Source organism: Pholcus phalangioides, unplaced genomic scaffold, assembly GCF_987345545.1.
Source record: "Pholcus phalangioides strain wild (caught in Gottingen) unplaced genomic scaffold, Ppha-v1.0 ptg000024l_1, whole genome shotgun sequence".
Lineage (NCBI taxonomy): Eukaryota > Metazoa > Arthropoda > Arachnida > Araneae > Pholcidae > Pholcus > Pholcus phalangioides.
The window spans coordinates 5,155,133-5,285,717 of record NW_028301616.1 but is presented as its reverse complement, the minus strand read 5'-3'; the positions used below and the strand labels follow the sequence as shown (position 1 = coordinate 5,285,717).

The following is a 130,585-nucleotide window of genomic DNA, read 5'->3' as shown; positions in this document are numbered from 1 at the left end:
ACACAACACAGTCGAAGAAAAAAGGGGAAATGTCATAAGGGAAAAGTAGCTGATGAAATCACTTATGTACAATTCACCAAAATGCTACATAATGCACTAATGAGAAAATAATACTAAAAAATAAATCTAACATACAAAAGAAGTCATAGAAAAACAAGTGTGTTAGCCGAAATTATACAAATTGGTGCAGTGCAAGATCAGTCATGTACATCAAACCACAATGCCACTCTATGGAATAGAGTTGATCGATTATTTCGATAGCAAATTAAAAGTACAAAAATATTATGATAGATAGACAAAGATTATATAGCTCAGTAGTTCAGACCCTAACGCACCGACCATGGCACGTGCAGCACGTTTTGAGGCCTAAGAAATTCTAGTCTTTCACGTGGGTTTTAATCGACCAGCTCTCTCAGATGCTCGTATTCTGAGTTCCTCATCCTTTCAAAGTGATCCTCTGAGATTTGTTGGATGTAGCTGAGGATGGTTGGAATCTTCAGGTCTTTTCTAATGTCAGCCCCTCTGATGTACTTTGGTGCACGCACAAGAGTTCGCAGTATTTTATTATGTTGACTTTGCAGACGCTGCATGTTGGTTTTTGAAACATGAGCCCATACTGGGGCGGCGTAGGTCATGATAGGTCTAATGATTGATTTAAACAATATGATTTTATTTTTAAGAGTTAGTCTTGCACTTGGAAATGTAATGCCTGACATCATTCCCATGGTTTGGGTAGCCTTAGTTCTTACGTGATTTATTTGCGGAACGAAGGATAATGATTGGTTTAGAATACATCCCTAATATTTCACTTCCTTCACAGGTCTTATGGCTTCTCTGCCCAGGTAGATTGGTGCTCTAGTGAATTTGGTTCTTCTTGTTATCCAGATGAACTGACACTTGACATGATTAAGCTCGACAGCATTATCCTCACAACAGTCTTCAACCTCCTCTAGAATCTCCTGAAGATTTTCTCTGCATTTATCAGATTTTCTGTTGTTGGTGATAATAATTGCATCATCCGCAAAGAGACCCAGTATGCCCATTTGGGGGGGCAGGGAAGTCATTGATGTAGAAGAAGAGCTGAGGCCCAAGAACTGATCCTTGGGGAACCGAGGCTCTTATTGGAAGAAAAGAAGAACAAGCATTTCCATTTTTTACCAGAAAATGCCTGTTGAAGAACAACAGGTAGTGGTCAGGAAAACCGTATTCAACAAGCTTGGCCAACAGAGTTACGTGATCCGTTTTGTCAAACGCCTTGCTAATGTCCAAGCACATTGCGCAGGTGAAATCCTTGTGGTTGAAGGCTTGTATTGCGAATTCTACGACTCGATGCAGCTGTGTGACACAGGAGTGGTTTCTTCTGAATCCATGCTGCTCAGGACGAAGAAAATTAGAAGATTCGAGATAGTTATTGAAGCGTATAAGAAGAATACGTTCAAACAGCTTAGATATATTGCTCAGAAGGCTGATCGGTCGGAAATATTTGGCTATGAGAGGGATAGAGCCAAATTTGTGGATAGGTTTGAATACTGAAAGTTTCCATATTTTCGGGAAGTGACAAGTTTTTAACAAGCTATTAAAAATGTTGGTGAGAGTCATAAGGGCAGATTTTTGAGAGCAAGATTGGAGATTTCATCCAGTCCAGTGGCTTTCTTGATCGAGAGTTTGTTAATATGTTCTCTAACCTTCTCCATAGTTGTTAGCTCTGAATCTTGAAATCCACTAAGACTCTGATGACGTGGTCTGTTGAGAAATTCCTCAATTTTATCCAAGTGTTCCCGCTGAGTGCCAATCGGTTGATTCGTGTTAGGTTTGAATTGACCCTCATAAGTTTCGGCAAGCACTTCCGCTATCTCAGCATCAGTGAAAACCAATTCACCTCGTTCGTTTTGAATTTTGGTAATTTTCTTGCTTTTCTTTTTGCAGATCTTCCAAACTTTCCAAAGGGAACCTTCACTCACAGTGGCCTCTTCAATGAAGTTCGAAAAGCGCTCGTTGACGAATCCTTTGATTTCTTTCCTGATTTCCTTTTCCAGTCGATTGAGTGCAACTTTATCCAAAGGGCGACGAAATCTTTGCCAGGATTTTCTTTTTTTATTTTTGAGTCTAATTTTTTCCTTTAGCTCAAGAGAGATTCCAAATTTGTTTCCCGGATATTTGATTTTTCTAGTTGAATTGTGTAATGCGGCTTTAATACTGTCCGAAAAGATGACCGTTGCTGCATCAACTTCCTCCTTGTTTGTATGCCGAAGCTCGAGAACTTCGTCAACATCTAGCAGATCCCTGAATTTATTCCAGTCAGTGGCAAGGCAGAAAGGAACATCTTGAGGCCTTGTTAGATCAATCGTGAATATGATTGGATTATGTGTTGAGTTGAGGCCAGTGAATGATTCTAAGTCAACATTATTCCGAAAGTTTTTAGAAAGACCATAGTCAAGTACATCCGGTGTACCCCGCCCTCTAGGGTGGTGGGTTGGTGTGGAACTGGAGTGTATTTGTAGGCATTTGTTTCTACACCATCTTTCCAGAATTCTACCACAGGAATTTGATCTGATACTGCAGAAGGCAGGACTTTTGCAATTCCAGTCCCCAGCCAGTAGAATTGGATTGTTGGTGTTGATCAGAAAGTTAAGTAGATTCAGGTCAAGTCTGTTCCTATGTGGCTTGTATATTGCACATAGAGATATTGGATGCCTGTTAATAAAGATGGTAACTGCCAGATTTTCCATGGAGTCGGAGTCTGGTGTATCAAGTTCTTTAAATGGTATATCATTTTTGATGAAGACTGCTATTCCACCTCCTCTTTCATTTAGTCTATCTTTTCTGAGGCAGGTGTAGTTAAATATGTTAGTGGTGTGTGAAGGCTTCAACCATGTTTCGCATACGAGGGCTACATCAATTTCCATGTCGTAGAGTGCCTGCCCAAACTCTCTAAGGTCATTTCTCAGACTTGTGGCATTCCATGCCAAAATACGCAGTGGTTTGCTGCTGGCAAGTCTTGGCGTGTTAATTGTTGGAGTGCGAGATTATAGTTATTAAAAATTGCAGTATGAATTCAATTTTGTCCCTGGATAGACCCAGTTCCCTCAAGAACGGTTCTAAGAGGTTCAAGAATTGTTCAATATTTTGAGTAGGGGAATGAGTTGCTTCTGTTGGATGGACTAAAACTTTATTTTGTGAGTTGTCATTATTTGGTAAGTCTCTGTCTATATTCTCTTCTATACTTTCGACTATGATGTAGGTTTGATCACATTTGTTGTCATTATAGTTCCGGAAAAGTGAAGGCCGTAGAAGGGAGAAGTTTGTTAAAGACACACCCTTATCCTGATTCGTCACTTCCAACTCCAGTTCAAGTTTGTCCTGTACAGCATGATGGGCCATGAAATCTTCTTTCTTTATGTCTCATTCCTGTTTCGCTGGCTTTGAATTTAATTAGTTTTTCACGCTCTGCATCTAAAAATTTGTTTTGCAGCTCCGCTGATAATTCTTCCATGGAAAGCTGTGGCTTGCCTTGCCCCAAAATGTGTAATCCTTTCCTCGTTATTTCCACAGGGGGTTCTAGGTCTTGAGTCGGCTGCTTGTCAATGTTGTTAGCCCCTATGTTCCAAGGATTTATTCGAGGTCTTGACGGTAGCCCACTTGTGGACGAAGGACTGAAGATGTGAAGTGGTTGACTTGTTTCAGACTTGTTAGAACTTTTTTCCAAAGAGGGAAAGTTCATTAAGCTGGGTGGTAGCTTGGGAAGAAAAGTTCTTGCCCCGTCACTTCTACTGGAAGGTCTTTGTGGACAGCCTGTGAAAGTTCCAGTGTGTGGACCACCACACATAATACATTTCATTTTAGATTGATTACCTTTTGAGGGGCAATCTCTGGTGCTGTGTCCAAGAGCACAAAAAAGCACAGTTTGGTGAATTAAAACAGTAGTATGATGAATGTCCGAATAATAAACAACTTCTACATTGTAGAGGGAATTTATTACCTCGGTAACGGTCTATTTCAATTGGTACTTCTTGAATATCAACTAAGTTGGCAATTTCTTTGCTGCTGATAGGTACTTCTATCAAGAACAGTGGTAGAATACGTCCAGTGGAATAATTTCTCATATTGGAGATTTTTTTTATCTCAAAACCCTTGTTGATCAAGTCTGATTTAATGTCCTCAAAGCTGGTGTTCGCCGGAAGGCCTCTGATGACGAATTTTAGAGATCTCTCACTGTCTAGTTGGTATGTGTGGTATTCCAGATTCTTTTCATTTAAATACTTAGTAGCCGTTCTATGATTTTTTTCAGAAAAGACATTTAATAATATATTTCTCGATGTTGGTTTGGCTACCGGAGGGAATTCGCACAACTCCCTAATTCTTTTGAAGTCATTAATCCAGTTTTCACCCCATTTGGTGATAATTATTTGGGAAATACCTGATTTCTTTCTTCTGTAGTTCACTTGCGTGAAGGTTGTTGTCACAATCATCCTCTGATTCGTCAGAAAGTTCCCCATCCTCTTTAGCTACATACGGAGGGGCACCAGTATCCATAGGGGGTCTTTGAGGACCAGGTTTGTTAATGAGTGCAGCCTTGGTAGCAAGCTGTGTTCTATCTTTGTCAAGCTGATGGGTCGCAGACACAACCTGCTTTTTGTAAGACTTAACCCGAGAGAGGTGGGTTGAGCTTGTCAGTTTATTCTTATTGTCATCTTTTTTTTAGAATTTATAAGTTCCATCTGTCCTTTCCTCTCTGCTGCTTTTAGCTCAGCTGTTGAAAGTCCACTAGTACCAGGGACCGCAGCGTCATGAGTAGGGATCTTTTTCTTTTTATTCTTACCTTTTTTCTTTTTATTTGCTTTGAATGTCGCATTATCACCAACAAGGTCAGTGTTTACATCTTCAATGTTCGTAAAATCAATAACAGATTCATTATCTAGATTTTTATCACAATAATTATTTTTCGCTTTCTTCCTAGATTTCTTATTTTTTCTAGTTATACTCGTTTTATTTTTTAACACACTATTTTGCATCTCCGATAAGGAGTCAGATTTATACTCAACATCACTTATGATATTATTGACATTAGCATCAGAATTTTTTGGAGTGCCCCCATGTCATCATCGTTCTCTGTCCAAACGGACTGTGCCACAATCACTGCTCAGGGAATCAGAAGCATTAAGGTCTTAGATACATTGAGAACGTCCATGACAGAGTGGTCACCCCTTTTCACAGTAGCTAACCTGTCATTAGAGCACGTATTCTCGTTCAAGAAACAGTTTGAAGTAACAGACTCATTTGGGACTTTGCTATAGCCACTAATTCCCGAGTCAGCTGACAGTTGTGTACTGTCAACACGAGTTTTCCCTTCCAAAAGAAAGTTACATTCAGTCTGGGAGTTACAAACAATGTGAGAAAAAGTTTTATGAATTTTAGCATGATCAGCACTTCCAACGTTAGGAACGCAGTGCTTTATAGCATTAGTAGCATTAGTGTGCGCAGTAGCACGTTTATCATGTGCACAAGCATTACATTTCAACAAATATTTATTAGAAAACAAAGAATCATTAACAACATCAGTTTTATCGTGCAATGTGATACCACCATTAAGAATAATTTCATTGGTTTGAGCATTACACTCTGAGAGAATATCAGTAGAGCAACCATACATATCAGTACCATTAGTAGTAGAGACACAATTTACATCCAAAATTTTTTTAGTCATTCAGAGTGGCACTATTATTAGGAACATCTTCTAAAGTTCGAGCATCACACATTAAATTATAATCGTTTGTGCCACAATATTTGTCAGAATTATCACCATTCGGAACACTATTTTCATCAAAAAATGTTGTGACATTTAAGGTGTTAACATCACTAATTACACTTTCTGATATATGAGCATTACACACTACATGACAATCCTTAGCATCACTATCTTCTGTTAATAGAAACACGTTTATTCAAAGTGATTCGTGGACAGAAAAAAACATTACTACTTCTTAATTCTGTGATTACATGTATTCTACTAAGATTTGCTTGTGTTATGCTTAAACTTTTGAGACAGAGTTAAATGTCTAACTTTTGAAGTGAAACTTCTTTAGAGACGGTGCGAATTTTCAGATCCACGTCAGAAAAAGTGAAACAGAGGAACGGAAAAAGCGTAAGCTTTCTTTTGCCTTAAAAACGGTTGCCTGAACAATTTTGCGGTTTCTGTCGGACAAAAGACAGTTTATTACCTTTCTTTACCGTCCGTGACACCGCTGGAATCGTGCAACGTCCCATTCAGAGAAGGTAGATGCATATATATTCTAGAAACCTTGGGTAGATGGGCACACAGTTTTGAAAAGAACAAAATAAGTCATGGTGGAATGGGAAGAAGTGTGTGTTCTCACGCTTCAATATCTTGCGATCAGTAAAAGGTAGTTGTGCTGGGGAATCTAGTCATGTCATATTAGACGTGGAAAAACCAAGATGTTTCACTTCTATCGCGTGGGATTCTCACACAGGTTTTTTTTTTTTTTTTTCATCAAAACTCATGATTGAATTATTAATTGTGACTTTTTCCAGGGGAATCGAATCGTTTATTTCACAAAGGGCACAAGTCACACTTTTTTCAAAATTTATGTTTTTATAGGAATGAATTCTGTGGAGGTAGGCACATTTAATGTTGAAAAAGCACATCTGTATCTTGAATTGGTGTGGAGGTTTGAAAATCAGGGTTGTTAAAGAAAAGGCACATCTCCTGGATACATGTGCCCTTTCTACAGTAAACTGAATGTACCCGGCATTGGCGCATTCGGTTTGGAAGACCACAGAAAGACGTTTGCGGTATATGTGAGGATCTTGATGTCAGAATTAAGAGTAACTCACCCAATGACAATGCAAAGTGGGTTGCGGCGGCAGGAGAAAATGTCCACTTGAAGCATTCAAAAAAATTTACTCCGCCTCAAAAGAGGTCACAAGGAAGTGTGAAGATGATCCAGACACTTATGGTATTCGCGTAGACTACAAGCAGAACCTTCCATTAACAAACGTTCCTGTACAAGAAATTTTTTATCACCACCAACTCTGAGTCAACTGCTTTTGTGTGTATGATTGAACACAAAAAAAAACCACTATCTTTATCATGAGGGGATGGCAAAAAAAGGAGGCAATGAGGTATCATCTTTTATTTACCACTACATAAACAATCACATTCCTCAAACATCAAAACATATACATGTCTTTTGAGATGTTTGCACTGGCCAGAACAGGAACCACATTGTGTTATGAGCCTTCAGAGCCGTTTCAAGAGCATCATGCCCTGGGCTAAGTGATTTTTCTGAGGCCCTTACCTGGCAAAGTCTCGAAAATGTCAACCAGATCACATTTTTGCGAGGCCCCTTCTTCCCAAGAGGCCCCCCCCCCCCGGCGTGCCCAGGTGGACCATGCGCTAAAACGGCACCAGACAGCCTTACTAACTATATCTCTCATGCAAGAAAAATTCTTGAAACACAATATTTTCCTGTAAGGGGTCACAACTTCTTATCATGTGATAGAGTATATAAACCAGAAGAGAGTATGAAGCACTAATAAAAGAGGGATCACAGGTTAAAATTGAAACAGTGATGTTAAAATACAGTAACATGATTCTAGATTTTGATAAATGGTGGACTGAGTATTTCAAAAAGTGTGTAAATTTAACGAAAACAAGGAAAATGACGAATAAATCAAGAAAAAATTTCAAAATATCTGAGCTGTACTGCTTTGAAATGAACCAAGGAACTGTAAAAGCAAGCAGGATTAGCAATGGGTTAGAGCTGAGTAGTTTCCTCTCAAGAAGCTTGAAGCCTAATGTAGTTCGCATCCCTTTGCCTAGAGAACAAGCTTTTGAAGGCAAAAACCCTATAAGTGAAAAAAAAAATTCAAGACATAAAAAAATTTTCTTAAGTATGTGACTGAAGAAGCTAAAGATTTCTACTACACCATTCTAGAATGGCCAACTACAATTCGAGATTGAGCAGAATAAATTTTGGAGAAGGAGATGCTTATTTTCTAATAATCATATCTCTATGCTTATTTTCAGTCAAAAAAACCAACTACTAATAATGCTAACCACACACAAAAATGAAATTTACATATATGCAGGTAGCAAAATTATGATGACATGTTCTGAAACTGTTCATAAAAATGGTAGATAATTTACAATTTTTTTTACACATTACTGCTTGAAACTATATTTTTATGTGTATCAATGTTATACCCAGAACATATATCGCATCATCTTGTTTAAATTTCACTAAATATGGATTGTCATTTTACATTGAACTGTTATACATCATGTTTCAAATTTCTTATATATTTTTCTATAATTCTACTGCGTACTCGGCGGCTCACAATGGTGGCAAACAAAATGTAATACAATGTCTTTTTGGCTTCCTGGAACGACCTGGTGTCCCTTGGAGCCACATAGAATATATTCGTTATAAATGTATGTCTTTTTTTTTAATTTTTGTATTCCTTTTCGTCTGTTATTGTCCAGTATTTGTGTAATGTGTATGTGTGTGTATTTGTTTGAAAGAAAAAAAAGTTAAACAATGTTTTCACATCTACTGTTCCTTAAAACATTGATTTCAAACACTTTAGGTGTTTAAATGCTCGTTTCTTATGTGTTTAGTGCAGAAAGAGCACATGTCCAAAACAAAAAAAAAATTCATAGGAACTACAATTTTTATAGAACAAATCTAAAATTTATGTGAAATGTGCATTAGAGTATGCTTCTTGAAATTAAGTATTGATATTTAACATGAATTTTTTTCCTTGGTACAAACAGTTTTATGTGTCTGGTTTAAAATTTGAAAAATTGGGCATGTGCCTTTTCTGAAATAAACGATTCAATTATAGACACAAACAAACATAAATACAAAGGCCTCAACTGACGAAATGTCAATAAATGAGGTGCCTGAAAAAAGACGCCCATAAAAAATATGGATGTCGAATATATATCTAAACTATATTCAAAAATGCCGCAACCCGATAAGAACAATAAGAAACCAAATAATAATAACATGGTACTCTATTAGAAAAAACATAGTGATATAAAGTGGCAAACTACATTAGCTTATAAACAAAGACATGGTACCTAATTAGCAAAACATTAAAAGTGTTTATTTGCTATTAATTTCTCTTTCTGTTTGGCAATTTCTTTTTTGCTTAAACCTTTGAGACGTACTGTATGCGGCAGACAAAATTTCATCGCAAGTCTTACGGCCACTAACACATAGGCAGAAGTATACTTTATTTACATTTAATAGATAGATTATTTTAAAAATGATATATAAATTGAAAAATTAATGACGGTTACCATGTGCCAACAGACAATAGAATATTTTTGTAGATATACTGGAAGGACACCTTAGTCCCTTGGAATCACATAGTGAACGTTCCTAATCTATGTATTTATGAGTGTTTTGTGTTTCTGTCTTTGTCTTTTTGTTCCAGTATTTTCTGTTTTTGCATCAGATTGTACTTGTAGCGTTATTGTCAAATTTAAAAAAAAAGTCTGGGGGAGGGGCACGGTAATGATGATGTCAATTCATATATACCATACATTAGATCAGACGACACCACCTTTGACGCTGGGGGCAATGCCCCTCCCCGTATCTTCACCCATGCACTAACAGCGGACCACATTTGTTCAAAAGCAAAACGAAACGTCAGTGATCTTTAAAAAGTGGAATCAAAAATCAGGCAAAATTATTGAAATTTCTGAAAGAAGAGAGTCTAGAAATTTTCGTGTTTTAGAAATTCTATTTCTGTGGAAATTGTTTTTCTAGAATAAAATCACTCCAACCTTGGTTTATTACAATGATTTCATAATCCAAGGAAGCGACTAGTCAATGCTTTGAACAATTAGTTTAGGCCGAAATTGAAAAAAAAAAAATTCAAAATCGTTAGCTCTTTACAATAACGTCATTTTGAATCCCCCTAACCAGAGTATTTATACCTGAGTCGGTACATTCGTAGTTAATGCACACGACTTTACGGACTATATATATCTGAGTGAGTGTGAAGACGCTAGTACAAAACAGAAACTGTAATTTATCAAACATTGGCATTTTTCCAGACAAGCGGTGGTTTCAGAACCCACCCTCACAAACAACAAAAATGGTTCTTCGTGTTTCCTCTTCAAAATGTCAACACTCAGAGGAAACACGTGTAGAAAAACATTTCAAAGAGCTAGAGAAACCAAAATACATCCCTTTCACGAATCAAACACCGCCCAAATATTATACGTATTATATAAGACATCAATTTTCTACTCTCCAGCTAAGTGTAAGGCACATAAACACACATGTGTGATCATTGAAAGTGTTCTAAAGAAAAACACTGCATATAGAGCAGACAACGAATAGTGTTCAGGAGAGACGGAAGAGCCATGGATACAGAAAATAATCCAAAAAAGCAACAGCAAAAGTAAGGGAAATATATGCTTCTTAAGAATATATAGATATGATGAAAAAAAATGGAGAAATATTTCTATATTTTCTTGCATTTCTATGAAAAATAGCTTTTAGAATAGACCAAGAAAACACTTTCTTTCTTAATGTTTTTTCTTACCTCAACAGGAAAATAAAGATGCTTTCCATCTTCTAACATGGAATGTTCATTCATTCAGCTTTTCTTTCCTTTCTGTCCCGAAGGCAATGCAACTTCTCAATAAGTCTCGGTATTTGAGCACATATGCAAATACAGGTACAGTCAAGAACAATATGTCTCATGGGAATGTCTTGTTTCTGTGTAAGTTTTATTTTTTTGCTTTTTATTATTTTGTTGGAATCTCGATAAAGTGGGTTGTCAAGAATAATATTTCAAAATCTTTTTTCAAAGGTACTGAGAGGTATATGTGATATGAAGTAGTCGTACGTTCCATATGTTCCATTTTAGTGTATTGGATTACGTATAGTTTCAGTTTTTACGTAGAAGAAGATATTTCTGGAGAGAGGAGAAATCATAAAAATCTGTCACACTTCATATATTAGTGCATGTACGTATTACAGCGAACTTTCAGTTAACGAACAAGAGAAAATGATTCGGCTTACGAGCTACTCCCAGTTTACGAACACGAAATCGGTCTAAATCCCGGAAGAAGCATGTTTCAGAAGTCTGAGGTTAAATTTTTTTTCGGTGGAATTTGATTGAAGAATTATGTTTCATTAGGGTAAAATTCCTGGCATCAAATACGGCTAAACTCATCCAATCCGTGGAATAGCAGGTCATTTCAAATTTTTAGGAAGCACTTTTTCAAAGAATTGGAAGAAATTCTTTCAAAGATGTTTTGCAATAATATCTGACGTGGAACTAACAGTCAGTAACGTCTGGGAAAAAAAATTGCTTGGCAACAAGTGTCTTACGGAATCATCAATTTGGATTAGAGTAGGCGTATAATTTGTTCCATATTACCGGTTGCTATGTTTTTTATGTTTGCTGCAGAATTTCAGTATTTACTTTTGTTGTGCAGTATATGAACATGATTGAACTTGAAACAAAGTAGTAATATGCAGGCAGATAACACAATCACAAGTAACTTATTCCGACACCCTATGCTTTTTTCATTCTAATTCGAGATTATTTAAGTGCATTTCGTAGAAAACTGCAGATAATTTGCTTTGTTAATTTTAGATCATGGAATAGAACTGTTCAACGATACAGGGTGTCCTGTAAATCCTTATTTGGCCTTACAATCTCATCAATCGTTCGTCGTGGAGGTATGGTTGAAATTTTCCAATTTAAAAAATGTTCATAATGTGTTAAAAAATCACCCTGAAAAGGTAGAAAAGAACGTCTTAAACTAAAGGGAAAGATCATTATTCTGTTCTTTCCCACTATGTTATCTGATTTTTAAAATACACATATCTCAGCAAATATTGTGATTAAAACTATGGAATTTTCTTTGTTGGGTTCAGAACAGACAGGTCAACAACTTTCTGATTGAAAATTAGAGGTTTAGAAGACCGTATAAGAATTTAGATTTTTTTTTTTTTGACTCATTGTATTTGCACTCCCAAAACCCGTAAGACCCAGGTGCAGGGTGATTCCGAATATATTTTATACATTTTTCAAGCTGGAACCACACTTCTACGACGGACGGTTAATGAGATAAAGGCCGTATTAGGGCTTACAAGATACCCTTCTTATAAGCACTCATACATGAATAAATGATATCCCAGTAGCACAACAATATCGTTAGTATATCGTTCCGATACCGGTTCGACGTGGGAACGTCGAATGAATATCAAACGTTGGAAAGAGGTCGGACATTAAATGTCCGATACGTAAACTATCGGACACGTTTCCGATATCAAACGATATAGTAAAAATGTAATCACTCAATAAACGCCAAAATATCTTCTTTTTCCTCTCTAAAATAGTTTTACTCTCATTTTTACAGCGTTTTTGTTTCGAAGGAGAATATCATGTACGATAATTAGTCCCTTTTGAAATAATCCAAATTTCTCTATGTCGAACTACGTCGACAAATGCATGTCATTTCTACGTCTAACGATATCGGTAACGATGTCGAAAAGTATCGAAATAAGTCATTCTCTATGGCGTTTTGTATTAGTGCGCTATTGGGGATAATCAAAAATTGAAAGGACGAGATCAAATGAAACCTCACTTACTTGATATCCGAAGCATTAAGTATAGGCATGTTTATCAACAGTTTTAGGGTTTTCGAGTTATTGAAGGTTATTAATATTGATATAGTTCCGTAAAAACTGGAATGTGTGTTTTTTTTAAATAATATCCCGTTATTTCAAATTCTATGACTCTAAAAATTCATATTTTACAACAAAGGAAACTCGAAAACGGAATTGAAGGGGAAAAAACAGCTATATATAACGAATACTAAGAAAACACAAATTCTCAATCTCTATGAGCTAGTAGTAATATTATGGTGTTATATAGTATTATTTGCTGTAAGGAGACACGATCAACATATTGGGAACATAAGTTACTCGTTTCGGAAGCTTTTATGGGAATGGGGGTTTTTTGTCCCTGTTTCTCTCTTTTAGTCTAATCAGAGCTAATCTTATTACTTCTGTACCAATCCGTCATCTCTTTCGCTTAAGAAAACATTTCCATTCCTTCTCGTTATTATTTTTTATCTGACAAATGCCGTAATGGAGATAAAAAGGACCAAAAAATGTCTTTCGTCCCTCGGGACTCTTTCTTGTTGTCCTTGGAAGAGCAAAAAAAAAAAAGAAAATGAAAATAAAAAGCATAGGCTCAGGGTGTACGTAAGTATTTTCTAATCTCTCAAGGACAGCCTTTTCTATTTTTCCCTATTTACTCCCCTTACTCCCTTTTTCTATTTTTCCCTATTTCCTTAGGAAACTTCTTATTCTAGTTGCTTTTTGAATCAATATTCTTCTTTCTTTCGCTTTAAATAATCCATTCTTTTCACTAGAAACTCATTCTATTTATGTTTCATATCTTCCCATTTTCGCCAAAAAGTTTTTTTTTTCCAGTCAATTCTGAAGAATATTTTGTCTTTTAAGTAAAAACTGAAGACAAAGACAACTCGAATTTTTTACGTTATATTGTATGCATTGGATTATCGAGTTAATAAATTGCGTATTTTTATATAATTATTCATATTAATATATAGTGCAGGGTGTCTATAATTAAAGTCCTATTCTGATATCCTTGATTACCCATCAGAAAGATATGTGAAACTTTTGAAAAGTTTCCTGGTTTTTCCTTGTACCCATTGAAAACAGACATACCTTATGCGACACAGACATACCGATGTGCGAAAGCCTGGATAACCAAACGGAGATCGAGATGTATAGTTCGGAAAGAAAATTCACATTCCTTTGTGGGGAATCAAATCACCAATCTCTTACTGTCCGGGCGAGTGTTCTAACCATTGAACTACAGAGGATAGACATTTACCTCTCTTAGAGCATACGTATGAATGCTGAACGGGACTGCGCATGGACAGCCTCCTCACTCAGTTAATAGCTCTTACGACGTTAGCCCCCAGATGGCGACATATAGAGAGAAACGATTTCACTCTCCGCTGTTCATACGAAGTAATGCGCAGTCCCGTTCAGCATTCATACATATGCTCTAAGGAATGAAAATGTCTGTCCTCTGTAGTTCAATGGTTAGAACACTCGTCCGGACAGTGAGAGATTGGTGGTTTGATTTCCCACACAGGAATGTGAATTTTCTTTCCGAACTACATCTCGATCTCCGCTCGGTTATTCAGGACTTCGTATGAACAGGGGAGAGTGACATCGTTTCTCTCTACAGACATATCTTCTATTTAGCTAATATTTCTAGCCAATATATCCTACGCACCCATATGGTTCTGTGTATCGTTTTTTGTTCAAGAGCACCATATATCTTCCCCAAGAAGAATTACAGTCTTCTGTTCTTTTGTCAAACTCTCGCTCAACAATGTCTGCAGCTGGTTTAAAAGCTACAAGATATTTTTATTTTTTTTGGCCAAGATTATATACTATAAAATTTTTGGAGAAGTTTTTTTTATAAAACTTGAAAAATACAACTAATAAGCACATCGGATACATTCGAGCTAACGTAACCAATAGGCTTATTGGTGGTTTTTCTTTCTAGTTTTGTAGAACATTTCTTATCAAGCTTTTATAGTGTAATCTCGGCCTCTCAGACACACATACTTCATTAGTAGAACCAAATCATCTTTAATGTATACTTGATCGAGTTCTTGTTCGAACGCCACCTATTTATTACGAGAAGGATTACAGTTTTGCCTTATTTTCCATCAGAAAATGTCTTCAGGAATGTACAGGGTGATTATAATTAAAGTTGTTCCAGTACTATGAGAGCAATGTTTCCTCAAAAAACTACTCATTCAAATACATCCAAATATTCAAGATAACTTAATGAGACAATCTGAGAGAGATTTATACAACAGAAAATAGTTAATTTTTCGACCACCAGGTGAATAAGTGGCGCTTTTTTATTTAATTTTCTTGTTGTGTCTTGGTCCATATAGCATATATGCAAAATTTCGATAGAGTACCTCCACCAGAACGAGCGCTTCAAAGGTCTGAGTAGTGTTAGTTTTTGTTTTTTTTTTTGGGATTTTAGAATGTACATTTTTAAGTGCTATTTAAGTAAAAAATACAGCAATAGATGTATCATACTTTTTTTATCTACAAAAACTTGATTCCTTGTCGGTGTCGTTTTTTGAGAGCTGCTGACATTTTACGTATTCAGCGACATGAAATCGCACGAGATTGAAAGAATTGGAAACAAAATTCAAAGTAACAACTGTTCAACTTTGCCAAGAAAGATTTTACAAGATATACAGAAGACTGGATGCTGTGAAGATATTTATTATTTGAGATGTTAATTTTTTAAGGAAGGAAAAAACTCATCTCCGCCTCTACTGGGAGTCGAACCCGGGTCCCTCGATTGCCTGACGAGTGCTCTGACCACTAAGCTACAGAGCCGAACGGAACCGTGCAATGGACGGTGAACCGATCAGCTAATAGCTCATTGTTGACGACGAGCCACCAGATGGCTATATATATTGACATGAATGTCGCTCTCCATTTTTTAATACAAGATATCCAGAAGACTGGATGTTGTGAAGATATTTATTATTTAAGATGTTAATTTTTTAAGGAAGGAAAAAACATTCATGTCATATATATAGCCATCTGGTGGCTCGTCGTCCATGAGCTATTAGCTGATCGGTTCACCGTCCATTGCACGGTTCCGTTCGGCACATATACGCTCTAGCGAAGGGAAATCTCTATCTCCTCTGTAGCTTGGTGGTCAGAACACCCGTCCGGCAATCAAGGGACCCAGGGTCGAATCTCGGTAGAGGCAGAGATGAGTTTTTTCCTTCCTTAAAAAATTAACATCTCAAATAATAAATATCTTCACAACATCCAGTCTTCTGTATATCTTGTATTAACAAGTGGAGAGCGACATTCATGTCATAAGATAGATTTTATCTGTTTCTATATGTTAGCCAAATGTAGGCAAATTTTTTATATCTTATTATTTTGGCTAATTAGAAACCTCTAATTAATTAATTCGCTGTGTTGATGTATTGCTTCTCTTGGGAATATTGTAACACAGCACCAAAATTTACATCCGTTTATTTAAAAAAAATTCAATACGTTTTTATGGGGATGAACCATAGATAATTAACGATGCGTGGTTTCAAGTGGAAATCCCTAATCCATATGTGTTTCATTCGAACATGGAAGAGCTTTTGAATATGTTGTACTGAATGAATGAATAAACGTCAGGACTTTGAAACCGGACCCATCCCGTTACCGAGATCTCTTCCAGCCAGCTTCCAGGCAGAGTGTGGGAGCATAAAAGTGTGAGTGCCTCACAGTCTGAATGCGTAACTAGTGTTGTGCCTAGTTTTCAGTGCTGCCATCTAAATTTTGGAAGTGGAGTGAACGAAGTGCAATGATTGAATATTTGTACCGTCGCAGGCATGTTGCTCTCCGCGGCGACACTTTTTAAGGAGCAGATTCGGGGACACCGAAAAACAACTTCAGCCGATCACCACTGTGGCACCGGTAGTGTGTGAACCCGGGTACTCACGCGATGTGAGTCCTTCACTATGATCACTCGACCACCACAGCGGCTGAGGATGGTGACTAAAATACTTGCTAAAAAAGGAAATTTTAGCAACGTGTTTTTTTCCTTCTTTAAAGATCAAGCTTGCAATTTCTCGTGTAAGGCGTTGATAGGTTGGTTATATACCTATTAAAGTGGGTATACAGGGTGTCCACTAAATGATAATGGGGCCTTCATCTCATCATTCGTCCGTCCCAGAGGTATAATTTCAATTTAAATATTGCTCAGAAGGAGTTCAAAAAACTACCGTGTACCAGTTTTGAGAGTGGGAATACAGTGTGCAACAAAATAAAAATAATTAAATTTCTATACTTTCCCCCTACCCTGTAAATTCCATTTCGAAAGTCGTTGTCTTGTCTCTCCTGAGGCCAAGAAAATTAATTCAAATTTCTAAGTGCAATATTCGCCGAGATATTCAAATTCCAGAATCGGAGAAAGGTTGGGAAAGAACAGCGTAAATGCAGGAAGAGAGCGTTGTGTCCGTTGTTAGTATTTGCTGTTCTTTCGTAATTTTTCTACAATTTTTGATTTCAAACATCTCAGCGAATATATTGTACTTGGAAACGTAAAACTTCTTTCTGTTGGCTTCAGGTGATACAGGGCAACAACTCTCTAATCCGAAGCTAGAAGGCGGTGTTACCATATACGAAATTTAGTTTTTATTCATTTTTTTATTTTATTTTGTTACACGCTGTATTTTCACTCTAAAAACTGGTACGGGGTAATTTTTTGAACACCTTTTAAGCATTGTTTTAAACAATGACGGACGGTTGATGAAATAATGGCCGCATTAGCACTTACAGGACACCCCGTATGTAACCCAAAAAATTCTATTTGCGGGTTTGAAATCGTTTTCTTAAAAATGATTCTATTTTCGTGTGAAAACCGTTAAAAAAAGCTCAAGATAAAATTTAAAATGCTATCACATTAATTATTTTTTCCTGATGCTCAAAGTATTTCGATCTGTTTCAGATCAAATTCTATTCACTTTTTAAAGCACTGCTCAACGCTTATTTCGTTTCCAAAGGGTTTTCAGTGATTTTGGAGTGTGATTTCGAATCTGGCATCCGTTTTGCTCTTCAGATAAAGTGAAGGTTAAATTTCAGTGATAATACATAAGCAGCATACATATCGCATTCGAAATGTGCGAAATGTAAATCACTAATAGACTTAGTATCAATAAATTAACACCACTGATGTCTGATGATGATATAAATGCAATAATATATTGAATAAAATAGGAAAATGAATCCAAAAATGAGAGTAACAATTTGACGCAAAACTTCTTGACTGAAGACAATATTGAAATGTTGGGAGTTGCGTTATCTCAAAAATGACATCCAATTCGGCAAAATAAACACCAGTTTTAAAATCAACAGCCTCAGTATACACTGAAACGGTTAAAATTTCCTTGGGAACAGGGAAAACGTCTGTTGTGTGAGCAGTGCAATCTATTTATAAATTTGTTGAAATTAAATTTTCCCGACTCAGAGGATTGTGGATTCGTCTATTCACTGCAATTTTATTATTTAAAAAAATTATAATGTATTTAAAAACTTTAATGTGTAGTAGAATTTATCTTTTCAGTTTATTTTATTTTATCGCATTTTTTACTCTTTCATGTTTTATTTACATTTAAGCATTTTTTACCTTATATTTTATAACTTATACAATAATTATTTCACTTCAGACTATACCTTTTTTTTTACATTTCAATATTATTAACCCTTGTGTTCCTCTGAGAAATAAACTACAAAATATGTAGACTTGTCAGTGCTAAGTGGCTTTTAAGAAGACGAGATAACTCGTCAATTCCGATTAAAAGTTTAGTTTATTTCTACTAGTATGAATTTTCACATACATTGTGCGTGTGTGTGAGAGCGTGCGTGTGAATTTTTCCATGCTCAGCATGAGTGCACTATTGCCTTCATAAAAACACAGTAGGAAACAAAAATTGAACATCCATACAATGCTTTTTTTTTTCTTTTTTTTTTTGAGTGACCGTGACACATGACTTTTAATTTCTGTACTGTTTAATGATTTATTGATTATTGAGCGCATAATCGAAAGTGTCGCTAAAATTCGGTGTCATTTGGGAGAATAAATCGCTCTTCACAATCTTTCGCGGTAGGGAAGCTCAATTTTTCGATAACGTGAAACTGATTTTTCGTCCGGTTTTGGGTCTGTGAATGTATTCCCAATGCAGATCAATGTAGTTTACTGATATCTGCCGAAGTTCGTAAAACAAAATCCAATATGAATTACGAGCTATTTGTGAAAGATAATTGTAGAAGGTGTAAAACTTACCTTTAATATCTAGGCTGTGGGTCCGAGAAATGTTTCTCTCAAAATGGCAGTGTAATATAAAATAAAGTTGCTAATACAGAGTGAAATCTATCTAAGATGGAATATTATTTCAGTCTCTTAACGTTTCGTACAGGTTTCACTCGGAACAAAAGGTGGAAATACCATCGGAAAAAAAAGGTGTGATACAAACAGGTAATCTGTGTTCGAGTCCATAATCAACGACGAAATACTGATGTGAATGATGGGAGCATTCTGAGGATTAAAAGCTAGATAAATGTTCGAAATGATCAGAAAACAATCAGCAACAATGGTTGGTCGAATTCAACAGTGGCTTTTGCTATTTTTATTTTCATCTTTCATGGCTTCTAAATAATGCGTTTTTCATCGTGTTTATCACATTACAATGGTTTGTCACTTCTTAATGTTAAGAGTACAAAGAAAAAATTCTGACGGCACCGAACATTTCTCTCTGCTAGTTTAATAACACGGTGTATTTGGATATGAATATATGTATTTTACTGGAGACTGTTCTCTCAGTATTTTATTTCGAACACAAATATTAAAATTAGAATAAGATTTTCAGAGAATGTTTGTTGACTGAGACTGTGATTTCCTTTGAAAGGAAAATTACTATCGACGCTAAACTTTGTGACGAAGAGCAAACTAATTCTTAAAGGATCTCGATGGAAAGTACTTCGGGATGACTTTCGGACTGAGAAAATGAGAATGTGGCAAAGATTAAGATACTTTGGAGTGTGTAACGCGCAGCAGCTGAGGTTCTGCATTAGTTTAAGGATCGATTACTCATGAAGTTTATGAGAAAAATAGGGGAATAAATTAGAGTAAACTTGATTTGATGTCATTTTCCTTTTTTTGAATGGTTTCAAATGCAGGATGTCTAATAAATAGATTTCATCCATCTACGGTCGTAAATATTCATCAGAAGTTTGTGAAATTTTAAAAGAGTTTTCATGAAAAAATGGGTAATACATGGTGAAAGCAAAAAATGAATTGATTTGAAAAAATTCACTGTTAGATAATGTTCTCACTCGCTGGCGATCGTGTTAAACTGCCGGAACAACTTTTTGACTTGAAGGCCATAAGATGAATCAAGTTTCTTATGTTTGACTTACCAGATTTGAATCCATGTGATTTTTGGCTCTGAGCTAAATAAAAAGCCTGGTTTATAAAGACGTGACATAACCAGTCTGACCCATATTTTCAGATATCGAAGCGTTTTTCTATGGAATGGCCGAATCTTGGTTTCTTTATATTTCGAAACTTAAATTATATTAAATATTCTCTGAAACGGTCAACACGTGAATTCATCTTGTGTGACAACGTCAGAAAGCTGTAACATCATCAAAAGGCGGAAATACGAGAAAAAAATATATACAATCATGAACTGATAAATTGAGTCATAGGCGCTCAATCAGTGCTAGCGAAATAAAATCGTTCAATCAGGAATATAGGTTAAAATTTGGAATTTGTAAAGGAATGTCTGGATAACGGCTGACTTAGGTATATCAATTTTTCCATCGTCTTCATATACATTATTTATAACTAAGAATGTCAATTATTAACTAAATGCCTTTCTTAACCTTGCTGAAATTTTTTGTGTATCTTGCTTAGATTTCAAGATAACACAAAAAGTTACTAAATTTTCCACCAGGTGGCATTCTAACCCTCCTTATCATTTGACGCGTGCTCGTATTACTATACCATTACGCTACTTTCATGAGTCTATCTGTCATACTTTATGAGATGTGAAAAGATTATGTGGAATTTCCAATGTCCTTGATTTCTCTCTAATATTTGCCCTGTTTGCTCCCGGGCATCCTGAAATGATTCTTACAGGTAGAAAATGGCCGTAAGAGGCTGCGCATACGTCAATGTATACGAGATCTTCGAGTGATCATAAATTTTGAATGGATTCAGATAGATCGATGGCAAAAGTGTGTCTAGGTATACTGAAATGTGTATGCGCTGCACGATAAATAGCAACCGAAATGCCACCTGGTGGAAAATTCTTGAATTTTTTAACTAGTCTAGAGAAATAACAGCTTTAAATTTGTCCATTCAATTTAATGAGATCACACTCCATAAAGCATACTCAGAATGTGCTTGATCTTTATCCCCACCGAATGTCAAAATTTTAAGCATGTGATAGCATCACCTACTACTACTACTAGTTCCATCACTTCAAACTTTCACTGTCTCGGGGGGGGGGGGGAATAAATTAATAAATAATAAATTTATTTTAAATGTTACGGGGTGAATTTCTTTCAGTATAAAATTGAGAGTTGAACATTTTAAACCCATTCGCATTTCTTTACTATAAAGCGCATAAAACCTTTAAATTTCACGTTACCTCAAATTAAAATTTTAAAGAAAAGACTCTTACCACTGAATTAAAGCTGATAATTCCCAATATATAACTTGAACTCCTAAATGCTACGTAGAGTTTTACTACTTTTGGGCGCTTTATAGACCCGTAAAAGAGTGATATATCTCAACCTAAAGTAGATGGGAAGACAATAGAAAACCACATTTCTCATCATATTTCCTTTGATCTCCGAAATGTTAAATAAATCGCCAGTTTCAGAGATTTATCGTTTGTACTGCAATTAGATATCGTTCAAATTTGTTGCAAACAACCTTTATGTTAAAGGGATGATCTATTTACAGATGCAGGTGAGTAGTGCTAGTAGATATGCATATTCTTGTGTCTTTTCCTAATTTTGTGTTACTACGGTGTCTCAAGACCGTTCAAGTGTTCAACATGACGGACTATTTAGGACTCTGTGAATGAATTGTTTCCTGAAAAGTGCTCCGTGAAGTAAAAAGTTTGGGAAATTTGTTTTAAGTTTTCATCATATGCTAGCTGATACAAACTGAACAGAAATCGCATTGATTGCACCGATTGGCACCAGAGTTCCATGTTATTATCCTTCACTCATGGGTTTGGGCAATAAATTAGGATGATGTATCGTTGAAGTACTATTACTCAACCACACGGGCAACTCGTAAACATTCCTCTGGTGAATTTCAAATGAATTGTTTACATGTAGGAATATTGTTTTGTGTGTATTTGCGTGACCCCCGCCATATTTATGTTACCAGAGTCATGCGTGTTTCATATTATATTGGTGCTGCCATCTCCCGCAATTTGAAGTGAAAATTTCAAGCTCCTGAATTCTCGGGTTCTGTTGGTATCGTGGTGAAGGTCTGTTTACTCTCATGTCAATAAGGGACAGGTAATTTAGAGGGTAAGTAAATTAAGCATAGAATGAGGCATAACTAACAAAGAGTATGTCTGCCTTTATCACCTAGGCATGTGTAGAGAAACGCTAGTTCTTTATGATTTTGAAAGAGTATGGAAGGTTCTTACGCACTTAAAGGTTATGCAATCTATTCCATTTAATATGATGGTGTATTAATATGATGGTGTATTAATATGATGGTGTATTAATATGTATGGTGCGTATTCATAGCAATACGCGCATCTTGCACGCGTTTTTGTAACGGTCAAGCATCCCATGAGTATCTGAGGGAGGGTAAATCATGTTGATGTGTTAGTATTATTTCATCCTAAAAGAGTAGGAAAGCCTCTTATCCATTTAAAAGGATAACAAAGCTTTCCGCACTTTCTTGGAGGAAGGGAGGGGGGTTACGCCCCTCATTGCTCTTACATATTTATTTGTAAGGGTACGAAAGCCTCCCACGCATCTAAAGGAGGTAATTGAAGCATGAAATACTAGGAGCCTTGGACCGCAAGTCTTCAAGGGATATTTTTAAAAGAGCCTTTTTTTGTTTGTAGTCGGTATTTTCCATGCTGTCATGGTATTTTACATTTACTTAGCGGAATTTTCTGTCTCAACAATTGACACATTTTAAAAGAAATACGATAAACATGTTGAAGTAAATCGAGAAGCTATGCATCCTTAGATAAGACAACCATGAATATTTTTCATGTTAGCAGTGTATTATATTTTATCATGTATATACAATCTGCAGTTTTTATGATTGCATTTTTAATTGGGTTGCTGTATTTTCGACATCCATATTTGTGGCATCTTTTTCTCAGCAACCTCGTTGAGCATTTTGCCTGTTGTGGCGTTGTTTTTGTATTTGTATTAGCGCTTCGTTAAACGATGCATTTTGAAGTCATGGTCACAAAATATATGATCAACAAAATCCATAGCTATAATCCTGGGCGACCTTCAATAATTAAGACCGAATTAAACAAAGCTCCCAGCACACACACTTAACTCACGTTTTAATGGCATGCAATCTTATTTGGAGAGAAAGTCGTCCAACTAAACCGTTAATGTCATTCCCGATTATTTAATGATGTTATTATTACTCTTCGGTTATCACGGTTTTCCTAACGTAATGAGTAATTATGTCCTCCGGTGAAATATGCGAAAGTCCTTCGACGAATATGTTTATGTTGTACAGATTAACGTGGAAATGGTCCAGAGAAGGGTGCCAGGAATTTTCGTGCCTGGCGGGACAACGAAAATAATTTCCTACGCTAACATAGCCAACTAATATTTACTTGGTTCACTGCCTTTATTCAGAATACCGGATATTCCATTGTTTTTAGGATGGCTTTTTTAGTATTTTAATATAATGTAGAAAAAGTACGGATCAAAACGAAGTGGAAAAGTTTCTCTGTAAATAATCGGGAAAATCTTCACACAAGATATTTCCATGATATATATTTTTGTATAGAGCATCATGTTCACGACAGTGTGTCGTACTGAATGTCACGAGTGATTTCTGAAATCACTTCGATAAAAAAAAAACTATAATGATTGATATCTACGAGTTTCTTCCCTTTTTTCTCATGGACATGAAAATCCGGTTCGAAAATTCCCGACTTGAAATTTTATTCAGACTCCTTCATTGTATATAGAGGGAATTCATATTGTTAAGAAATGAAAAATAACTATAAATGCTGTAATATTGTCTGTATAGTTATTTTATACAGTATACAAGGTGATTCAGAAAAGATGGGGAAACATCTAAGAGATGATGATACACACCAATACAAACAATTGTCATCAAAGAATGCATGGTCTAACATGAAACGCAAACGCGCGTTTCTAAACGGCCGCTCCGCAAACGTTAAAACGGCATTCCTGTTGAAATTTACCGGGAGGAGAAAGAACACACTACGCATGCAAATGTAACTTGGCGAAGAAGAAGAAACCGTATGCAAATCTGCGTCACAGAGTATAAGAGACGCGCACGCCAGCCCTGCGAAGTTATTCCAGCGTGCAAACCGTTGCAACACTTGTAACGTACGAGATAATAGCGCACTTTACTGAAAAATAAGACATGCATTTCATATACGGAGCTGCAAACGGAAGTACCACAGAGGTAGCACGAATGTGCGGTGGGCGTTTACCCCACAGACGGTTGCCCAATTCGAAAACATTTGTGCGTTTGCGTCGGCAGCTGTGCGAAACGGGATCCTTTTGTAGCTTCCCGATGTGATGCAGGTCGTGCCAGGACTGCCCCAGGACGGTTGCATACGGTTTCTTCTTTTTCACCAGGTTATATTTGCATACATATAGTGTTCTTTCCCCCCCCCCATAAATTTCAACAGGAATGCCGTTTTAACGTTTGGGGTCATTCAAGTATTACGTCAGCATCGGGGTGGAGGAGGTTTTGGATTTGCTGACTTTTGATGACAAGGGGGGGGGGAGGGGGTTTGAAAGTTGCTTACGTCATCAACCATCCTTTTTGAAGATATGAAATATTCTAAGCTGCTGACGGGGGGGGGGGGGGAGGTCAGTGTTTTGCTGACGTTTGCTGGCAAGGGAGGGGGGTCAAAAATGGCTAAAATTCTGCTTACGTAATACTTGAATGGCCCCGTTTCGGAACGCGCTACCGCGTTTGCGTTTCATGCAAGGAAGTTGTATAGTTATTAAAATAAGAAAATTATTTTTATAAGGACGCCTTCACTCATAAACCCAATTAGAAAATTGTTGCAATGTCTGTCCTGAGGCGAACAAAAAAATGGCCACGTTTCTATTCGTAGAGATATTAGAATTAAATAATCGGAGGAAAGTTGGGAAAAAACACCATTAATAAATAAGAGAAAGAAGCGTTTTTTGTTGCTGTCCGTCAATCAGACATCCCAAATCGGTGTTCGTAGTCCCATCTGAAATAACTGTACCATGTGAGTCGTTTGAGCCAGAATCAGCGACCACGACGTGTCAGCGCTGAAGATGATGCTCCATACATTTGACCATCCTTCAGTTGCATTTACGTTGGTCTGGAGCAGCTCCCCATCACTTGGATTTTCCATCTACATCCAGTTAATTCATGTCATCTGTGAATTTGCTAATAATCCCATCGATAATCTTGATCGAGGTTATCAATAAAAAGCGTGAAAAATATTGGTCCTAGGACATTCCCCCTGAGGGGCAACTTTTGTTACATTCGTCAATTCGGAAAATTTTCCAGTTCACTATGTTTCTCTCTCTGCGACCCAGTGCCGTCTTAACGCATGGGTCCACCCTTGCATGGCCCGGGGGGCCCTCAAGAGAAGAGCGGCCTCAGAAAAATGAAAAGTAGTTGAATTTTTCGAGAATTTGCCAGCTAGGGCCTCACCGTGCCCGAGTGGCATGGTGGTAAGATGCTCGTCTACCATCGTGAAGGTTGTTGTCAGGGTCCCGGGTTCGAACCCAAGGGAGGATATCGATAAGATGGTACATATGTATGAAAAGGGTGGGGGAAAACATCAGTTATATCATACTGGAAAACACAGAACAATGAAAAATAAACATCTGTGGTAAGCACAATGCAGGTCGCAGTCCGAGAAAAAAAAACTGGGAACAACAGAAATGCAAATATGAAGAACACGAAAATGCTAATACGGTAAACACAAGAAATTCAAAACTTAAGCATTTGTGGTAAGCCCAATGCACGTCACAGTACGAGAGAAGGAAAAAAATGCGAACACATTTTTACAATTTCAGCGTAGTCATTAGATTTGGGGTGTCGATGCTGATCTTATCATCGATCTAGTCACCACGGTGAAGACAGGGATGCCCTCACCACTCTCATCAGATTCAAAGATATCTTAATTTTTGCTGTGCAGTAACGACAGATTTTCCTCTAGAAAGTTGATAAGCGTAATGATTTCAGCGGAGTTTTTAATTCTTATTACTTGACGTTCACAGACGTGGAAATGTTTTAGATTAATCGGAGGCTGATGGTAGGATGCAGTGTTAGGGCACGACCAAATATAGTGAGGAAATGTTCCGATTTCCCCACAAGCACATAATTTATTTTTAGATATTTTGAATCTCCTTAGGTAATACGGGACAGGGCCATGCTCATTACATAGGATTGTCCTTTCTCTAATCCATGGTTGGTTGAAGATTTTGGTCTTATTTATGATTTGGAAGGTTTTTCTGCCCCGTTGTTCACCATCAATCCGTCTAGACTGCCAAGTTTCTTTTGCTACATAAAGTATCTTGTGTTTGGCATGAGACCAGGGAGGGGAAACATCAGAGTTCATATTTTCTGATGCAGTAGCTGTTTTAGCAAGTGCGTCTGCTAATTCATTCCCTTGATTACCCACATGGGCCCTGGTCCATGAGATGAAAGTGTTGAGCTTGTCAATTAGATTCGCTCTCATTTGTCGTACAAGTTGGGCGGGAGAAAAATTATTTCTAAGCGCGAAAATACTAGAAAGACTGTCGAATATAATCTGAATAGGTTCGTTCTCATGCAGTATATGGGGAATGGCCTGATGAATAGCATACAATCCTACCTGGAAAACAGAGTTAACTCTTGGAGCCTCTGTGGCCATTCGTGTGCGATGACGTTGTTGCGAAAGACGACAAAAGCCGAAGCAACTCCATTAGAGGTTTTTGAGCCATCCGTATATATTTTGATGGCAATTGGAATGTCTTTTTTCTTCAGTGATGAGCTGATTATCTTGAAGATCTATGGCTGGATGATGAGGCCATAAGGTTATTTTTTCTTCATATGCAGATGCTAGTAGACTGAAATCGTTACATACGACATTGTGTCTTAATAGGAGGAGTCGGCTTGTTTTCGATATAACTTCTATTTCAAGGTCTAAAGGTAAATTTCCAGTGGAAAGTTGTAACACCTTGGTTGGCGTAGTATTATATGCACCCGTTACAAAAATACAAATACAAATACAACGCCACAACAGGCAAAATACCCAACGAGGTGGCTGAGAAAAAGATGCCCATAAAAATATGGATGTCATATATTTCAAAAATACAGCAACCCAATTAAAAATGCAATTAACAAAAATTATAAACAATATATACACATGATGAAATATTATACAATGCCCATAAAGAATACTTATGGTTGTCTTATTCTAAGAATGGATAGCTTCTCGATTCACCCCAACATGTTTATCGTATTTCTTTTTAAACGTGTCAATTGTGTTACAATTTACTACCTCCGGGTGTAAGCTATTCCATTTATTAACAACCCTATTAGAGAAAAATTCTCTGCGACACCATAACCTTGCATTGTCCCTCATCAATCGATACTGGTGTCCCCTTGTGAAAACAGTCGATTGGCAGTGTACTAAAAGTTCTTGGTCCAACCTATTCATCCCATTGAAAATTTTGAACACTTCGATCATATCTCCTCGACACCTGCGTTCATCCAATGCAAACATATTCAAAAAATGAAGTCTCTCTTCATAACTCAAGCCCCGTGTGCCACACGTAGGTAGGACACGCGTAGCTCTTCTCTGCACCCCTTCAACCAAGTCTATGTCCCTCTGTAGGTATGGTCTCCAAAACCTTACAGCATACTTCAGTCCAGGACGAACTAAGCCTCGAAAAAGCGAAAGAATGACTTTAGGAGAACGCGAAGAGACCTTTTTGAAAATGAAACCGAGCATTCTATTCGCTTTTCTGACCACCGCTGAACAATGTTCAGAAATCCTAAGCCGCTCGTCAATGAGAATTCCCAAATCGGTGACCCTAGTTGCATCCGGGATAGTGACACCATTCAACTCGTAAGAGAACCGTGGGTTTTTCGAACCAAAATGCACTGCGACCATGCACTTATCAACGCTAAACGTCATGCTCCATTCATTTGCCCATGCTGCAATCCTGTTTGCCTTTAAAAAAAGTAAGTATTGCCTTTAAGCTGTCAGCATCTTGCGTTTCATTCTGCAGGTGGGGTTTGCAAACCAAATACTCGATCCATAGGATAATTGGGGGATGATGATGGTTCGATAGTAGATATTTCTGAATAGACTGTTAATACCCCACTTGCTGCCCCCAATCCTATAGAAGGACTGGAGTGTTTTAGAAAGACTAGAAGGTGTTGCTACTTTTCCAACAGACACCCTATACGTTAGAGGTTCCGTAAGAATTATTAACGTGGGTAGGGGGTAACGTCTGGGGGGGGGGGGGGTAGTTCAAGTTCAAGCTAGGGCCTCAGAAAAATCACTTGGTCCGGGGGCCCCATGATGCTCTTAAGACGGCCCTGCTGCGACCTATCCCACAACCATGAACCAATCCGATTCAACAAAGCAACAAAGTATTGTGCTTAATGACCGGTGAATCTGTTTGAGCAACTGCTATTGACAATAAAACTTTATATTTTTTTAATGAGATTGACAATCCCCATTGCGAAAAACCACGAATTAAATTAAACCCACAAAATGATGAAGTTGGTATATTCAATATTATTTTGTTATTCTTCAGATTCAGTTTTCAATTTTTTTTTTAATCTTCTTTTTCCGACATGTTGTATAAAATAATTATTTTCTGCCTATTTTCTACCATTTCTCGTGTTTTGTACGAATTAAGCCAAAGCCTTTCCGTTCCACGAATAAATTATAGTTTAATCTCGGCATCTAGAAATAATTATTTTTTGAAATCCCACAGAAGTTGATAACTCGTTTGAATTTTCTATACAGGAATTCCCCTTATGCGTCTTTTTTCCTTATCTCTTACGTATTCTATGGTCGACATTTTAATGATCCTAGTTTTATTCCTCTGAATATATAGCTTTTTTTTTTGTATCTAGTTCCCTTACATTAACTTTTCTACGAGTAGTATTCGTTCTCCATGAAATATACGGAATATTTCACTACTTCAAACTTCATTCCTTCTGGATTTTTTCCCCCTGCCGTAAGGGGAATATGTCATACATTATACTTGTTCTATTTGTTGATTTTGAAACTGTACTAATTCGGGAATATTTATTGTTGTAGGAATATTCACACGCAACAGCTCTTGTCGAAAATTTTATTGTTCTGCATATTTAAAAAAAACGTAATAAACGTTTAAAGAATCAATTCATCGAAAAGAATCAATCAATTCATCGAAAAGAATCAATCAATTCATCGAAAAGAATCAATCAATTCATCGAAAAGAATCAATCAATTCATCGAAAAGAATCAATCAATTCATCGAAAAGAATCAATCAATTCATCGAAAAGAATCAATCAATTCATCGAAAAGAATCAAGCAATGCAAAAATAATTAATCTTAAAAACCTCACTTTTCAAAGAGAGCCAATTACTTCGAAAATAGTCAATTAATAAAAAGGAATCAACCAATAAAATGGAATCAAATAATAAAAAGAATCAATTAATGCGAAAGCAATTAAATCAAAATGAAGCAATTCGAAAAGAACTAATTTGAAGAGAATCAAATAATTCGAAAAGAATCAAATCAAAATGAAGCAGTAAAATCGAAAACAGCTAATTTGAGGAGAATCAGTCAATTCCAAAAACTCAATTTTAAAGAAATAAAATTCAAGTGTTAATTTTGATATTTTTGAAATGATTATCAATTGTGGGTTAATTGCACTTGTCATTAACAACTGCGTTACTGTAATATTTTATCTGTAACTTTTCCAATGCTGCTAGTTTTCAAAACCGACCATTTCGTTTAACTCAACGTTATAATATATTTATATAGATTTGCTCTTTTTTTTTTCTTCTCTGCTAATAAGCTGCAACAATCTGTGTTTGTTTGAATCGACAACAGATGGCGCGAACAACGTCTTTATTATATATATCTCTACTTGAGATAATATATATATAATTCTATACATTTTTCCCCTCCTAATTTTAAATTTATAGATTTATCCCCCAATTAGAGACACAGCAACTGCAATATTTCTTCAAATTGAACTAAAAATAAAATACATAATTTTCCTTTCTTCAATGGATAAGAAATTTTATTTTATAAATTACATTCTGAAGAAACAAAAATCATTAGTTAGGACCATTTTTCACCATTATAAAGTTTTCATTACTTCTTAATTAACTCGTATAAATAAATAAAAATAATATTTAACGTGTATAAATTCAAGTTCGAAGTGTTTTGAAAAATTTTAATAAATATTTATGCACTGGAAAATATTTCTCTAATTTTTTCCAGCTCTTATAAGTGCACATTTTTGAGAATTAACTTTCCCTAAATGCCATAAAAATGAATGTGCAAATTTCCACGAGTGTGGATTCCTATTGAAACACATGTTTAGGAAAATAAATTCCTCATAATAACATGGGTAGAGTCAGAGCCACCCTTAAAAGTATGAGACAGGTGCAGTTGCACCGGGTCCCGTGTTTTAGGGCCCTCCAACTTACCGTAATGTGAGTGAAAAAATATAAATAAAATCAAAAATACAATTTTTTCGTACTAGCTTAAACAGGTGTCTGATCTTCAATTGATTTAATTCTCTGGAATCTTCATCAATATTTCGGTAATTTTACTCTCATTAATTCCATGATTTTTACTCTCATTAATTCCATGATTTTTACTCTCATTAATTCCATGATTTTTACTCTCATTAATTCCATGATTTTTACTCTCATTAATTCCATGATTTTTACTCTCATTAATTCCATGATTTTTACTCTCATTAATTCCATGATTTTTACTCCCATTAATTCCATGATTTTTACTCCCATTAATTCCATGATTTTTACTCCCATTAATTCCATGATTTTTACTCCCATTAATTCCATGATTTTTACTCCCATTAATTCTAGTGTTTTTACTCCAATTTTTTCAGGATTTTATACAAATACAACGCCACAACAGGCAAATTGCCCAACGAGGTGGCCAACGACTTAAGAACATCATGGATCCCCGAGCCATTTTTTTGGAGGCCCTACCTACTTCTGCTACACCATATTTTTTCTCTCATTAATTCAGGATTTTCCTCAATGTCGGAATTTTTTCTCTCATTAATTCAGGATTTTCATTTATTTTGGGATTTTTTCTTTTATTATTCAGCGGTTTTTCTTTCATTAATTCTGAGTTTTTTATCAAAATTTCGGGATTTTTTTATTTTATTAATTTTGAAATTTTTACTCTCATTAATTCTGAATTTTCATTTGGTGAGTAGATATTTTTTCAGCATTTCAGTATATTCTTTCATGATGCATGGATCATTGGATACCCAACGATATCCCTTTGGAACCCCAAAATTATTTTGCAACGGGCCCGCCTCTCATAAGGGCAGCCTTAGGTAGAGTAAACATTCAAACGTTCTTTTTTTAAGTTCCCCCCAAGACTTTTCACATTCATGTTTCTGGTATAAGGGAGAAACGATATAATTTCTTATTTTTTTTTAATTCACTAATATATGTTTATAATAAGGAAAAAAAAATAACAGAGGTGTAAATGTGAATAATTCTTTTATCAAATGTTCGATTCCTCATTCACAGTATCCCGAAATTTATGGGCCTATTTTAAGAATGAATAAGAAAAGAAACGGGAACTGATAAAATATATTAGTTTCAAAATATTCACCATATGCAGCAACAACATGGGTGTAGTCTGAGAAAAAAATTTCCAAGAGATCTGTACAAACGTCTCAGAAGAGATAGCCTGAATTGGAATTATGGAAAATTTCGAAATGAATTACAAAGTCCGTTAACAGATGGCCCTGAAAAAAGTTTTGAGCCTTTTTTTATTCTCACGGAGATGTTGGTGAGCTATCCCCTCGATGTGGAACTCCATGCGGTACAATATTTTTTTGTGGGTCATGTCACCGTTTCTGTTGTACCCCTGTGTCAGGAAAGTTGCTGCCAAGGACGAACTGGGTATCAAACTCGCGACACCTCTAAACATCCTTTGGTGCTTTAGACGAGTATCTTATCGACCTGTGCTACCGCGGCCTCAGATTTTGAAAACTGTGAAAATTTTTCTGATTGGAAAGGATGAGGATGGTGACACAGATGGCACCCAGGGCCGCCCTTAGTAGACGCGGAGCCCTATGTAAAAATAATTTCGGGGCTCCTTAGCCCCGGTTCTATATTTTGTGAGGAAGGACAATCGACATCCAAAGAGTCATTCATTGTCACAAAATATACACGAATGCTGAAAAATGTCTAACTTGCCAATGAAAATTCGGAATTTATCGTAGGAAAAATTGATGGAAATTCAGAGTTAAGGAGAGAAAAAAAATCCCAAATTTAATGAGAGAGTTCCCTGCATTATGATAAAAATTCAGATTTGATGAGAGAAAAATCCCTGAATCGATAATTCAGAATTAATGAGAAAATATCTTAAAATTGTGGTGGAAATCCAGAATTAATGAGAGACAAAAATTCTAGGGGTTTGAGATGGAAATCCAGAATTAATGAGAGAAATAATTCCAGACTTGATGGAATTGATAAAAATTCAGAATTAATGAATGAAAAAAATTCCTAGAATTTAATGAAGCTCCAGAATCAACGGAAAAAATTCCAGAGAATCGAATTTTTTGTCATTTTAAAATATTTCTTTTCTGAGAGAGAGAGATACATGCATCTTTTTTTTTCTCTTCCAAGTGAAACTGCACCTTTCGCACACCCCTAAAGTCGGCTCTAATGGCACCAAAGGAATACTATGATGTGTTATTTAAAGCGCTGCAAACTACATAGGATGTTTTGCAATCTCTACTATATAATGGTACGAAACGGTAAGCTGAATTGTTCCCCCAATTCACAAACATAATAGAATACCCCTCTTAATCGGATATTATGTTCTTGCACCGTTGATATTTCTGATTAAGCGGAATCAATTACTGTATTTTTAAAATATATTTTTCTTTAGACTTCAGCGTCACCTGTTACGAAAATCTAAAACTAATTTTGAAATGCCTCACTGAAATCTACTATCTCTTCAGCACCAATGCAGCAAACTTCATCTTTGTCACTTCCCGTTCCATTTTTATTAGTTTATCGAATGGGCCCGTCAATTTTAGGATACCCCTGTACGTGCATATGCTAATGTAATAATATATATATATGCTAATCTTTTTCTTTAATGTGAAATGCTTATTGTAAGCCCCAGGGCACCAAATTGCTGCTCGCAAGATGTTGATGGTGCTCCCTGGCGTAGGATACATACAGGGTGGTATGATCTGAGAGAAGTAGTAAAAGATGTTTTAAATTCTGCAAATTGTTGAGAATGTAAATCAATATACTTATATTATATTGTAGTAGCAAGAATATTTTATGTGTAAGAGGTTTTATATAATATAAAACAAATCACCGATGGTTGTTTTTAAGCACCCATTTTGCTATTGACTGATCAATATCTCTACCTGAGTAGAGAAACCAAGACGGAGAAGACGAGAGCTCAGCGCTCAGTACTTTTTATCAACTTACAACGACAACGGCATACACAGTAGAAATTTTAAAAACTCATAAAAACCGGAGAAATAACCGAAATAAAAAACAGTTTGCAGGGTTAGCATCGCTAGGTCACGGGAATTTTTTTAAGACAGGAAAAAATAACTCAAAAAACAGTCGATAGGTGGGATGACGTACACAAGTCAAAGAAAAGAAAAGCAAATGACGAAAAATGCCTCTAAACCATTTATTACAGCAGTATGTGTTCCACATGACCACCACCACAGGTGGTAGCACATTGCAGGCGAGTCACTTATCCAGCAACGGCAGAGTGCAGCTGGTCCCCACACACAGTTTACAACGGTGAACTGGTTGTGGATCTGGAGCGCAAGTTCTTATAACCGTATCATTTGCATATTTCCACTGAAGTCGCTCGTACCAGCAACACCTGTCGGCTGTTTTTGAGTTTTTTTCCCCCCTGTCTTAAAAAAATCTCGTGACTTAACGATGCTAAGCCTGCAAATCATTTTTTGTTTCAGTAATTTTTTCCAGTTTTTATGAGTTTTTAAAGTTTCTACGAACTTTTTCCCCACCCTGTATGCATTTTTTTTCGTTGAGAAAATAAATTCTCCCTCCGGGGAACCCCAGTATGGCGAATAATATTCGCGTGGACGGGGTAAGTCAGTCATACCCTGTACATGCATAACGTATCAAGTTTTGATAAAATGGAAGTTTGAATAACATACAATACTTAAGAGAAAGAAAATCGAAATACGGGTTTTCATAAATTATCATTTAAATTCGAAGTACGCGGCCATCACTAGATTCTCCACATATTGATAAGAGTCATTTGATTATTTGTCCAATTTTAACGCTCGAAATATTCTCAGGAATCCAGCTAGAATTTTCAAGAAATTGAAAAACAAAAATTAAGGAAAAACTAGTTTTTACGCCATTTTGAGTTTCATATGAATTCGAAAAAATAATAATAATTTAATTTTTTTTCTTCTCCCGTTCACTGACTTGCTTTTATAACATGGATCATACAAAAAAGCAATGGTTTTCTCATTAATTCTAGAAATGAGTACCATCATCAATTCATCCGTATCACAGCTGCTGGAGATTCGATCATTTTTCATTAAACAGGAAAAAAATATTGAAAATGTTCATACTTTTTTCATCCATTTCTTCATTTTTTCCCCTTTTTTATAGAAATGTATTTTTATAGTATACATTTTTAATTTATTTTCTAAATTTTTTTTGTGTTATTCACTGAATTATTCTCAATTCTTCCAACCCCGTAAGCATAATAATAGTTTTCTTTTCTAGAAGAAGGGTAAAAAGTTATTGATATATATGCTGTTTTTGCTCAGATTTTTTCACTTTACTCGAAATAATTTTATATTTAGAAGTCAAATTTTAAGATTTTTTTTTGGAATATACAGTAGTTATACATAAATCACAGAATCTCCAACTCTTCATGTTCTCGGTACCCTTTGGAGTGAGATTTGAATTTAAAATACCACGGCCCACGCCGCTTAATGTGATCACATCGCCATTCGGGGTTTCTGATAAGAATAACGAAATGATAACTACGGTGGACGCCACTTTTTATAATAGTTGATAATGTTATCATTCGGGTAGTGAGTTAATAACTAATGTTACCATTAGGGTTAAGATTTCTATGAGTGCATATTTTTATGCATTTCGCATATTTTGCTATTTTTAAGCGATAGTGCATATGACTTTCAGTAGTTTTAATGGGGCTTTTTCATACGTAATTTTGGGGCATTTTTCATAAATTTAAGGAATATTTTCATATTTTGAAGCATTATTTTACTTACTTCAGAATAACAAATAAATTAAGGATCCCTCCCCCCCAAGTTCACTCTTCCCTAGCTTCTTTTCCCGCAATTCGCGATATTAGCAATAATTGGTAATTTTACTTATATACTTTTGATATCGTTTTTGCAATGCTTTACGATTATATAACATATGTCAGTTTTATAGCATATGGTCATTTTATAGTTATTTTATTGCCTATGGCCATTTTATAGTAATTTTATAGCAATTTATTTTACTAGCGATGACAGTTTTGTGTACGAAGCCTTCGGCATCATTTTTGATGATGATTGTCGATTTCTTAAAATTTCTTGTATTTTTTCAAAGACCAGACCAGACCAGAATTGAACTTTAAGCCGATTCCCAGCCCGCGAGGGCCAACTGCCGGCATAAAAACTGGCCAAGAAGGCCTGTGAAGAAGAAAATGTGTACATGTTTGTAGATAGATATGTGTTTGCATGAATGTGTAGTGTATGTAAAAAGAACTGGTCAAATTGGTGAAAAGTCATGGTCTGACTATAAGCAGGCAAATGTCATCACAGTTCACAGAAGCAGGCAAATGTCATCACAGTTCACAGAAGCAGGCAAATGTCATCACAGTTCACAGAAGCAGGCAAATGTCATCACAGTTCACAGAAGCAGGCAAATGTCATCACAGTTCACAGAAGCAGGCAAATGTCATCACAGTTCACAGAAGCAGGCAAATGTCATCACAGTTCACAGAAGCAGGTCACACAATCTGCAGCTAGCAACATATATTCGAAGAGGAATGGGGAAAACGTCACATGGGAGTCGTGACGCAAAAACCTCAGCTGTAACATCAAAAATGCAATACAGGTAATAAAGTTCTGTTTCAACTCAGTGCATCAGAAATTAATGGGGATTTACTATTGACAAATTTTATGTAGGAAAACAATCCAAAGTTCAAAAAGAGTCTTCTCGCTCTTTTTTTTTTACACCTTTTTCAAATGTACATCATATGCAGGTCAAGTTCAATATGCAAGTTCAATTGGGAAATATATGTGTATATACAAAATTCAATAATGAGAAGATACAAATCGAATAGATGCGAAAAAACGTCAAAAGTGAATAGATACATAGTATGCAAGTAATGTGAGTATATACAATTGAATGAGAGAATTTATGTATTAAAATAGTATGTATACAATGAGATTTGTAGAAGAAAGCATCTTTACAAATTCTCCCATGTAAGGCGCCCAATTTGTTTGGGCCTCCTATATTTCCTTAAGCAGTCAGCATCATAGTCAACAATTTCCCTCAGATGTTCGAATTGGGAACTAAACATTCGCTCGAATTGATCATTGTTTAATTTCTTAATGTATGTGAATATGTGAGGTATGTCCAAGTCTTGTCTGATGTTTATTCCGCGAACAAACCAAGGGGCTCCAACAAATCTTCTGAGTATTTTGTTCTGCATAGTCTGTAGTTTTTTGATATTCGTTTTACAAGCATGCGCCCAAGCTGGCGAAGCATAGAGTAGAGTAGGCCTTATTATGGATTTAAAAAGAATAATTTTGTTCTTTAATGAAAGTTTTGCCTGAGGAAATGTGATGCGATTGAGCATACCCATAATTCTATTAGATTTGTTTATTACATGATCAATGTGTGAAGAGAAAGATAGATTTTTGTTGAGGATACAGCCCAAGTATTTTATTTGTCTAACAGGGCTTAAAGATTGTGTACCAATTTGAAGTCGTCTGTCCGGTATTTTACGACGTCTAGTGAACCATAAAAATTTGCATTTGTCACTATTCAGTTGGATGGCAGATTGATCACACCAATATTCTATTTCATCCATGGTTTCTTGTAAATTATTGAAGGCCTGATTTGCATCCCTGCTGCTGCACAAAACTGCACAGTCGTCTGCAAATAAAGATATTATGCCATTTTGGGGACAAGGTATGTCATTAATGTATAGCAGGAACAGTTGTGGCCCCAACACACTGCCCTGAGGCACAGAGGCATGAATTTGTTTTATTGAAGAAAGTGTGTTTTGAATTTTTACTTGAAAAGTTCGACCAAAAAGATAGTGATAGAAGAATATGATCATATACGGAGGCATATTTAAGTCAATGAGTTTGGAAAGCAATGTAGCATAATCACAACGGTCAAATGCTTTTGCTATGTCTAAGAATGATGCAGCCACAAAATCAAAATTGTTAAAAGCTTCATTTATGAACTCTGAGACTCTAACCAGCTGTGTCACACAAGAGTGATCAGGCCGAAACCCGTGCTGTTCGGGTCTAATTAAATGATTTTCATTGATGAATTGTGTAAGTCTATTTGCGACAATCTTTTCAAAGATTTTACTCCAGTTGCTCAGTAAACTTATTGGTCTGAAGTTTTGTGCCATAAGTGGGTCAGTCCCAGCTTTGTGAATTGTTTTTATAACAGAATGTTTCCAAGGTTTTGGAAAATAATTTAATGTTAAAGCACTGTTGAAAATTTCTGTTATGTGAGTAATGATATTTTCTGGCAGGCACTTCAAGGCCTTATTGCTAATTTCATCAGCACCTGGTGCTTTTTTGACATCCAACGAGTTGATGATTGAGCTGATTTCATTATTAGTTGTTAGATCCATGTGACATGTAGAATTATTTGTGTGGAAGTGAATAAATTGTGTGACTTTTCTACGAAGTCGCAGTTTAGTAATGTTAGGCTGATTCCTATTGGGTGAAAATTGCCCTTCATAAGTAGTTGCGAATGCTTCAGCAATTTCCTGATCTGTGTAAACAATTGTGTTGTCTGTCTTTTTAATTTTGTTAATTCGTGTAGTTTTGGGCTTACATATCCGCCAAGCCTTCCATAAATTGCCGTTTTCTGCTGTAGCATTACCCACAAAGTCAGAAAAACGGTCATTGATGTGAGATGCCACTTCTTTTTTGATCTCCTTTTGGAGTCTGTTTAAAATTATTCTGTCTAAGGCACCTCTGTACCTCTGCCACTTTTTCCTAACTTTGTTTTTATGCCTAATTTTATCCAAAATTTCTTTAGGCAAGCCAAATTGATTCTCAGATTTGATTTTTTGAGTAGAAGAGGCTTTAATTGATTCATTAATAAGATGGGTCAAATTATCAACAGCTTGGTCAATGTCATCACTGTTTCGGTTATCAACAGTGTTTAGTGCGGTTGAAGAAAGTCTGTCATTATAAGCATTCCAGTCAATGTGATTTACCAAAAGCCTTTTTCTGGGTATTAAAAAGTCAATGTTGAAGAACAGGGGATTGTGAGGAGAATACAAAAGTGCCTTAGTATACATTTGTATATCGTACAAAAAATTTTTTGCTAGACCAAAATCAATGACATCAGGCGTTCCTCTGTTTTGGCCAGGGAAATGAGTTGGCTGAGGGGAAGAGATTACTTGAAGAAAATTGTCAATACAGAATTTCCTAAGAATTTTACCATTTCTATTTGTTGACTTCGAGAAAAACAAAGATGACTTGCAGTTCCAGTCACCTGCTACTAGAACAGGTGAGCTGGTGTTGAATATTTCTTTTAACAAATTTAAGTCCAAGCTGTTATTAGGCGGTTTATAAATTGCACAAAAGTCCATTGATACTCTATTTATATGAATAGAGACCGCCACAGCTTCAATATCAGTAGAATCAGAAAGAATAATTTGTTGATAGGGAATACAATTTTTAATAAATATACAGACTCCTCCCCCCCGGTTATGTAGTCGATCCCGTCGGACGCATTGATAACCACCTATGTTGAAAACCGTGCTGGGAAGGAACCAAGTTTCATTGATAAGTGCAATATCTACTTGATAATCAAAAAGCATTTGAGTAAATAAGTGTTTAGAGCCTCTAAGGCTATTAGCATTCCAGGCCATTACAATGAGTGGCCTGGGAGGAGCATCAATTGTTTGAGCTATTGTTAGGCGATATTAGAATAGTAATCAAAACTGAGAGTATTTGTTGAATCTTGTTTTTGTCAATGTTAGCCCCTTCCAACAATTTTCCAAAATTGTTGATTAAATTTTCAGTGTCCGTGCAATTTTTAGACAGGTTATCAGAGTTGGAATGATCACCATGTGTTTTTTTAGCCAGTGAGATAGCATTTTGATTAGAAAAGTCCACTTCCTCATTTAAGGTATGATAGCTATCATCATTGACCATGTCGATGTCACTCATGTCCAGCTCTTCTGTGTATATAATAAGCTGGTTCATCACATTTTTATACAATTTTTGATGCAATTCTCGGTAAATATCATCAATTGATTTAATCACTTTACCTCGTCCTAAGGGATGTTGCCCTTTCCTAACAGTAAAATGCAAAAATTCTTGTTTTTTCCTTAGTTCTGAAATTTCAGATTCCATGTTTCTGTCATGTGTTTTATCAGAATTAGGTGTAATGTTTGTGTTATTAGTAGATCTTATGAATAATGAGCTGTGTCCTATGTTAAAGTTGTCTTCATCTTGACAAGGGAGAGTTGGAAATTCTTCCATCGAAGGGCCCCTAAGTGATACAGGCAGTTTAGATTCAAAAATCCTGCCTTTTTTCCCTGGCACTTCAGGTCTAGCACTACATCCAGAATATGTAGCCGTGTGAGGGCCACCACATAAAAGACACTTCAATTTAGATTTATCACCTTTATGAGTACAATTCCGAGTCTCATGAGACCCTGAACAAAATGCACATGCAGGGAGGTCCCTACAAAAATAACTGCTGTGCCCGTACTTTTGACAGTTCCTACACTGCAAGGGAGACTGTATTCCTCTGTATCTTTCGATACTAATGTTGATGTCACCTATGCATGTTAGATTAGCAAAATGCTTATGTTCAATCAAAACTTCTACCAAAAAAAGTGGGAAAGGTCTCCCACTTGAATAATTTTTCATATTACAAACCTTGACCACTGGTATACCCTGCCTTTCAATGTCTGCTTTAATGTCAAGGGGGTTAACATTTGCAGGTAACCCTCTAATGACAAACTTTAAGGTTCTGTTGCTATTTGTTTGATAAGTATAATATCTGAATTTTTTGTCATCAAAAATTTTTGTTACCTTCCTATGATCAAGTTCTGAAAAAACTTGGAAGGTTATTTTGTTGTCCGTTGGCTTTTGTTGGGGGGGAAACTCACATACAGCTTTAATTTCGCTGAAATCAGCAATCCAGTTGTTTCCCCATGAAGTCAAAATAATCGGTGGAATGTTAGTCTTTTTCTTTTTCCTACTTACAACAGTAAAGCCATTGTTGTCATTAGGCTGATTAGCCAAATCAGAGTCAACACTACTAGGCAATTGTTGCTCTACTGTTTGTTCCTGTTTAGTGTTATTTTCAATTTGTTGTGTCGCATTTATATGTAAAGATTCGTTTCCTTCGACTGAAGAAGTTGATGATGTTTGTGAAGAACGTGTGTCACAATCAGTAGATGAGTCAGTTGAAGATGTGTCGTTACAGTCATTCTTACTTTGATCACCATCACTTTTTCCTACGGGAGGGGTAGCCTCCACTTCATTGGGTACAAGATGAAAACTGATGTTATTATCAGAATCTAGCTGATGTTTCCCAGCTGATCCCGAATTTTGGAACTTGTCAAGTTGTTTGTTAAGGGCCTTGTTCTTTTTAGTCCTTTTATTGGCCTTTTTACATGGTGTTTCAACCATATAAAGTTCGCCCTTTACCTGCTTAATACCTTTTGAAGGGGTAATACTATCCAACAAGGAAGCAGAGCTGCCAACACTTGAATCATGTATCTGATTCTTTTTCTTTTTTTTCAGTTTCTTGACCCTTTTGCTTTGAGATTTTTCAGGTGAAGGGTCTGTGGAGGGGGTATCAATTGGCTTTTTCACACTTCGAAATTTTTGATTCATACTATGCTTGCAAGAAGAGGTATTTAACCCATCAAAAAGGGTTTGAGCTGTGGACAACAAAAGATCATGTACCGAATTTTCCTCGTTATTATCAGTATCCAAAAGCATAACATACACTGAGAACAGTTCAACAAAATTATCAGCAATATCACATTCATCATTTTTGTTAACATCGTTACCTTCCTTGTACTTTTCCCTTATCCAATCAAATACAACGTTATCAAATATCTCTCTACTCTCACCTGAGTCAGCATAATCTGCAGCTAACGCACTCAATCGTTTGACTACAGAAATGTCATTAATGTTTGAGAAAGGACAGATTTTCCCCATAGCACTGAGTAATTATGAAACAGAACTTACCTTGGTTTGAAATCACAAAAAACCTAAGAAAAAGGGGCAAATATGGGGCAGACGTATCACTGGGGAGGGGGGAAAACGTCGTTGAGCACACACTTGAGCACGCACACAGCACTGAAATCACCATAAAACTGCATGAAAAACGACCGTTAGAATATCCGTTGGTGACACGTCCACTCTGACGATTACCAATCACAATCCTAAACTAGATGTTTGTACATGTGGACTCTACTCCTTGAAATCCAGCAATTTAGCAGGTGAATAGCCGCAGAGATTGCACATGGGACTCCAAAAAAAAAAAAAAAAAAAAAAAGTAATAAAATAATAATTAAAAAGAGGGCAGGCGTAACACTGGAGGGAAAACACAATTAGCAAGCGAAGACTCAAGATGACCGTTATGCCGCATTGCAGACATCCATTAGGCCTACGGTTGATCGTTGCCGAAGACTTCCGTTATACTACTGACGGAGAGAAAACTACATGCGACCGATCGTGACGAAATCTAAACCTAGACCTATTTTTTCAAAGGAATAATCGTCAGCCAATTTATAAATGTATATTTTAAGTTATTTTAAAACATAAATTATTTTTTTTTATGGAGCATATTCTGTCGATTTTTTGCTCATAGCCTTAGATATCACTTTCGTAAAGAACGGAACGAACCAAGAACTCGAGTGTTCGCACCCTTAGTGACGTCACTTCTCACAATTTCCACAATAGATGGCGCCACAACTCTAACCAATAAAACCGGCCATAACTATAATTTTTCCCAACTCTAAAGCAAAACCGCTAAAAAAGGCAGAAACCGAAAACATTATATGAATTTCGACGGTTATTGGTGAATGTGTGGGGAGGGGGAACACGGAAACACTCATATCCATGAAGAAATATGTTTCAAAGTGAAGGGAAAGAAATTCCCAGAAAAAATAAATAATAATTCCGAAAACCTAAAAAGGAGGACAAAAGGGTGAATTTTCCGAAACGCAGGAGGACGCTTGAAATGAATTGTTGGTCGGTGAATTTTCCGGACACGTGTGTATCCCCTTCATATGCAGAAGAGGCATGCGTTACGTACTCCTAAAAATAGATTCCCTTCTCTTCCTTGATATACCTCTATTAGGCTTGCTTACTCCTAAAAATGCGTAGTTGTGCGTACTGATTGAAATTTGTTGGCGTGCTTCCTATCCGAAGATATGTATCAGATAGATAGATAGAACCACTCACAACCACGGACTGATGCAAAGCAACTTACTTCCGTTACCTTAAAAGAGGCAGGGTTGTGTCGGAAAAATTAGCAAAAACTATTAGTAGTGGTCCCCTTGCCTCGTGCTCGCAAGTATCAAATCACTCGCGTCGTTCTCCCTATGAAGATAGCTATCAAGTCGATGTAACTTATAAGCCATTTGGCTAAAATCGATAGCTGAACCCAATGACCAGGGAGAAATATTGCAAGTGTGCCCAGTGGCACATAAGGGCTGGAGACGGCAGCTTGGGATTTCGAAAGAAGTGAGGGGAAGACTTGTGGGGCAAGTAAGAAGATGAAGTCGCCATGTTCAGGTGGAAGATTCGAACGATCTAAACACACATTATATACAAAATATATACAGCGCCTCCACTGTGACGGGAAACGATGAAACAAAGCCTCCGTCCACAGTGCTGAGCAGTTTGATTCCCTTTATTTTTTACAGAATATGCAATATATACACACACACAGATGAAAACACAGAGCCTCCACTGTGACGGGAAACGATGAAACAAAGCCTCCGTCCACAGTGCTGAGCAGTTTGATTCCCTTTATTTTTTACAGAATATGCAATATATACACACACACAGATGAAAACACAGAGCCTCCACTGTGAGGGGAATAAACAAGGATATGTGTCAGAGGCTTTGTTGACCCACCCCAAACCAACGTATCCAGAAAATATGTTGGAGGAATGTTTATATCCACTCTAAGTATGTGTGCAAAGGATACATATTAATGCAAACGCGTGGAAAACGTGTGTCGTCCAAGATACGCGTAGGACGCTTTGCTGACCCACATCCCGCTAGACATGCATATAGACATTAGACAGGGCCGTAACTAGGATTGATTTTTGTACTAGGATTTTTGTATTGTGGGGGGGGGGGAGAGCAAACATGATTTGGCTTCTCTCATCACTGTAAATATAAATAATTTTACAGCAGTGGTTTTTTTTGGTTTCTATCTAAAATTTGCCATTCTCTAAGTTTGGCCACCCGGGGCAGTTGCCCCTCACGGCCCATCTTGCATTTCCGGCCCTGCGTACAGGTATCATTATAAATCGTATAGGTATCACTATATTGTACATGCGTTATCCCTAGGAATGCACAAGAGGATTTTAATAACACGAATGCCACCTTCATACTTATAGAGACGCGCCATCTGTTTCTCAAAATTATGTTAACACTTGCATATATTCATGTTCAACGATAATTTCATGAAACAAAATAGAGCATTATCAAAATTCTGAATCATAAAGTACAAACAAAAAATATAAATTATTTCGAATTTGTAATAGTTCATCTTTTTCAGCAAGCAATTAATAGATTAATAAATTTTTAAGTTAATTATTATCATGAATAATATCTTTTTAAAATTTAATGGTTTCCAAATATCAATTTGCATTAATCTTCGCAATGCAGTGCTTCTGCCGTTCGTGGGCCAGAAACTGCAGTCTTATCGAATATCTTGTTTCTAAACGAGCAGTTTTATATTCCCCAGATACATTTATATAAGAGCACCTTTATGGGGCCGTTCAAGTATTACGTCATCATCGATGGGGGTGGGGGTTTCCGATTTGGTGACAAGAGGAGAGGGGGGGGGTTAAATGATGCTTACGTCATCAACCACCCTTTATGAAAATATGAAATATTCTTAATGGCATCTTACTCGGTGAGCCAAAAACGAGAAAAAACCTTTCGAGAGTTTGTGGGCACTTGATGTAACATCCCCCCCCCTTACTATTGATAAGTGCCCTACAGAGATACTTTAGTGATCTCTAAATGGTTCGCGGATCCAAGTGCTCTGGAAATGTGTCCGGGCAGCTTAAGTGCTCTGGAACTGTGCCACGCATCACTCAAGTGATCCGTAATTATATGCCGCGGATCACTTAAATAATCTGAGAATGTGCCGCGGGTAACTTGAGTGATGTAGAACCGCACTGGTGGCCACTTAAGTGCTCTATAGCTACGTCACATGTCACTCAAGGGATCTCTAAATATGTCACGGATCGCTTAAGTAACTGTGTCCTGTTCTGGAACTGTGTCCCGGGTCATTTAAATGATATGAAAATGTGCCACGGGCCGCTTAAATATTCTTGAATTTTACCACGGGACACAAGTGATCTGTAAATGTGCCACTTAGTTCATTTTTACAAAATTAGGTTTGAGGAGGACAGCCCGCATCAGATAACCCCCAGGGCCATATTTGGTTCACGGGCCTAGGGCCTTTATGCGATTTATCATTAAATGGCTTAGAGGATGGGTCGCAATGAATTTATTAGAAATATAAATTTTTTGAGTTCATAGCCTTTTCAAATAGCATTGAAATTGACAGAAATTGATTATACAGTCGAATCCCGTTTTAACGAATACCGTTATAGCGAAAATCTCGTTTTAACGAACACTTTTCTAATCCCCAAATATGTTTACATAGGAACAATGCTAGGTAACCTGGAATTCCTTTATAACGAAATTTCGTTTTAACGAAGTGATTCCTTCGGTCTCTTGGCGTTCGTTATTACGGGATTCGACTACAGTAGCATATAAAGATATTTTCTTCCGAAATTTCAATTAAAAAAATATTTTTTTGCATTAAAAAAATAAATTTTTTATCGTGGGGTGGGGGTCACGTGCCCCCTATACCCCACTATATGCGTTAGGATTCAGAGGGGCAGAGCTGATGACGAAATTTTGCTGACAAGGGAGGGAGGGGGGTCAAAAATTACTGAAAATTTGCTTACGTAATACTTGAACTATAATGAACTATAACGGAATTTCGTTATGAGGAAGTGATTTCTCCGGTCTCTTGGAGTTCGTTATAACAGGATTCGACCTGTAGTGGTGGTCATCCCAACTTTTTTTTTCACAAAATGTCCCGTTTTTCCCCCCTAATTTTTAACACGGCCTACTTATATATTTGAAATCAAGGAATATAAAATTATTTTCACGACACATAAAATACATTATGATAATTATGAAACTTTTTGACACTATTGAGACCTGAGAAATCACTTTGTTTTAACGAAATCTCGTTATAAAGGAAAATTCTGGGTTTTTACATTGTTCCTATGTAAACTTATCTGGGGGATTAAAAAAAAAGTTTTTCGTTAAAACTAGATTTTCGCTGTAACTGTATTCCTTAAAAGGGATATCGGCTGTTTAGTCTCCGGCCCTTATATGCCACTGGACGCACGTGCAATTTTTCTCCTTGGTTATTGGGTTCAGCTATCCATTTTTAGTCAAATGGCTTGTACGTTACATCGACTTGATAACTGCCGTTATAGGGAGAACGACATGAGCGATGTGATACTTGTCAGCAAGGGGCCACTACTATTAATCTTTACTAATTTTTCCGACACAACACTGCCGCTTTTTGAGAAAGCAGAAGTAAGGTGCTTTGCATCAGTCCTGGGTTGTGAGCGGTTCTATCTATCTATCGGCGGTTTATTTATTTCATATATTTGTCAAACATGCCCATTTTTTAGTGAATGTTTTACTTATTGCGACTTACAGTAGCCTTCTATTTCCCGAATTTGGCGATTTTTTAGCACGTTTAGTGTATATGGTAACTTTTCGTGCTTCGACAATTATTTTGGCTGTAATTTGCAACTTTGTTTGCCTTTGACAATTTTTGTGGCTGTAATTGGCAAATTTTCTTGCGTCTGACAATTTTTTTTTTCGATAGTTGGTGACATCCCGCATTTTCATGAAGGAAATATGGTCATGATACTCATGTGTTTGTGTATATACTTTTCTACCGGAACACCTTTCACGAGCTGGATGGTATCCCTTGGTAAGATGGAGGTTGAGGTTGAGTAATCCTGATCTATATTATCAAGGGTAAGTGCTGAGGATCTTTATTCATGATGGTATGGCCCTAGGTGCGTCTCCAGTCTGGGATATTTGGAAAGACATCTATTTTATAGATTTTTATTCAAAAAAAAAAAAAATCACACAGGCTGCATAGTTACAGATTACCCTGTCAGGCAATCCCTGACAAAACGAAAGTACTAATAGATTAATTGATACAGAAAGTGGCTACTTTACCGCACACCAATTCCAGTCATATCTTCACATGGCAATTTCCAACTAATAGAGTTGGGGGGGGGGGATGAAAGCGTCATTTATCGGTGGTTGCCCCAGACTCTATAGGTAAATAACTTTTCTGATGTTCTTTTGGCTGGGCTCGAACTTGCAAAACTTGATTTGGTTCCACCTGGGAAACAAATCAAGCCAAAGTGGCTATGATTTGAATCATTTCAATTACCAACGTAAGATGGCACCTTAGGATGCAGGCAAAATTCCATTATGTTAGCTTTCACATTACCAAATGCGTAGAATACTTTCGTATCGCTAAAAATGGGTGAGCCGCTTGTTTACTCCCCTTTTATGAAATGCATAAGAGGCTTGTGTATCTCTAAAATACCGTCGGGTGCAGCAGTGCTTTTGAAAAAAATAAACAGAAATCATTTTCTTCTAATGGTGATAGACATTTTTTGGTTTAGATTTATGGGTATCTTTTGATATGCATAGGATGCGTATGCACCTTTTGAAATGTGTGAAAGACTTGCATATTTCTAGAAACGCGTCTAGGACTTGCTAATTCTCTACGCATGCGTCACGGAATTAACGAATGCGTAAAAGTTTTGCGTATTCCCAGAAATGCTTGAGAGAATGGTGTATTTCTGTAACTGCCTAAGATGCCAGCGTATTTACAAAAATACGTAGGGCACTTGCATACCCTGTAGCATATTGTGTCATAATTAACGTTTCGTGTTTCTCCATTGCCACTTTATTAGTTTCCCCCCCCCGCAATTATTGATTATTCTTTTTCCTGAATGGGCCGTCATGCACTACCATAAGCACGTGTACCACTGTTTCCATAGGTTAATCACTACTTTCTGTATGAGACGACGCCTGTGCAGGGAGTCAGCAAGTCCCCGACGCCTTTCAAAAGGTGCTCACGCAAAAGGTGCTTTCAAAGAAATTAAACCTTTTATAACTTCACTATGAAGGTACATGTGCAATGCCACGTCCTGTGTACCCCGACCCTGTGTGTGTTGCGAGCACTGGTGATATATGCATATTATACATATACATACCTCATGGCATGGCCCCCGCAAGGGCACGGCTGACAGGGCCGGAATGATTTTTTGATTTTTCACACTATAAATTAACCACATAGGGGCCAGTGCAGAAGCTGGTTTGGGGGGGGGGGCACCAACTATCCCAGCCTAGGAGCGCTGCTGAAGGATGTGGGGGACCATTCCTCTCGGTACATACACATAATTTGGTCCCGATGGGTCAATTGGTTTCCGATATATTCAAGAGTTGAATGAAAACTTCACCAAAAAACGTAACAAATTTCCGTTGCATAGAAACAAGCCCTTTTCGAGTTTGCGATTTTATAGAATAGATTAGTGACAGATATTTACAGCAAATGTTGACATCATTGATATTGTATCGTTAACTCAATCATCTAGCATCAAAGGAACTGACGGAACAAGAAATTTTGAAAACATTTAATTTTCCCTTTCTACTAGTATAATAAAAATGTAGTATAAGAGCCTGCTCTTTAGTGATGATAAGTGCATGGTCGCTCATTTTGGTTCGAACAACCCACGGTTCTCTTACGAGTTGAATGGTGTCACTATCCCGGATGCAACTAGAGTCACCGATTTGGGAATTCTCATTGACGAGCGGCTTGGGTTTTCTGAACATTGTTTGGCGGTCGTCAAAAAATCGAATACAATGTTTGGTCTCATTTTCAAAAATGTCTCTTCGCGTTCTCCTTAAGTCATTCTTCCGCTTTCTCGAGGCTTAGTTCGTCCTGGACTGGAGTATGCTGTAAGGTTTTTGAGACCATACCTACAGAGGGACATAGACTTGGTTGAAGGGGTGCAGAGAAGACCTACGCGTGTCCTTATTGGCACGCGGGGCGTGAGTTATGAAGAGAGACTTCGTTTTTTGAGTATGTTTACATTGGATGAACGCAGGTGTCGAGGAGATATGATCGAAGTGTTCAAAATTTTCCATGGGATGGATAGGATGGACCATGAACTTTTAGCACACCGCCAATCGACTGCTTTTACAAGGGACACCAGTATCGATTGGTGAGGGACAATGCGAGGCTATGGTTTCGCAGGGAATTTTTCTCTAACAGGGTTGTTAATAAATCGAATAGCTTACCCTCGGAGGTAGTAAATTGTAACACAATTGACACGTTTAAAAAGAAATACGATAAACATGTTGGGGTAAATCGAGAAGCTATTCATTCTTAGAATAAGACAACCATAAGTATTCTTTATGGGCATTGTTAAATATTTTATCATGTGTATATATTGTTTATAATTTTTGTTAATTGCATTTATGGTTGGGTTGCTGTATTTTTGAAATATATGACATCCATATTTTTATGGGCATCTTTTTATCAGCCACCTCGTTGGGCATTTTGCCTGTTGTGGCGTTGTATTTGTACTAATTATGCATTTCAGCTCTATAAATTCGCTCCTACATACATTACATTGTTACTCATATTTCTTTCATTATTTTGATATTTTATATTTCAATATATCGTTTATATTAAAAAGAAATATTTATTATATTATTTTTCTTGTAACATGTGTATTTTTTTTTGTCTGCAATTTCAGCCAGTTTCAAGATACAACCAGTGCATGCTTCAAGGTGCAAGACCCCTTGTTGAATCTTAGAACACTTTTGTTTTTTTAAAAAAATCCCATATTTCATGATTACAGTAAGAAACAAAGGAAGTTAAATTAATTTATATGATGTTTTATACAATATACAGTTACTAAAATTTAATTTAGTGACATTTTACGGTGAAATTGACTGAGGAAAGAATTTAAAAAAAATGTGCAAAGGTATAACAGTCTTCACCCTACCTTTAATTTCTTTAGATAAGTCTCTGAGAATTCAATTTGGAATTTATCAAAGGACGAGATCGTATTTCACTCTAAATGGAAAACATTCACAAATATTTGCGAATATCTTCAAAATATTTCGTATATATACGTCTACCTGAATATTTGGTAACATAGAGCAAAGCAGTGAAATTTTCAACAAAACATCAAATAATATGCTACTTATCCTTCGAATTTTTGAAGCATGGACATATTAAAATTATGATATGATTCAATAACTACGAAAAATCTAATTATAATAAATATATATATATATATCGTGCACATCTCATATGATCCGTACGAATCGAACGACACATGTTTATGCTTTATGCGCAGTGTAGGCGATGAGTTTCTTTTCAAATATGAATATCTCAATGAAATACACACGATCTCATCTCGGAGTTTCTGAATGCATTTGTGTTTATACAAATAAAAATTTTCTTTGAATTTATAGGATTTTACACAGACAGAAGTAATATACACTGCTCAAAACAATTAGGGGAGCACATGGTTTTAACAAAATTACGCAAAGGTGTATACCGATAAGTAACATAAAATGAATCATCCATAATTTAAAGCCTAGCAGGAAACGGAAGAAGAAAACTTCATATGCAAATCAAAGTTCATGACGTCAAAAACCAGAAAAAGGGGATAAGGGCAGAAATCGGGATGTTGCAGAAACGTCTGTTTTACTGCCGTAACTGTGAAATTCGATTGCGCAGTACTGATGACCGGTATGTACGGTTAACAGCCCGTCGAAACAGAACAGAGACTGCAACGCAGCTGCAAAGACGGTTGCTCTTGGCAACAGGACGAAGGGGTCCAGCCAAACAGTACGTAATCGGCTTCATGAGGGAGGGCTCTATGCACGTAGGCCAATGGTCTGCATTCCGTTGACCCCACGCCACCGTGCGGCCCGAAGAAGATGGGCTGCTGAACATCGAGATTGGGAGCAACATGATTGGAGCCAAGTGCTGTTTACAGACGAGTCCCGATTCAGTCTGGAGTGTGACACCCGACGTGTTCTGGTATGGAGGGACAGGGGCACTCGAAATAACCCCGCATTCGTTCGTGAGAGGTCACAATACAGACGAGCTGGTTGGATGGTATGGGGTGGAATCAGCATAGGCGGACGTACGGACCTGCATATCATTCGGAATGGCACTTTGACGGCCCGAAGGTATGCAGACGATATACTGCGACCTCATGTCATCCCTTACGCTGGAGCCACTGGAGATTCCTTTGTTTTCCAGGATGATAATGCCCGACCACATAGAGCTCGTCTGGTGGAGAACATGCTTGAAGCTGAAACAATACAGCGTATGGAATGGCCAGCGTGCTCTCCTGACCTGAATCCCTCGGACGACGTATTGCTGCGCGACCAAGGCCGCCTGTTACTGTCCGAGACTTGCAGATTGCACTTCTTGAGGAGTGGAACAGTATTCCCCAAAGTCTGATCGATAACCTCATCGCATCCATGGCAAACAGGTGTGCAGCAGTCTTAGCTGTTCGAGGAGACCACACGCCCTATTAAAACTCATGTATCATGTCTAAACAGTACTTTTTTTATCGTTTACATGTAACCAAATTGTTGCCCTAAATCATCTTTTCATGTTTTTTCCATAATTTCAAAGAATTAAAGCTTAATTCCAAATTTTTTTACGTCTTTTTTCTGTATTGCGCATTGATACGCGTGTACTATCCATTGTATGCCAATACGTGGCTGTCTCGCACGGTTTTCTTCACTTTTTTGCTTGCTCCCCTAATTGTTTTGAGCAGTGTAGTAGTATATGTACCCGAAAGGAAAAAAATTGTTTTAGTTTTTTCCTCTTCAATTTTATCTTATTTCGTTACGTTGAGGTTTATAGTTTTTTCTGTGAAAAATAAAGGTTTCAGAGTATCTTGAGATCCAGAAGCGAAAATATTTAGCATTTTAATTCATTTTTTCAAATCTATTGAAGACATTAATAGGCAATAGCGCGATGAATTGACATTATTTTTTTAAGTATATTAATCAGACACGGTTTTAAATTAGCAAATGTCGATGCTACTACTCTAAACCAGACATGCACTTCATCCATATTCCTCTGCGGAACTTGTAACGAATTAGTACGTGTTGGAATGTGTGTGATTGTATAGTAAATCTTCTGTGAATTTCCTTTCTGTGTAGTGTTGCCGTCGGTAATCAATTTTTTTAAACTATGAGTTTTTCTCAACACTCATAGTGAGTGAAGTGTAATGAATGAATAATCGTAACATTATGGGCCCGTTGTTCTCTGCGGCGAGAGTTTTTAACGGGAAAATCGGCTCGCACTCGCGCCTCGAAATTGGGAACCGAAGAGATCCAACTTCAACGACGGTGGGGTTTTTGAACCCGGATCTTCGCGATGCGAGTCCGTCACTATGTCCTATGAGTCCGACCACTCGAGCACCACAGCGGCAAATTTCGGTGCTACAAAAATGAAATAATTTTCAATCAAGATTTAAATTTTTTGCAGCGTTCATTTGTAGTGGGCATTATAGAAACAATTTAATAATTAAATTTAATTTTAATTTTTTAATTAATATTTCATGAAGAGTGTCGGAGAGGAACAGAATTTATATGTTTGATCCTAAAATTTAATTATAATTCCCGAAATTGTACAAAAAAATTAAATTTATCTCTGATGGGGGAGGTGGCAGTTCTCTGTAAAATGATGAATAAAGAAAAAATATATAAATGAAGTGATTTTTTTTCATAAAACTAATTTTTTGTGTGTGTTCTTCATACAAATCTATCATTTTAGACCGATCTTCGCCACATTTTGCATTTAAGTCAAACAGAACCCGACTTTAACATTTAAACCGCTCCCATCATTCATAGATGAAAAGCGTATACAGCCTGCTCAATCATCCAGTGATGAGTTGAAATGCTTCTTTTTCAGATGAAATTCTTAAAATGACGTATAGATGGCGTACTTATCCAATTACTTAATTCCCCCTTGCCGTATTTTGTTGGAGAACGTTTGATCCTGTAGGCATACTTCCAATTAGAAAAAAATACCCAAATAACATGTGGAACTCGGATATTTCATTCATGTTGAAAGTAATTATGAGTATTGCATGTTATTATATAGCTGTATATAGCATAGTTTCCCAATATTTTTGTTCCATCGTTCCCTTCTTCGGAAATTTTTTTCTCTCATCGTCCCCAACTCAAGCGCAAACATAGGATCCTATGTTATACACGTAGCTTCTACCGCCCCCCTCCCCCTGGACAATGCCATCATCCACCAGGAAGCGGTATTGCCAACTTTGGGAAACACTGCTGTACAGTTATTGAAAAATAACTTTTTATGCGAGAACACCCTATCCTCAAAACCACAATTCGAAAGATGTTGCCCTGTTTTAGCTGAGGATAAATTTTAAAAAAAGTCCCACGTGTAGTTAGAAAAACTAGTGGCAGATGGCAGCACTACACATAACAAGCATTACGGAGAAACAACAAAACTTCACGTCAGGTTTCACTACACGTACACGCACATTCCCGCATGTACCGATTCGTTGGGGGGTTCCGCGGGGGGGGGGGTGTGGGCGGGGTGCATGTGTGGTGTAGCAGTAGTAGGTAGGGCCTCCAAAAAATGGCTCGGGGATCCATGATGTTCTTAAGTCAGCCACCTCGTTGGGCAATTTACCTGTTGTGGCGTTGTATTTGTATTTGTTTCTAAGTGCCATATTCACAAAGATATTTTATTTCAAAAATTGGACGAAAGTTGAAAAGAAAAATAGCAAAAACTAATGAACAAGGTTTCTTTCTCTTATTTATGTTTTATTTCACACCGAGCACAACTCAGGTCTATCGCCATGGGCAATTTACTACCGAGTGAGTTGTGGCAGAAATGCGAGTCTATGTACCTTACTGTCGAGTGCGTATGAAGCGTTGTATCTGATTTTTCAGTGCTGCCATCTTATATTTCAGAAGTGAGTGAAGTGTAATGATTTAATATTTGTACCATTGTAGGCCTGTTGCTCTCTGTGGCGGGACTTTTTAAAGGAGAGGTCAGTCCGCATTCGCGACTCGAAGCTGGGAAACACGGAAAATCAACTTCAACCGACCACGTCTGTCATTGTGACCACCAAAACGGGTCTTATTTATGCTTTTTTAACAAATTTCCCAAGATTTTTGAATGCTAATGCTTCGGTGAATATTGCACTTAGAAACGTGGAATTCTTTTGTTGGCATCAAAAGAGAGACAGGGAATAATCTTTCGAATTGAGTTTCTGAGGACACGGTCCGCATGAGTTAATTTTTCATTTTAATAACTATACAACCCTTAGACGCATATCCGCGAGTTCTTCACGTGATTTGAATATTTTCTTCTAATTGGAAGTATGCCTGTAAGATCAACGGTTCGCCAGTAAAATGCAGCAAGGGAGGATGAAGTAATCACCCTGTATATACAACAATTTAACACGAAATGTGAGCAATATAAACACAATGAAGGCTATAAAAATGATACGTGTGTTATTATAAACGAAATAAAAACAATAAAAACTGAATGCCTTGATAATTTTCATATCTCAGCGGATTTTCATTCAAGCGTTATGTACATATACAGGGTTACCTGTAAGTGCTGATGCGGCCCCTTCATCGTAAATTTATCGATAGAAACGATGCGTAATGGTGAGAAAGAAAACTAGTAAATACTCACGCGTCACGATATTTCCCGTTAACGTTGCCGGTACGCACAGTACGATAACCAACATGTCAGCCAAAGCTAGATTGGCGATGAAATAGTTCGTCGTCGATTTCATGCCTCGCCATCGTCTCACAACATCCAGTACCATGTAGTTCCCGACGAATCCGATCGCGAAGACAAACGTGTACGATGCAACAAGTAGTCCCGTTATGACATTCGAATGTCGAAAAAAGTGTTTGTGCGAGAATTCATCCATCTGATACGTTTCCGATGAGTTCGTGGTCGACGAGTTCCGCGGAAGCCACGACATAACAATTTCTGGTGAAACGTGAGCTCTGAATCAGTTTGAATCGCATCCATCGGCGCTGTATGTTATGTTGTTCGAATAACTAGCAGTACAACACGGAAAAATCGCGAACCAAGATCATTATTGTAATTTCACTATCTATACTGGATGTGTTGTGAGAGATCTTTTTCGTAAAAAGATGAGATTTTTTTTCCAAGTAAATTCAGCTTTGTGAATAGTGACGTAGACAGTATGACGTGACAAAAGTAATTTATTATTCACAGCGGTAACGAGGAAGTTAATCAGCATTTTGTTTTTTGATCGCCCGTAGGTTTTTGTTCTCAGCCAGGTATGGAGCCACGTTCATTATTTTGATCGAGCGGAATTTCGAGCATCGGGATTCTTGGCACCGTAAACATGGTTTTTTTTTTTTTTTACTTTGACCCACTTTTATAAAACTTTTTCTTTAGTCTAAGTCCGGCATTACACTATAAAAGTTTTCTAAAAGTTATTTTATAATATAATAAATCAGGAGGGGTTTACATATACATTAGAGAAGGTATAAAAGTCAATTCAATCTCTAGTCAATTTCAGACAGCAGAAATTTTAACATTAAAAATTTGTGATTTCAATATTATATTTTCACTATTTTATAGATCTCATAATTATTATACCATTGAACAATTTAATAATGAACTTAGAATATATTTGAACAAATTTAAAAACTCGGATATGGTAATTATGGGTGACATGAATGTGAACCTATTCAATGATAATGACATAAATATTAATGACTATTTGAATTTATTCTGTTTAAATGGTTTTTCTTCATTTGAAAAATGTGTTACAAGAATCGGATTTACTGATTCAACTGATGTTGACCATGTGTTTTACCGTTCGCTAAAAAATAATTTTCAGTGTAAAATGGGCGTATATGATGCGGGAATCACTGATCATCATCTACTAATTGGTTACATAACAAAATGTTCACCATATAATAGCGATAACAATTCAAATTATATAGAAAAAACTTGGATAAATTATGAATTATTTGAACGATTTATTAGGGGTGTTGATTTCACGCGGGTGTTTGATGAAATCGATACAAATCAGGCTTATATACGTTTTATTGACATCCTTAGATTGAATTCAAGCTTATTTATAAAAAAAAAATATGTTAAAGATAGAAATAGAGCAAAGCTTAATGAATGGATTACGGATGACCTAATTAAAATGATAAATATTAAGGAGAAACTATATATGAAGCATCGTAAAAATCCATTCAGACATGATTATGAAATCAAATATAAACAATATAATACTAATTTAAAGAAAGCAATCAAAAAACAGAAAGATAATTATTTTAGGGAAAAGTTTATCAATTTGGGATCAAATAAAAGAAGTCAGTGGAAATTTATAAACCATTTTGTAAACAACAAAAAAATTAGGAAATTACCCAATTGTGATGATCAAAATAAACTAGCTAACGATTTTAATGATAACTTTATAAATCGAGTAAGGGACACTGAAGTAAACAATCAAACAAATGACTTTGTAAACAACGAAAGTTCTCAACTCAATTCAATTGTTCTTCACGAAATTGACTTGCCACAAACTAAAAGCTTGGTTAACTCAATTAATATTAATAAGCCAGCAGGAAGTGATGGTCTGACACCAAGAATGATTAAAATTATCTATCGCCACCACCCATCACTAATAACCCATCTGATTAATAAATCTCTAGATACTGGAATATTTTATAATGAACTAAAAAAGTCGATTGTTACGCCCATATACAAGAAAGGTAATAAAGATGACATGAACAATTACAGACCAATTTCGATTTTACCTATTATGTCAAAATTATTAGAGAAATGGGTAAAACGACAACTTAATAGTTATTTACACGCCATTGCCTACTACTCACATCATCAATTTGGTTTCAGGGAAAAAAGGAATACTGAAATGGCTATGATTAGATTAATGGATTATATACAAAATAAAATTAATAATAACAAAAAAGTAGCAGCTGTATTTATAGATATCAGTAAAGCGTTTGATACAGTAAACTGGGATATCTTATTGGAAAAACTAAAAAATATTGGAGTAAGAGGGCTCCCACTCGATTGGTTCAGATCTTTTATAACAAATAGGAAACAGACAGTTAAAGTAGGCCATTGCGATAAGTCAGGTAAAGGCAATAGATACAGGCGTACCTCAGGGATCGGTTCTTGGCCCAATACTTTTTTCTATTTACATTAATGAAATTCATAATATCAATATTTCCGGTCAACTTGTTTCATTCGCAGATGATACAGTTCTAGTTTCCTCCGCTGAAACAACTGAAGAACTGATAAAAAATTTGGAAAAAGACATTCATGCAATAAATAAAAGAATTCGAAACCTTCGACTTAGGCTAAATGCTAGCAAAACTAAATGGGTTCTTTTTAATTTAACTAACTTAAGCACACAGACAGATTTAATGAAATTTCATGAATGTAACGACTTTCTTTCAAATACTATATGTAACTGTTCATACATTGAAAGAGTACAGCATTATAAATATCTTGGAATCATTATTTCATCTAACCTAAAATGGAAAGATCATACTGATCAAGTTGTTAATAAATTACGAGCAATCACAGCAATGACGTATAAATTAAAGGCTATCATCTCACACCAAAGTTTGAAAGAAGTATTTTTTGCATGGGTGTTCCCACATATTTTATATGGACTACAAGTTTGGGGGGGAACATATAAAAATTCAATCCATACTATTGATAATCTTTATGACTGTTTGCGACGTGACATTATACAAACTAACAGTTCTGCACAAAATAAAGTATCATTGATCCAATTTAATATACGGCAACTTTATCTGTATAAAGTTTTAGTATACATCTATAAGAATCCTGATTGGTATCCCAGAGTGAATAAACAAAGAACTATGAGATCACAATATTTATACCAAATACCATTACCTAAAAAAACAATTTTCAAAAAATCAATATGTTTTCTTGCTCCAAGAATATGTAGAGAATTTGATGATATTATTAGACAACAGCAATCATTTTATATGTTTAAAAAGACTATAAAGGATCGTATACTGGAAATAGCAGATATGGAGCGGTTCGTTTCGTTCGATAGTTAATGCAATTGCAAATGATATAAGGAGTAAAATTTGTTTATATTTTTGTTGTGTAAGAAAATATATCTGTATTTCGACATATCAGACTATAGTTTAACTTTTAAGGTAATATAGTTGGTGTGACTTGAATGCAGCAATTGTAGTAAAATATATCTATGTATGTTGCCAGAAATTCTTTATGTAATGTATCAATACGACCCATGGAAGGTTTCTTATATCCCTTTGGGTCGAAAAGTGTTTGTTTAATTTTTTTTTTTTTTTTTTTTGTCTGTTTTGTCAATTGTGCTGTTTGTTCAATAAAATTTGAAAAATTCAACCAGTAAGATTATCGGTTGCATTTGCTCGAATTTAACCTATGAGCTTTATTGGTTGGATTTTTTAAGTTTGATAAAAATTCTTGTATAAAACTTGAAAATATAACCAATAAGCACATCTGTTACATTGTCAGTGAACTTAACTGATCCGCCTATTGGTTGCATTTTTCAAGTTTTATGAACGAACTTTTATCAAACTTTTATAGTGTAATGCCGGCCTTATACTAGAAAATGACAAAAAATAAATACTGAGATTTAACAGTACACCGCCGGAGCAGTCATTTTGACTATATTCCATATTGAAAACGCTCTAATTTCGATAGCATGTAACGTGCACTCTCAATTTTCGTTGGCTTTTCATCATTTCTATAGTTATCTCGGTATAGAATAATCTGAAGATATTGAAGGTTTTTTTCTGGAGATATCGGCGTTTTAGGATGGCCAAGAGCAGTCTCACTGCTATATGTACATTGTATGTTTTTTGTAGTTCGGCTAATGCATGTTTTTTAGGTACATATTCCCTAGCATTCACTAATAGCACACGCAACACACAAATAAGCAGTAACATACAAATAAGAAGACCTATAAAAAAATTAAAATAAAGATATTTGTAACATCATGTTACTCGGCTTCCGTATAGCTAAAAAGGTTATTTGCTGGGACAGCAGAAGTTCATGTATTCACAATCAAGACTTCATTCCTTATTTAGGCCGGGATTACACTATAAAAGTTTGGAAGTAAGGTGCTTTGCATCAGTCCGGGGCTGTGAGCGGTTCTATCTACAAAAGTTTGGCAAAAGTCATTTTACATAACTTAAAAAATGCAATCAATAAGCGTATGGGTTACATTCGAGCGAATGTAATCAACAAGATTATTAGGGGTTTTTTTTTCTCAAGTTTTATAAAAGAACTTTTATCAAACTTTTAGTGTAATCTCGGCTTTAGATGCATATAGTCTCGATTATCAAATTTGAGTAAATTTTTTTCCTACCGTTCACCTGGCAAACTTATTGTTTTTGTTTCCCGTAGATTTTAAATAGCTCTTCATGTCACCATCTGCTTTGAAAGCTCCTTAGGAAACAGGTTCATTCACAGTTGTAAAAATATTTCTTAGAAGACGGAAGGTTTGTTTGAACAATAATGATATTTTTTCAGTACTAAATGGTATTTCGGATTATAAATCTAAGACTGAGGTGACTTACGATGCAAAGACTTACACTGAAGATCATGATTTTCTACTACATCCACCCGAAAGAGAAATTAGCAATTCTGAAAGTGACTGGTTTCTGATTCAGATAACACTGATGAAAAGGAAAGGCAAAGATGTATTTTTTCAATTAGTGTACTCTTTATAAATTTGTAGAATGAAATTTTAGCAGTGTACTAGTTTTTCCTCAATTAATAGTAGCATAATATATGTTATCCATAGTGTGCGCGAATAACTAAATACTGCAGTCTTAATAGAAATGACCGTGATACACATATAAAAAAGTGCACATCTCCAAATTGGGGCAATGTGATGTGTTTATCTATGTTTATCTTTTTTTTTCAAGATAAATCTTGCTAACAGTTGTCTTCTATATTTTGTATATTTAAAGTTGGAGAGTCATTGGACACCCTGTATGCATGAAACAGGTATATTTCCTCAAAATCTACAAATTAATCATGTAAGGCAATGCATGTTACTTTTTATTGTGAAAATTCAGTGTGATTAAGTAAGTATATTGTACTAAAAAAAGAAGGAGCAGTCAAAATGACTGCCGTTGGCCCTTATAGGTATAGCGTATATAGTCCTGTGATGCGGTTTGTGGGCCACCACCACCTCTTTAAGAAATCATGAGAAATAATTACTGATTCATGGTCACTAATTTTAAAGGTGTGATCATTCATATTGAACCACTTTTAGGAAAAGTTTTGTTTTGTGGCTACTTCTAAGCCTTTTTTGTGGACTCCATGCAATCCACAATAGTTCCACAGCTTCTGCTACACTCATAACCAGTCCTGGGATATATTTTACCTTCCAAGCAACTACTACTACTACTACTAATACTTAACTGCACATGCGCCTCGTCCACATTCCTCTGCGGAATTTCTAACGAATTGGTACATGTTGGAATGTGCGTGTCCGTGTTGTGAATCTAAATTGGAGCTTGTTCCTGTGGAATTCCAACAGTTTTTGACTGAGGTCGATACAATGACTCATTTTGGTTAACAGATTTGCTGTGTGTGAGTTTTACCACTTCCAGTTCCCGGTGTTGGCTCAAGCATTTTCCGCTACTTTGTCTGACTTTCGGGACAAGAACCCCGTTTCTTGGACTTTCCAGTATTACTTTATGTATTTTACCAAAAGACCTTGATAGTTCAACAAAATCATTTTATATAGCCTTAATGAGGATGATATTGGCTTTAACATTTGGTGCTTACATAAACTAAATCATGCACTGGATTCCTTGCACAAACGAAAGTTTGACAACAACGAACGTATTAAACAAGGTTATGAAAACAACACTGGTGTTACTTAGAAGCGAATATTAGAATTCTGTTAAAGGTGGGCTTGTCTCACCAGTACTACGGCCTGACAGAATCACTGATTACTATGCAAACCTGAAGCAAACAGCTTATAGTACGCATGTTTCAATCATTTTTCCGTTTGGGGACAAAGTAACCCGTGTTTACGGTATATCGAAATTTAGGCCGAATTTATAAGCAGTTGAGATTTTGGTATATGGAAATTTTGGGCAGCGGGATTTGTGCTTGTGTGCTTGTCAGTATCTCGTTATTATTTGTCGAAACTTCTGCCTCGGGATTTTGGTCTATTGAAATTCCTGCCTCGGGATTTCGGCCTCCGAAAATATTGGCATTTTAGCCAATCGAAGATATGGCATTTCGATTGACCATTGGTATTTTGGTCCATCGAAATTCTGGCGGTCATCATTTTGGTCTTCAAAGGTTCGGCATTGTTTTCTATCGAGACTTCCGTCGTAGAGATTTCGCCTGTCAAAAATGTCAGCATTTCGGCAGTCATGGTCATATTGTCTTGCCAGGATTCCGGATGTAAGTATTTAGTCTTTTGAAATGTCAACAATGGAGATTTTCGTCATCAAGATTTTTGTCTATCCCCATTTCAATCATCGGGATTTCTATCTGTCAAAATTTCAACCTTCAAAGTTTTGTGTAATCAGTATCGTACCCCAAACCCAATCACCACCAGGTAAGTATCATACATCACATTTAAAATTCAATCGAGCAAATAGTTATAATTATCACACAGCTGGTACTACACCATGTCATACATATTTCATAACCATCTCAGAAAAAAAAAATTACAACATCCACTGAAGAAAGACAATACTCATGTTAAACTACATATCCAACATATAAACATAGTAGATAAGATTACAATAATGACACTTTGATAATAATAATCGATTTATTATCAGTTACACATTGAAAATAGACCCTTTTGTTCATTCAAACCTGTTATAACAACGATAATGAATAGAGAACGTATGGGGGAAAAAAAAAACGTAGGGCCTTCGGGTACTGTCTGGTCCAGGTTGTAGGGACAGTCTCAACAAGAAATAAAAAAAACACCAGTTAGTCCGGATCCAGCTCGTTTATGACCTTCCGGTGTCGGACCTTCTTCTTCTTCCATGAAATCAGAGAAAAAGATAATAATAATGAACAAGAATAAGAAAAACAGTTCAAACAAGAAACCATCATCAAATGTGAGCCGTTCACCGTTGCCACCAGCAGGTCAGAGAACTCTAGGGAGTTTTTAGTTCATGTAGGTCAAATCTAGCAGCACCAGGAAGCAAAAACGAGTTAGTTGTAGGACCACCACAGCCAAAAGAAATAAAGAAAGAAAAATACATGCACCACCATGGGTATAAAAAAATAATAATAATAAACAAATAAATGCGTAATTTTGATGTTAATAATGAAATTAATTGGTCATCTTGGGATATGATCGGTTTCTTTAATCTGAATATTGTAATTAAAGGTGACGTCGGTGTTTATGGTGCCGTTCGGAGGATGACCCAACATGGTATCGATGTAGGTCAGGACCTATGTCTTTGTGGTTGTTATTGGATTCGGTGACGGTCAATGTCTGTCGCCGGAGTTCGATTATTATCGGGTGATTATGCCGTTGCGAGATTAATTTGGTTCTAAAATTGGGCATCAAAGTGACCGACTCGATATCGATTGATTGTCGGACAACATTTATTCGGTATACTAGGGATTTTTACGTCCTCGTCACTCTTGGGAATGGGATGAGAATTTTGAATAGTTTGAACATCCCTCATCCCTGTGTGTGTAAGTGAGAGAGAAAGGTCTTCAAGAGGAACTTTAACGGCACTCTAAAGCTCATCGTCTACAGATCATGGGGGTGCTTTAAGTGTTAAATTTCGTTCACGATAGTTTACGGGTGCCATGATACTTAAGGGTCGATTATATTGATGAGGGGTGCTGCGAAACTTTACATGAAGTCGAGAGATGCCACGACATATTTTGGGAATAAAATCAAATCCAAAGTGTGTCATGGATATAGCGAATAAAATAAAAAATAGACATTTGGTCTACCGTGCTTACTTATCATGTGTTCGATTCCGCGTAGAGGCAGTTGAATTTTCTTTCCTGAATTCATCTTTGCATCAGCCAGATATTAAAACCTTCGTTTGAATAGCGGAGAGCAACATCACACACACATCTTTAGAGAAGTTTAACACGCATGAAGAATCTCGTGCAACCCTGAAGTCTTACCCCCAACAAATCTAATGAAACACTGGAGTTTTATCCCTCACCAGTCTCAGGCATCCATGACGATGGGTTGCATGAGATTGTTCATAAGTGTGTGAAAACGATACACCTGCCATATCTCATGCAAAGCGTTGGCATCACTGATCAATATCGCGTACCCCCTAAAGTTCTACGAAACTCTTGACGAGCCAACCTTGAAATTTAGTGTCATCACTGACAGATATTATGACATCCTCAAGTTCCGCTGTAAGTACTTACCTCAGGCTAACAACATGTCACCTTAACAATATTTCGCCGCAATGGTGGTAGAGTAGTCATAGTGACGGACTCGCCATAGTGGTGGTGGTGGTCGGCTGAAGTTGGTTTTCTGTGGTTCCCAACTTCAAGGCGCGAATGCGAGCCGATCTCCCCTTTAAAAAGTCTCGCCACAGAGAGCAACAGACCTACAAATGTAATTCAATCATAACACATCACTCTCTTCCCTTCTGAAACATAGATGGCAGCACTGAAAAACCAAACACGACACTACATATACACTCAGATTGTTAGATACACACACAGTTACACTTCCGGCGCAACTTACTAGGTAATAAATCGCCCATAAATGGTGATAGACCTGAGTTGTGATCGGTTTGAAAGAAAGAAAGACACCTCAACGTTTTGAGACACCATTGACGATCTCATGTTGTCCTGAAGTTTCGCGTTACCTCCTATCTCACGGCACCTAAAAAAAATCCGCATACAAAACTTAGGGGTGTTAATGAGAATACATCCAGGAGCCCCCAATTTGAAGTATCTGTTCAAATTATGCTTTTCGGGCCTCAGAACTTAGGCCGAAGATATTTGGTCAATAAACGAACGCATACTGTATATAACAAGTATATAAATACCAGTTCACAGTAAATTAAAGACAGGATTTTAATGGCGGATCTCTCATAGAGTGCCATGCCCAGCCGGACGTGTAACTTCAAATAATGCACACTTTAACACAAAACTATAAAAAAATTTTATCACTATATCTATTTCAAAATAAATTAATTTAAAAATATTTTGATATCTACAAATTTTGCCAAATTTTGAATGATATTATTATACATCTGTTTATTTTTTTTATTCTGCTTACAGTTTCAAACTATCAACCAACATTGGCTTGAAAACGTGGAATAGATAGTTCAATTTTTATTTGATAGGTGGCGGCAAAACTATCATACTTTTGCGATAGATTTTTTTCCAATACGTTTTTTGTTGGAAATGCACATATTATTATTCTTTTTCAATTTTTGAATCGATTGCAGAAATTTTTGTACCCTTCAGACACTTAAATATACTGTATAATCGGGTCATAATTCTTTTTGGGAAATATATATATTTTTACATTTTTTGTGCAAACTACATGAAGTGTTTTTCTCTTCCATGAATAGAATACCATCAGTATGATACTATTTTGCTGAAAGTGAGGATTTTCCATTTTCCAAAACAGCCCAGTTGCATTATACGAGGCTCACTGACCACACCGGGCTGCTAAATATTAGGACAGCGTAAATTGATCAAAATACGTTAAATTAAGCCGCGTTTTCCTATAAAAAAAACAAGGAAAAAGGTTAATATAGTATTATATAGTACTATTATAGTACAAAGGTTTTCTACGGTGCGTGCAGCGTGAAATCGCTGATTAGTTAAAAACCTGAAATTCACGTTTTTTAACCAATCAGCGTTGTCACGCTGCACACGGTGTAGATAACCTGCTCCTAGGAAAACCCGGCTTTACACACTTGCATCATGGTTGCCGAGGGAATCATTCCCGTAGAATTCAACTCACTGCGTGTAGGAACACTTGCATCATCGTCGATGAAAAAATTAATAAAACGGAAGTGTTTAATATTTTAATACGACGGGCGTATGTGGTCAAAAAAAACTTGGGGTAGGCTGTTTCATAAACAAGGTTTGTGAGCAAGATTCGACGTGGATACTTTTTTTGTGCCTTGAATCGCGTGGTAGGCACTGACATAATGAAATTATGATATTATCATCGGCTTCGTCTTTGGAATAACAACGATATAATTTTTGGTCTCACAGCTGATGATTCTCAGTTTTGCATACAGACAGCCACCACCATCTATAGCAGATGGCCTCAACGCGAAGTTCGTGACGTCACTGAAGAAGGCCATCTCACCTATAGCTATTGGAGATACAATAAAAAAAGAGTAAAGATGGCGCATGCACTAGCCTGCTATATACAATGGTCATTAGAACTTCTTCAGTGACGTCACGAGCTTCGCGCAGAGGTTTTCTGCTGTAAATGGTGTTGGTAGGGCGCTGGTTCCCAAACATTTTGAAGATCGACCCCCCTCCCCCCCCCCTCCCATTTGACCAAAAAAAAATTTTATCGGTGAGCCTCTGCATAGGCTAACCGGGACATTTTGAATTTTTTCTTGTAATTGTGCTGCTGTCCGGAAAGCGCTTTCGTAACGCTTGTTTTGATTTGAATAGGCGATATTTACTTTAAAACGTTATTCTGTTTTTATTTTAAATACTATATGAATATTTATGTTGTTTTTCGAGATACTCAGTGCTCCTTATGCAAGATGAAAGTTAAACGATTTGTATGCTCCTTGATTTTTGTATACAGGGTGATTAAGAATCATCCGGTGTCAAAATGATTCTATACTTGAAATCGACCATTAACAGAAATTTATCATAAAACGTAGACATAACCCCCCCCCCACTCCCATATTCACATATATCAGCATTCAGCGTTTTTAATTTTTAAGAAATATACAGTCGAATTCCGTTTTAACGAATAACGCTATAGCGAAAATCTCGTTTTAACGAACACTTTTCTAATCCCCCAAATAAGTTTACATAGGAACAATACTAGGTAACCTGGAATTCCTTTACAACGAAATTTCGTTTTAGCGAAGTGATTCCTCCAGTCTCTTGGCGTTCGTTATAACGGGATTCGACTGTACGAATTTGAAACCGGGTGATTCTCTCTGAGTCAAACCCTGTATGAATATTAACCTTGTATATTGATTATTATACAAGTAGAATTCGATAAAATTACATTGTATGACGCATGCTAATTAGCTCAGCTGAGTAAAGCCATTTTTTTAGTTTTGGCATATTTTTAAAGTAAAAATGAATTTCTTATTTCGACGTTTTTATATCGGAGAATTTCTGGCGGACCCCCTAGTTCATTGTTGCGGGCATCTGGGGGTCCACGACCCACACGCTAGGAACTACTGCAATAGAGTTTCTTACTATCAAAGCGATTTGGTCAACCGACTGAACAATTGGAATTCGTAATTATTATATCACTTTTGTATGGACTAGTAAACATTTTTTCCATCATCAGAAAGGTTTTTTTTTTACGAATTTTTTTCCGTCATTCGTTAAACTAATTTGAACGTCTGGTTCCGTGGTCTCCTTAGTCACATTGTGACAGAAAAGTCGAGTAAAATCATTATACATCCCACGTGTATAGTGGGAAACCCTTTCTCGACTGATGCAAAGCACCTTACTTCTGTTACCTCAGAAGAGGCTGAGTTGTGTCGGAAAAGTTAGCAGAGATTTATAGTGGTGGCTCCCCTTGCCCCGTGCTCGCAAGTTTCGAATCACTCGCCTCGTTCTCCCCATGAAGACAGCCATCAACTCGATGCAACGCGCAAGCCATTTGACTAAAATGTACAACTGAACCCAATGATTAGGGACAAAAATTGCACGTGCGCCCAGTGGCACATAAAGGCCGGAGACCGCAGCCTAGCATTTCGAAAGAAGTGTGGAAAAGACTTGTGGGCAAGTAAAAAGAAGTCTCTGGCATGCTGAAGTGGGACAGATTTGAGAATGGTCTAATCGCATAATGTATACAAAAATATATACAGCGCCTCCACTGTGACGGGAAACGAAGAAACAAAGCCTCCGTCCACAGTGCCGGGCAGTTTTGTTTCCCTTTCCTTTTACGAAATATGCAATGTATATGCACAGATGTGCCATGATACGTGTCATGTTCAATTCTCAGAAAATCAGAAGGAAAACCCAGCATTTTTTCGACGTTATAGCGAATGGTTCACAAATTTCATCTCACTGCAACCGAATATTTTTCCATATTCAAATTAGCTATTCGGCAGTTACTTAAAAATCACTCATTGTAGCGGGATTCTTGATGTATGTTGCACTCGTTATAACGCTTTTTTACTGTATTTCAAACTCCAATGTTACTTTCAATTACCGAAAATTGGTTTTGCTCTGCAGTTTTAAGGAGCAACCAAGTGAATCAAGATCGTGACAGATGTGAAATTCTTACCTTAATTTCAGGGTTATCGAGAACGTGATAAATTGAGAAGTAGGGGGTTGTGATTTTCAATCAGAACAGAACCTTTTTAATAGTATTTAGACTCCCAACCAGAATGTCGCAACAATTCCAGGGTGTCTCCCGTCAAAATGACTAAATAGAGCAAGAATGCTGCGAGATTTTTGAAATTCTAATCTTACTTTCAATGGTACCGAGAACGTATGAATTCAGGAAATACGTACTGGCTCCCAACTAGTGCGTCAAGTGAATTTTAGAGTGCCACTGAAGTGACTCGAGTTCTCACGGGTGTGCCACAAATGCAAAAAGTTTGAGAAATGCATTTTTGAAATAAGGGTTTTTCCTTTGAAGAAGGTCGATTGTCTTCAGTAACGATACCAAAACAAGTTTAAAAGATTGTTCAAAGTCCCGTTATAATGAAGAAGAAAAACGCTATTCTTTTCTCTTCACCCACCGCAACATGACTTGCGTATGCGTGATACACAAGTCACGTGATAAAGAGAAGCTTTTTTGTAAGTCACATTATATACCAGTCGTAAGTACGTACGTACGTAAGCGCGTGAGTGGCCACCAATTTTTTTTTCTTTTCTTTTAGCATTTTCTTTTTCTTGATCTTGTTCTTTCTTACCTTACCGTGATATTTTGATGAGATCTGACTTCACGGTTAGTAGGATGTTTGGCCCAGCTGATGATGATCACCATCACCGACTGAGTACAGCCCATCAGCATCATCACCTGCTGGACGAATGTGGTCGGACGAGCACTTCAACCAACACCGTTCATCTGGACAACAACACGGTTCTAGTCCGAAGTTTCTTTCCATGTCGTAACGTTATCAGAATTATGTTGGAATTTCATCGATGACTGGAATTTCATTTAATTTCTTCGGTTGAAGTTCAATCGCTTTTTTCGTGGAATATATTCTCTGAAATCTTCGTGAAATTCATGCGGAATATCACTCTCATCTGTAATAAAACATGATATTTATGGATTCCGAATCTTGTGCTACTAAAGAAAAATATTTAGAATCGATTATTGGATACAGTTCGAATAGATTTACGTGAAGTTCGATAGTGTTGCACCGAAATACGTAAATTGTAACATCCCGAAAATGGCTCTGATGTGTCATTATTTTGGTTTTTGTGAACATAAATGGATTCTAAGATTCCTGGTAAGTTTTCATCTAATTATTATTCTTTTCGAATCTAAAATGAAAATTTCTGAATTGGTTACCTTTGATATTATGAACCGTATTTCAGGTATTTTCAATAATAATTTCAGAGATTCTCGGTGTCGGCGTTCATTCTCCTTAGAAAAAAAACCACCTTGAAGAAATTGGTTATCAGCATTATCGTGTAACAGTCAAACATAAATCAATTAAATTTAATTTCAATTATCCTAAATTCATTCTGAGCATTTAGTAAGAATTTTCTAATGTTTTCTAATGAATATAATAGAAATACAAGAAAACGATATGAAGTTCAGATAGCAGGAAGCCCATGTGCAGATGCAATATGTCTATTTTTAATGTTCATATGTAAATAAGCGACATAAAGTTTGTTGATTTGATAATTTAAAAACCTACGGTGGGGGGGTTAACATGATCAAAAACCCTCAAGAACTACGATCTGGTTGACATATCATTAATTAATTTACCATTTGATATACATATTTAAAATTCTTTACACACATTTTTGATTGCATATGCTAGTTTTGCATAGCATTTTCAATGTATACGACGTTTTTCATAAATCTTGAATATTTAGGTTTTTTGCAAATTCTCAAATAGTAGAAAAAAAAACTCCATCATGAAACTGAATAATATCACCTTGCCGTATGATAAAATGACATGAAATGTTATTGAGTAAAAATTGGTTCAAAATAAAGAATACGTACTATTTTTGTTCAAAAAGACGAAATATTTGAAACATATTCATAAATACTCGAGAAAAAATTATAATTTTTAAAAATGTTAATTTTAAAACCCTTTTCATTGGGATCATTGAAACATTCAGATGAGAAAATTTTGCGAAGAAATTCCCATTATTTTACTCTGTATTTCTACAATAATATTCTGAAAACCACCATTTGAAACCTCGTTACTCAAATATTAATATATAGAAAAATTTTGAGGGGTTATATTAAGCAAATGAGAGATGTCCAGAATGCTATTACATGACAAAAAAAATTGCTGTCAAGAGTTATACAATATGGAATGCTAAACGTCAGGGAACACACTGTATTTATATGATTAATGTAGATTTAAATAGTATAAAAATGGCATTAATTGTTTACCAGTTTGCTTCTTCTATCACTATTGAAAAATGCTCAGTCATGGTATTTTACTCCAAAATGAAAGGGTCAAAAATCGTTCTTGCATGGGTTGTCGTGAAATAGGAGACGTGTATAGGCCTACCTGTGAGCCATTTTGAGCCATTCTGCTAGTAATTATAGAAACTTCATGAACAGCTCAAAAGTAAAAATCGAATGTTTAGGTGTTAGAAGTATCAATGCCAAAACGAGATCGAAAAAATTCCTTTACTTGCAAAATATATGAAAACTCATGTTGTCTATTTTGACAGAAACACGGTCAAATAAAGGGTTACATTTAATTTCAAATAAGATTAAGTCAAATAAATCTCATTCTCTTGTTTCATTTTATGAGCGCAACGGTTTTCTTTATTTTGAATCAACTTTTATGAAATTATATTAATATACAGTCGAATCCCGTTATAACTAACTCCAAGAGATCGGAAAAATCGCTTCGTTGTAACGAAATTTCGTTATAAAGGAATTCGATTTTGTTTTGCATTGTTCCTACATAAACTTATGTGGGGGGGATTAGAAAGGTATTCGTCAAAACGAAATTTTGGTTATAACGGTATCCGTTAAAACGAAATTCGACTGTATCATACGCGTAAGGTGTTTATAATGCATTTTTTCCGTCAGTGGTTTGGCAGTTTGCAAAAATATAAGAATTCAAGTATCGTAAAACATATTATTGGCATATCAATTTAAAAAAAATATGTATTAAATTTTAAATAAATCAATAGTTAAATAATATTTTTGGTGAAAAATATTTCCACTAGAACATAGCTATTGAGCCGTTTCGACAATGTTAAAAGGTTGAGACTCTTTCAGTTTTTCTCATGAATATAACTTGAAATCACACCAAAGCCAATTTTGCAAAAAAATCCCCATCACTGTACGTATTTCTACAATAATATTCTAAAAAAGCGCCATTTAAAACCGCGTTACTTAAATATTAATAATTGATTACACTCACATTTGCGGGGAAATTACACCTCGAGATATTACTCGTAAAAATATCTACTAGATCAAATAAAATTCCTTACCAACGTATTCAAGTTCTTATTTCAACTCAGTATAACCGTTCCTAAATATAAAGAGAACGCTTTATCTTTGAAAAAAAATTTGTTCTTGGACAAAAAAAGAATTTAAAAACTCATTAATAAGTCATTAACTTCCATTCTTAAATTTGCTTTTTTTAAAGATCTTTCTTCCATGATTTCCGCGGTGAAAGTAATTAGAATTCTTTTGTACCGTGTACCTTTAGAAAAGATTTAAAAAAATTAGAAAAATCCGCAACGTTGTGTGTGTGTGTGTGTGTCCCTTTTCTTTTTTAAACTTTTGTTTCTCTTTTACTGACAAAATTTATGCAGAAAATAATTTTTTTTAAATGTATAATTTATTCATGGTGTCAAGATCACTGCTTTATAAAGTTTACTTTTCATCGCAGATTGTATTTAACAGATTTTATTTTTTCTCAATCAAACTACAAGATTTAAGTTTGAAACTTTAATATCATGTTATTTGAACGCAAAAAAATATGGATTGTTTCCATTACGTTAATTAAGTCGTTAAAATTACAAAAGGGGCCATTCAAGTATTACGTAAGCAGATTTTCAGCCATTTTTGACCCCCTTGTCAGCAAAAGTCAGCAAAACACTGACCCCCTCGTCACCAGCTTAGAATATTTCATATCTTCAAAAAGGGGTAGTTGATGACGTGAGCAACCTTCAAACCCCCCCCCCCACCTCCTTTGTCATCAAAAGTCAGTAAATTCGGAACCCCCTCCCCCAACCTCGATGCTGACGTAATATTTGAATGCCCCCAAAGGCTATGTACAGGGTGCCCCATAAATTCCTAAATAATTTTACAAAAACTCATAAAAATTGAATAATTGAATGGTGTTTTCGGGGGAAAAAAATATCCTCGTGAAGGGGGAGTTTTTTGGTACAGAAAACAACAAAAACAAAAATTTTTGTCGATAGAGGGACCGGTAAGCCAGTCTCCGGTTGGTAATCGCGCGACTGGCGTGTTAGTAAGATGATCGTCTGACACCGTGAAGATTGCTACCAGGTCCCCAGTTCATACCGGGGGAAGAATATATAACAACAGGTTTTCCCCCTAACGAGTTGGAGGCAACCACCGATAGATGACACATTCATTTCAAATTTAACTCGTTAATGGCAGTGAATGGCGGTATAGCGGGAGTTGGTGTGTGGTGGAATAGTAGTTCGGTTGTCTCGTAAATATTTCAAAAATTAAGAGAAATTCGAAGGAATGGACAACGAAACTCAGGGAAATAGAAGAAATTGAAATAAAAGAAATTGGAAGGAAATGAAATAAGAAATTCAAGGAATATTTTAAAACCGGAAAACCATTCATTCAAACCAAGAACAACTCTGGTCTATCGCTACGGGCAATTACACTACCGATTGAGTTGTGCCAGAACTGTGTGTATAGGTACTTAACAGCCTGATCGAGTATCTAGAGTCGAGATTTGAATTTTCAGGGCTGTCATTCAAGAGTAAAGTGTAGTGACTGAATTTTCGTACCGTTTTTGGCCTGTTGCTCCCTGTGACGGGACTTTTTAAAGGGGAGATTGGCTCGCATTCGCGCCTCGCAGATGGAAACCACAGAAAACTAACTTCAGTCGACCACCACTGTGGCGCATGGGGTTCGAACCCGGGACCTTGTCAGCTCGCGGTGATCCCAGGTGGTGAAATTTCCAACTTATGATGCTGCTTAACTTCGATGATCGGACGAAAACCGGCGTTTTCGGCATGGTATGTCCTTCCGTGGGTCCCTTCATTGGCTGAACTGTGAAGCGTCGGCCGGTGATTCGTGGCTGCAGTAAAACAACTTCACCAATATTGCTTTATCAGCCAATATCAACATCACAATGAAAATCTCATGTAAGCGCCAGTAACACAGTGAAATTCCGAAATGATCTGTTAACCGTACACCCTTCATTTTATACGACTCTGATTTGCGTATTTCCAGTGATTTGCTTCCACGTGGCGTCCTCTTTCGATTCGAATTTGAACTCGATTTTTTTCTTTACCAAAAAAACACATTCTTCGTGAGAATTTTTTTGCAAAAACTGCATTCAAATATACCAATTCCAACAATTTATATGAATTTAATTATTATTCAAACTATTCACGAAATTATGGAAAACCCTGTATATATCGAAGAATTTGGAATATAATACATCTTTACTAAAAATATATATGTTTATGATATTTAAATCACTAGACATTTCTTAATTTTAAGAATTTAACGACCTGCAGGAATCTGAATAACTTAAAAGAAAAAGCCGTTTTCCACGCAAGATATTTTCAGATTTAAAAACTTGAAATTTTGAATTTTTATACTGCTTTTGATAAAATATTTTGAAAATCTTAATGATTTTCAAAAATGATGCATAAAAGATTCGTTGCATTCAATTAGTTTAATTAAAATCTCTTTGTGAAATGACTTTTTTTTGCTTGATGTCATCTTGTTGAATGGAATTATTATTACGTTAAAATATTCAAATAATAATTGTCTTCCGGGTATCTACACGCAAAAATAACGACCACAACAGACAAAAAGACCAATGTCTAATTATTGGAAAATGTCCATAATACTTTGGTTGTCGTCCAACTAACGCAATTAACACACTTTCATCTTGTATAATATTTAAATCACCATGTGTTATTCATGAATATTTCAAAATGATAATCTTTATATGGGTGAGTTCACAAAAGTAAGAAAAGTGAAAAATTATCGAAAATAGTTTTTTATTGGTTTTTCATATTGTATCTGATATAAAATTATTAGTTATTTCTCTACAAAAAAAAAGTTTTTAAAAATCAGTTTCGACTAATGAAAAAAAATTATTTTAATTTTAAAAACGTGATGAAATCACAAGCCACAAAACTTCAAAAAATTTGCGAAAATTTCTATCATAGAGAAAGTTTGAAAATGTTAACGAAATGTTAAAGCAAAATAGAATTCATGAATCGAAAAATTAGTAACGGGAAACAATATATTGAAATTATATGCATATGCTACTGTTGGAATGTGGGTTCTGAATGTAGGATGCAAAGAACAACTCACGATGAAAACAACAGGTTATATTATTAACAAAGATTAAAGATTACACGACTAGAGAATGAATGTATCGAGCAAATCTGAACATCGAACTTATATGCACAAGATAATTTGCATATTCAGTCACTTGATGTGTTGTCAGATCACACCTACAACACATAAATGCTGTGAATTTATAAATGCTACGATTTTAATTTAGTACGAATACAAAGGCCACAACAGGCAAAATGTCCAACGAGGTGGCCGAAATGGGATTAAGTGATAATCTATGTGAAAAATATTGAGATAGGTGAATTGCGCTAAAAAATGTACATAAGTTAACAAGCAACAAAAATTAAAAAAAAAATAGTGAAAATCAAATTTTAAAAAATTTAACAACTGAAGAAAGTCAACAAATCAGAAAATCGTTTGAATTAACACATTTAAAAGCCATCATTGGAAGCAACAAATCAAAATATAAATTAAAACAAATCAAAGCTGATAAGGAAAGTGATATCGCAGAAGAAACTATTAAAATTAACCAATGAATGCAAAAAAATTAAAACCGAAAATATAAAAGAAAAAGGAAAAAATGTTAAAAACCGGAAAAATTTGAATGTATCAATGAAAAGAAAAAAAGTAAAAAAATAGTAAAATTCTAAAAAAATACAAAGAGAAAATATATTCATACACAACGAAATTCCATAAATATAATTTATAAAAAATTATGAAATTCAAAGAAATGAAACGTTTGAAAAATTAGAATAAAACAGTGAATAATTTAAAAAATGGATCAAAGAAAATGAGAAGAATCAAAAATATTGATAGGATAATTAGTTCTCAAACATTTATTTATTATTTCATAATGATTTTAAAAAATCCAAAAGACTATAATTACCACAAAAAATTGCATAATGCAAACAAAAGGTATAATAGCAAAAAGTAAGAATCGTTATCAATATTTTTTTGTTGTGATTAATGATCAAGTACAATCAACTGACTTGAATGAAAATTTTAAATATAAACCGAGAGACAAATATCATGTTTCAATTATTCTATTAATGTTTGTCTTCGGGGCACTTTTTTTTAAAAAAGTCATTTCGGATAAAACAAATGGATATAGTATGAAATTAAAAAAATAAATGTTATTTCATGGTTTTTTTTACGAAACAATTTATTACCAATTTTATCTGTAATATTTGCGTATTTTTAGTACTCCTGCTAGACATCGTACAATAAAAACTATTGCTTGCATAAACATGTTCTCATACTGATCATTGCCCTGACATTTCTCTGTGACGTGAATGAAAACTTTTAGAATTCTTAACTGTTTGAGATAGAGATTGTTTACGTGAAAAAATACACATTTTTTTCGTTTAAAAAAATTCTTCATATTCTCAATTCGAAATCATGTAAATTTTAAAGTTTCAATATATTGCTTAGTTGTCAGTTCATTTCCCAGCCTAAACTTTCTAAAATAAAGTTTCACATTATTTTGCTTAATAACGTTTACTTAGAAAGTTTCATATTATTACTCTTTTTTTAAATGCTTCAACGATGAAGCTTTACGTGAACCGAAAAAGCCAAAAATACACAAATCTTCGGAAAACGCATTCGAAGATTTCATTCCCGGATTTAGATCGTTATATTCGTTTTACTTAATCGGGAATAACTTCGCTTCCAGTTATTGTGGGAACAAATATGAAACACTTTTTGTTTCTAAAATAACTGCTGTTTCAAATCAAGACAAAATAAATTTTAGCATTTTTTGTAAAATTTGTAATTTGAAGGCATCAGTCACTTTAATATTTTCTCATCTGTCGAAAATTTTACGATTTTCACCGAACTTGTCTCATAAAGTTCGGTATTGCTCTTGACCCTTCAAAATACGTATATAGCAAAAAAAAAAAAAAAGTAAAATGTCGAGAGTGACGGAAACTTCCTACTTCCAAAGAAAACAAGATTCAGTCTCAACGAGTTTTCATGTATGTTATTCTTGTTTCTTATCTTTTTCTGACCTTACAGACGAGATGAAGGTTTCAAGGTCAGAGAAGAACATGATGAAATATATGATGTGGGAAAATATATGAAATTGCAACACGAATCTACTTTAATAAAAAGTAATTCAGAAAGTGCCGGGAAAAAAAATTCATCAGAAGGAAAAATAATCACATTATAATATGATTTCGTAGTTTTTTTATTTAAAAAAAAGCTCTGAATAAAATCGGAAATAAAAATATTTGTTAAAAACTCAAAATTTTCGAATATCGAAACGCATGAATGCTAACGTTAGTCAAATATTTCTTTTATTTCTTTATGTCTATTGCAAAATTCATAATTATTGAAACTAATTAACGAAATGTGTTCGGAATATTCTTTCGGTCAGTTTTAATAATTACACAATTTTTTTATATTGAGTCTGCTTGTATATTAATGGATGTGAGGAACATTTTATCTTCCGGCTAAACGTGTTTCTTTTATATATATTTTGAAAAACTTATTCATGTGTATGCTTTTGTCCATTAGTTTCTGTTCAGAAAAATTGTGACGAAATATGTATTTTGCATTATCTACTATTGAAGTTCATCAAAGTGTTTCCTCTTGGAGAAGAATTAAAAGTTACTTAATCGTTTCTGCGCATGTGCTATCAAAAATTATTAACTAAAGATGCTCGTATCTCATCGAATAATAAATTGCCACATTCTAAATTCCTACACGTAGTATCTGCCTCATGTTCATTTCCAATTTTTCTGTAAATTTCATACAAATCGGTTGAAAAAACTGCATGTTATCTGCGAAAAAACAAACGATGAAAATTGGAATTTTTATATATTTGTGGATATACGTGCTATTACCACGAAAATTCACATAAGTAAGTATTGCGCAAAATTAGTACAATATTTTGTGAAAATTACAAATCACTTCCAGTTTTTTATCTTACAGGATTGGTTCAAAACCTTTTTTTTTTTCTTGTTCAATTTCTTGTCGTTCACTTGACTAAATGCACTCGTGATTAAATTTTTACTTTAAAATTGCGAGTAAAAGCATACGGTTAAGTTCACGTGATCGAAATTTGAGAACGATTAGCTCAGTATTTTTCAGGAATTTCGGGAAAAAATATCTAAACTGCAAAAAGAACACAGACTTTCGGAAACATAAGTATATTCTGAATTATCTACTACTGAAGCTCATCAATATATTTCTTCTCAGAGAAGAGTTAGAAGATACTTAATCATAGCATATTGAGTAACTATTGCTTGACACCGTAATTTTAACTACTTTTGTGTTTGGGAGCCCATCAATTGTCTTTTTTTTGGCTTCATATTGTTTCTAGAAAACGGATTACAGCCTCTAAACTTTGCTAAGTGTAAGCCAAAGCAATTATGCATTGATAGATTACTCACTGTTTCTCTCTGAGTGGAGTGTACTCTGAAGTCTGTTGCATTTCAAGGCACTTCCACACTTCGGAGATACATGAAGGCACTTTATTTTTTGTGCTCATTTTATTTTTTTTACAGTGATGAGAAAAATATTTTCTAGTACTTGTTTTGTATCAGTGTTGTTTTTCGTTAGGCTCAGCTTCAGTCACGATAAGAACACATTTGGACGTTTCTCCCCGTTGTTATGTTGCCAATATATTGAGAACCGATTATTCAAAGACGTTGCCAACCGCTTTTCCGCAGACATTCTTTCTTTCCGCTTACATAAAAACAATTCCAATCGCAGTCCAGAGACCTTTCTTTGCCATCCAAGAGCCTTAACATTCACCAATAAACCGTTTCATTACCTAAACGCAATCAACCAGCATCAACCGTAACTTCCATAGCCACCGCAGTGAAGGAAAAATCGAAATGTCGAAATGAGCCAATATTGCCAGACAAAATTTACGTGCCGAAAGACCCGACTTACTTGTATCAGGAGTTTGGGGGGGGGGGGGGTCTCTGAGAGATATATAAAGCCAAATGAAAGCTATCAAATTGATTTCATCTTGAAGGGAAGCAGAAAATTGTCGAATGTACTGTTTATAGATGACAAACATTTCACTCATAGCTCAGAGAACTATCATTAGAGAATCTAACAGAAAAATTCAACCAGACACAAACTATTGTTCAGTGAACAATAGTTATTTTGTTTCTCCGGTAAAATGACATGTGCCCGGACCGTTCTCTCCTGATGCATTCACAGATCTTCGCATGATCACAGAAAGTATTGTGATGGCAAGAAAATGTTTATATTGAATTCATGGGATATCACGAGTGTCAGTGTCACAGCTATAGCTCTAGCTTTTCTTTGGCTATAAACGATAATAATCTCGCAAATGGAAAATACACTGAATGCCAAGATTTGCTCTTACGTGGTAACTATTATGCTTTTTGACACTTAGATCGTATCAAAAATAGTTTTGACATTCCTTGAAGAGCTGTCCGCATTTATTTGTTCGGTCTTTGCCAACTGCTCTCAAATATCACCACGACAATTGCCACCCTCGGTGGCGCTGAATCACGTGATTCAAAGGATGAAACTTCAATGTCCAGCTCATATTAATGTTGCACAGAGTGACCCATAAATTTGTAATTAGTTTAAAAACTTATAAAAATGTAAAGAATTTGTATTTTCTGGATACGGTCTGCGAAAAAATAATTCTCACGAAAGATTTTATTTTTTGGTAGAGAAAAACAGTTCAAATTATTGTTGATAGAGGACGCTATAAACCAGCCCGGCAAGAGTGATTGGACCTGAACCTTTCTTCACTCTGTTCTGTGTCCGAGACATTCGTAAAACTTCAGTCGACGATTCGTGGCTGGGGTAAAACAACTTCACCAGTAGTGCGTTATCCGCTTATGTCAGCATCGCAATGAAAACCTTACGTATACGCCAGTAATAGGGAAATTCATAAATGAGCTGCAAATCGTTCATCCCTATTTTACGCGACACTGTGATTTGCATAATTCCAGTGATTTGCTTTAGTGCAGCGTCCTCTATCGACAAAATCTGAGCTATTTTTTTCTGTTGAAAAAAAAAATTTCTCCCTTCGTGAGAATAACTTTTGCCGTAGACCGTATTCAAAAAAAAACTATTCCTTTCATTTGCATGATTTTTTTTTTTGCTGTTTACGAATTTATTCGACATCTTGTATAACTACCAAAAATATAACCGACACTACCTTGGTTATTTTCCATATACTGGTAACACTCCATATACTTGGGTGTCCTCAATGTAGCAGTGTCCCCCCCCCCTTTCCCCGTGCTTGATACTTGCGAGAATTTGCTGAAATTTGCTGAATCAAAGAATTCGTTAAATGAACGCTCATTATACCGGGAAATGATCGTAAATTTTTTTAAACGAGAGTTCGTTATATCGAGTTCTGGTTTCAGAATTCCTCAAACAGGAATCACTTATAGGAATTATTTCGAGAACATTCGGAAAACTTCATTAAATAAGAGTTCATTATATTCGATTCAGACTCTGAATCACAAGTACGGTCATCTTAATAGTAAATCTTATCATGGAAATGGGACCAATTCGTCATATTTACAGATACGAAACGGTGATTACGCATAATAATCGGCAAATGTGATGAATTTATAGGTTGTACGATTATTATGTATGCCAACGACACTTTGGTGCTATGAATAATTACCGGTAAAAGTGATGAATTAAGGGAAATTCATCAAACTTACAAAAGCCACGAATGAATGAATGAAGGCCAGAACTCTGCAGCCGTACTTATCTTGTTGCCGAGGGAACTTGGATGACGTGTATGTCTGGTTCAGTAGTAGTAGTAGTAGTAGTCCAGCTTCGTGACTCCAACAAACAAACTATGCCTGAAGGTGGTTTGTTCCAGAAGAGCTTCGTGGCATAGTCTGGAGCAAACTAACTCCGTCCTACCAAAATACCCAGCGATTATGCATAATAACCGGATTTACTGTAACACATATACACAAAAAACCATCAAATCACCACTTATTTTTCTGAAAAAAAGCAATATCATATAACCTGAGGCCTGTAGTAATGGGGTCTGTGAACATAACAATATCGTGTGAACACAATACGGTATATATATAAAAAAATTAATGGATAGACTCTTTTCTTATCATTAAGCAACCCAGCTGGAAACGTTGTACGTATACACACGACATCTAACGCATTATGCTGCACTCAAGACACAATGGCTTCTGGTTACGGATATTTTCAAGGAATATCGCTAGTTTTTATTATTTTCTGTCCCTAATATCGCACTATTAGTAGCAGCTGCTGCTGTTATATTATGTGGTTTCTAGTCTTTTCTTTTAACCCTTCTTCTTCTCTTATTTATTTTTCCACGTGTTGTTCGCAACTACTGGGCCAGTAGTGCAATGGACTGGGGCGTGACCCGCTCGCTGACAGGCAAAACAGCAGCAGCATGTAGGAGTGAAGATTACGTGTTGAAGTCTTTTCTTTTTTCTTCGTAATTTTATTCGCTTGATGGTCTTAGGTGACATCGTTTTCTTCGATGACCTTAGTTGGTTTTTTCCTTTTACCGGTTGACTTCCTCGTCGACGCCCAAGTGAATCCAAAATGCAAAAGAAAACAAATGAAATACATTCTTTTGAACCCGACGACGTTTTTTTCTCTTATTCGTTGCATTAAAGATGAAATTGGGGCACGATTAAAGTCCAAATTCCTTCTTTTTGAATAAAAAGCACCTTAGATTGAAATTGAGGCATCCGAATACATATCTCAGCACTTTTCTATAAAATAGCACTAGAGTGAACATTAAAAACATTTTTTTTTTTTGATAGGATGTCTGTCAAAATGGTGAAAACAATAATAATTTTTAGACTGTATGGGTAATTTTTTATGGAAAGGTCAGTTTTACGTCAAATTATAAGCAAATATTCGAAACAGGATTGCGAATCATTTTATAGATTAAATGTTTTGTTAGTTTCATAGTACGTTCAGCTAGTGATGATGCAGGTTATGAACCAAAATTCAAAGGATTGTATGGTATGGTCATAAGCTACACCCAAGTCCGTTGATGTACGTGTAAATTTTGAAATTTCATTTTATATATGATACATGGGGGATCGGTCGATTGCGCCGAAAATGGGAGTGTTTGTATTCACCCAACAGGTCGATTGCGCCGAGTCTGGAAATCGGGGTGAGCGCAATCGACCTATAAACGGTTTATCTTTGGCGCAATCGACCTACACCCGATACATGTGATATATACTTTAGATTTTACTCATAACCTTTACAATATATAGTAAAATATTATATTAACATTTTTTAATGATGCAGTCGATAGAATTTTAGAAATCATTTTCAAACTAATGTACAAAATGTCAAAAAAAGGGTTCTTCGTAGAACGTTTTTTAAAGTATATATTCACAGATTACTTGATGTAAAAGCACAACACTATAAAGTGAGCGTAACTTTGGTAATATAAACGTGTTAATGTCATATAAGGCGTGTATTGGAATGACAAAAAATTAGGGTTTCATAACGACTATTTTTTTTAAATCGATATTTTCAATGAAAGACTTTTTCCGGATACTATGCTGAGTTGAAGTTGGAAAGAAGAGTCTACTAACCTCCACCGGGAATCAAACCCAGTCCTTTTGCAATCCAGTCATGCGCACTATCCGTATACACCACAGAAGACACGGCCATTCCTCATGAGGGAAGGAATGATCGTATCTCCATACATTGGGCTGGGAAAGAAAATAAATCTAAAATCGATATTTCCCTTCCGAAATGACTTTCTTCCAAATAAACAGTCGGGTACATTAAACTGATTGAAGAACTTGAAGAACGTTCAGGACCACAGCGATTCTCAATCTTTCAAGATTTAACCGTTCATGTTTCACTCTCATAGAAAAAAAAAGATTCTTTTTACAAAAACGGATGTGAATTGGGTTGCTGTTTTAGCATATTTTTAATTCAAACAATACATCAACACAGCAGTTTAGTTGGTGACAGTGGATTTTTAAATTTGCTAAAATGGTTAATTTTAGGGTAAAATATATAGTTTGCCTTGATTTCAATGTTGCCTATAAATGGATAAAATCTTGCTTAACCACTTGCGTGACAAGTTTCTCTATCGTTTCTTCCCGAAATTCACACGCGCACTGCAATCTTTAGCCCCTAGAGAGCGCTAACGAAAAATCTAAACAATTTACTATATCTGCACAAACGAGATATGGCTTCATGCAACAGCAATATGATGATATCTAGATGCATAATCTGGTAATTTAATTACATAGATACATAATATAGTTCAGTTAAATAATCTATTTAAAAACTTAGATTATTAATATTCCATGCAAAAACATTCAAATAAGAGCTTTTCAATTTTTTTTTTAATTTCCAAAAAAGGTAAGATTCAAAATTTTAATATATTTCAATTTAAAAAAATTAAGTCCGATTTTCTGTAATTGTCAGTTGCTTTTAGTCATACACATATAAGTATAAGGCGGAAAAAAACTGGAATTTTCTGTGCAGAAAAGAATTAGAAACCCATCAGGCAAGTGGTTAACGAAGTTGAATAGTTTTAAATATCACCTTGAATTTCGCTTACAAGTCCCTCAATTCGGTGCGATTTTATAAACCTCTGTACACGCAAACTACTACTCCAGCTACTCTCAAGAAATAACAATAACACCTACAAATAATCAACTGTTTCTAAATAAAAAAACTATTATATTTACATATCCGTATTTTATACAGAAATGACGCAAAAAAAAATTATTTTTTGAAATAACAAAAAATTGATATGTTTTCGACCTATGTGTATGTAGGGTGTCCCATAAATTCCTAAATAGGTTAAAAGTTTATAAAAATTAAAGGAAGTGTATTTGAATGCGGTTTGTGCAAAAAACAAAAATTATTCTCACGAAGAGGGGTTTCTTTTGGCACAGAAAAAAGTTCAGCTTTTTATTGACAGAGGACACTGCACGAAAGCAAACCATATTTTTTACCTAAACCTCTCTTCAATCTCCTCTGTGTCCGCGACGTTCATGAAGCTTCAGCCGGTGATTCGTTACTGAGATAAAACAACTTTGCCAATATCTCTTTATTCGCCAATTTCAATGTTCCTAATATCCCGAACGTCCTAGAATACGGGTAAAAATAAAGAAATAAAAAAAAATTTAACTAGTCCCTTGGTTTTCAAGTGTGCTTTTGTTTAAATTTAACACCGAAAACTGAAAAAAAAATTAATAAATTTTTGAATTATTTATGTTTTTGTTCTCAAATTTCTCGAATATTTTCAATTTTCCATCATTCATGTCATTTCTTAAATTCTTTCAATATCACTTTCATGAGCTTTGCTTGAATTTTTTAATTTGTAAAGCATCGCAATTTTTCTCTTTTTTAAAAAATTTTTTTAGATTTCTTAAATTATTATTATCTTATCTTAAATTCGTTGGTTTTCAAATTTTTTCGAATTTTTTGATTTGATTTCAAACATCGATTTCTCGATTTCTAAAAATGCTTTTTTAATAATTGTTACTATAAAACTAAAAAGAATAATTTGTGGATTTATCAATTCAATCGCACAAACGATTCCATAGCTTTTCTGTTTTATTAATGTTAGAAATTTGGAGTTCAAGCATATTAATTATACTTAAATGGGAAAAGTCGGGTAAAAGAAACATAAAGAAGAGAAATAATTTGCAGGTCGGCAGAAAAATACATAAATAAAAATAATTTGCGGACAGTCAAAATATACATACATAAAATAAAATAAAAATTGAGAACTGGAAAAAAGTCGAGAAATAATTTTTTGTTCTCCAAAAAATTTATAAATAGGCAAAATAATACATAAATGAAAGAAATAATTTGCAGACCGGTACAAAAATACAAAAGTTGGTGACTGATGGAAAATGCATACTTAGGAGAAATAATTTTAGAATAGGCAAATATTTCATAAATAAGCTAAATAGAATGAGGACTGACAAAACATTCATAAATAAGAGAAGTAATTTGAGGACCGCTAAAAAAAAATAAATGAAATGAGACAATGGTTGCTGACTCGAAAAATACATAAAAAGGAAAAATAATCCAATTACTGAAAAAAATGAATAAGATAAATTATTTGCGCTCCTGCAAAAGTAGAAGAATAATTTACGGAACATACAAAAATAAAAGAAATAATTTGATAACTGATGAAAAATTAATGACAGAAATTTGAACGGCATAAAATACATAATAAGCGCGGAGAGTTCAAATAAAATGCAATAACAAGACTTTTTTTTTTGTAAAAATGCCTATTTTGAATTTTTCCTGCCGTAAATTTTTAATACGATATTCCTTTTTTATCCGCGAATTTTGAAAGTCGTATTCCGTAAAATTCAAAAGAACTTTTTATAAAAAAAATTTAAACGCTTAGTGTTAAGGGGGCTCAAGCCGATTGCCCTCCAGATGTAAGGGTTCAAATTTGAAATGTGCTCCCGCAACAACTCGATGGCCTTCAGCCTAATTTTCTTCATTGAAAATGATGGAAGATGAGGACTTTGAAAAAAATTCCCTAACTATTTATTTAAGTAACCAATAATAATATGCAAAACTTACGTGCAATTTGTTAAGAAATCGAAAGATAAAAAATTTGTTGATTATCCTGCTATATGAAAATGTTTATACTAGCGCCCTTCCCTGTTCACTTGAAGCACAAATTCTTGAATCAAATGGATATTACAGAAATATGTTTCTTTTTTTAGAAAAGTTATGTTTTGAGTTACTATTTGAATAAAATTTATATTAATTGAACTCATTTGTAGAGAAATTGGACGCAATAAAATATCGATTAAAATAATTTATAATTTTTATTTAGCTCAGTGGACTTATTTAGTTTCATTCAAAATCAGTTTAAGTTTCAATTTTTCACGCGTGCCTAAATAAATTAGTTTTTTTATTTTAGCGTCATTTACCTGACTTCAAATATTAGTTTCTAATTTGAACGTATAAATTTTGATCATATTTTTTCCCATTCTATCGTTTTTTTAATCCGAGAAATCAATTTCTTAATAATTTATACAATATATAATTGGTTACTTTGGTAAGTTGTGTCACTTATAAAATAACCATATACACTGAAATATCTGTTACCTAATACGACGTTTGTAATATTTTCAAGAGCCTGGATTATATGCAGTAAAAAGTGGCGAAATATGCTGTAAACATATGCAAATGTGCACTTTGAAAATGTCGAAATATTCTCTAAAAATATACAAATAGGCATTTAAAAATGCCAAAGTAAGCACTTAAAAATGATGAAATTACGTTAAATGCCAAATACACATCAAAAGTCCCTAAATATGTGCTAAAAAATCCTAAAAAGTTAAAAGTTAAAATTTCGTACCAAAAATTAGAAATATTCGGTAACAAATCACCATGCTAAAAGAAACAAAAACAGTTATGTTTTCAAACTTGAATATTTTACATTTATTTTTGTGTGCATATTCATTTACAAAAAATATCCCTGCATTTGCATACACAGGATATGGAAATAACTTCTACATATTTTTTCTTTACGTATTATATAATTTTTATTATATTTTTACTAGGCCTTTCTTTCTAATTTCTATTTAGTCGTAGCTGCCCAGTAACGAAATGTCAGTAACAAAAGAATTTCGACGCTGTTTCTAGAAAAACTTCGTTACGTTACGTTGTGTTAAAAACGATGTTATATGAAAATATTACAAGCAATATCCATTTAAAAAATTATAAAAGAAGTGACTGAGGATGTTATTTTGGCCGGGGGCATACCTTTCTTGTATAAGCCGTCAAAAATTATGCCGAAAATTCTTATATGTTATGCATTTATATGCATTAATGCAGAAAAGGTCAAAATATGCAAATTCATATGCAAATGAATTTACAGCCAGTTTTATAATTGTAGGTATCCAGAACGCACAACCAGGGAGGTCGTCTTTAAGAGCATCATGCACCCCCCCCCGAGCTAAGTAATGTTTCCGAGGCCCTTACCTGACTACAAATGCATCTCTTGAAGATTTTACCAGATTTCATTTTCACGTGACCCCTTCTGCACTTGAGGCAATTGAAATAACGTTACAAAAATGTTCGTTGTAATGTATTTCTAGTGTTTGTTTATTATGTTTATTTGCTGGGAATCAGGACTGTAAAAATTGCCAAACATGCCCAGCGCATGTGAAAATTTTGGCCGGGCATACCTTTTTGTGATATGCCTATACGTTCTCTTCGTTCGATACATAAATTTTCCATATATAAGCCTACTGTATGTTCCCAATCTTTCACGCTGATATTTTGAACTGCCGAGAAACACTGATTTCTACTTGAAGGACTTTCCAAGAAGACTTCTCATCACTTTTCTCTCAATGTGATATCGGTTATTATACATAAATAACAGGTTATCATGCATACTTACCAATCGTCTTGGTAAGATTGATAAATTTATTATTTTTACCGGTGAATATACATAATACCCAAGCGTCGTTGTTAAATTTCATAAATACTAAAAACATTAACGCATTTACCAGCGATTATGCATAATAACCAAGTATTGTAGATAAATTTGATAAATACTAAAGACATTATCACTTTCACCTGAGATTATGCATAATATAAATTGGTGATTTTGATAAATATGAAAAAAATTCCAAATGGGTTTAGTATGTGATGAATATAGTCTGGCCCTTATATAATGATAACCAATTTTACTATCGCACCCTGATGGAATGATACATTATATGTATGAACTAACATGTATAATATATCATATAATATGATTCATCATGTTTACCGATAATATAACCTACGCTTGGGTATTTTGAATAATTGCCTGTAAAAGGGATAATTATTTAGTACTTTATTAAAAAAATTAAATTTACCAATAACGTATGGGTACTGTGCGTAATCACCGCTAAAAGTGATAAATTTAGGGAAATTTATCAAACTTACCAAAATGCTGAACGATTACACATAATAACCGGTAATTATGTGCGATGAATCCTGACGTTTCCACCGTACGTTTTCCCGCTCAGCACTTTTTTTAATGTGGTCCCAACTTTCGCTACTACTCTTCGAAATCTCCCGTTTTAAATGTTTTCTCACTTATAACGTTTTTTTCATGAGTGTTTTTTGAGAAAAAAAATTGCATGCCGGATATTATTAAACTGCATTATTTGTCTAGAGATTGTCTTTCTGCACGTAATTATGAACTAATTCCGAATTGCAAATTTCTCATATCCTTTTCACCGGCGTGGACTTTCTTTATATTTGTACTAATTTTCCATACATTTTTTGTGCCTTATTCGGAAATAATCCCATGAAGGACGAAAAATTATTATTGTACATAAACCAAAAACTATCGGCACATGTCCTTGTTACACGTCACTTTGCAGCACGCAACGGATATTTCAATAACCCTTCTCCAGTCAAGAGCATTTCAAGGTTTTATGGAAATTAGCCAAAAAATGAGGTTTTCCCGGAGTTTCTAATGACAAATGCTGCTTTTTCGAATGTCGTAATTTTTTTTTAATCACATAAGACTGTTTACGGCTTTGGTCTCATGTGAACCATGCGTTAAACGCGTGAAAATTACTCTTATCTGTAAAACTGTGTCAGAAACTCTTTTTTGTTTTCCTTGTCTACTTTCTGCTATGTTTGCAGGTGGCTTGGGAATGAATGAGAAATTCCATTTACTTCGCGCCACTTGTTTCTCTGCACTATCAAATGCGACGCCAAAGGACTTTTAAGTCAAAACAACAGCAACGAGATACTTTCATATTGTGTGATTCCATCGGAGCATATCACCGCTAAAAAATGATCTAAAAGTTTAGGAAGAAATAAAATGTTGTATCAATTACTATGAAGAATTCTCCAATTCATTTGGATTGTAGGATCTAATGTTTTAAGTGGAATATTATACGATTTGTAATACACTGGATGGCCCCTTCATAATGAGAACCTGACACTTTTAAGTTATTTTAAAATATTTGACTTCCTTTGCACAATACTTATATGCATTTCCGTGAAAATAGCCCGTATATTCACAAAGATATAACTGTTTCTTATAAAACTTTCAATTTCCATCGCATGTTTTTGCTTATAATATGTGGAGTTTGGTACAAATTTTCACAGAACTTACTCCGAAATCACAATCAGAAAAGAAGGATCAGAAAATTTGACACTATATGTGAGACACACTATGAAGAAATTGACAATATAACAGTTCAATATTCGATGATATATGAGCGTTTTAAATGATTTTTAATTGCGAATGCGCTGGAAATATCTATTTTGTTTTTGTTTTTTTTCATAATTTTTGTGCCAAATATATAGTACAGCTCATATAAAAATTCCAGTTGAATGATGTTAACCCTACAATACAGGATTTTTTTATTTTGAGCTGATGATTTTTTTCCGTAGTTAATTAAGCCTATAGAAAGCCGGAAAAAAATATTTAAAAAAAATCTATTTCGAACTGTACTCCTTATACAGGGTCTCAAAGAGGGCGTACAAACGACGTAAACTCGCATATAAAATAAATGTATCGAAATATTATTACTTTGCGTATACATAACTACATTCTTTGTGATTCAAACTATAGAAAGAAAAAAAAATTAGGTTGCAAACTTCAACGTAAATAAAAAAAAAATGCAAATAAGTCATTTCGACCCTACAGTGCATAATTTTCTTTTTTTGACAGGTTACAGAATATTTGTATTTCTTTTTTTAATTGTGTAGTTTTACAGAATGTAATTTAATGAATAGCTTTCGAAAGAAAATTAGAAATGGGAATAATGAATGTATCAAACATGAAGTTGGCAATTGGCAACGGGAAAAGAAACATGTTTAAGTAGCTGTTGCCAATTGGCAACAGTATACACTGTAGGATTAAAATTCAGACAGATATCGGTGAAACAGTGACCAATAATTTCAAGTAGCTGAATGGTAAGGGATTTTTCACAAAATGATGTTTCGCTTATTTTCTGTCATCTGTTTATTTCCTTCAGCTCTTTTTTTTTTTCATTTTAGCATCATACACGTGAGGTTTTTTTTTTTTTTTTTTTTCATTTATTCATTATTCATACATCATATACATTTCGGAGAACAAATAAAATCGCCCAGGGATCATGCGATCCATACTGGTAATCACAGATAAAAATGCACGACTCATTTCATGTACATAATCACAAATATATAAATACAATTCATCATGTATGAAAATGAAACGGTTTTCATTAATACTGTTATAATTTATAAAACTTATGAAGATGACAATTTTTGAAAAGAAACACACAAATAAATAAATGAATTTGGTGTAGAATATTAGTATCTTTATGCGGCAAACAGAACTGTCAGTTTTAATGAAATATAATATTAGTCGTTATAGTGTTATCTCAGAATTAGAGTGAAAAAATAGATAACAAATAAGCACCAAGACGTCAAATACGATATTTTAAAAATATTGTTCAATATTAGTAATGGAAAATACGAATTATTTTTCAAGCAATTTTTTTTGAAGGGGTATTCATTTTTTTCATTTTGGATATATCGATGGGTACATAAAATGTTTTTATTCGGTTTAGGAATTTCTAAAATTTGATTTGGTCTTCTGGGATTGATAACATTGCGTTTATTGCATCGAACTCGATTTTTGTGAACGGCAATGCAGATTTTATGGAAATACAATTGTCTGATGGATAAGATATTAAGGTTTGTGTAGTTAGTCAAAGTTATACTTCCATTAAAATTATATAAGATTTTGATGAATTTATTTTGCATTCGCGTAAAACTTCGTTAATGTTAGTAATATAGTCTCCTCCCCATGCTATGAGGCCATAATTTATTTGAGATAAATTATAGCCTCATAGTTAGTAAAAAATTATTATTTTCTTTGAATTTTAGATTAAAAAAATTTGCTTTGTGGTATGCTCAAACATTTCTCTTCTGTAGCTTTTCTTTCTCGTTTTTTTTTTTTTTGCTGGTCTACAAATTATTTCTCTTATTGATGTATTTTTTTCCACGGGCCTGGGAATTATTTCCCTTGTTTGTGACTTATTCAAGTCCTGAATTTCTTTATCGTTTTTATTTATTTTCTCAGTCCCAAATCGTTATCCTATTAATTATTTTCGCGTCCGCATATTTTTCCTGATACCATAATCACTCACATTAGCCGGCATGCCGGAAAATATCGAGGCACACCAGCATAAAAACGGGCCAGACCCCCCCCCAACATTCGAAATGCTGGTGGTTTTCGATTTTTACTGGGAAATAAGTTATCAAATTTTTTTTTTTTTTTTTTTGCTCCGTCTGCAAATTTTTTTCCTTATCCATTTATTTTTTCCTAGTGCCTGAATTTCTTTATCCTTTTTATGTACTTTTTGTCAGTCCGCAAACTTTTTCTCCTATTTGTTTATTTTTTTAGCCAGTTCACAAATTATTTATCTCATATTTATGTATATTTTGCCAATCCAATGTAATAATAATAACGTATAATATTTTATCACGCGTATATATTGTTTATAATTTTTATTAATTGCATTTTAATTGGGTTGCTGTATTTTGTAAATATATGACATCCATATTTTTATGGGCATCTTTTTCTCAGCCACCTCGTTGGGCATTTTGCCTGTTGTGGCGTTGTATTAGTATATATATAATTTTTTTACTATACACTTACTTTTTGTCGATCCACAAACTATTTCTCTCATTTGCGGTCATCATGAATGCATTACGAATCATCTAAAATTCACGGGATATTCAATACTGAAACTGTCTGCTACACAATACAGTGTGCAGCAGACAGTGCCGTCTGAACGCATGCCCCCCCCCGGGGGCCCCCAGAGAAGCGGGAGCCTCACAAAAATAAGAACAGGTAAAAATTTTCGCAAATTATGATATTTTTAAGATGGCCCTGGCAGCAGCTCTTATAAGCCGGTGTTCCCAAAACAGCACTAGGTGCTCCACAAGAAATAGTCATCAGTAGCAATAGGTCGAAGTTATAACAGGACGGTAGGGCCTTACCGGGAGCATGGATTTCAATGATTCGTTTAAACGGTGATATCATTCGGTGTTCCCACCACAGCATGGATATTGTTTCCAGAGCTGGGCTTTGGCGTTTTTTGGCTTTTCCAAATAACTGCGTGCAATTACCCAAACAAAGGAAAAGCTGAGAAGGCTATTATATATTAGCGATTATAAATATAGTTTTTTTAATTTTTTCACAATGAATATATTGGAAAATCAATGTAAGGGTCAAAAGTTCTGACTGGGAAGCCCGTCAAAAACTCTTGCCTAGAGGAGGAGTGTGATCTGCATCAGGGCTGGACAAATCTGTAAAAATTGACATAACCGGCCGGGTGTATGTAACTTAATATAATAGTCAGCCCGAATTTTACATTGGTTTACGTTTTACATTGGGCGCGGTTACCCAGGTCGATAACATACTCGCCTAAAGTACAAAAGAATGTTCAGAGGTGATGGTTTTCGGAGGAGGATGGCGAGGTGCAATTGCCCTCCCAAGAGCGTCCCAGACATATTCTACAGGGTTTAGGTCAGGCGATCTGGCTAGCTAATCCATACGCCGAATGTCCTCACTTTCCAGATATTCTTTGATCGGGTGAGCCCGATGTGGACGAGCGTTGTGGTCCATTAACAGGAACTAAGGGCCAACTGCGCCCCTGAAAAGTCGAACATAGGGCTCCTAAGATCTCCTTCCTACACCTCCTAGCAGTCACGGACCCTCTGCCAAACACATGAAGGGGTGTGCGGCCGTCCAACATGATTCCTGCCCAGACCATGACACCTCCACCACCATAGTGGCCCATTTCCCTGATGTGGAAGGAATGGTATCGGGTACCAGGCTCTCTCCAGATGAGTGTACGTCGAGAATCAGTGTATATTCAGCCTGTGAAGAGCACGGTGCTCCACTGAAACCTGGTCCAAGGCTGATGTTGTCTGCACCATGCTAATCACGCACTCTTGTACTCTGCAGTTAGCGGTGGTGTGGTAACCCAGGTCGATAAGATACTTGCCTAAAGTACCGAAGGATGTTTAGAGGTGTCGCGCGTTCGATACCCAGTTCGTCCTTGTCAGAAAACTTTCCTGACACAGCTACAACAGAAATGGCGACATGACCGCAGAAAAAATTGCTACCGCAGGGAGTCCCCCATCGATGGGTTAGTGCAACAACCACTCGATGAGTATAAAAACAAGTCTGCCGTTCGGAATCGGCAATAAATTGTAGGTCCCGGTCTAATCAGCCCTCGTGTGAAGACAATGACTCAAATGATCAATATTTTACATATCCGGAAAATATTTTCGCTGGAAGTATATAAAATTATATTATATACTTTGTATACATACTTTAAACTAGGAACCTTTTCGTCAACTATTGAACAAAATCAAAACTATTTGTTATAATTCTCAAAATAATGTGGTTTTGGTTTTAAACCGATGATCAGATTGAAAATGAACAACATGTGGTATGCAACTGAATTTTTTTTTTTTATTCTGCGTTTCGATGTAAGTTTCATGCACCGAAATACCAGTTAATATGTATTTCAGTGTTTACAAAGACTGATTAGGAGTTATACATGAAAACATGTTAACCAGTATTTGAGCGCGTGAAATCTACACCGCTATGCAGCATTGAAACAAAATAATATATGGTATTATTATACACATTCTGTTTATTTCCGTACTGCGAACCGGTTTCAAACTAACAACCAAGTTTGCTTAAGAAATTATGACGAATAATTGAGTTTTTATTCAATAGGTGGCAGTAGAAATCACATATTTTTTGATAGATTTTTTTGATACTTTTTGTGAAAGAGAAATGCGTTTAAATATTTTTTTTTACAATTTTAGAAACAATCGAAGAGAGAATTTTCATTCCCTTTCGGATACTTTATATACTGTATATATTTTTACGTCTTTATGCAAACTAAGAAATCTTTAGAAAAAACGCAAATGTTCAATCATATGTATATATATATATATATATAGGCCTATATATACAGTTGAATCTCGTTATAACGAACTCTAAGAGACCGGAGAAATCATTTCGTTATAAAGGAATCCCCCGGTCTTTGCGTTGTTCCTATGTAAACTTATCTGGAGTGTTCGTTAAAACGAGATTTCCGCTATAACGGTATTCGTTAAAACAGGATTCGAATGTATATGTGTGTCCCGCGTCGGGCATGTGGTAAAAAAAAAATACATATCCGATCAAATTTTTTACATTTCTCGGACAAGTCGCTCAATAGATTTGTCCAGCCCTAATGTTCATCATTTATGTTTTGCTTTCGGTGAGGTTGGCTATCTCTTATATGGCATTTGATAATAAAATTTGTCCCACAAACTGGAAAATATGTACGTAAATGTTTTAGTTATTTAGCCGAAATTATTCGCACTGGGGTGAAATCGCTGATTGAAAATTTATCATTCCAGTATTTTGTGGAATAATAAATTTTCAGAATGAAGTAATTGTATTCTTTTAAAACTCTAAAAATTTAGGCAGTTCAAGGAAATTGTCAAAGCATACTTCCATAGTTCTCACTCATAATAAATTACTCTTATTGGTGTCTTTGATTTTAGACTCAGCACCACAAGAGGTATTGGATTATAAAATTCCGTACATATATGCGTATTCCGTACACGCAGGTTTTCTGAATGAATAATCTGCACACAAAACGGCATCACCTTGCATCATACAGTACAGCCACTACTCCGCCGATCACTACACGGTACGATCAGTGAAATACCGAGTCGAAAGTGCCTAGAGTTCGCAGAATGCCTTCACAGCTTTCACGACCGGAACTTAACGAACAATTTCAGGTTTTTGGGTTATTATATCATTATTCAGTACTTTTAGAGATACGTTTCTTCCACTACTATGGCGGGCAAAAAGCGATGCATAAACTACTGGGAAGACCGTGAATTTTGGGTTTCAGAGGAGTTCATACTTTTGGTGTGAAATGGACGAAAGACTTGTTGGTGTTGTTATGACGTGGCGGCTCCTGATTGGTTGGGCGAAGTTTCCCTTGTAAAACTGAATGGCATGCATCACAGTAAAACCCCTCTTTTGCGGACAAAAACTAATGTCCTTAAAAGAGGTGTGACCGTATCAGAGGAAGTAGCTGTTTAAATTGTATTGTACGATATTAGAGCAAATAACAATTTGAATAAGAATGAAATATTCTGACAATATGAGATGCGTTTAAAGTCATGAAAATTATAATCATTGCGTAGGTACATAATTAGAATTACAAATGAAATATTATAAAAAGTTTATACGCATATTGAATTTGCATCTTTTAGAAAAACTGATCACTTCGGTGTGTTTTGCTGAGTATTCCAACTCCTTCAAAATGCATTTTACGTTACGTCCAATGAAGTTCCGTCATTGTGTTCACAGGAAAATGTATTGTATCCATTTGCAAGAGCACGAATTACAATTTTACGTTTCTCACTAGAATTCAAAATATTTTTTTTTGTCTTAGTGATAGAAAGTGGCGATTACTAGAGCTGGTCAAATTAAACCGCGTGGATTAATGTAAATTACACACGGGAACACAACTAGTAACACCTGATTTCTGATTCTAAATGGACATCAGAGTTGTCAAATATAAAAACTTCAAGCCAAAATTTCAATTCAAAAGAAGCCAAATTGATCAAATATTAAAACTTTTGCAGCTATATATAGTGAGCATAATTCAAATCAAAATTGCAATTATTGGTATCCATACAGGAGTTTTAGTTCAATAGAATGAATGATGAAAATGATGTTGGTGACCGTGTCTGAGGGTGACCGTTAAACAAGGGTTCGAAATACATTATTTAAATAGTCTTTTTTTCCAGGAAAATTTTATTTTTTCGCAAAACAGGGGTGACCGTTAAGAGGGGGCTTTGCCGTATTTGAGTGTATATCAACTTTCTCCTCATTAAAATTTTCTTTGTGTCAATTACCGCTTTTAAACTGGTTGTTTCACTATTATTCAGCAGCGCTGATAATTTTACTTGCTATGAGGTTCATTCCATAGGCAATGAGCTTTTCTTCCAACGTGACTTTTGAAAGCCTCCCACTACTACAGCTTAACCGTACCTGCACCTCGTACACATTCCTAAGCGTCATTTATAGCCCCCCTCCCACGGAAAAAGTGGCCAAAGTCTTACGCAGACAGCTTCCGAATCTCACCAAAATGCAAAAATATAGAAAACAATCTCAGCTCAAGCGGTCCCCGCACTAACAGTACGCTAGTGCCTGTAGTTTATTTACATTTTCAAATGAGATTTTAGTGAACTTCCGAAGATTTTTGTTCCTAAAATCTCAATAAATATTCTCGAATAAATTAGAGTGTTCTTAAAAATAAATAAATAATACTTCTTACGTAAAATGCATGGTAATTTTCCTCTAGCGAAGTCAAACGCATCCTTGTTTTCATTAAAATTTGAGATGAACTCAACTCTGTCCGTTTAAAGTAGTTTTGCCCTCCAGAGTCAATTTTCCCGTCCTTACGTGACTTTTCCAGAAGAAAAATAAAGTCGGAAAAAATCTGAATTTTTTCTTATTTATTTTCTTTGCTTCGTTTCTTTTTTCATCTTCTTTCTTCTTTCAGTTCGAATGAGAAAATAATTCAACATTCGAAACACGATTTTATGTAAATATCTTCTTCCATCTTAGAAGAAAAACTTCCGATATTTATATCGTCAGTATTGAAATAATGTGTATCTAGTTTCAGTAACACGAACTATTGTTACAATTAACGGATAAGAGCGCTGGAAGAAAAGTTTACGGACAACCGAAAAACCGCTATATCTTGAAAACTTGTGCTTGTAGGTGCATGGAAACTTTAAAGTGATAACTACAAGTGGAACTAAGCAGTTCCCTTTGAAAATAATTTTGACGAGTGCTGCACTTTTTCAGAGAAAAATTGCTGAAATTATAGTAAAGGTGAAAACCTGGGAAGAGTATAAGTGCACATGGATGCCGTCCGATTCACACCGATTCGGACGTCAAAGTAAGAAATTTGCATTTTTCTCATATTAAAATAACAGCCGACACAGTGTGGATCAGTCGATCACTGTGAAATCAATTTTTTTTTCTGAAAGTGTGAAGAAGATGTCCAATTTATTGGACATTGAAAAGGCAAAATATACTTACTCTCACAAACAAACTTCGATGCCTGTTCATGAAATTTCGGGAAAAATTTAAAGACACTGAGACTGTTAGTAAAAGATTCATAATTGAGTTGGAGAATTATGGACTGAAAGCTTGCTCAAAAACCCTTGTTTTCTTCTATCATTCTTCAGAAAAGACGATTATTCACAGCTTTTGTGCGAAAAAGAAAATTTGAGATGATTCCTGGAGGTATATAACTTGCCTTGCACACGTCAAACTGTACTTGATGTGATAAAAAAAAAATTAAATGTCTAGTATGCAATACTGAAATGAAAGCCTCCCCCTTATAAAACAGCGCAGAGGATAAGCGACGTGAATATGCCAAACAGCACGTATCTCTCGGTGCCTAGTAGAATGAGAATGTTTTCTTCGATGAAAAGCAATCTAGATGGACTCGATGGTTTTAAATATAACTGGCCTATGCAATGACAGAGCCATATCTTGGGAATGTAGGCATACAGTGACAGTTTCGGCAGAATGTCTGTTTTCTGAGGCACCTCTCATAACTTTTAGACAGTTTGTTTCAACAGAGGATGAATGATATTAGTGCATGTTTTAAAGTCTAAAAGGTGTTAATTAGTTAGTTTGGAGCCAATTCAGTAGAACCAATTGAGTGGTGATTGAAAAGTCCTTTTTTTAATCCTGTAGGCTACTACAGGATTTCCTGGTGTGAGATTTAAATTTCCCTAATGATGCACAAGATCAATTACGGATTTCCGCAAACCGGTGCCGGTTCGTGAAAAATTTAGATCAATCCATCGTGCCACTATATAATTTTAAAATCATCGATTGTTGTATAGGCTTTATGTTAGTTTTATTTCTGTGTTGGCCGTCACAAGAAGTCTATAAATAATTTCTCTTACTAAAATCGGTTTCAAATCACTTTTCCCATTTGTTTAGTTTAACCCGATCTGTATAGATGATTTCTTATATTCATTTTTGATCTGCCAGTGTTAAAATTAATTCTTTTGCTTTTCTCGGGGTCTTCGTATTATTTCTTTACCAATTTTTTTTCCGTCAATAAGTTATTTCTCTCATTTATTTATTTCTTGCCGGTCTACACCTTATTCCTACTACTTATGAATTGTTTTCCTGTCCGCAATTCCTTCCTCTCATTTACAATTTTTACCAGTCTATAAAACATAAAGCCAATTTATTTAGCTTTTTAGTCCACAAATTTGTTTTTTTTTTTTTTTTTTTTTTGTCGGACAACAAATTATTACACCTATTTATTTATTCTTTTTGCCGCCCGTAAATTATTCCTACTATTTTGTACTATTTTCTGTCTGTCCTCAAATTATTTTTTTCCTAATTTTTTCACTCTTCAAATTATTTCTCTTAATCCATTCATTATTTTTCATATTTATTTATTTTTTGAAAATCCTCAAATTATATTTCCTATTTATTTACTTGGTTTCGGATGTCCACAAATTATTTCTTCCATCGACGATTTTTCGCCAGTCTTCAGCTTCTTCCATTTATATATTTATTTTCAGTCTTCAAATTATTTATTCTTTTTAATTATGTTTTGCTGATTAGCAAATTTTTTCTCCTATATTTACGATTTTTTTCCCGTTCATTAAGGGGTCGCATACCTCATAAAATGTGAAAAAGTTAAAATATCATTAAAAATACTATTTAACCGTTGATTTATTAGAAATGTTTTTCACATATTTTTAATTAAATATGCTATCCTATTCTGGTATAAAACTTTTCATATCTTTAATACTCAATTGTAAAAAAATTTAAAAATACATTAAAAAACACAGCATGCGCGCATGATAAAATGACATGATATCAATGTAACCATACAATATTGAAATTAAAATGAAGAAAACGGTTCATTCCGTAAAATAAACTCTAAAACATTTCAGATCCATTCATTCATTAAAAAAAATTACTTTTTTTTTCAATTTTTGAAAATTCAAATTTTCAATTAAACTTTAAATAAGAATGAGTCAATTTTCAATCTTTTAGTTCATTTTATGAAAACTGAACCATTTTTATTTTAGTTCTAATTTTATATGGCATTCGTCGGGCCGTGTGGTTCCCAACTTCAAGGCGCAAATGCGAGCCGATCTCCCTGTTAAAAAGTCTCGCCACAGAGAGCAACAGTCCTACAACGATAAATCATTCAATCATAACACTTCACTCATAGTTATAAAAACTGGTGGCAGATGGCAGCACTACACATAACAAGCATTACAGAGAAACAAAAAAACTTCACTACACGTACACGCACATTCCCGCATGTACCGATTCGTTGGGGGTGTGGGCGGGGGGGTGTAGAAGTAGTAGGTAGGGCCTCCAAAAAATGGCTCGGGGATCCATGATGTTCTTAAGTCAGCCACCTCGTTGGGCAATTTGCCTGTTGTGGATATATTTGTATATTTATATATTTGTACATTGATGTCATTTTATCATGCACGCAAGCTGGTTTTAATGTATTAATGTATTTTTTTGAAAATTTCTAAGTATTAGAACTATGTAAGATTTTATACCAGCATAAGGTAGCACATTTAATCAAAAATATGGGAAAAAAATTCTAATAAATCGATGGTGAAACAGTATTTTTTATGATATTTTAACTTTTCCCCATGTTTATAGAGGTATGTAGACCCCTAAAATTATATCTCCCATTCATTTATTTTTTTGTCGGTCCATGAATTATTTCTTGACAAAATGCTCCCTCCGGGGAACCCCCGTATGGCATTCGTCGGGCTGTGGTAAGTTACTCATTGACCAGTCCGCAACTGTAGAAAAATTGCAAACCGGATAGCATCATTATTACTGTTACTTCTTTTTAATATTGGGCCAAATATCTCAAAAATGAAGGTGTTCCGGGTGTCGTTCTCCATTAAAGATGGATGATTCGCGTGATATATATATATAAATAAATCATGATAGTTCATGATCGTTTAGACATTAGAAGCTATGAAACTAAAAACGAAAAAACAAAAAGCCTATAAAGCCCGAAATAGCAGAGCGGATATTTTTATTTATAGCGTTTCGTATCCATTTATTTTCGCAAATGACTTGAACCGATTGGCCAAGCTGACGTTAACACATTTTCCCTGATGGAAAATATTGATTTATTCTGGTCTCCCTCGGCCATTACAAAGGCATTGAATGTCTTTATTAATATTCTCGGCGGAAACAGTCTCGCAACAATAATTAATTTCCGCAAGCTATCAACATGGTGGACCCAGAATAAGTTTGCATGTAAAGAGCGTTCCGGAGCCTCAAACAATGTTCCGATCGATACAAACATCTGTATACATCAAGGGTGCTCAACCTTTAGGAGAGTGTGCTGCCTACTTTATTGTTTTGAAAACGTGTCGCCGGCAACTTACGTTAATTGGGAATGTGCCGCAGGTCACTGGAGTCATGTGGAAGTATGGCATGGGCCACTTGAGGGATCTGAAACTGTGACACACGCCACTTGAGGGATCTGAAACTGTGACACACGCCACTTAAGTGATCTGTAAATGCTTCGCGGATCACTTGAGGGATCTGAAACTGTGACACACGCCACTTAAGTGATCTGTAAATGCTTCGCGGATCACTTGAGGGATCTGAAACTGTGACACACGCCACTTAAGTGATCTGTAAATGCTTCGCGGATCACTTGAGGGATCTGAAACTGTGACACACGCCACTTAAGTGATCTGTAAATGCTTCGCGGATCACTTGAGGGATCTGAAACTGTGACACACGCCACTTAAGTGATCTGTAAATGCTTCGCGGATCACTTGAGTGATTTGTAGATGTACCTCGAGCCACTACTTGATCGAGAAATGTGTCACGGGTCAATTAAGGATGGGGGAACTACATTGCAGGTCACTTAAGTGATCTATAAATGGAGGGTTGAGAATTCAAGTAAAGTATTCAAGTTGAGTATTAAAATATGAAATATTCCTAATGACATCTTTAATTTGTGTATTTGTTTATTGTTCCCCGGAAAAATCTTGACCACGCGTGGTGTAGGGACCACTTTTCGCTACAGTCAATACCAGACGCATCCACAATGATTCCATTAAATTGCATCGAGCGCTATATATAGCTATATTATCTCAAATCTTGATATTCACTGATTAACATCTCTGGAGTTTAGAGAAACCATGGTGAAGACGAGAGCTCAGTGCTCTGTAATTTGCACCGACTAGCAACGGCAATCTATACCACTCCATTACTCCATTTATTAATGCTCAAAACACAAGCTAAATATGTAATTTGTTCACTGTTGAGTTTGTTATCGTGTGAAAAATCGTGTGCATTCATGGTAAAGTTCACTACAGACTTTGGTGGTCGGACGCACACTATGTATATTCCCGAAAGGAAATCGGGGGAGTACGCGGGATCAACCTTTGGAGGGGCACAAAAGGCTTGAGGGGTGGAGCACAATGAACTTCTTAAAGAGAAATTTCGAGTTATTAACCCTTTAAGTAACATTGGAATTAACATAAATTGACTATAATAACGTATAAAGGTGTTTTCTTTCGATATATTTTCATTCTTTCGAAAATATTCTTTTGCATCAAAAATAAATTTTTGATCCTCTGGGGGGGGGGGATGCACATGCCCCTTATGCCCCCCGCGTCCACCTTTGATCCCAATATAAGGTAGTAGACGAGGCGCGGCAGAGCTGACGAAATTTTGTTGACGGTGGGGGGGGGGGGGGTGTCAGAGGTTTGCCGACTTTTACTGACAAAGGGGGGGAGGGGGGGTCAAAAATGGCTGAAAATCCGCTGATGTAATACTTCAATATCCCTCTCACTTATTTGCCATGTTGACAATGCCACCTTATGCATTGTTTCATTTACCACCATCGCCAATTTCTCGATGGTTTTAGCGAGGATTGGCAAATAGGGTTCACTTTTGGAAATGTTTTTGGTAGTAATAGGTGATTCACCGCATTTTCTCGTATTGGGGGATTACAATTCCCCGTAGCTTTCCCGGGGTAAATATGGTCAAACGCAATTATTGGTTGACGTAGAGCTGTTACATTCTTGAAATAAATTTAAAGAATTAAATCGCACGGATTCACATCCTGCAAAAATTATGGAAGACTGCAAATATTGGCATGATGGAAGACAAAAGAGATCGAATTGACCGATACCTAACTGAATCCAGTTTTTTTTACTTATCCCTATTCAAACAATCAAGCATCCTGTAAATTATTGATATTTCCCATAAAAACAAATGAAGACACACAAAACTTGAACGTGTAAATTCAAGGAGTATCCGATAAAGCCAAGGACAAATTTGACTCTAAAAAACGAAGCAAATTCATTTTTGCAAGCATGATTACCTGAATTTGGATTTGTTTGAACGGAAGAAAATTTTTTCACCACAACAAAATTTAAAAATATATAATTTTCAACCGATATTTGACTACATCAGTGTTGTGAATGTGATTGAGCTCAACTGTAATAAATTTTATTGAAATGATTACTTACGACACATAAATTTTTCCTAAAGAAGATATAAACATGTTACTTTAATATGCATTAATACAGAAATTAATGTTTTATGTCAACAGCAGAGAGAGCGCTGATAAAAACATTTTCTTCTGACAAGTGTATATCTAAAGCAGTGATTCCCAACGTGGGCGTTAAAGCCCCCTGGGGAGGGGGGCGGTAGAAGCTAAGGGTATAACATACGATCCTATAGTTTATATTGCGTTGGAGGCGATGGGAAAAAAAAAGGGTTTGGAAACTATGGTCTAGAGCAGCGGTTCTCAGCCGGTGCTCCGCAGAGCCCTTGGGGCTCTTTGTGCACTCTCCAGGGGTTTCGCGGTCGTTCGAGGAAAATAAAAAAACAGTAAAATTAAAAAAAATAATTATACATATTTTTAAATAGTAAAAATAAATCAGTTACTTTGATGAATAATTAAAAAATTGGGCTATGGGGCTCCGCCATAGAATTTTTTACTTAAAAGGGCTCCGCGAGTCAAAGAAGTTTGATAACCGCTGGTCTAGAGATACACTTGTGTCTAGAGTCTATACACTTTTAATAATTTTATCATTTTTCTAATTTCACCAAATTGCACATAATTTTTACACGTTTTTGCTGGTTACTTAAATGCTTAAGAACATTGTGGCGACAGCGTCCACCACCGGATGGCGCTGTCCGCCTAATAGGGAAAAGAGCGCGCCTGCGCGATGGTGGAACGGGACTTTGCCGCTCAAACGAGACAGTCACGCGGTTCACTCGTTCTTGTAGATTCTGTTTATTTATGTTTAATCGTTTAATAAATGTTTAATAATATCTCTGAATCGTAGAGGGAAGTGTTTGTCGTCAATCGCCTTATTCCTTCTGCGACAACATTAAAAATCCTCCCGTTACCTATAATGACGAAAGTCAGAGCAGAAGCAATCTACCTGTTTCTGGAATACGTTGAAAATTAAACCTTTATATTTTCATCGACCGAGCCCCGCCCCCCTTCCCCGGTGGCGAGACGCTACATCACCTCTATGATTAAAGAACAAGAGTTTAGAACATTCATGCTTAACACATGAGACGTGGGCCAGTCACCTGATATTGCCCGCGACTTCAAACCTAATTTAATTGACCCGTGGATGGAAATCAAATCACTTGTGACACTTCGCTACACAATTCCGGATCATTTAAGCGACCCCCGGTGCAGTTCCTGATTACTTAAGCGACCCGTGATACGCATCACAGTTCCGGTTCACTTAAGTGACCCGTGGAAAAAAAAAATCCGATCACTTGAGTGATTCGCGACACAGTTTCCGATCCCTTGGGTGACCTCCAGTGTAGTTCCTGATTACTTAAATGTCTCACGGAATATTTTCCGATTATTTCGATTACTTTAGTGACCCGCTGCACAGTTTACAAATCATTAAAGTGACCCCTTGTGCAGTTACTGATTACTCGAGTGACCTGTGGCACATTTGCAAATCAATTAAGTGGCCTGCCACAACATTCTCAAACCAATGTAATGATCCGCCCTCTACAAAAGGCGCAGCACCTTTGGTTTATAGCAATGGCGTGATTATCAAGATTAGCAGTGTGATGAGACCTAGCACATATACAGTATATTTATCAGGATTATTCAGATTATTGTTGTCCAAACACATCACTGATTCTAGCAAGCTGTCTGTGAGCTTTGTATTAATAATAGGATGGCTTCATAATTGAATTTTGAGGCTTGTTCTAGAAGTCTGCTTTCAAAATTGATTTTCTTATACTAAAATGTTGCATTTTGCAAAACCGTCAGTCCATTTCTGGGCACCCTGTATATTTCTGTCTGAAATATTTTAACTAATATCTCACATAATGGGAATCGTTAATTTTTTTTTAATAATTTCTTCATGGTATTAAATTAATCTAAAATATTATCAATTCCCCCATCAACCAGAATTTATTATGTATCCTTAATGTCTTCGGGAAAATTGAAATGACAGAATTCGGCACGCAGTTTTGTGGTTACTGAAGATTCTTTTACTCCAAATAGGATTCTTGTGTATTCAAAGATAACATCGATACGTTTATTTAATTTCATTTTTTTTTTCCTCTCTCCCTCTACTATATCCATATTTAGGTGTTCGTCCTGTTCGTGTCTTTGGGAGCTTCACAAAGCTGCGGGCCGAGAGTGAGCGCAAGGCTGCTGGCAGAGATACCTTGCGACATGAGCAGTAGCAGTTATTGTACAGCCCCTGGCAGTGCCTATCCATGGTATGCAAATTGAAATTCTTTATTTATTCTTTCGCTCTCCCGCTCGAGTGAATCCGATGAATTTTGCCCAATGCGGGAAAATAATGATAATCTTGTTTTACTATTGTATAAGGAATTCGAGTTACATTCGCATTTTGATCGTGAAACGGAATCCATCCTCCGAAATATTTGATACTGTGAATGTTTTTGGTCTTGACAGATTTTAATAAATTGGGGAGGTTTTTCGATATTTTTTATCAATATCAATGGGCCTTTTTTGGATAATAAAGATATTTTTTAACCCCTATTAACATTTAACACACCCCTAAAAACACTTCAAACCCCTAATTAACGGTCATCCCTCTTTTACGGTCAAATTATTTTGTCCCGCGGTTGTTCGTAAGTTTCTCTTATAAATTCCAAAAACAAAGAGACACGTGTATCTTTTCCTTTTCCTGTCTCGAATTCGTGACAAAAAATTGTTATTTTCCTTCAAATAATCAGAAAATTCTCCAGCAGAAAAATTCAAAAATAACAAAAAAAACATCGAAATTAAATTAAAAGCAAAAATGAGTAATTTGAGGCTTAAAATATGCTTTAAAATAGCATTTGATTTTAAATAGCGGGCGGATAAAAACTAATCGGTAGGATTAAATTAACAGCCTGTAATTAAAACAAACAAACATGATATTATTTTATTTGTCTTCAAAACAGAATAATTCCTTTTTTTTTTTTTTGCTTTTTCTTCGAAATGAGCAACGATCGGATTATTTGGGATTATTTGATTCAAATTTACGATTATTTCAAAAGAATTAAATGCTATTCTTTTTAACTGGTCATTTACTGCAATTATTTTGTTCTCTTTTGGGTTATGAGGTTGCGTGATTTGGATAAAATGATGGATTCAGGATAATTGATTAATTTCTTAAAATAATTATTTATTTACAACACGAAACATAAGACGAAATAAAAAAATCTACGGAGCGACATGTTAAGCTCTTGATGGTTTGATCGCTTCTCTTGCGATTTCCCGCGTGACAATCCAATGGCATCAGCTTTACAAGTGCCGCCATCTGTGAGATAAAATACAAATCGAATCTCACCACATGAGTTTCCCCCCAGTGAAGGAACATGGTGAGAGAACGATAAATGAGATACAAAATGAAAATGTGATACAAAAAATTAATCATAAGATGCAGAATAATAGATGTGCAAGACATAATACAATGATGCAGGAAATCATGTGCAATAAGTATACACTTAAAAAAAAAATATGATGCAAAATGTACAATTAAATGCAGAAAATTCAATAAGCTGTACAAAATATATATCAGATGCATAATATAAATGAGATGCATGAAATACAAGATGCAAAAAAAATCAATGAAATGTAGAATTATATGATGCAAAAAAAATATTATGATGCACAATTCGAAACAAAATTAATTTCGGTTATCAACCTAGGACTGAATTTGACTTTTCTGCCAGACCTAGTGACATATGGTTGTACTGGCACAGTGTCATTTTTCTTTTCTTCGAGCTTGTTTTTGTCAAGTTCCACACAGACATCGTTAAAGATAAATGCGGGTTTCACTCTGTCAAGTGAAACACAGGTCTTTCTCCCATTTACATTTAAAGTGATATTTTTTTCATTACGAGAAATCACTTCATGGGGTCCAGTATATGGTTGTGTCAAAGGTGGTGTGATCTTGTCAATTCGAAGAAACACATGTGAGCAAGTTTGCAGTTGAGGATGCACATAAATTTTGGATTGACCATGAGCTGATGTTTTGCATGATTTGATGCTATTCATACGCTCTCTGAGCTGTTGTACATATGTGTATGTTGATGAGAGCTGACCGGGTGTATCCGTGCAGAGATCTGCAGGTAATCTCAAAGATGTACCAAACACTAACTCTGCACTAGAGGCTTTGATATCCGGCTTGACGGCTGCCCTGAGACCAAGTAAGATGGCTGGCAATGTGACGGTCCACTTTGGATTCTCATGTGCCTTCAATGAGCTTTTTAAGACACGGTGGAACCGTTCGACCATGCCATTGGCCTGTGGATGGTAAGCAGTGGTACGAATCCTGCTAGTGCCAAGCAGGTTGATCAGTTCTCTGAAGAGTGATGATTCGAACTGCCGTCCTTGATCGGTTGTTATGGTTGATGGACATCCATAACGGCAAATCCAACCATCGAACAAGGCACGACAAACTGTGTCTGCTGTGATGTCTGCTACAGGTATGACTTCCGGCCATCTGGTGTAGCGATAAATTACTGTTAAGCAGTATGTCTTTCCTTCTGAAGGAGGCAGAGGTCCAACCAGATCGATATGAATATGAGAAAATCTTGCATCGGGTGTTGCAAAGGTGCCTAAAGGTGTTTTGGTATGCTTATCAACCTTTGAGCGTTGGCACTAATTGCAACACTTTACCCAATCTTTGATGTTCCTTCTCATGTTAGGCCAAACGTATCTTGCAGATATTAGCTGAGTAGATGATGTTACACCTGCATGAGCAAGATTGTGGAAATGATGAAAAATAGTCTTGCGGAAGCTCGCTGGAACAAATGGTCTTGGTGAGCCTGTAGACACATCACATACCAGTTCTGTTGCGGTAAATGGACTTGGTATTGACTTGAAAGTCAGTGAACTAGAGTTGTCTTGCTGTAACTGTTTTAATTCAGGATCCTCTCGTTGAGCAGTTGCAAAAAGGTCAAAATCCAGGAATGGTGATTTGGAAATCGAGTTGATTTCTATTCTTGAAAGAGCGTCAGCTACCACATTATCTGCACCTTTAGTATGACGAACATCAGTGCTGAATTGCGAGATGAAGTCGAGGTGTCGCCATTGACGTGGGCTGCATTTATCAGGATTTTGCTTGAAGGCGAAGACAAGAGGTTTCTGATCTGTGAAAATTATGAACTCACGGCCGTCTAGCATGTGCCGGAATCTTTTGACAGCAGTGTACATTGCTAACAGTTCTCGGTCGTAAGTGGAGAACTTCTGTTGACTCTTTGTCAGTTTCATGGACAGGAATGCAATGGGTTCCCATCCTTTTCCATTTGATTGCATTAGCGAACCACCGACTGCTAAATCACTGGCGTCAACCCATAGACTTAGCTTGGCACCAGGAATTGGATGGTGAAGTAATGTTGCACCCGCTAAAGCTTGCTTCGCATCGATGAATGCTTGCTCGGCTGGATCAGTCCACTGAAGGATATCAGCTGGCTTGGTTTGAGTAGCTCTTTTGGATTTCTTTTTGTTTTTTATTCCCTCCAAAAACTTGTGTAGAGGTGTTAAGATGTGTGCAGCTCTGGGCACAAAACGACGATAAAAGTTGAAGAGACCAAGAAAACGTCGTAATTGAGTGATGGTTTTTGGCTTAGGAAAGTTCAGGATGCAATCAACACGATCTGTTAAAGGCTCGATGCCAGATCCAGAAACTTTGTAACCCAAAAATTCAATTGATGAACCACCAAATACACATTTAGAGGGCTTGATGCTGAGGCCATATATTTGCAGACGTTCGAATAACAACCTTAGATGTTCGATGTGCTCTTCTGGTGATTTCGAGGCTACCAGTATGTCATCAACAAAGGCATATACAAATGGAAGTCCACGAGTGACCTCGTCAATAAACCTTTGGAATGTGGCTGCAGCGTTGCAAAGGCCAAATTGCATTCGAGTGCTCTCGAACAACCCAAACGGTGTGATAATAGCACTTTTATGGACATCTTCCGGATGTATAGGAATCTGATGATAGGCCCTAATGAGATCTATATGGGAAAAGATTTTACTACCATGCAATTCAGATGTAAAGTCCAGAACATTTGGAACACTGTACCGGTCTTTCACAGTCTGTGCATTTAAAGCTCGGTAATCACCAACTGGACGCCATTCATCACTGTCCTTTTTCGGGACCAAGTGCAGAGGTGATGCATAGCAGCTGTTAGATGGTCGTAAATGGCCGAGGTCAAGCATCTGCTGAAATTCTTGCTTCACGATTTTCAATCGATCAGGAGCTAGACGTCTTGGTTTGGCATGCACAGGTGGACCAACAGTCTCAATATGATGCACGACAGAGTGTTTCACAGGTTGTCCTGGTTGTGGTGGTTTGATGATGTCGGGAAACTTGCTGAGAAGGCTGTGGTAGATGGTGTCACCTTCGATGAGTTTGATTGAGTGAACTTCTGCAATGTGAAGATCACAGTCAGTATTGAGTTTTGTTGTCCTATCCAGCAAACATCGTCGTCGGAGATCCGGAACAAGATCAAAGTTGAACAGAAAGTCTGCCCCAATGATGGGTGTGGAAACATTAGCCAGTAGGAAAGTCCAAGTGAAATTACGACGGAGATTGAAATCTAATGTCACCCTCTTTTGACCATAAACACTAATGGATGAAGCATTAGCAGCAGAGAGCTTCATAGTGGCGTCGCGGCGTCGTTGTGATGGTGATGCTGGAAGGATAGAAACATCGGATCCAGTGTCAATCAGGAATCGAATTTTGGAATTTCTGTCCATGGTAAAAAGGCGACGAGATGCCTGTGGCAAGGAGCATGTCGCGTTTACTCCTCGCCCGCCTCGTTTTTTTGAAACTTGCACGGCGACACGCACTTTCTGGCGTTGTTGCCGAATTTGTTGTGATACCAGCAGAAGTTTTCCGATCGTGGATGCGGACTGCGCGCACGTGAGGTACGTTGACGAGAGTTGCTACGCGAACGCAGGACGTTTTTCAACTCGCGGCGTAACTGAGCCACTTCGTCCCGAAGTTGCGCGACGGAATCCGGCTGTTGCGGTTTCTCAACTGCGTCAACATGATGAGGGTTCACTTCATGAATTTTGTCGGCGAGTTGAGCAGCTTTCTCGAGAACGAGTGGAGTGACAGCAGCGAGAATGGACTGAGTTGATGCCGGTAGGTGTTGGAGAAAAAGCTCCATCAGCAATTCGTCGGAGACAGAATGCGATTCCGCTCGTCGTCGCAATTCGCGGAGAATGTCGGATGGTTTCCGATCTCCCAATGACCCGCATGTTAAGAGCTTTCGAAGTTGAGTGGACGACGACTCGCTCGACCGTTTAATCAGTTCCGATTTCAGCCTTTCATACGGATCCGTGGCCGGCGGATTAACGAGAATGTCCCGGACAAGAGCCGCACTTTCCGGAGGCAGATTCGCGACAACATAGTTGTACTTTGTGACAGATTCGGTTATCGGTTTCGGAACAGCGAGAGCGAAAGTGCTTTCACACATGATAAACCACAGCGCTGGATCATGGTAGTTAAAAAGTGGTACCTGAACGGCACTTACTTCCATGATGAAAATCCAGGAAAAGTGATGTCAAGTTCCGGAAAGCGAAAGTTCACTCACGGGAAACACCAGTAGATTGCCTCGTGCTGCAGTGAAGAAACTGGAACTTGTTTGAAGTCCGCGGTCACCATACTTTGGGTTATGAGGTTGCGTGATTTGGATAAAATGATGGATTCAGGATAATTGATTAATTTCTTAAAATAATTATTTATTTACAACACGAAACATAAGACGAAATAAAAAAATCTACGGAGCGACATGTTAAGCTCTTGATGGTTTGATCGCTTCTCTTGCGATTTCCCGCGTGACAATCCAATGGCATCAGCTTTACAAGTGCCGCCATCTGTGAGATAAAATACAAATCGAATCTCACCACACTCTTATTATTCATCATTGTTTTGTTCAGGAATTCTCCAGATAATTTCCTCGGAATTAAAATTATCTCCGAATTCCTTCTGGAATCGACATATTTGTTTACTTTGTCGATCCATTCCTCGTCTATGTTTTCGGTTTTGTTTTGTAATTTAATCTCGTAATAAATTTGTGTATTTTTTAATTAAATTACTTCTTTTATTTTTTTGTTTGGTTCCAGTCATCGTGATGACGTCAATTCCAGCCATTTGTAAAAAATAATCCAATTTCAATGAATGAATGTTTACTAAGAAAAACACACTAATTCCTTCCATTCACTTCCAATTTACTTTAATGTCAAAATTTAAATATTGTTATCATTGAGTTAATTGCATTAAATGAGATAAAAGACTATCAAAATTACTTCGAAAGTGAATTTAATAATCGTGTTTTTGAGTTAAGATCATTTTTTTAAAAAGGATAATGATGTATTTTCAAGAGAATGACTTTTAGAAAATAATGAGAAATGTGTGTTTGTGTGTTTCCTAAATTTATTATTGTTGTGCATTAAATGTATCTTTGAAAATATTTAAAATGTTATCTTTGAAGATCATTTTTATTTCTGAAGCTGCTGCCATCTAGCGGAGGGATCATAAACTACAGGCAACGAAACCGACGGAGTTTCACGGAGATCAAAAAAAAATTTATCTATACAATATACGTTTCTCCTTTACCTTTCTACACCCAAGAACTAACCAGTGACACGTCTGAAAGAATTCGAGGGACAACTAATTCACAGAAATAGTACGGTGACCATATGCCCCATGTTTTATTGGGCATTCTCATATTTTTCGCCGTTTAACGTACGGTTATACAATTGTCCCGTTTTTTTTCAACGAAGCTATAACTTTACTTCATAATCCTCACTAACATCGTGAATGGAATAGATAAGTTTCACAAATTACAAAAAAAAAAAATTACGGCTATAATCCCAGTGATGATACATCATCACATGATTATGTTGCATTTTTTCCCGGAGCTACATTTCAATTCGCTGCAATTTCCAGTCGCCCTTCATTTTCTCATCCTTCAGTAATTTTTCAGAAATTTTAGATAAGATTATTGATTTTGTCGAGTTATGGTAACGTTTTTGGTTATAATTGGTGGTGTCTCGTTTTTCACTGCAACTAAGATCGCAATTTTCAGTATTTTTCTGCAATGAAATGTGGCCACCTCATCATGATGAGTTTTTTCATATACGGGGTGACTCAGAAAAGATGGGGAAAAACTTTAATTAGATGATAGTACACACCAATACAAGCAACTGGCATCGAAGAATGCATGGTCTCACATGAAACGCAAACGCGCTAGCGCTTTCCGGAACGGCCACTCCGCAAACGTTAAAACGGCATTCCTGTTAAAATTTATAGGGAAAAAAGAACACCATTAGTTGAACCAGAAATATCATCAATATTCCTGGCTTAAATTTGTATAATTTCCCTTCAATTACAATGAGCTTATGCAGTCTGCCCGCGGACCACCTACGCCACCGTTACGGACCAGAGGTCTCTCACGGACCATAAGTTGAGAAACGCTGGCATATAATATTCTTTCTGCGCGCAATCTTTTCAGTGCTAGTGGACCAGAAACTTGTAAACATGGGGTTACCATAAGACCCGAATTTTATAGGGCATTCCAGATCCCTTAGTTAAGTGGCCCACGACCCATTTTCAAACCAATGAAGTGGACCGCACTCCCCCTACAGGTTGAGAAACCCTTGCCCTATAGATACGCTATTTATGAGGGATTATATTCATCAAGGATTATGAGGGATATTATGGATGGAACACTCTGGACGGCCGAATTTAGCCTGCGGTTGGGAGGCTATGCACCCATGCACTAACACATTGCAAAATACAGTAAAAACCTTCTTAACGGACACCCTTCAAATGCGGTCCCCCCCCTTTTTACGGCCACGTATAAATTTATTCGTGTATAATAAAACTATGATTTTCAAACCTCTTATTAGCGGTCACCCTTCTTTTACGGGCAAATTTTGTTGTCCGGCCGGTGACCGCAAAAGGGATGTTTTACTGTATATAAAATTGAACATTTTCGTTTTTGCAAAAGATTTCTTAGGTGGGACATAAAAACGAATTTTTCTGTTCCACCGGTGTCGGCAAAAGACAACCTTAAAATTGTCTTTATGGGAGAAATTTTGGTCGCAGAGGATTTTATCCGTCAACCAATTAAGCGGGACAGACTGTATTTGAAAATTTTATTCCATTCAGTTTTTTATTGCACAAAGAAAAACCGGGACAAATATGCGTCCCGAAAGCCTTTTTCAGGACAGTAAATTTAATAGGGAAAATCCGGGACTATTCCGGAAAACCAGGACATCTGGCCACCCTATCCCAACCTAACCGCACGTTAGAAAAAGGAAGAAGAAGAGGGGGAAAGAAAAATAGAAGGAAATAGAAAAGGGGAAAAGAGTGTAATATAGATAAGTAGATAAGCGTGTACACAGTAGATTTCTCTCCCCACCCCCACGTGTTCTCTTTCACTCTTACTTTTCTATAGTAGAATACTATTTAATGTGGTGTGGGTAAATCACTAACAGGAGTATAGAAAAAACTGAGACGAAAAAAAAAACAATTTCTGTTCATAGGGTTAAAATAAAACTTCGCGATAGTGGGGAGAGAGGAAAGAAAACACATAGAACTGGATTGAATTTATTTTTTCCACTGGCGTTTTTTACAGCCAAAATCGCCTACCAATGCTACATTTTTGTCTTCATAGGAACTAGTAATTAGCTTTGAGAAAGCCTATGGGTTTCCAACTGGTGTTCCACGGACTGGGATTCCGCATAATCAAACGCCACGGAACCTTGAAAAATCCTGGAACCCGGAGAGCTTTCAAAGTAGAAAACATTCTCGTTACTGATTCTCGAAATGCTGTTCTTTGTTTTTGTATTTTAACGAGATAGTATCGTTTAAAAAAAAAAAACTCCAGACCACTTGGATCACTAACCTACGGAGGGGGTGAGCATGTGAGCGACTAAAACAGTGTACGCAGCTATGCGAGCGATGAAATGAATATCCTGGTGAGTGAGGAAAAAAAACAGTTACCTAACAGGGTGTGAAAACATGTGTACGATCAAAAGAGCGATTTAGACACAGAGGTAAATTTACGGTGTGGGAAAGGGCAATGGCTAATTTGAATACCTAGACTGGAATGGGTGGAGGGTGGCAAAATGTGTATAGCCCACAGACGACAAAACTATAAATCCGCTTTCCGGAGGGGCGCGCGAGCAAAGCCCTCATCGTAAGGGCCATAAAGATATGTGGCTCTTGTCAATCGATCGAATTTCCGCGTGGATAAAATAACGTATTTGCTCAGTGCCTCCTATGTGCCAGAGAACAGGACCGTGCCTTTTGTACCCATGCGTTAAGATGACCTTCTCAGACTCTAAACGTTCATATTTTGTAAACTTGTTCACTATGAAAAAAAAAATGGCGCCTTTCTTATCTAGTTTTGTTCTAAGCAATAGACGAGTAGAAATAGAATTTTATCAGCAAATATGCCTTAGGCCGGGATTACACTGTGAAAGTTTGATAAAATCTCTTTTATAATACTTGAAAAATCCAACCAATAAAGCTCATAGGTTGCATTCAAGCAAATGCAACCAATAAGCTTATTGGTTGAATTTTTCAAGATTTATAAAAGAACTTTCATAAAACATTTATAGTGTAATCCCGGCCTTAGTAGAGAAACCAAGACGGAGAAGACGAGAACGCAGTGCTCGGTATTTCGCACCAACTAGCAACGGCTTGCTTGCAACCTTTTTTAGATTATAATCACGGAAAGCCAAGGACGGCTGACTGTGGTGGAAGCATTTTTTCAGGGCGAGCTGTACGTGTATAAGATGTGAGTCAATAAAGGAATTAAAATATGCAGCCTCATCTGCACTCAGAGAGTCAGTATAAGTTACTTTAATTTTAAATATATATTAATTTCATAACTTGTGGCTTATTTATCAAAGAAAAAATTGGAGGGCTAGGTCCTTAGGAGGTCGAGAAATCTCTGCTAGGTATTATAATCTACAGGAAAACCACAGATAACGTTACTGCCGGGGTAGGAACCTGGGAAACCGATGTTTTTGGGTTCTTCGGGATAAAACCCTGTAGATTGATGGTATTGTGTCTAATAACTGCGAATTTTACTATTATTAGTTTACAACACTTAAATAACAACTGTTAAAATTTCAAAGCAAATTCGATGATAAAACGGTTCAAAGATGTGTATTTCTCTCGCATGTAATATGATACGATCCTAAGTACGGATCCTAAGCCTTTCTAGCTCATGGCCCCCTGTGGACCATATTTTTTCTCGTGCCTCCCCCGTCTTACCCAGGGCCCCCTACCTTCAACCAGGAACGATAGTTTTAGAACTTATTGAATTGAATTTTGTCAAAACTGAAGTTCATTTTTGAAAATGATCAAAAATTTTATAAATAAAATCGATCTCTGGAACTCTGAGCCAGGCACAGATCCAGAAGGAGGGGGGGGGAATAGATCACTCTTTCTGATCATCGAATTATATGGGAAAAATAGGTCTATGTAAAATACAAGGCGAGCCCATGTACCTACAGATTATATCGCCCCACCCGACACACCACCGTGGACTCGCGCCTACCCCGGACTAGAATTCAGTGATCTTCCTTCTTGTGAAAATTCTATACATATCACCGTTATGAGTCCCTATGATTATAATGTTCTGGAGCCTCATACTCAGCTGGAAGTATGTATATACTCAATTAACATGTTTACACATAATTGCACTTAAAAAATCTTACTACCCAATTTTATCATGTGGGCCCCCCCCCCCCCATGGATATGAGGACCCCGGCCATGGCCTCATGGGGGGTCATGGGTTAAGATGGTCTTTATTCTATGAACAGCTCTGCTGGATTTTGAAAGCTGTCTCATTTTTTCCAAAATACTTCACTTAAGAACGTTACTTCTTGACAGCTCTCTGTGGCCTCCTTCAGCACATGTTGTGGCTCCCACTTTCATCTGATTTTCTCCCATGTCCCCCCTTTAGAATATCGTAAGACCACAAGAGGGCTATATGGCCCAATTGTAAAATCACTGCTGTGCTTTGCATAGTGTGAAGAATAAAAAATAATGATTATCATCTCAGATCCCTGGGCAGGAGCCCTGCAAAACACATCCGCCTTGGGACGTGGGGTCAATAATTGATTTCCATGCGGGAACCTCTGTGGCATAGGGGGACTTTCATGAAAAGATTTGGCGCAATGGTGTATGAAAATAAGTGTGTATAAAGAGGTGGTGCCTAAGCCCTCCTCCTCAATTTTTCCCTGGGGCTATATGCTGTTGAGACGGCAGTAATCATGAGAAAACACATTTTTTTGCATAAATATTCAGTTCCGTAGAGCAGCCTGATTATCATCAAAGGTACCGCGGAATAGCCTTATAACTATCCAGGGTTCCACGAGAAACTTCAAGTTGGGAACCTCTGGCTCTATTGAGACAAATTCCGAAAATAACGTAAAAACGTGTATTTAGTTACTAAAAACCAATTCGTTTTCCTTATTAATAAAAAAAAATTATTACCAAAATGGTGTGTGTTTTTAACAGTACCTTAAACTCAGTTAACCAAAGGAATGCAAAAGCTCCTGTGCATGGGTTGAGAGGACTGTAAAGCCAGACATGACCAAGGCTCATAGCCATGTCTCCATAGGGGATGTAAAGGGTTGAGGACAGGTCTGTGTCTGTTAGACGAAAGTTTTCAGATCCTCACAGACCGCCCGAGTGGCGCAGAGGGTCAGATGCTTGTCTTTCACTATGAAGGTTAACGTCAAGATCCACGGGTTCGAATCCGATCAAGAAAAAGTTGTTCTTTACCTACCCAGGCTGGGGTGACCACCGATAGATGGCGCCTTCATTTCCCCCACTCAACTCCTCTGGTTGGAAATTGCCATATGGCGTTATATGGCCGGAGTTGGTGTGCGGTAAAGTAGATCCTCACAGACCATGTCCTGGTAGTTCTTGTACTGGCCTATGGGTGGCAGGATCCTATATTTTCGGGGGCCCTCGTTTTTTCGTTCGTGTATATTTGGGAGATGACACAATATGAATAAAATTGTATGCTGCATAAAAACATTAAAAAGAAACCTTCTCTTTGTTTTTCAGGCAATCGGTGAAACGATACATTTTCGACAACCAAGGTCTCGTCCGTAGAATGTACGGAGACGAAAGGCACAACCTCATACTGAGTAAGGAGATGCACGAGTACAGTCTGAGGTACAACCCTCATTTTCTTGAACCCAAGACTATAGTCAGGTACGGAAGGGGCAGGGCTATCAGGGCAAGGTATAAGCCCGGCAGCAGGCGGAGGCAGTCCAGACCCCAGATATTCGATGACGACGATACGCCACCGACGACGACCTCCGCCACGTCTTCGAATCCAACTCCCACCGAGGAAACGATATTCAGGATAGTCACGCGAACTTCCATAAAGATCGGGGGTGTGACGACGCCAACGGCGACCAGTGACGGAGGAACATCGACGTTCACCGCCACGGCTAAAGGCACAGGCAGTGGAATCGCTTCCACTCGTGTTCCGTCGACTTTCAGTGCCGATAAATTCGATCGACGAAGGGACACGATCGATCCATCGAACTCGGAGGACGCCGCATACGAAGGTGATTCCGTTACCACGACCGCTGATGCAGAAACAGATGCCGATGCCATGACGTTGGGATACGATATCGAAGGTGCACCCACCGACAATTCCAGTTCGTTGTTCGAACCTACAGCCAGCACTTTCGAGACGAGCTTCATGGACACATACGTGAGCACGGATTCCGCTACAGACGACCCGGGGCCGTACGCGTTGGAAAGGACCAGTTTCGATGACGAGTACGACTACAACGACCGTCCGAAACGGAAGTACGTGGGTTTCTCTCACAACAGCGTCGATGAAAAGAATAAAAACAAAGACTACGACGAGGACCTGAAATCCGATTCGAAAAACCAGGAATCCGGCACCAAAGAAGAGGAAGAGGCTCCCGAAGACTTGATCATGGAGGAAAGTGAGGACAGTTCCGTAGACGAGGAGAAGGATGAAGAAGTGCCTGTACCCAGACGAGGAATGTGAGTAATCTATTTTCTTCATTATTTGATTCTTTATTAAATGATGTTGTGAAGGGGGAATGGAATGTACTTCAATAATAATAATCAATGGTATGATCGAAAAATACTGAGACTAGGTGCGTAGTGAACCAAAATTTGGCAGCAGCCCATTGAACGATACTCTGGTCGAGCGGTTTTCAACATTTCTTGACTCGCAGAGCCCTTTCTAGCATATAATTTGTATGGCGGATCCCTGTTTGACTCGAGGAGCCCTTTTCTGTATACAATTTTTATGGCAGAACACATTGTAGGCCTCTCTTATTTGCTTATCTATCAAATTTACTGATTCATTTTATTTTCTTCGAGTCGCCGTGGAGCCCCTGGGAGTCCTTGGGGCTCCGCGGAGCACCGGTTGAGAACCGCTGCTCTAGTCGTTGACCCCCGGAAATATTGGAATCTACCATGGACCTCCTCCCCCCCCCCCACACCATTCATAGCAAGGGAACTACAGCCAATCTCTCAGCGAGAATGTTATCGAAGGATATAGAGGACGTTCTATCCAGCACAAGTAATAGTATGATGCGATAGCACAATGCTATCTTCTGTACTGTAGAAGATCTACAACAACGTGTTTCATTCTCTTATCGAGAGGTGTCACCACAAGTGATAGTGTTGTAATTTTTGTCATACCCCAACAATATTACTATACTGCACAGTGGTGCTCTCTCTCTCTCTCTCTCTCTCTCGATATCGAAGGTGAATTCTCTCGCGTCAATTTAATTAAAACTTTTCTTTTTAACTATTTTTTTCCAACTTGATATTGTTATTTTTCATTACAATTCAAAAATTCGGGCCGTGGACCCGTAGGGGCCCCAGCCACCCATAATTGGGCGCCGCTGCTTTGTTCATTATTCGATATAAATTACAGTATTCTCATGTACATGTTGGTAATATCATTCTTTTGACGATACATTTTTTTGGCTTCTTTATTAGAAACGCTTGCCCTGTGAAGAACGAAGTGATCGCTCCATATTGGGCAAACAACACCAGAGGAGAGACCTTGGCTCTACTCAACGTCTACCCGTTCGAGCAGTACGTCCACTTTGAGAAATGCGCGTGAGTGCTTGTTTCTTTTCTCTCGATTGAACTGGCAAACGTAATTAGTTTATCACGATTCATAATGTTTACCAACGCCGCTTGGGTATTTTTTATTCACAATCGGCGGTAAAAGTGATAACTTTTTCAGTATTAAATTCACAAAAGACACTTGGGTATATGCATAATTACCGGTTAAGCCAGGTTTTCCGAAGAGCAGGTTTCTGCACCGCGTGCAGTGTGGAAAACTCTGCATACGACCGCATCAGGAAACAACGTTGTTACAACGGCCCCTTGAGATAATAGGAACAGTCCTCCCGTGAATTCGGTTTCTTAGCAAAACTCATAAACTATACAAAAACTGCTGCAAAGGGGCAGGGATACAGGGGCCTTCCTTATTAAGGAGAGAGGGTTTTTTTTATGAAGTACGAACTGTTCCAACGAAGTGCTGAAATAAAACCTCTGGCCCGCAAAGTGTTGAAGTGATAAATTCAGGAAAATTAATCAAACTGATTAAAATGGTCTGTTATTATGCATAGTAACCGGTTATTATGCACTATAATCCAATTTCTTACCAAATTTGCCATAACATTCACGTGCTATTTTATGTTTCAATCGTTTCTTACGCAGTTTCGAGAACCACCAGATGCTGTGCCGCGAAGGGTGCCGCTGCGAGCAACAGTACCGCCTGCACCGGTTGCTTGCGTTCGATCCCAAAAACGAATGCCGAGGTATATTTTCGGACTGGTTTCGGTTCCCGTCCTGCTGCGTGTGCATCTGTTACGACATCGCACCCGACGTCCCAAGATCACGGGCTAGAACTGGAAGAACGGCAAGCTAATATTGGACGAGATGTCTCTGAAAACGGAGACACCGTCAAAAGACACCGTTTCTTATTTTGTGATATCATTTTTTTTCTTTTCGAAGACGACACAGAAATTTTTATTTGTATTTTGTCATGGAAATTAATATAACCGAAATAAAAGATTATTTAATATATTCAGATGTTTTTCTCCCTTTTTCGCTCCAAAAAATTCAAAATATGTTCATTCGCATGATAATATAGAAATTTCATAAAAGTGCGGTGACCATATCTTCAAAGCATATTTTACGGGACACCATGTAAATTCGTATTGATGGACTAATTCCGTTTGACATCTCCAAGTGAAGAAAGAGTATCGCGTAATTTCGCAGTTAGAACAGCCGAAATATACAAGCGAATACAAACAAATAATACACAACTTTAGACACGTGCTACACGAATACAAACATATAATACACAATTTTAAACATGTAATACACAATTTTAGACATGTAATACACAATTTTAGACATGTAATACACAATTTCAGACATGTAATACACGAATACAAACATATAATACACAAAAAATGCATACACATATTATACAAACAAACACTTTGTGGCCTCAACGGACTGAAAAGTCCTTCCAGCAGGAAAGGATTAAGCAATAGATTTTTTTTTCCCTTTTGCAACAGCATTAGTGGTCCAATGCACGTATTTTCTCGTTTATGTATATAGGGACCATTCAAGTATTACGTAAGCAGATTTTCAGTCATTTTTGACCCCCTCTCCCCCCCCCCCTTGTCGGCAAAATTTCATCAGCAGCTTAGAATATTTCATATCTTCAAAAAGGGTGATTGATGACGTAAGCAACCTTCAACCCCCCCCCGTCCCCCTTGTCATCAAAAGTCAGCAAATCCGAAACCCCATCCCCTCCCCTCGATGCTGACGTAATACTTGAATGACCCCATATCTGAATAAAGTTTTCATTTTCCCGGCATTTTCTTTTACAAAATCTCAGGACGTCAAAATGTCCCGTTTTTTCCTCAAACATATCTTGAATTCGTGATCTTAACTGAAGTCGTAGATTAAGATAATTTCCGTAGTTCCTAAATTATGCTATAGCTATTAACTATTACCAATATTAACACTATAAATTAAGGGTACGCAATGTTTAAAATCCGCGAGCCAGGTATGTGTAATGCTGCCGCCCGTGGGCCAGAAACTTCTGTTATATGAGGCAACCATATGATCAGTATTTTAAGAGGCATTTCTCCATAATTTTGGTTGACGCAACCTTTTCGGCAACTTTACTTCGTTTGACAATAATTTTCTGGTGGCGATTGGCAACTTTCGCTTGCCTTTGAAATTTTTTTGCCAAATTTACTTGGTGATTATATTGATAAATTTTATCTCGAGTCATTATTTACCACTTACGGTTATATTTATAAATAAGACAATTTCTTTTGCTGTGATTGGCAATTTTACTTGCTTTGATTGGAATCGGGCCGGGTGGAAACCCCTTGACGGTTGACTCGCGGGCTGAAAGTTGTTCACCCCTGATCTGAAGAGTCTTTTTTTGTTGTACTAAGTTATCTAATACGCAAGTCAGGTGTGGATTGCCTCGTACCTGTAAGGATCCAAACGATAGAAATCCACTGAAGATTTCAAAGGTATTCCGAGGTTTCCTACAGCTGGCAATTACAGCAGACAGATTGCTCCGAACAAGCAAGAGCGTAACAGACTTTTAAAACTATGCAAATTTTATGAACTTCACTGAAAGTAAATCGGAATATGCATGAAATACACGCAAAAGAGAAACCCAAAAGAGAGATAATTCTAACCACTATGCTTAATGAGATTGAAATGTATTCTGTGAAATTCCAATTGAGGTAAAAAAAGTTTCTCTTTCATTAATTTTGTGTCTTCTGTGTCCTTTTCTGCTTTTCTATGGGATAAACAGTTTGTCTGGAAATCTTATCAAGTCCTGATAAACTTGGAAAAGTTTCTGGTAATCTATTCACATTCCTTTTTTGTACCGGTAAAAGATCTTATGTACAACCATTGGGTAAGAGCTAAGGATGCTACCATTGTGTGAGCCAAAAATTAACGAACCTCCTATCTTTTAACATGATAAAAACTTTCCTATACAGAAGTAGTATTAAAAATATTATTTACCCATTGATTTATTTCAATTTTTTCACGTATATTTGATTGTGTATGCTATCCTATGGCAGTTAAAAATTCTGCATATTTCCAAAATACTTAATTTTTTCACTAATTTCCAAACAAAACGAAATAAAAACAGATTACGTTCATGACAAAATTGCATAAAATCAATGTAATTGAATAAAAAAATGATTTAAAATAAAGGAAACAGTTCAGTTCAAAAATGATGAAAAAGTGGGATTTCATTAACACTCAATCCGATTCACAATTTAATTTTTAATTTTTTCTTATAACTTAAGTATTTATGAAAGTATTTTAAATTTTATGGATTTAAATTTTAGTATTTGCCATTTTATGGATCAAACGGTTTAATTTATTTTGAATAAATTTTTATTAAATTTCATTGACGTCATATTATTATACACTGAAGAGCCAAAAAAACTGGTCCACCTGCCTAATATCGTGTAGGGCCCCCGCGAGCCCGCAGAAGTGCCGCTACACGACGTGGCATGGACTCGACTAATGTCTGAAGTAGTGCTGGAGGTACTTGACACTCCCCAGCGCGACCCACCCCGCAAGGGTAAAAGGCTCATATCCCTGGAGGGACAGAGCCTGGGTCGTGACTGGTTTGTCGGAGGTACTTGACACCACGAATCCTGCAGGGCTGTCCATAAATCCGTAGGAGTAAGAGGGGGTGGAGATCTCTTCTGAACAGCACGTTGCAAGGTATCCCAGATATGTTCAATAATGTTCATGTCTGGGGATTTTGTTGGCCAGCGGAAGTGTCTAAAGTCAGAATAGTATACCTGGAGCCACTTTGTAGTAATTCTGGACGTGTGGGATGTCGCATTGTCCTGCTGAAATTGTCCAAGTCCGTCGGAATGCACAATGGACATGAATGGGTACAGGTGATAAGACAGGATGCTTACGTACCTGTCACTTGTCAGAGTCTTATATAGACGTATCAGGGGTCCCATATCACGCCAACTGCACACGCCCCATACCATCACACAGCCTCCACCAGCTTGAACAGTCCCCTGTTGACATGTAGGGTCCATGGATTCATGAGGTTGTCTCCATACCCGTACACGTCCATCAGCTCGAAGCAACTGGAACCGAGACTCGTCAGACCAGGCAACGTGTTTCCAGTCCTCAACAGTCCAATGTCGGTGTTGTCGGGCCCAGGCGAGGCGTAAAGCTTTGTGTCGTGCAGTCATCATGGGTACACGAATGGGCCTTCGGCTCCAAAAGCCCATATCGATGATGTTTCGTTGAATGGTTCGCACACTGACACTTGTTGATGGCCCAGCATTGAAATCTGCAGCAATTTGCTGAAGGGTTGCACGTCTGTCACGTTTAATGATTCTCGTCAGTCCCGTTCTTGCATGATCTTTTTCCGGCCGCAGCGATGTCGTAGATTTAATTTTTTACCGGATTCCCGATATTCACGGTACACTCGTGAAATGGTCGTACGTGAAAATCCAAATTTCATCGCTACCTCGGAGATGCTATGTCCCATCTCTCGTGCGCCGACTATAACACCACGTTCAAACTCACTTAAATCTCGATAACCTGCCATTGTAGCAGCAGTAACTGATCTAACAACTATACCAAACACTTGTTGTTATAGGCGTTGCCGACCGCAGCGCCGTACTCTGATTGGTTCCATATCTCTTTATTTGCATACACATGCCTGTACCAGTTTTTTGGCTCTTCAGTTTATCATGTGCGTAATGTTTTTAATTCGTTTTTTTTTAATTTGTGAAAAATTGAATATCAGAGAATTGATGAATTTCCGCCTTTAAAACTTTAAAAACAGGTGGAGACAATGTATGTACCGAAATCATATTGCCCGAGTGGTAAGATGCTCGTCTACCATCGTGAAGTTTGTTATTAGGGTCCCGGGTTCGAACCCAAGGCGAGAATATAGATAAGATATTTTCCCTAACGAACTCGAGGTGACCACCGATAGACAGCACCTTCACTTCCAACCCATCTCACTAATGGCAGTAAATTGCGATATGGCCAGAGTTGGTGTTTGGTGAAGTAGAATCATATTGAAATTTATCCCTCTTATAGCGGTCCCTACTTAGTTCGACTTATTTCTGTTGTCCAAACTTTTACTAATACACATTTAGATTTCCCGTTTAAAGCGCTTTCCCTCTTACAACGTTTTTGATGACGGTTTTTTCGGGAACGTTACAAGCGGGATCCACTGTGCATCAATAATGCAGTGTGATAAGGCTGATGGACAAAAACAGAAAAAACGAGAGAGAATCGTTTTCCTCTCTTTTGAAAATAAATTCCTGAAATAATCTCACCACAGTAAGTAACGGATCGAATGACGGACATTACGGACACAGAAAATAATCGTTTATTTCCCTCTTCATATCCGATTTAGAAAGATAGATGTCATGCATGAAACTCCAGACCGAGCACATTTTCGGTCTATCGCCATAGCCAATTTACGAGTGCTATCGAATGAGTAGTTACGGAAGTTGTGCATGTGTACCCAACGGTCTGGGTGCTTGTCTCGGTGTTGTGCGTGAATTAAAGAGCTACCATCTATTCTACAAGCTATGAGTGAAGTGTAATGATTGAATATCTGTACCTTTGTAAGCCCATTGCTCTATGTGTAGAGACTTTTCCACGGGGAAAATCGGCACGCACTGGCATCTCGAAGGTGAGAACCACAGGAAACCAACTTCTGTCGATCACCACTGTTTCACCTGCGGGAATCGAACATAGGGGGATGCTATGACCACACGACCACAGACTGCCGCCATAACATACACTATTAAGTTAAACAAAAACGCAATGCTTAGTACGATGTTTAATGCACTAGAACGTCGGAAGCTTCCATTTTGACTTCAAAGCTATTCCGACATGCAAATACACCCACAAACGGTTTATCTCAGGTTATTAGAGTTTCATGACTTTTGTAGTCTTCGTAAGAGTCTTGTTAAGGCTCTTAAATTCCTAAAATATAAATGTTCTAGGTTTTCTTAGTTTGGTGGTAAAAGAAAGCTATATCTCTAGAACTACGGTCATTTTGACAGCTTTGAGATATTTAACCAATACAATTGCAAAACATGCTGACATGAAAAGTTCGCTTCTTATGCGAATATTATTATCGAGTAAACAAATAATGTTCCATCATGTTGTTTGCTTTTCTCCAGTATCTATTTTGTACCATTCAAAGGTACACTTTTGAAGAAGCTCATTAGCTGATACAATCTCGCATGATGAAAAGAATCTTCATTTTTCACGATCTTACCCATGTGCCGAGACTATTCTTATCATTTTGTGTACCTTTACACTCTGAACTCACTATAGAAAAATCCCCGGTGATACCACCAAAGATACCACCTTACTGCTTAGAGGTCCTACTATACCAGGCATCTTCAACCCGTTGCTCGCGAGCACCATGGTTCTCCCTGAAATAAACAGAGTGCTCGATGCTCGTGTTCGATTTCGTGCTCGCGAGCACTTGATCAATGTTCCAATCAAACACATTAGAGGAATTACATTCATGTTTGAAATCATCGTCATTTCATGCATTCGTATGTTAAACTCACCGTAAGGGTGATCTTTTGATGATGAAAAAGTTTGAAGACCTCTGTACTAGATGATTTGTGGAGAGAAATTTCTTTACCACATATCATGCTTTTGACAGAGAAAAAAATAATTCCTCAGTTGGTAAGCAGAGAAACTATAGGTCTGGAGTACCACGCACAAACAAAATTGAAATCGCGATCAAAGGAAATTTCCGCCCGTAGTTATGAAATTTTATTACCCCACTAATGAGTGTCGTTGATGTTCTCGACAAGATAAATCCATTCAGTGCACAATGCGACCGGCATGGAAAAGCTGTGACTTACGTATGTATTTCACATTGCCCAGGATTTCGCTACTACTCACGGAATCCCGCACATGCCATCTCTTCACAAATTTCTCAAGCGTATTATACTAAATACCTTTTCAGTGGACTGCCAAATGACAATGAAGTCACGAATTAAAAAAGCTCAAAAAATCATAGTTAAACCTCTTTGTGAAGTAACAAAACACGGGATTAGTCTGTCACAACAAGACCTTTTGTCCATAATTCCAAGAAATTGGTGGGGCGCGGTAACCTAGGTCGATAAGATACTCGCCTAAAGTACCAAAGGATGTTTAGAGGTGTCGCGAGTTCGATACCCTGTTCATCCTTGTTAGAAAACTTTCCTGACGCAGGGGTACCATAAAAATGGCGACGTGACCGTAGAAAAAATTGCTACCGCAGGGAGTCCCCCATCGAAGGGTTAGCGCCCCAACCTCTTGATGAGTATAAAAAACAAGCTTGTCGTTCGGAAGCGGCAATAAATTGTAGGTCCCGGTCTAATTAGCCCTCGTGGGCAGAAAATGGTAAAAAAATTGGTACATGAAAAAAAAATTATTGGAAAAATAAATCAAAGAAACTGAATAGATACTGTTTCGGTACACAGAAAAATAATTTATATCGATTTTTTTTAGCATCGACTTTGACCGCTAGCGTCTTTCTCTAGGCATTTCGAAATTTCCGTCGTTCTAGCGTTAATATTCAATACATTAATTATCAAGGTATAACATATTAGAATATATTGATGAAAAAAAAACCATCATGCAGGTTCAATCAATCAGCTTTGATATCATTTGAAATTATTTTTGCAACTTTTAAAACTTTTTAAACTGAGATTTGACATTGATGCAGAAATGGGCTCACTGCAAATTTATCACATGTTTTCATTGGCAGAAAAAATCATTTTGACGTTGCATATTACAGGGTGATCCAAAAGTCACGCAATCCGTAATAAAAAAAATTAATTTCTCCAATTCTACTGATTGTAAATGAAAAGTTTTCTAATAGACAGGAGCACTATACTGTTGTGCGATCAAGATATTTTTTTTGCCAGAAGCAAAGAATTTTTATGATTAAACAATATTTTTCAACTCATTCGTTTGAAGCCGTTACTGAGGCGATTCAAAAATGAATCCCTAAATGTTTCTGTGCCCAATAAGACAACAGTCTTCCGATCGTATCCCATTTTCGAGAAACTGGAAATGTTTGAAGACCGCAGGTGAAGTGCCGTCCGTCTGTACTGAGCCAAAATGGAATATGTGGACTAAAGGACAAAACATGTAAACGTTGCACTGTTGTTCACAGAGCCCTAAAGAAATTGGAGTTTATCGTCTGTCGTGCTCGGGTTGTTCCGGAATTGAAAGCCCCAAATCAGATCAAACGACAGAATTTAGTGCACTGAAAATCCACACGTCTGTCATGAAAAGCTTCCGCATTTGATCAAAATCAGTGTGTGGTGCTCAATTTGACGCAATAGGAAAGTTTGGGTCCATTTTTATTTATTTATTTTTTTTTAAGAAACAGGGGATAGGAAACTGAATAAGGATATTATCTTGTATTCATTACACACACACTGTTGGATGAAATGAACGTTTTTGCTCTTTTTTGCAACAGAATAGAGCAACCTGCCATACGTCTAGGTGAAACAATAGATTACTCTCAAAAATAATTTTCGATGATCACCTTATTTCAAAAAGATTGTGACCACCAAGATCACCGGACCCGGAAAAAATTCACTGATTTTTTCATGTGGGGACATCTGAAGACAAATGCACACGAATAATTCTCATTTCATTGATTAACTAAAAAAACATTCAATCGAAAATTGAAAAGATGAGTGCCCTTAGAAAAATGACCAGAAACACGGCAAAAATAATAATTCCGCGATTGCATTCACGCAAAAGGCTCACGATTTGAATACATGTTGTAACATTTTGAAACAAACAAATTTTGTTGTATAAACAAATTCTTGTATCCACAAATTTTGTCTTATTCGAATTACGTATATAGTTTTTTTTATTTATTTCCTGATAGCATTTTAAAAACAAAATATTTTAGAACGGGTTGCGTGACTTTTGGATCACGCTGTATAATGGACATCTACGCAGACTACACATTGAATGGGAAATCCTCGTACCCAGATAAAAGTAAATATTTAGCGAGGAACCGCCTTCTTGTTGTCACTTGAATAGCCACGAAATGATCTCAGATACGGATATAGATGAATGAATGAGTGCATCGGAACCTTTTTATGATAATAATTCCGGAAAATTAGATGTCAAAGAATTTAGAGCGAGTGAACTCCTATTTCGTAGCGAAAAGCAGCCTCCATGATACTATCCAGAACGTCCGCGTGTAACCGCATATACACCGGAAATGCAATTAGTTCACCGATATGCCGACCTTTGAAATTTGTCTTTGATCACTGGAAATCGACCGTGTTCCATTCATGTCAAAATCTAAACCAAGAACGCGAAACTTACCCCCAAGACATTTTATACAATGTTCGCCTTTCAAGTGTTTGTTTGAAACCGGGTAGAGAAACACAGGTATACTCTGCAGTTTAAACAGATATCATTTCCATCCGATTAGTTTACTGTAGCCTCATGGCAAGGTTTCGGTATCGAATCTTTGTATGTGTACGGAAATTGAGACATAATTTACAGATTTGTAGTTAAAGTATAAATTTGAAGTAGGTTTATAAATAAACTGACGCCACTCAAACGTACGTAGCGCCCATTCTGATGGAGGTATTTTGATGAAACTTGGTATATGTATAGGATATGTGGACCATAGAGAAAAGGAAGATCCAATATTAAAAAAAAGTTTGATTTTTGACCACCAGGTGAAAAAGTGGCGCTTTCTATCGCAGTTATCGTTTTCCAAATAACTGCGTCCCCCCCCCCAAAAAAAAAGCTGGACAAATCTCGTTACTTTTGTTATTTTTTACGCTATAAATTCACTCCAGAGGAGCCCCCCCCAGAGGAGCCCCCCCCCCCCCCCACAAAAGATCTGCTTGGGAGGGGGCTGGCTCCAGGATTAGGAGGTGCACGATGAGCACCGAGATGTTCGCGAGGAAAAGGAAATTTTAATTCCAGCACAAAATGTTCCCGCTTTGCTTTCTTAAAAGGGGGGGGGGGGCACATTCTTTTTAATTTCAAATGCACAGAATTGTTTTCTGCGCACGGAATTTCGAAATCCGTGCAGAATGAAAAAATAACACACATGCTGCCTTTAATACACAATATGGTGAAAGTTTTTCTGTGCAGCAGAAACTCCGTGAACACGGAAGCATTCTCAGCAGTGTTCGCCAATACGCATGTGGATGCGTGCGTGATACAGGAATCAAAAAATTCAATTTCTGTCCCCCAAATTTTGTTCAGGAGAAACAATACTCTCGAGAAACTTTATCAAACTGGAACCAGTTCTGCCACCTATCGAATGAGAAACCCAACTGTTATTATTTTTAGATTCGAATTGGTGACCGGTTTTTGAATAATGTCCCAGATGGAAAAAAAAACAATGCAGTACAATATTAGAAAGTATTTTATGAGCAATAATATTTGTTGAATTATTAGATTTGCCTATAAATTTTAACTGTTGTTTTTTTCGTTTGTTGTAAAATGACATTAGTAACACTCGTAAGGTATTGCCCTCTTCGGCTTCCTGTAATTGTAATTAAAAGCATATAAACCCATTTATAGTAACATTTTGCTAATGGTATTAACGTCATTTTACATCAAACAAAAAAAAACAGCAGTTAAAATTTCGAAGCAAACTTAATAATTCAACAAATATTATTACTTATAAAATATTTACTAATATATCATACTATATTGTTTTTTATTTCATTTGCCACATTAATCAAAAACCGATCACCAATTCGAATCTAGGAATCACAACAGTTGTGTTTTTTAATTGATAGGTGGCAGAACTAGTTCCAGTTTAATGATGTTTCTCAATATACAGTCGAATCCCATTTTAGCGAATACCGTCATAGCAAAAATCTCATTTTAACGAACACTTTTGTAATCTCCCAGATAAGTTTACACGGGAACAATGCAAAACCCTGGAATTTCTTTATTACGAAATTTCGTCATAACCAAAGGATTTCTCCGGTTTCTTGGAGTTCGTTATAAGGGGCCGTTCAAGTATTACGTAAGAAAATTTTTAGCAATTTTTGACCCCCTTCCCCCCCCCCTGTCAGCAAAATTTCGTCATCAGCTCTGCCCCTCTGAATCCTAACTCATATTTTCATAGAGGGTGGTTGCTCTGACATAAGTATTATCCAAACCCCCTCCCCCCTTGTCATCGATGATGACGTAATACTTGAACGGTCCCTAACGGGATTCGACTGTAATACGTATTGTACCAACACCATCTATAGCAGAAACCCAAAAGACTATTAACTTGATATAAAGCAGTAGTTCTCAACCTTCCCGATATTACGCGGCCAAAAAGAACATTTCCATGAAGCCCAATTGCCAACAAGTCATAATATGTATTATATACTGTCGTATCTCGATCCCCCACAGTGGCATCATAACGGTTAAGCCCAACAGGATCCCAGGGCTCCGAGTCAAACAGAGAGCCTTACATTATTGTAGAATTTCATTTTCTCTGAGGTCATTTTTTTTATTAAAAAATATATGAATTTTCATTAATTTTAAAAAAACTATTAAATATAAATGTTCATTGTATATGAAAATTCATTTCATTTCCATTAAAAAATCGAAATATAGCCTGAAACTTTTAAAGACTAAAAAATATTTCAATTTTTATCGTGTGCCGTACGGTTTTTTCATTTCTCAAAAGCCCTTGGGATCAAAAACTATCGGATACAAAGGCCCCGACCAGATATTGTGATTCTAAAATATAAAAAAACCGGCAATTACCAGTCTATTGTACTGACTTGACAGTTTGTTCGTGAGTTTAGTTCGTTTATATCCAGTTTTTATTAAGTGCCTCGAAATTCAACTCCTGTCGGGAAACATGTTCAGGAATCAGTACGATTACGACGTCATAATATGGAGTCCTCAGGGACGTCTGCATCAAGTGGAGTACGCGATGGAGGCCGTGAAACAAGGATCGGCATCCGTCGGGCTCAAGAACAGCACTCACGCCGTGTTGGTGGCTTTGAAGAGGGCTTCGTCGGAGCTGTCGGCATATCACAAGAAAGTGATCCCCGTCGACAACCACGTCGGTGTTGCCATAGCAGGACTGACAGCCGATGCCAGGCTCTTGGGAAAGTTCATGAGATCCGAATGCCTCAACCATCGCTTCACCAGGGACTGTCCGATGCCGATCAACAGACTCATCGCTTGTCTCGGCAACAAGATGCAGACCTTCACCCAGAGCGAGTACTACAGGCCGTACGGCGTCGGCCTCCTGGTCGCCGGCTACGACGAGCAAGGGCCGCATATCTACCAGATCTGCCCTTCGGCCAACTTCTTCGACTGCAGGTGCATGGCCATTGGGGCCAGGTCGCAGTCCGCCCGCACTTACCTGGAGAAACACCTGGACGAGTTCGGATCGTCTGACCTGAAGGGATTGGTCCGCCACGGCCTCTGTGCGCTGAGGGAATGCCTACCGAACGAGGTCGAGTTGTCCACGAAGAATGTTGCCATCGCCATCGTGGGTCGAAAACACGACTTTGAGGTCTATGAGGACGACAAGATCGTGCAATATCTAGATCTCTTGACCGCTGCGGAGCGATTTCGACCCTCTGCGCCTGGTGGTGATCAATAAGATGGTGCCCAGGATGACGCTCAACCCAATCCTGCTGGAGCGGATGAAGCGATGGGTGTTGTGACCGATATTGTCTTTGATTTCTTGATTTTTCTTTTCTTCTTAACTACTTAATTGCCATTTCTCGCATTCGCTGTATATTTTGAAATAAGTTAATAGAACAATGTTGAAAGAAACATTATTTTTTGAATTTTTTTTTTTTGTCGCTGTAGTACTGAGATTTTCGAGTTCCGATCTCCCTCCAAGCCGTAAACTACATGTTCAACCCATGGCTCACGAGCCAAATGCTACACTCGAAGTCACCTCATGTGATCCGTGACCTCAAACCTAACTATGTAAAAATTAACTGAGCAGCATATTCACGGATCACTTGGGCCACCCGCGGCACATTTACAAGTCACTTAAGTGACACAAGGCATATTTATAGAACATTTAAGTTACCCGCGACCCAGTTCTAGGTCACTAATGCGTCCCGCAGCACACTTACAGAGCACCTAAGTGACCCGCAGCATTAGAAGGCCAAACTAACTCAGAATTCAGCAGAGCCAAAATATGTGTGTGTGTGTGTGTGTGAGGGGAGGGGGGGGGCATAACGTAGACAGAGGAGGACCCTAAGAAATTACCGGGG

At 36.6% G+C, this 130,585-nt stretch overlaps 1 protein-coding gene and 1 pseudogene across 1 annotated transcript; both read left to right on the top strand.

Moving 5' to 3' along the window:
- Positions 1-67,874: 67,874 nt before the first annotated feature.
- On the top strand, positions 67,875-118,358 carry spz4 (Spaetzle domain-containing protein 4). Its single transcript, XM_089250817.1, has 5 exons — positions 67,875-68,406; positions 103,337-103,470; positions 115,323-116,285; positions 117,258-117,380; positions 117,990-118,358. Exons 1-5 carry the CDS (start codon positions 68,347-68,349, stop codon positions 118,198-118,200), a joined length of 1,491 nt encoding a protein of 496 aa, XP_089106943.1. The 5' UTR covers positions 67,875-68,346; the 3' UTR covers positions 118,201-118,358.
- A 10,843-nt stretch (positions 118,359-129,201) lies between these two features.
- LOC149068620 (proteasome subunit alpha type-1 pseudogene) lies at positions 129,202-129,957 on the top strand (annotated as a pseudogene).
- Positions 129,958-130,585: the final 628 nt, after the last annotated feature.

Coding starts and splice junctions, on each gene's coding strand:
- spz4 (XM_089250817.1), top strand. CDS start 68,347: ATGGCTCTGATGTGTCATTATTTTGGTTTTTGTGAACATAAATGGATT. Junction 68,407..103,336: donor AATGGATTCTAAGATTCCTG/GTAAGTTTTCAT, acceptor ATCCATATTTAG/GTGTTCGTCCTGTTCGTGTC. Junction 116,286..117,257: donor CCTGTACCCAGACGAGGAAT/GTGAGTAATCTA, acceptor CTTCTTTATTAG/AAACGCTTGCCCTGTGAAGA.